The following is a 141,638-nucleotide window of genomic DNA, read 5'->3' on the forward strand; positions in this document are numbered from 1 at the left end:
AATCTCGTATCAGGGACTACAGTGTCCTAGGTGTACAGAGACAGCAACACTGTTTCACGTGATGGGCTAAAAGTTCCTATCTTCAAATATAAACAAGAATGTGATTTTCTTGTCTCAGGGAAAAAAAAAACACAAAACCTAAATAATATATCCCACTTTGCTAACTACACCCTACCAAGGCAAAAACTTACCAATTAAAGCCCTTAGGTTATAAGAAATAGAAAGTCATTCCCTTAAATTAAGCAAAAAAACAAAACAAAAACCCAAACAACAAAAAGTAAAAGACATTTTTATTGAGAAGTGAGGAAGCACACAGATAAGAGAAGCAGGTTCTAAAGGGATAGCATCCACAGTTATTCTTGTAATCAATTTGCCAGAATGAATGGATGGTCTCAACAGAATTCTGGGACAAGAATGAGTTCTGACATTTTCTGGTTCATGTGTGAATGAATTACAGACTCCAAATTCTGAAAAAGAGATTACCATTATCCAACGATGGGTGAAATGCTCACTTGTGGCTAGTGGAAAGGATACCTGAAAGACACCGCAGGAAGCACCCGAGAGGGGAGGTATTTCTCCAAAGAAAACAAGGGTGCTCAACTCAATCAATGGAGAACAGACACAGAACTGCCAGCATGTAATAAATGTTCATTACAGTGAGTTTTCTTAAGCAGCAGCTCTGTAATAAACCGCCAGTTCTGCTTATGAAAAAGAAATAAAGGCCGGGCGCGGTGGCTCAAGCCTGTAATCCCAGCACTTTGGGAGGCCGAGGCGGGTGGATCACGAGGTCAAGAGATCGAGACCATCCTGGTCAACGTGGTGAAACCCCGTCTCTACTAAAAATACAAAAAATTAGCTGGGCATGGTGGCGCGTGCCTGTAATCCCAGCTACTCAGGAGGCTGAGGCAGGAGAATTGCCTGAACCCAGGAGGCGGAGGTTGCGGTGAGCCGAGATTGCGCCATTGCGCTCCAGCCTGGGTAACGAGAGCGAGAACTCCGTCTCAAAAAAAAAAAAAAAAAAAAGAAAAAGAAATAGAAAGACAATTAGTATTTAATATGGAAAATACCGGGGGATGTTATTCCACAAACTGTCAAATATATAGAGAGATATAGAACAAGTTACATTAAAAAATAAAATACTAAAAATTTTAGAAATACTATTCAGTGTTAACTCAGGGAAGTCACATTAAATATCCCTTAACTTTAAGAATCTATTCCCTGTGGTTTTCCTGATCATTACTTTATTTACATATTAAAACAAACAAACAAAAAACCTTTAAACTCCACCATGAAGTCAACTGTTTATAACTGAGATTTTCTTTATTTTACAAAAACATAGCTTCAAATCTGGAATGTGACTTTCCACGGAACACGCTTTCCTTGGGAAAGTGCTTCCCTAATTTATTCATGTGGATAATTTGAAATCTGGATTTCTTAGCAAGAAAAGGATACTCTGGTATCCTTTCCCAGATACCAGATTACCTTCATAACAGGCTACAGCATTTCATACATTTACTGCTCCTCATTCCTTCAATCATTTTCATCTACAAAGATCTGTAACCCATTTCTGAAGGCTTTTACACTCATCCCAAATATGGCTGATCTCTCTCCTACGTGATTTTTGACATGAGTGTAGTTTTAGGGCCTCTATTATCTAAAGTCTCCTGAAATCAGCCTCTGTGACACAGTTGCTCACGTGTGCATCATTCTGACTTCTCATCTGTGAGTCTTCCGATGTATACGAAGCCCTGAGTTCCAACAGAAGGATTTCCCACACTCAGAGCATTTCCATGGTTTCTCTCCTGTGTGAACTCTCTGGTGTTCACTGAGAGATGACTTCTGAGTGAAGGCTTTTCCACATTCACTGCATTTGAAAGGTTTCTCTCCTGAATGAGTTTTCTGATGTATCTGCAGCGATGCCTTCCTAGGATAGGCTTTTTCACATTCATTACATTCGTAGGGCTTCTCGGTTGAATGAGTTCTCTGATGTATAATCAGCTGTGATTTTCCACAAAAGGCTCTCTCACACAAACTACATTCATAGGGCCTCTCTCCAGTGTGTGTTCTCCGATGTATAACAAGGTATGACTTGCTGCTGAACGCCTTCCCACATTCGCTGCACCCATAGGGCTTCTCTCCTGCATGAGCTCTCAGGTGCGCGGTGAGCTGCTCCTTCCTACCGAAGGCTTTCCCACATTCACTGCATTGGTAAGGGTTCTTTCCTGTGTGAACTCCCTGATGTACGACGAGCTGCATCTTCATACTGAAGGCTTTTCCACAATCGCTGCATTGATAGGGTTTCTCTCCTGTGTGCATTCGACTGTGAACAAGGAGATAGGACTTACTCCGAAAGGCTTTCCCACATTCATCGCATTTATGGGGTTTCACTCCTGTATGAGTTCTCTGGTGCACAACAAAGGGAGACTTCAAACTAAAGGCTTTCCCACATTCGCTACATTCATAGGGTTTCACTCCTGTATGGCTTCTCTGGTGTAAAATAAGCTGTGATCTCCAGCTGTAGGCTTTCCCACACTCACTGCAGCCATAGGGCTTCCCTCCCGTGTGAATTTCCTGATGGACGATGAGCTGTGACCTGAAGGAGAAGACCTTCTCACATTCGCTACATGAGTAGGGCTTTTCTCCTGTGTGAACTCTCTGATGAGCATTAAGGTTTGACTTGGCACTGAAGGCTCTTTCACATTTACTGCATTCATAAGGTCTCTCTCCTGTATGAATTCTGAGATGCACAATGAGCTGTGATTTACAACGAAAAGCTTTCCCACATTCACTACACACACAGTTTTTTTCTATGCTATGAGCTCTCTGATGCTTAAGAAAATATGGTTCTTCATAACCATGAAACTTATCAGGATTCTTTCTTAAACAACTTCTGCTTGAAGCTGAGTTTTCTGTCCAGCTTTTTCCATGTGTGTTATAGAATCTTTGTCTTGAAGAATCGTGGGTTTTGCTCAGATTAAGTCTTCCCAACACACTACAAGAATAGCTTCTTTCAAGACTTTCGAGCTCATCTTGGTTTTTCTGGTACCATTCTTCCCAGCCATCTAGAAAAAAACAAACAAAAGATAACTTTTTGAATCATCACATAAACCTGACATGGAATTAAAGAGCTTTAGGACTGCCATGTCATCAGTCTTTTTCTTTTCGCAGCAAGCACACGACACTGGTTCAAAAGAAATATCGGCCAAGCATGGGGGCAAGGGAACGGGATCAACCAAAACAGGCCTCCCCATGACAACTGGTGGCAGATTACCAGAAACCAAAATTGGCACTTGGATTAGCTGGGCGTGGTGGCGGGCACCTATAATCCCAGCTACTAGGAAGGCTGAGGCAGGAGAATCATCTGAACCGGGAGGCAGAGGTGGCAGTGAGCCCAGATCGCCCCACTGTACTCCAGCCTGGGTGATGGAGTGAGACACTGTCTCAAAAGAAATAACAACAATAATAATAAAGTTGGTACTTGGAAGTCAATTGCTGATTCTATCTGAACTTTATTATTGCAAGATTTTACCTAAGTAAAAAATGAATTCATACGATGCAAAGTAACTACAGCATGACATTTAGGTAGGGTGAGAATGAGACATTAAAGATGAAAACGAGGCCGGAGAGGTGGCTCATGCCTGTAATCCTAGCACTTTGGGAGGCCGAGGCAGGTGGATTGCCTGAGCTCAGGAGTTCAAGACCAGCCTGGGCAACATGGTGAAACCCCATCTCTACTAAAAATACAAAAAATTAGCTGGGCTTGGTGGCGTGCACCTGTAGTCCTAGCTACTCAGGAAGCTGAGGCAGGAGAATTGCTTGAATCCGGAAGGCAGGAGTTGCAATGAGCTGAGATCATGCCACTGTACTCATCCAGCCGGGCTGAGACTTTGTCTCAAAAACAAAAGAAAAGAAAAGAAAATTAACTCTCCAAACAGGGAATACCAAGTACAAAGTTCCTGAGGAGGAAGCCTGACTCGAAGGGTTTAAGAAATAGAAAAAGGCCAGGATAGCTAAAACCCACCGAGTGAATGGAATGAAAGCAGAAGCAAATTACGCAAAACCATGGGAAAAAGTTGTTGACATTTTTTGGACTTTTTTTTGTTTTTGAGACGGGGTCTTACTCTGTCACCCAGGCTGGAGTGCAGTGGCTCAATCTTGGCTTGCTGCAGCCTCAACCTCCTGGGTTCAAGTTAATCCTCCCATCTCAGATTCCTGAGAAACTGGGACTATAGGCACACGCCACCACGCCCAGCTAATTTTTGTATTTTTAGTAGAGATGGGGTTTCAGTTGTTGGCCAGGCTGGTCTCAAATTCCTGAGCTCAAGCGAGCTGCCCGCCTTGGCCTCCTACAGTGCTGGGATTACAGGCGTGAGCCCCTGTGCCCAGCCTAAAGGTTTTTAATTTCAGAAAATCTCAGTCTTCTGCATTTAAAAGATCAGTTGGCTATTCTGTAAAAAGTGAGTAGGAAATGGGCAGAGAAATACTTTAGAAAGCTCCTGTGGCAGTCCAGGATGAGACAATCATCTGAACTACACTTCTTGATATACTTTGGATATTTGTCCCCGCCCAAGTCTCAGGCTGAACTGTAATCTCCAACGCTAGAGGCGGGGCCTGGTGGGAGGTGTCTGGATCTGAGTCACAGGGGTAAGATCCCTCATGGCTTGGCGCAGTCTTCATGACAGTGAGTTCCTGTGAGATCTGGTCATTCACTAGTACGTGGCACATGCCCCCCGCCTCCCTCTCGCTCCTGCTTTCACGTGTGACGTGAGTTCCTGTGAGATCTGGTCATTCACTAGTACGCGGCACATGCCCCCCGCCTCCCTCTCACTCCTGCTTTCACGTGTGACATGAGTTCCTGTGAGATCTGGTCATTCACTAGTACGCGGCACATGCCCCCCGCCTCCCTCTCGCTCCTGCTTTCACGTGTGACGTGACTGCTCCCCTCTGCCTTCCACTATGACTGGAAGCTGCCTGAGGCCTCCCCAGAAGCAAATGCTGCTATACTTCCTGCACGCCACACACAACTGTGAGCCAATTAAACCTCTTTTCTCATACATTACCTAGTCTCAGGTATTTCTTTATAGCAATGCAAGAATGGCCTAACACATGTCTGGAGCTGAGGAAATTTGGAGCACATGGGAGCGAGAACTAAGAGGATGTGCTGAGGGACTGGATGTGGAGCAGAGAAGGGGTGGAACCCAGAGCCTGACCAACGAGGTGGCCCTGCTCCTCGGAGATGAACACACTAAGGAAGGAAGTTGGGGAAGAAAACGAAGGACTCCGGCCATTTCTGCTGAGGAAGAATGGTAATTTTAGAAGGAAATTCCCATTTCCGATACTGGAAGTGAAGTCTGGGAAAGGATGGGGGAGCTCTCCCCTCAGCGCGTAAAACCCAGGACTCAAGTGCCGAAGAGAGAGACGGACGCTGGGGGCAAGGCTTAACCCTTCAGAACGGAAGAGCCTTTCGACAGTTACGACACAGCAGAGGACAGCCAAACTGGGAAAAAGGGCCCCTCTGGACAACACGAGAGGGAAGCGTAAGGTGTGCAAAGTCACTCAAGGACACAGGAGACACCAGGGTTACTTAAGACGTGAGTAAAGTCCAGGGGATTTAACTGCGGAAGACTAAAGATGAAATGAAAGAAGGAAATAGAGGGCCGTGAGCCACACCAAGTGAGAGGAAGAAGAAATCCCCTGAAGGTCCCGATTCCCCAACGACACCCATGACCATGGGAAGGAGGGAAACTGACCCGAAGGCAAATCCTGAGCAGAGTTCAGGGAAGAGGGGACACGCCCCCCTCTCAACAATAAAGGGGAAGAAAAGCCACAATCTGTGAAGAGTGACGGTGATTTCCTCATCTGAGGAGCTCATGGCTTCATCCTGAGTCAGCTCCACTAGTTCAAGGACTTCCAGAAGCATTTCTGTAGACAACTCTGCAAGTGCCCACTCCTCAGGGACTCCCACGCCGCCCACCTTCCTCGTTCTCACTCACCCACCTGGACAGCTCTCCCTGGAAATTTTGGCATTTACTATCCACGGATCTTCTCCTTGTTCCAGCTTGAAGATTAAGTCAGGCTTGGCACCATGATACCCTGTTGGTGGGAAATCACAAAGGTTGTGGACCAGGGTCAGGGGCAGGACCGCGGAAGCAAGAGCTGCAGAGCCAAACTGCTCGTCTCACTTGGGGAAAGACCGCAACCGGAAAGTGAGGGCCAAACAGGGACTAAGAAAATTGAACCTCTGAAGTTCAAGTTCACAGTCATTAAGCACTTCGGAGGTCCCAGAGCAGGTCGACAACAAGAAGGGACGGTAATTTATTACTCGCTATCTGAGTTAAGCAGAGAAGCAGTACTCACCCACCGAGATCAGGTTATGATAGTTTTCCAGTGTCACCTCTCTGTACAGGTACTTCTGCGTAGAATCCAGTAGCTGCCACTCATCCCAGGTGAACTCCATAGATATATCCTTGAACGACAACAATCCCTGAAATAATACACACCCTATTCAATTAGACGCAATTACATTAGGTGACATGGGAAAGATGCAGAGGAGCTGGGAAAGGATAAATGTTCCTCCACAGACCGTCTCCCGTGCCTGGTCCGGCATTTACTTTGTGAGAGGATTAAAAACCAGTCAAGGCGCTTCTATCTGCCAGGACTCTTTTGGGTCCTGAAGACTTCAGGATGAATAAAATCTAGTTCTGTGTTCGAGAAGCTTTCTATCATGTAGACGGAAATGAACATTTATACATGCAAATAAAATAAGGTCCTGAGTCCTTCGTAAAAACATACCCAGGGTACACTGTGCACAGAAATGAAGACAAACAGTCAAGTAGTCTTAGAAGATTCGGCATGTGTTCCTCAAGAAGTTGGGGTGCAAACGGCAATTCGGGAGGTATTTGGAACGGGGTTCAATTGAGAACAACAGGGGGATAAACAAGAGTTCCCCCTTCTACTTGCAGGAGTCTGAAGGCAATTGGTCTGGGGCTTCCATCTCCTGCTCCACCTGACATGGCTTCCACTTCCAGGGTAATCCAGTCTGAGATGGCTCTAGTCATCACATCAGCATTCTAAGGAACAGCAAAGAGTGGGGGCTGGGAGGGAACAGCAGGGACATTCAGAAACGTAGCCTGTTTCTGTATATGCCCAACTCAAAAACTGGCAAATCTATTATGAAAGAAAGAAAAAAAAATAGATTGGGACATAATTTGCAGTCCCTGTACCAAGAGGAAGCATCACACAGAACACATGGTAGAACCTGGTCAATTCAAGTAGCTGCAAAGATTTCAGAAACAGAGAAGACTGCTGTCTTTGTCTTCTGTTTTTAAAACAGAATCCAGAAATTGGGTAATTTATAAAGAAAGATGTTCATTTAGCTCAAGGTTCTGGAGTGCTGGATCGGCTGAGGGCCTCCCTGCCGTGTCATAACTTGGTGGAAGGCGTTAGTTACATGATGAGAGGCAGGGAGCACGCCAGCTCAGGTCTGTCTTCCTACCCTTATAAAGCCACTGATCTCATCATACAGGCCCTGCCCTGATGACTTTATCTAATCCGAAATACCTCCCAGAGGTCCCACCTCCAAATACCACCAACAAATAAATTTGGGAATTACATTTCCAACACACGAAATGTGGAAGATACACTCAAACCACAGCGACGACTACAATGGGTGAACAAGTAAGAGCTAGACTACGAAATAAACCTGGAATGATTTTCCTGGTTTATAGAAGAATTGCCAGTGTAGGTTTACATAAATAAGAGAAATAATAGGGCAATGTTTGAAGAAATATGGCCTGAAAATTTTCCTGGAGTGAAGACAAATATGGGAGTTCACATGAGAAAAACGTACCAACTGAAATGCAAGACAAGTTAACAAAAAATAAAAGGCCCAAATTTAAGCAGATAGTAATGAAGCTTCTGAAAATAAAGTATAAAGAGAACACCAGGTCACTAAAAGGAAAAACAAGGCTTCCTGAAAGTGGAGGAGAAATACAGTACTGAGAAAAAATAATGCTGATTCCGAAACCTTACACCAGCCAGACTAAAAGGCAAGAATAGGAAGAATAAGAGACATTTTCAAATATACACGCACCTGGAGAATTTATATTCCTCGAGTGTGATAGCTCATGCCTGTAATCCCAGCACTTTGGGAAGCTGCGGTGGGAGGATCACTTGAGGCCAGGAGTTTGAGACCAGCCTGGTTACATAGTTAGACCACATCTCTACAAATAACAGGATTTGTGGGCATGGTGGTGCATGCCTGTAGTCCCAGCCACTCAGGAGGCTGAGGTGGAAGGATTGTTTGAGCACACAAGTTTGAGGCTGCAGTTAGCCATGATTGTGCCACTGCACTTTACACTGGGCAACAGAACCGGACTCTGTCTCTAAAAAAAACTGAACAATTGTTTTAAATTTTAAAAATTACATCCTACAGGAACGACCTTAAGACACAGATCTAGTGGGAAGCTGGACAAACGGCGAGCACTGAAATCAGCAGAACATGAACCTAAATACTGCCCCACACACAGCTGAGCTGAAGCTGTAGTCAGCTACGGTTTGAGCGTGTATGTGATGCAAACAGATGAGAAGCATAGAAAATGAAGGTATAAAGAAACATCTTCCATTTGGGAAAAGAGAAAATGCAACTGTTTAGACGTTGGTTTAAAGGGGAAAGCTCAGTGTGCCTGTGAACAACCTACCAGCAGTCAAGCACTAAACACGCAGGGAGGGAGTGGGGAAGAAGGTAAGAATGACTTCTGGGACAGTAGAAGAAAGACAGACTGAGAAAGCACATACTCAATTCAACAAATCCAAGGCAAAGCACAGGATAGCATGGAAACTGCACAACACACAACATGACAGCAGCAGTAATTCAACATGCTGTGATCATTCATTACAGCTCGTAAGCAAAAAAAACACAAGCAGAGATGTGTACATTAGATAAACACAGCAGTATGTCGTTAGAAGAAACACACTGAAAACATAACTAAGACAGTGTGAGACTCATGAGATACACCAAAGAAAAAATACAAATTAGGAAATAAAGAAATGAAAAAACATATCAGGTAAATGCTAAATGAATGAAAGTTGATACAGAATTAGCACAAAAGAATTGCATTTTTATAACAGTTTAGCTCAAGGGACTGAAACTAAAGGCATTTCTTATGTATCCCAAGCAGCATGAGGGTCTCACCACAGCCAAAGACTCCTCCTGCCCAGGCCCCTCCGTGCAGCTTGCTGCTCCTCCTGGCTCAGCAGCACTCAGCTGTACGCAGAGTAACCGCCACTATGCTTCTATGCTAGATGGTTTTTCCACAATATCTAATTTCACAAATCAAAACACCTACAACACTGTAGGATTTATGCCCATTAAGGAGGTTGAGATGGAGACTAAATGTGATTTGAAAGTAGGAACAGAGAGAATGGAGAGATTTAAACGTGATTACCAGTATCCTCTTCTGAGACCCATTTAAACTACATTACAGAAATACAGTATGCACAAACAGACCTCTAAAAGAAAAGGGAACTACATAAATAGAAGCCAATATGATATTTTGATAAATTTTTAATAAACAGAAGCCAAAAATCTGGTAACTGACTTCCCTGAGCAGAAACTCTCCCAGAGGTAAGCTGACGCACAGCAAACCATCCCTCCCACAGAAGCCCCAATAGCTTTGGGAGCAGTCATCCTGCAAGACAAGAATGAGGTGTGAACTGAAAACAGCTAAAAGCAGCATACGAATTAGGCTCCCAGGTCCCACCCACCTAGGGTCTCCGGGGAGGGTGATACTCAGCCAACACACCACTACTTAACACGCCAGTGGTGCTAGGTACTCTCAACAAAATCCAGGCTATGCGTGGTGGCTTAGCCTGTAGTCCCAGCACTTTGCGAGGCCAAGGTGGCAGATCACCTGAGGTCAGGAGTTAGAGACCAGCCTGGCCAACATGGTGAAACCCCGTCTCTGCTAAAAATACAAAAATTAGCCTGGCATGCTAGTGCATGCCTATAACCCCAGCTACCTGGGAGGCTGAGGCCAGAGAATCACTTGAACCCAGGAGGCAGAGGTTGCGGTGAGCCAAGATCGCGCCATTGCACTCCAGCCTGGGTAACAAGAGCGAAACTCCGTCTCAAAAAATAAAATAAAATAAAATAAAAATCCAAGCAGGTAAAAGGGATAAGGGACAGAGTGATGAGACAGAGGGAGGCACAGGCACTGTTTCACACACACAGGGTGATCAGGGCAGCTCTCTGACGAGGTGATATCTAGGCAGAAACCACAGTGCTGTGAGAAGCCACTGGAAGGGCTCTGACTCACAGTTCGACAAGATCATCCTGACTGCCGTGGAAGAGGGAGGGGGCTATGGAAGAGATACAGGGAGACCAGCTAGGAGACAACTGCGTTAGTCCAGTGGCTTGGGCCAAAGTGACAGCGATGGGGACGATAAGCAGTGGCTAGATTCTCAGCATCCATGAGGACAGAGCCAGAACGACGTGACGGAGACATGGCATGGCATGCTGAGAGAGAACGGGGCCAGGAGGACACCGAGCGACCTGGCCGAGCACACTGAAGCACTTCTCCTTCACGGAGGTGGAGACGCCCGGGGATGAGAAATGCAGGAAACAAGAGGGTGGGTGACTGTCCAAGGAGTGACTGAAGATGGCGGAGATCCAACTAGAAAAGAGCCCACAGAAGTGAGTCACTGAAGGAGCAAAGTGACCTCGTTAAGAACACGTGGGAAGAAAGGGAAGCGGGTATCCATCCTCTCAAACAGGAGGGGCTCCGGGAAAAGGGGACTGTATAAGCACCCCATACACAAGCTGGATGACTGCAAGAGCCCAGCGGCCAACACTAATTCTGGGAAGTTTTCAGGAGGGACTGACGTGCTTAAGAATTTAAGTAAACAAGGATCCATAACTGCTTTCCTCTGAACAATTCGAAGGCAGAGACTACAGGGGGACTTTAAAGGCAGCTGGGGAGTGAGGGCTCAGCAGCTCACCTCAGGCAGGGCACTGTGTCCCTGGGGCCAGGGAACACCCGCAAGATTCCTGAACTTGAGACTTGAGCCCGTTAGCAGGCTCCTCCTCAGCAGCACTACCTGCAAGGAGGGAGACCCCAGGGCAAGAGGCGGCGAGTGGACTTCTGGGTGAGTCTGCAGGCGGTGAGAGAAAGAATCACATACATCATGGAACTGCGAGCAAAACCCTGTCAGAGGCTCTAACCAAGTCCCACGATCCCCACAGATGCCCGTCATAACACTGGGTACTGACCATCACACCACAGGAGCCTCTGTGTCCTTCCCTCTAATCACTGATCTTCCCATCCCAACCCAGAAGGAGCCCCCACCGGAGGGCAACAAGGAAATGAAGTGGGAATAAAGACAGGCCTCCTCCCTCTCCCCTGGAGCCTGGAGCGCGGACTGAACTTTCCCAAACGAAAGTTAACTGAGAGTTAACAACAAACAAGGCCGGGACCAGAGCATCGTGGGGTCTCCTTGCGGTGAGCACAAGGGAAGAAAGAGCTGACAGTGCAAGCCTGAGGCTGTGGTGGAGAAAAATGAAGCCACAACTTGTACCCTAAGTTCAGGCCATTCATCAAGCTGGTTACTTTAAAATGGAGGGAGAAGAAACATGAAACAAGTCACGCCAATGTGCCGTATGAGAAGCTGGAGATGGACACCAGAGAGGGAAACGCAGCCCAAGGCGGCTGCTCTGGGGACACGGGATGGAAGAGGAGAGGTGCAGGGCACACAGCAGGTGACCACGAGGCTTGCTGTCTATTTTATTTAAAGCCTTTTACTATTTCTCTAAGCTTGATAAGAATAAAAATAGGCCGGGCAAGGTGGTTCATGCCTGTAATCCTGGCACTTTGAGAGGCCGAGGCGGGTGGGTCACCTGCAGTCAGGAGTTCAAGACCAGCCTGGCCAACATGGCAAAACCCCATCCTACTAAAAATACAAAAATTAGCCAGGTATGGAAGCACACACCTGGAGTACCTACTACTCGAGAGGCTGAGGCAGGAGAATCGCTTGGACCCTGGAGGTGGAGGTTGCAGTAACTGAGATCGTGCCACTGCACTCCAGCCTGGGCAACAGAGCAAGAAAGACTCCATCTCAAAATAAATAAATAAATAAATAAATAAATAAATAAATAAAATAAAATAAAATACAAAATGACTGTTAAAATTTTGAATTGACTTGGCATGATCAAAAGAAAATTTTGTGAGCAGGAAGCAGTCCAAAACTCTTAAGAGATTTGAAATTTCACAAGAGATGATGATAAACAGTTGTACTGTAATGGGACATACATGCGGCAAAAAAATCACACCATACAAAGTTGCATAAAGAACCACAGGCCTTATGGAAAAAATGGGGTAAATACAAAATACCAGCAACAAACAAAAAGGAAACCTAGAACCTGATAAAAAACAGTAGCAGTTTCACACATGCTAAATGGTTAACAAACATATAAACACTACAATAAACATGCCACTTTACCTTGAAAATGACCTAAGTTATTACACAGTGGTGGAAAGAGACAGAAATCAGACAGAACGCTCACACTGTTCCTTAAAATAGCAATAGTGTGGAAACAAATTCATGTTGTCAAAGCAAACAAAATAGCAGAACTGACTGTATTTACAACTTTGCTTCAATCAATTGGAAAACTTAGACAAAATGGAAATTTTTCTATGAAAATAAAAGTAACCAAAAATTAGCCCAGCGAGAATTAGGAAAACCAGGCCACGGCATGGTGGCTCTTGCCTGTAATCCCAGTACTTTGGGAAGCAGAAATGGGTGGATCACTTGAGTCCAGGACTTCAAGACGAGCCTGGGCAACATGGTGAAAACCCATCTCTATAAAAAAATATAAAAATTAGCCGGGCATGGTGGCACACACCTGTAGTCCCAGCTACTCGAGAGGCTCATGTGGGAGGACTGCTTGAGCCTGGGATGCAGAAGTTGCAATGAGCAGAGATCACGCTGCTGTACTCCAGCCCGGATGACAGAGTGAGACCCCATCTCAAAAAAAAAAAAAAAAAAAAAATAGGAAAAATAGACGAGCTGATGATCATTTAAAAAACTGAAAAGGCATGCTCTTCCCAAAAAGGCAACAGTCCCACACTATTAAAAGTTCTAACACCATCCAAGGAACAGAAAATTCGCAGTGTATCTCATCTGATGCCAAGCCGGACGATGAATCGTACAAAGTTGCACAACGCTACAGACAAAATAAGCACAGCACGAACTGTAGCCTAACCGCATTTATGATTAACATTGATTAAAATACTTAAAAATGTTAGTAAAGTAAAACTAATTCTGTGCACATATACATAGCGTGTCTATGTACATACATACATAGCAAACCAGACCAAGAGTTCATCCAATGAATTAAAGGACAGTCCACATTTTTCAAAACCAAAAAGCAATAAGATAAGTCACATTAGCACATTAGTGGAGAATACCCAATCATCTCAACAGACACAACAAAAGGAACATGATAAAACTCAACACTCTTGGCCGGGTGCAGTCGCTCATGCCTGTAATCCCAGCACTTTGGGAGACCAAGGCGGGCGGATCATCTGAGGCCAGGAGATCGAGACCAGTCTGACCAACATGGTGAAACCCCATCTCTACTAAATAAAAAGAAATTAGCCGGGCATGGTGGCAGGAGGCTGAGGCAGGAGAATCGCTTGAACCCAGGAGGTGGAGGCTGCAGTGAGCTGAGATCATACCACTGCACTCCAGCCTGGGCAACAAGAGCAAGACTCCCCCTCAAAAAAAAAAAAAATTCAACACTTTCAAAAATCAGAATTTAAAGCAAACTAAAAGTAAAAGGAATTTCCTTGACACTATAAAGTGTTTCTTCCCTAAACCTATAGAAAATATCATACTTTGTGTGAACCATTAAAACCATTCCCTTTAAAAACACAAGACAAGGACGCTGAAATCAATTCCACTAGCCAGCCCTGTCCTAGAGGACCTGCCAAAGTAGGACCAAAGTGCCAGTAATAAGCACTCAATGAGGAGGAAAAACTATTGTCATTATTTGTAAATATCTGGTTGTCTAATTATAAAACTAAGAGAACCAGCGGAGATAAAACGAGGACTGGTGGAGATCCGCCATCTCGTCTTGCAGCTGCCTGAGACCAGACACAGCATCTGTTCCACTGACTCTGGAACTGTGTAAACAGCTCTCACCTGACTGACAAAGAGCTGCCTGATTTATGAATTGCGGCAGTTCCAAGGTGAACAAATGACATCTTGTTTGGAAGCCTGCTGCTCTGATTAAAGAAGAGTCAAGAAAATCTTTCTGAGTTATTTATAGCTTAGAGCAACTGGGTAAAGTATGTTTTTGCGAGCGAAATTTACCTTTCTCTCTACCTGATTTCTCCAAAATTTGGAAACTATCCGTGCGTATTCTGATTTTATGGCAACAGTTATTTGCATAAGTTCAGTAAAAATCTGTTTCCTTTTGTAAAAGGATACAACTGGAGAGACTGGTTATTTTATCAAGGCTTCAAATAGAATGGCATATTTTCAGATATAACCAGACTGTTTTGAGAAATTTAGGTTGGCTTTATAGAACTGATAAAAAGCCCCTTGAAAAGACTGGCCTGGTACCTTGTCCACCTTATAGGCTCCTGACCTGTGGTAAGTAAAGAATGTCACTTTCTAGAAGGCTCAGGAACTTTAAGTATTTCTGGATATCAAATAAGATAGGAACTCACACAAGCATTACAAGCACAGTCAAGTGGCAAATCCTTGGCTTAGCTTTTGGACTTCTAAGCTTTTACAATATCAAATCCAGGCCTGGCCTGCTGGCTCATGCCCGTAATCCCAGCACTTTGGGAGGCCGAGGCGGGAAGATCACCTGAGGTCTGGAGTTTGAGATCAGCCTGGTCAACATGGTCAAACCCCATCCCTACTAAAAATACAAAAAATTATCTGGGTAACACATGCTTGTAATCCCAGCTACTCAGGAGGCTGAGGCAGGAGAATTGCTTGAACCCATGAGGCGGAGGTTGTAGTGAGCCAAGATCACACCATTGCACTCCAGCCTGGACCAAAGAGTGAGACTCAGTCTCTAAATAAATAAATAAATAAATAAAATAAAAGGTCAAATCCAAAATTCCTTTAAAAAGTTCCAGCAAGGCTGCGCATGGTGGCTCACACCTATAATTCCAACACTTTGGGAGGCCAAGGCCGCCAGATCACGAGGTCAGGAATTCCAGACCAGACTGACCAACATGGTGAAACCCCATCTCTACTAAAAATAAAAAAATTAGCCAGGTGTTGTGGTGCACACCTGTAATCCCAGCTACTCAAGACGCTGAGGCAAGAGAATCGCTTGAACTTGGGAGGCAGAGGTTACAGTGAGCTGAGATCAGGCCACTGCACGCCAGGCTGGGCAACAGAGCGAGAGTACATCTCAAAAAAGAAAAAAAAAGGTTCAGCGAAGTCAGCTTAAAAGGAGCTTCCATGGCTGGTCACTATACTTGCTATACTTTATGCAAATAACCAGGCCAAGTATAATGAGATCAAAATTTATTTTGCAAATAAATTGGTCCTACTATGATTTATTCTTGGTAGAAGCAGGGAAACTAGAGAGAGAAAAACTTAGATTCTAACCCTGACAATTGTTCTGAGTTTTTATTATTTGCCTACAACTTGAGCTAATTCTGAATTATTTCCTGGCTACAAGAAGTCCCTAAAGAGGAACCAGGTTTTCCTTTGCTTCAGGATAGATACTTTTAGTCGGCCCCTTAACGAAATGAATTCTTTGTTGTTGTTCAGGCACGATCAAACGTTGTCTCTCGATTGTAATCCTTGAGTGTATTATATTTTTACTATTCAAGTAATTAATATTATGTACCTGTCATTGTGTTACTTCTGAGAAAACCAAAGTCAGAGTACTCGGAAGACTAGACACGATTCAACAGCCCGTGAAGCTCCTTCATGTGGAATCCTACTGGGCCTGATCTGTCTTCCGTCGCCAGTGCACTGCTGCTAAAGCGATGCAAAGTCAAGCATCCTCCCTGAAGTTTCAGAGGAGGGGGCATAAGATATAAAAGCTGGATTGGGAGGTGAAGTGTGAAGGCCAAAGCAAGGTCATCCTGGAAGCTAATCTGCCACGTGGGCTTCTGATTAACCCGTCTGGGAGGGCCTCTAAGATTTCCAGTTTATCTGTTGTTCCCGGTGTAAGAGCAGGTACTTACCACAAATCCTGCTCTTAGGTCAAACGACCTTGACGTTACAGTACTTCAATTGTCCTACACATCCCTTCTGAACCACCCTCCCCACGGTATGTGAGCCCTGGGCCCGGGGGAATGGCGCAGGGATCCACCATCTTGTCCTGCCGCCGCCCAAGACACAGGCATGGCTTCTGCTGGTAAGTCCCTATTAAATGTTTCTTTCTAAGGAAACAAAACAAAACAAAACAAAACAAAAAACCATGAGAACCAGGAAGGAAAGTCAACAGGGTAGCAGTTTTAAACAAATCAATGAGGAATAGCATTTTGTTACATTAGCAATAACCAACTAGAAAATATAATAAGAAAATGCCTGTATGATCATAATAACAAATCTAGAAAGTACTTAGGAATAAAAAGCTTTAAAATGCAGAAAAAACTAACAAAAAATATACATGATAAAATATATAAGTACAGAAGAGATTGAAGCAATACATCATGTTTATGATGAGTAGAATTATATGGTGAAGATATTAATTTTCCACAATTTATAAATTTGATAAATTCTCAATCAAAATACCAAAAAAATTTTTCATTTCATTTTACCTAATAATTATAACTCTCATTAACGTAAAATAAAATCATACGCTTGAACTACCACTGCTACAACTAGAAAATTTTACAAACTCTTATCTTTTTTTTTTTTTTTTTTTTTTTTTTTGAGACGGAGTTTCGCTCGTTACCTAGGTTGGAGTGCAATGGCGCGATCTCGGCTCACCGCAACCTCCGCCTCCTGGGTTCAGGCAATTCTCCTGCCTCAGCCTCCTGAGTAGCTGGGATTACAGGCACGCGCCACCATGCCCAGCTAGTTTTTTTTTTTTTTTTTTTGTATTAGTAGAGACGGGGTTTCACCATGTTGACCAGGATGGTCTCGATCTCTTGACCTCGTGATCCACCCGCCTCGGCCTCCCAAAGTGCTGGGATTACAGGCTTGAGCCACCGCGCCCGGCCACAAACTCTTATCTTTTTAAAAAGCAGAGACCTGTGGAAGCAAGGAGGACTAAATAAACCAAAATTGCAGAGAGAAAAGAGCTCCTCTCCGGTAAGTTGAAATGGCTGGCTATTACTTCCCTGGGCCATTTGCTCAGCTCGAGAACAGTGAAGGAAGGGCTCAGCCCAGACGGAGGACTATTCTAAGGGAAAGAGAAAGCAGTGAAGGTTCTGATGAGCCCCCGTGGACAGTGAGTTTTCCCCATGGGGCATCTGTTGAGCGCTGGTCAGTGCAGGAAGCTGCGGGCTGGGCTGGAATGGCGGAATGAGTCTCCCACAGCCTTAAGGTGCTCCAGACACAAAGTACCAGCAGAGAGGAGCCTGCAATAAATACATCGTCCAGAAACCCAAAGCCCCAGGTGATGGAGTCTAACTAAAGCAGCAACCCAGCCCCCAAACAGCTCAATTCCTGTTTAGATTGAGGTGACCAGCCATTCCCCCTACTGCATGACAGAGAAAGGGAAAATATCCTCTGATATAAAACAACAGTAAGGCTAGGCGCCATGGCTCACGCCTGTAATCCCAGCACTTTGAGAGGCCGAGGTGGATGGATCACCTGAGGTCAGGAGTTCGAGACCAGCCTGACCAATAGGGTGAAATCCCGTCTCTACTAAAAATACAAAAATTAGCCGAGCGTGGTGGCAGGCGCCTGTAATCCCAGCTTCTCAGGAGGCTGAGACAGGACAATCACTTGAACCCAGGAGGCAGAGGTTGCAGTGAGCCGAGATCACGCCGCTGCACTCCAGTCTGGGCGACAGAGCAAGACTCCATCAAAAAAAAAAAACCACACACACACACACAACAGTAAACTTCAGTATCTGTGTTTATTCCTTTTAAAACAATGTCAGCAAAAAATTAAAAACTTTGAGACATGAGGCAAGAAAATATGACTGACAAAAGGAATAAGCAGATAATTGATACAGATGCACTGATGATCCAGATGTTAGCAAACAAGTAATATTACAAATATCATAATACATAACTATATAAATGTTTAAAATACAGAGAAGTTGTATAAAGGGAATAAAAGAAGAACTGAAAGTTAATTAAAAAAAAAAAAAAGGAGACATTTAGAAATAAACAATTGATACCTGAAACGAGCATCGCCAGGAGAATGGCCAATACAATTTGCCAGTATTGGCCGCTCTCCTTGGTAATGCCAAGACAAAGATGTAGAGCCGACCGTCCTTCTCATGGGGCTGCTACTGTCCAGTGAGTACACGGTGAGGGCAATGCTGCAAAAGCCTACACAACACACCTGCCTCAAGTACCGTGGTACGATTTTTTGAACAATGGAAAACCTCTTTTCCATGAAAATAAAAAAGGATGTAGGGTAAATGTAACTCTCCATTCCCGGCACTGGGAATATGAAGGCATTTCACCACTTTTGAAAACTGAGAGTTTCAATTTAAATGTATGTGTACAGTGACGCTGTGACAATGTCACTCCTAAGTATATGCCCAGTGGTTCTCATGGGTGGGAGGGAGATTTTGCCCCCTAGGGGACCTCTGACAGTGTCTGGAGCCGTTTGCGGCTGTCACGGCGGGGCAGTGCTACAGGTACCTACATGGATAAAGCCAGGAGTGCTGCTCATCATCGCACAGTGCCCGGGACGTCCCTCCACAACGAAGAATTAGTCAGTCCAAAATGTCAACAGTGCTGAGGCTGAAAAATCCTGGTATATGCCTAACAGAAATGACAGCTGATGTCTGCCAAAAGAAACGTACAAAAATGTTCATAGTAGGGTTATCCAAAATAGCCAGTAACTGAAAACCACCTAAAAAAACCACATGTCGATTACAACAGATAAATTTTGAAATGCTCATACAACAGAATATCATACAACTTCACAAAAATAAGCCAACACAAACATTTTAAGGATACAAACATCTGCATTAAAAATGTATGCGGAAAGACCTAGAAGAACATATATTGAACTGATTACCTCCAAGGAGAAAGAGGGGATTGGGATGGGTGGGTGGTTCTAAGAGACTGAATTGTGTTCTAAGAGAATGTAGGAAAATAACAAATGTATCATCAAAAATTAATAATAGTTGCAGTTCTACATGTAAAGAGCTTAGAAGTAGCCACTCTGTCCTAACAACAAGTAAAAAGCTTAACAAACTGAAAAATCAACAAGTCCTCTTAGATCTGAAAGAGAAGTGAAGGTACAGGGCAAACCACAGTCCCCAAAATTAGAGACAGGCAGATACACAGTACTCGCCAGAGCACAAACCTCCGTGAGACAGCGTCAGGATAGACATACGTGAACTGCAATTGATAAATTGCTAGGTGCTACGTGTGTACATGTCTGAGGTTAAAAAGTCCAGGGGGACCCAGTCATGGTGGAAGCGGCGGCGATGAGGTCCCAAGCTTTTCTGAGATTTACTTTCAGGAGCTCAACCAGGTTCCCGGAGCCTAATATACGGGGGTTTTGTCAGAGCCTAACTAACCTGAGGGAAGAAAGATATACCAAATCCACCCCCGCCCATCCGTACGGTACCATCTAAGGGATGGGGTGGGGGTGGCCTGGGAAACACTTGTGAGGGTCAGACTCCAGGAGAAAAGCTCACAAAAAAGACAGACCTACTCGTAGGCCTACAGAATGCTCACCCTGTCCTGACATCTTACCACCGCGTCAGCAAAGTCCTAGTAAAAGTAATTCTTTTTACTCCATACATCATGTTCAGTTACCAATGAAAAGGAACAAGGCAAAAAAGCACAGACAGGGCACGCATCAGAACCAGACATGATAGGGGTGTCGGGGTATCAGACAAAACTTAAAACCACCGGGCGCTAGTGAATCGAGTAGACAGCATGCAAGAGTAGATGGGCAGGCCGCGCACAGTGGCTCATGCCTGTAATCCCAACACTCTGGGAGGCTGAGGTGGGCAGATCACAAAAAAAATCCATCACAATAGAATTCTGTACGCTGCAAAATTATCCTTCAAAAGTAAAGAAAGACTTTCTCAAACAAAAACTAAGAGAATTTGCTGCTATTGCAAGTAAACCTGCCTTGGCCAGGCAGAATAGGAAAATACAGGTCAGAATCACAGATACACATTTTTTTTTAGACAGGGTCTCGCTCTGTCGCCCAGGCTGGAGTACAGTGGCACGATCTTGGCTCACTGCGACCTCTGCCTCCCAGGTTCAAGCGATTCTCATACCTCAGCCTCCCAGGTAGCTAGGACTACAGGCGTGCACCACCACCCCTGGCTAATTTTTGTATATGTAGTAGAGACGCGTTTTGCCATGTTGGCCAGGCTGGTCTTTTCCCGACCTCAAGTGATCCATGCGCCTCAACCTCCCAAAGTCCTGGGATTACAGGCATGACCCACCATGTCAGGCCACAGATATACATTTACAAAATTGAGAACATCAAAGAAAGAATAAGTGAAAGTAAGATCAAAACTTTTTTCTTATCTTTTTTTCTTGAGACGGTCTCGTTCTGTTGCCCAAGCTGGAGCACACTGGCACAGCAGCCTCAAACTCCTGGGCTCAAGTGATCCTCCCACCTCAGCCTCCCAAGTAGCTGGGGCTACAGGTGCACACTAGCATACCTAGCTTTTTTTGTTGTTGTTTTTTTTGTAGAGGCAAGGTCTCTATGTTGCCCAGGCTGGTCTCAAACTCATGGCTTCGGGTGAGCCTCCTGCCCTCAGTCTCCCAAAGTGCTGGGATTAAAGGCATCACCCACCATGCCCAGATATTTTTCTTATTCCTAGTTGACCTAGTCTGTTCAAAATAATAATAGTGGCTGGGCGTGGTGGCTCACCCCTGTAATCTCAGCACTTTGGGAGGCCAAGGCAGGCAGATTACCTGAGGTCAGGAGTTTGAGACCAGCTGGCCAACATAGTGAAACTCCGTCTCTACTAAAAATACAAAAATTAGCCAGGCGTGGTGGCACGCACCTATAGTCCCAGCTACTCAGGAGGCTGAGGCAGGAGGATCGCTTGAACCCAAGAGGTGGAGGTTGTAGTCAGCTGAGATCACACCACTGCACTCCAGCCTGGGCAACAGACCAAGACTCCATCTCAAAAAAAAAAAAAAAAAAAAAGGCAATAGTAACAATGTATTCAATTATGTACGGTATGTATTCTTACATATAAGTGAAACGAATATCAGCAATATTATTAGGAATATACTCCTCCTGAAGGGAGGAAGAAATATTATTTAATTATTAAAAATTACTACCTGTGAAGCAGAAGTGTTATTGGAAACTGGGCTTGGATTAACTGTAAATGTATAATGCAACCTCCAGGTCAATCACAAAAAACAACACCAACAACAAAAATAACTCATATGCTAGCAAAGGAGAGAAAAATGGAATCATATGAAATGCTCAATTAAAACCACAGAAGGGCTGGGCACAGTGGCCCATGTCTGCAATCCCAGGACTTTGGAAGGCCCAAGTGGGAGGGTTACTTCAGCCCAGAAGTTCAAGAGCAGCCTGGGCAACAAGGTAAGACCCTGTCTCAACAAAAAATTTAAAAATTAAGCCAGGCACGGTGGCTCACGCCTGTAATCCCAGCACTTTGGGAGGCCGAGGCGGGTGGATCACGAGGTCAAGAGATCGAGACCATCCTGGTCAACATGGTGAAACCCCGTCTCTACTAAAAATACAAAAAATCAGCTGGGCATGGTGGCGCGTGCCTGTAATCCCAGCTACTCAGGAGGCTGAGGCAGGAGAATTGCCTGAACCCAGGAGGCGGAGGTTGCGGTGAGCCGAGATCGCGCCATTGCACTCCAGCCTGGGTAACAAGAGCGAAACTCTGTCTCAAAAAAAAAAAAAAATTAGCTTAGTGTGGTGGCATGCACCTGTAAGTCCCAGTTACTTGGGAGGCTGAAGTGGGAGGATCACTTGAGCCCAGGAGGTCAAGGCTGCAGTGAGCCATGATTGCACCACTGCACTCCAGCCTGGGCAACGAACTGAGACTCTATCTTCAAAAAAAAAAAAAAAAAAAAAGGAAATGAATGGAGAAAGATATACCTTATAAATTAGGAATAAAGATCTTCCTCAACTCGTGGCTCACACCTGTAATCTCCTGAAACTAAGTAACTATACCAGGGTTGCGGGATACAAAGTTAATATACAAAGGTCAATCCCTTTCCTGTACACAGGTGTAAGTTGAATTTGAAATAAAAAACACAATACCATTTACAGTAGCACCCACGAAAATGAAATACTCAGGTATAAGTCTAATAAAATATCTGATGATACTAAATAAAATCTATATGAGAAAAACTACCAAACACTGCTGAATGAAAAATAAGAACTAGATAGCGAGATACGACATGTTCACAGACAGGAAGACTCAATAGTCAAGACTTCAGCTCTTCCCAGCTTGATCTACAGATTCAATGCAATATCAATTAGAATCCCAGCAAATTATTCTGTAGATGTTGATGAAGTGATTATAAAGTTTAGACAGACAAAAGACTCCGATTAGCTAACAGGATACTGAAGCAGAAGGATAAAGTTGGGGGAATTAACCTGACTTCAAGGCTTATAGGCTGGGCATGGTGGCTCATGCTTGTAATCCCAACAATGCTTTGGGAGGCCAAGGAGGGAGAAGTGCTTGAGGCCAAGAGATGGGGACCAGTCAGGGCAACATAGTGAGACCCTGTCTGTAAAAAAAAAAATTTTTAATTAGCCAGATGTAGTGGCACGTGCCTGTAATCCCAGCTACTCAGGAGGTTGAGGAGAACGTTATGTAGAAAGCACGAAATGATGGCGGCTCGTCAGACTTCAGGGCCCGCAGCTGGCAGTGAAGTGCAGCGTACCTGCCCGTCCCAGAACACCACGGGGAGGACCGCAGCTCGGGCGAGGGGGTGAGTTCAGTTCCCGGAGGAACCCTGAAGAAATTAACGTGGCCACCCTTAGCGTCCAGCCGCCTTTAAACACGGAACGTCTCCACTTACCCACCACGAAGCTATCCGGAAACTGGTGGCCATCCCCACGCCCACGTCCGTGCGCTGCCGGAGGCCTCGAGGGGTGCGGGCCCCGGGCCCCCGACGCCTGAGCGTCCCGGGGCTGGGTCGCTCGCAGGGACGCCGGCCCCTCGGCTCTCGCCCAGCACGGACCGCGCGTGGCGCGACAGCCTCCCGGTCTGGGTGCAGGAGTCGCGCCGACGGAGCTGTGCCGCGGCGCGGCCCTGATTCAGAGGAGCTCCGTCCACGGCCCCGATCGACGGTGGTGCTGAGCTGGTCAAGTCCCTGGTCTGCCCAGGATGATCCAGGCCGCTCAGCTCCGCGCCTCGGCGGCCACAGACCCTCACGCAGCGCGCCCGAGGCCAGACTCCGGCCCGCTGAGTCCAAGCCGGAAGCAGCCCGGCACCAGCGCACCGGGCCGAGGCCGGGAGTGCGGCGCACGCGGAAGTGCGTCATGCTCGAGGAGCCGGGACGCGCCGGCGCCGGAAAAACTACGTCTCCCACAATCCTCTGAGAAGGTTCCCCTGTCAACCGGCTGGCTTGCGGTTGCCGCGGATCCGGAGTGGGCACAGGCTGACGAGAACCGAAGGCGGGGAGGGGGCTCCGCCGGCGGCACCGGGCTCGCCCTCCCCCGGCCGCGCCAGGTTCAGCACCACCCGCGGAGCCCGGACTCCCGGTTTCCCAGGCCCTGTAGAACTGGCTCAGAGTCCGACCCCAGCAGAGACGCAGGTGTGCTGAGGTCTTGATGTCAAACACGGTAGGTTCAGAGCAGAAGGCACGGCAAGAAAGGACGCTTTGTAAAGCTGAAAGCTGCAATTCGTGAGGTTTTGTAACAATTTTGACTATCAGTACGCCAAATAATAGAGTAACCAACTTCATAAAGGAGAAACTATGGATGTTAAAGATGGATAAATAGAACCACACCAATAATGAAACTGCCTTTGCGACAAAGCCTATCAGTGAGAAAATTATAGCAGAGGGGGAGGTCTTAATCTAACCAAACCCCCGACCGCGCGCGCCTTTGGCTTTCGAGTTGCTTTGGTTATTCCTGGGCTTAGGCCAAGCTGACTTTGGAAGACATTTAGATTATAGTTTAAATGACAGCCCTTTCCCAAAACTCAACTGTCTTTGTAAAACCCATGAGACACCACCAGGCTTGGGGGAGGACAGGAGCCTGAATTCTGCTAAGGTGTACGTTGGTCACAAGATATACAACCTCCCCAATTAGTCCCACAAATAATACCGCTATTGTAGATTGGCCTTTTGAGATTTAAAAATGTGCAAAATGGCCAGGCATGGTGGCTCACGTCTGTACTAGCGCTTTGGAAGGCTGAGGTGGGTGGATCGCTTGAGCCCAGGAGCTGGAGATCAGCCTGGGCAACATGGCAAAACCTCGTCTCTACAAAACATGTCAAAAGTTAGCCGGATACGTGGCCTGCATCTGTAGTTTCAGCTACTTGGGAGGCTAAGGCAGCAGAATTGCTTGAGCCCGTGTGGTGGAGGTTGCAGTGAACCGAGATTGCACCATTGCACTCCAGCCTGGATGACAGGAGTGAAACCCTGTCTCAAAAAAAAAAAAAAAAAAAAGGGCCAAACATCTGAATAGACATTTCTCCAAAGAAGACATACAAATGGCAAACAGGCATATGAGAAGGCTCTAAACCTCATTGATCATCAGAGAAATGCAAATCAAAACTACAATGCGATTTCTTACCCCAGTAAAATGACTTTTATCCAAAAGACAAGCAATAATAAATGCTGGTGAGGATATGGAGAAAAGGGAACCCCTGTACACTCTTGGTGGGATTGTAAATTAGTGCGACCATTATGGAGAACAGTTTAGAGGTCCTCAAAAAAATAAAAAATAGAGCCAGGCTCAGTGGCTCACACCTGTAATCCCAGCACTTTGGGAGGCCAAGGTGGGTGGATCATGAAGTCAGGAGTTTGAGACCCGCCTGGCCATTATGGTGAAACCCCGTCTCTACTAAAAATACAAATATTAGCTGGGCATGGTGGCACGCACCTGTAGTCCTAGCTATTCAGGAGGCTGAGGCAGGAGAACTGCTTTAACCTGGGAGGCAGAGGTTGTAGTGAGCCGTGATCACACCACTGCACTCCAGCCTGGGCAACAGAGTGAGACTCTGTCTCAAAAAAAATCAAAAATAAATAAATAAAAATAGAGCTATCATACAATCTAGAAATCCCACTCCTAGGTATATACCCAAAAGAAAGAAAATCAGTATATCCAAGAGCTATCTGCACCCCCATGTTTATTGCAGCAGTATTCACAATAGCCAAGATTTGGAAGTAAACCGAAGTGTCAATCAACAGATTAACGAATAAAGAAAACGTTGTACGTATACACAATGGAGTACTGGGAAGGCATAAAAAAGAACGAGATCCTGTCATCTGCAACAACACGGATGGAACTGGACATCATTCTATTAAGTGAGATGAGGGAGGCACAGAAAGACACACTTCATATAGTCTCACTTCTTTGTGGGCACCAAAAATTAAAACAATTGAACTGATGGTGATAGAAAGTAGAAAGATGGCTACCAGAAGCTGGGAAGGGTAACGGGAGACTGGGGGGATGGGAATGGTCAATGGGTAGAAATACAGAAAGAATAAGACCTAGACCTAGTATTTTCTAGCACAACAGGATATAGTCAAAATAATTTAATTATACATTTAAAAATAACTAAAAGTATAATTGGATTGCTTGTAGCACAAAGGATAGCTGCTTGAGGATACCCCATTTTCCCTGATGTCATTTTTATGCATTGCATAATAATCATTTATAGAAAGTAAAAAGTTCCTCTTCAAAGTTTCCCTTCTTTTTAAAGAATAATAATAATGTTAGAAATAATAGTTTCTTTTAAAGTCTTTCTTCAAAGCCTTCTTGCTTTTTGCTAGTAACTCTTTGTTAAGTCCTGTCCTATGTAGCTGTTAAATATAAGGGAATAAGTATATTCTGTATCCTTGAACTTTAACCAAGATATTTGTGCTGGACCTGCTCACAGGCATGTAGTACATTCTGTGTCCTTGTGCTTTAACAAATACATTTGTGCTGGACATGTTTACAGGCACATCCCAGCTCGCAGCCTATGCCCCTTCCTTATTTGAAAATGTTATTACATTTCTAAGTCCTTTCACAGGCAACTTCCTCTTTTCCTTTTGTTCTCCATCACGTTTACCTATTCAGGAAAGTTTTAAGTTATCAACCAATCAGGTTTAGCTTAAGACTGTGAGGTCCAGCTCCAACCACTGGAAATAGGACACAGCAGTGAGGACCCGATGCATAAAGGATAAATATTCCTGCCTTTCCTTTGTTCAATGTGCTTTCATGGCAAGATTGCTGATGGATAGCATCCTTTCTGCAGAAAGTAAAATTGCCTTGCTGAGAGATTCTTTGTTCCAGTGCTGATTTTTCTTTGCAGCACCAAGAATCTATTTCCAACGTTGTGTTATAATATGCATTTCATATCAAAATATCTCATGTAATCCATAAATGTGTACACCTACTATATACTCACAATAATTTAAAATGTTAAAAAATGAGCCAGGTATGGTGGCATACACCTATAATCCCAGCTACTTAGGAGGCTGAGGCAGAAGGAATGCTTGATCCAGAGAGGTTGAGGCTACAGTGAGCCATGATCCCACCACTGAATTCCAGTCTGGGCAACAGAATGAAACCTGTCTCAAAAAAAGAAATTAATTAATTAAAAATTTTCCCACAGAGAAAATCTGGGAGTAGATGGCTCCACTAGTGAGTTCCATCACGTATTTAAAGAGGAAAGGATAATTCTTTAGAAATTCTTTCAGAAAATAGATGAGAGGGAATACCTTCCAAATTATTCTGTGAAACTGGTATTATTCTCATACCAGAGCCAGACAAAGACATCACAAGGGAAAAACAAATAAAACCACACACCAATATTCCTATGCTGTGTAACACCATAGACATAGACACAAAAGTTCTTAACAGGCTTGAGAAAACGTTTTTTCTCCTCAAACTGGTTTTGCAGGTGTTTACCCATATGAAAACTTACCAAATTGTTTAAATACATGCAGCTTACTCTATATCAATTATAACTCATTAAAGCTGCTTAAGAAAAATATTAGCAACCTGAATCTTTACAAACAGGATTTTATAACATGACCAAATTGAATACATACCAAGAATGTTAGATTGGTCCAACACTGAAAATCAGTATAATAAAAGACAAAAACTATATGAATATTTCAATAGATGCAGCAAAAGGCATTTAGCAAAACCAACATCTATTCATGGCAAAACTCTCTACAATCTAGGAATAGATGGGAATTTCCTCAACCTGATAATGGGCATTAAAAAAAACACTAGGCCAGGCATGGTGGCTGACTCCTGTAATCCCAGCACTTTGGGAGGCCGAGGTGGGTGGATCACAAGGTCAAGAGATCAAGACCATCCTGGTCAACATGGTGAAACCCCGTCTCTACTAAAAAGACAAAAAAATTAGCTGGGCATGTGATGCATGCCTGTAATCCCAGCTACTCAGGAGGCTGAGGCAGGAGAATTGCCTGAACCCAGGAGGCAGAGGTTGCGGTGAGCCGGGATTGCGCCATTGCACTCCAGCCTGGGAAACAAGAGTGAAACTCCGTCTCAAAAAAAAAAAAAAAAAAAATACACTGTTGGTGGGAGTGTAAATTAGTTCAACCATTATGGAAGACAATGTGGCGATTCCTCAAGGATCTAGAAACAGAAATTCAATTGGACCCAGCAATCCCATTTCTGGGTATATTCCCAAAGGATTATAAATTGTTCTCTTATAAAGACACATGCACACGTATGTTTGTTGCAGCACTGTTTACAATAGCAAAGACCTGGAACCAACCCAAATGCCCATTGATAATAGACTGGACAAATAAAATGTGGCACACATACACCATGGAATATTATGCAGCCACAAAAAATGACAAGTTTGTGTCCTTTGTAGGGACGTGGATGAATCTGAAAACCATCATTCTCAGCAAACTGACACAAGAACAGAAAACCAAACACCGCATGTTTCCAGTCATAGGCGGATGATGAACAATGAGAACACATGGGCACAGGGAGGGGACCTTCTCACACTGGGGTAGATTAGGAGGTAGGGGGCCGGGGAGGAGAGGGACAGCGGGGGGGCAGGGGGTTGGAGAGGGATAACACCAGGAGAAATGCCTGACGTAGGTGATGGGGGGACGGAGACAGTGAACCACCATGGCATATGTGTACCTATGCAACAATCCTGCAGGATGAGCACATGCACCCCAGAGCTTAAAGTACAATTTTAAAAAAAGAAAGAAATTACAAAGAGGAAATAACTATTGAAACAGAAGATAGATTTTTTAAAAATCATAAAAGACCTTTTTTGCCCAACTCTAGGCAAAAGCATCTTGAAAACCTAGATGAAATGATTAACTTCTTAGGAAAATTGAATTTCCCAAGATTTACCTCAAAAGATTCAACAGCCTACTTTTCATCAAATAAAGCTGTCAAGAACCACCCCACAAAAAAGTAACAGGTTTAGATGGTTTCACAGGAAAATTCTGCCAAACCTCAAAGACCAGATAATCCCAATGCTCATAAATTATACCAGAGAATGGAAAATAAAACTTCCGGCCGGGCACAGTGGCTCACGCTTGTAATCCCAGTACCTCGGGAGGCCAAGGCGGGTGGATCACAAGTTCAGGAGATCGAGACCATCCTGGCCAACATGGTGAAACCCTGTCTCTACTAAAAATACAAAAATTAGCTGGGCATGGTGGCACACATCTGTAATCCCAGCTACTCAGGAGACTGAGGCAGGAGAGTCACTTAAACCCAGGAGGCAGAGGTTGCAGTGAGCCGCAATCGTGCCACTGCACTCCAGCCTGGCCACAGAGCAAGACTCCATCTCAAAAAACTAAACAAAGCAAAAAAAAAACTTCCAAGTTTCTGGAATAATTATAACAATAATATGTAAACCTAAAAAGGTATCATAGAAAATAAAAACAAAAGATTGATTTCACTAGTCAACAGTGATGCAAATATCTTAAATAAGTCATAATCAGAGTCTTCAATTATTATTCTAGAATATTGCTCTCATTAATTGTCAGTTTTTGCGTTATATATTTTGATGATCAGTTATTAGATTTATAAGGTCCTATATTGAATATTAATCTACAATGTTATTCTTTGTCTTGTAATCTGTTTTGGTTTATAGGCTATTTTGTCTGATGCAAGCATCACTGCTTTCTGTGGGATATTTACATGGAATATCATTTTCAATCCTTTCACTTCCACTATCTGTGATTTTGGATGTAAAGTGAGTCTCTTGTAACAGCTTATAGTTGAACTATGTATTTTTATTCAATCTTCAAATGTAAGTCTTTTGATTGAAAAGTGTAATCATTTACATTTAAATTAACTACTAATGAGGAAGATATTTCTGTTATTTTGCTTTGTTTTTGAAGTGGCTTATAATCTTTTTTATCTCTAATTTACTGCATTGCTGTCTTCTTTTGTGTTGAGTTGACTTTTTTTTTTTATTTTTTGAGATGGAGTTTTACTCTTGTTGCCCAAGCTGGAGTGCAAGGACACAATCTTGGCTCACTGCAACCTCTACCTTCCAGGTTCAAGTGATCCTCCCTTCTCAGCCTCCTGAGTAGCTGGGATTATAGGCACTGCCACCATGCCCGGCTAATTTTTGTACTTTAATTAGTAGAGACAGGATTTCACGATGTTGGCCAGGCTGGTCTCGAACTCCTAACCTCAGGTGATCTGCCTGTCTCGTTCTCCCACAGTGCTGGGACTACAGGCATGAGCCACTGTGCCAAGCCAGAATTTACATCTTTTTACATTGTGTATCTACTAACGGATGGTTTTAGCTGCAGTTATTTTTAGTAGTTTTGTCGGCCTGGCATGGTGGTTCACACCTGTAATCCCAGCACTTTGGAAGGCCCAGGTGGGTGGATCACCTGAGATCGGGAGTTTGAGACCAGCCTGGCCAACAGAGGGAAACCTTTTCTTTTCTTTTTTTTTTTTTTTTTTTTTTGAGACGGAATTTTGCTCTTTGCTCTTGTTACCCAGACTGGAGTGCAGTGGCGCGATCTCGGCTCACCGCAACCTCCGCCTCCGGGGTTCTAGCAATTCTCCTGCCTCAGCCTCCTGAGTAGATGGGATTACAGGCACGTGCCACCATGCCCAGCTAATTTTTGTATTTTTAGTAGAGACGGGGTTTCACCTTGTTGACCAGGATGGTCTCGATCTCTTGACCTCGTGATCCATCCGCCTCGGCCTCCCAAAGTGCTGGCATTATAGGCGTGAGCCACCGCGCCTGGCCCTTTCTTTACTAAAAATACAAAAAAAAATTGGCTGGGCGTGGTGGCAGGCACCTGTAATCCCAGCTACTTGGGAGGATGAGGCAGAATTGCTTGAACCCAGGAGACAGAGGTTTCAGTGAGCTGAGATCACACCACTGCACTCCAGCCTGGGCAGTAAGAGCAAAACTCTCTCTCAAATAAACAAAATAGTTTTGTCTTTTAATCTTTATACTAGAAATATAAGTAATTTACACATCATCATTACAGCATTAGAGTATTCTGAATATGACTGTATACTTTTACTACTTTTATACTTTCATGTTTTCATGTTACTAATTAACAACTTTTCACTTCAGCTTAAAGGACACGCTTTAGCATTTCTAGTAAGGCAGGCCTAGTGGTGATGTACTCCCTCAGCTTTTGTTTGGGTAAATCTTTCTCTCTTTCATTTCTGAAGGACAGCTTTAGGGGTAAAGTATTCTTTTTTTTTTTTTTTTTTTTTTTTTTTGAGACGGAGTTTCGCTCATTACCCAGGATGGAGTGCAATGGCGCCATCTCGGCTCACGGCAACCTCCGCCTCCTGGGTTCAGGCAATTCTCCTGCCTCGGCCTCCTGAGTAGCTGGGATTACAGGCACGCGCCACTGTGCCCAGCTAATTTTTTGTATTTTTAGTAGAGACGGGGTTTCACCATGTTGACCAGGATGGTCTCGTTCTCTTGACCTCGTGATCCACCCGCCTCGGCCTCCCAAAGTGCTGGGATTACAGGCGTGAGCCACCGCGCCCGGCCCCTAGCACACTTATTCTTTAACAAGAAAGGAAACTTTAAAAAGGAACTTTTCTACTACCCACAGCACTAAGGCTCTTATTGTTGGCAAAATGTCAGGGATAACAAGAGACTTACTTTGGGTCCCTTCGTGGTCACCAGAATGTCAGCCTAAAGTAATCACAAGGGTCAGAATCAAGTTTGAAGAGAGTTTACTCAAGTATAAAGTTTCAGGATAGCTGCCTGGGAAACACAGATTTTATTTTTTGAGATAGAGTCTCACTCTGTTGCCCAGGCTGGAGTGCAACGGCGCGATCTCGGCTCACTGCAACCTCCGCCTCCCGGGTTCATGTGATTCTCCTGCCTCCATCTGCCGAGTAGCTGGGATTACAAGTGTGAGCCACTGGCCCAACCAACAAATTTTTTTAAGAGAAGGTGTCTCCCTCTGTGGCGCAGGTTGGAGTGCAGTGGTGCCATCAAAGCTCACTGCAGCCTCAACCTCCCAGGCTCAGGCGATCCTCCTGCCTCAGCCTCCAGTAGCTGGGACCAAGCCTCTGCTTTATATATCCATAAATATATTTTATTTCCCTCTAACGTCCTCATCTGGTTTATTTTCCTTCCTGTTGTTCCATACTGCTGGATTAGATGTACTAAAATTTACCTGTATTACTTACAGATACGATCAAAAATGTAAAAGAAGCCGGACGTGCCTGTAATTCCAGCATTTGGGGAGGCTGGGCCAGGAGGATCACTTGAACCCAGGAGCTGGAGACCAGTCTGAGGCTGCAATGAGTGGTGATCGCACCACTGCACTCCCTGCTGGATGACAGAGCGAGACTCTGCCTCAAAAAAAAAAAAAAAAAAGCCAGGAAAAGATGCAGCCGTTTCCTCCTGGAGGCACCTTTACGCTCTCCCATAGATACGTGGCGCCGGCAGTGCGGGCGCCATCCCAGATTTCTTTCAGTCCTCGCCAGTTAGCCGCCCAGGGGCTTTTTCAAACGGAAACCTTCAATCCGCGCCCCCGGCGGGTGCGCCGCGGGCCCCCCGGGAAGTGTAGTTCCAGCGCGAGAAGGACGCTGGGAAATGTAGTTCTGCGCGTTCACTTCCGCAGTCGGGCCGTATCCGCCTCGGCACTGCGAGGTCCGAGGGGTAAGGGACGGTGCGGCGGGGCGGGACGACGAGGCAGCGGGACCGAGGGCGGCCTCTGTGTCCGCGCCGGGGGTCGCGGTGACCCCACTGTGGACCGGCTGGCGGTGACCCCAGCGCGCAGGAGCTGGCTGACGGCCGGGGCGGGAAAGGCCCGCGGGGCGGCCTGGGCGCATGCGCGGGCGGCGGGCCTCGGGCGGGCGCCCTGGGGGCGGCGGCGGGTCCTGAATGTGGGTGGGTGCAGGGGAAGTTTGGGGTCAGCCGGGCGGTTCCGTGGGGGCTCAGGGGGGTCGCTGTAGACTCGGGGTGCGGCACGGGCGGGGCAAGGGGACGCGAAGCTGGCCTCGGCCCGAGGGGAGGGGGCTCCTGCGAGGCCGTGTGGGTTCGTCCGCAGCGATTGTGACGCTGAGCGTCGGCGCCGGCGGGATGGACGCTGCGGCTTCTGCGGGGTCTCCCTGTGGACGCGAGTGGATGGAGACAGGAGCCCCTTCTCCACCTCCCCTGCAGGAGGGACTGCCGTTCCGTGGGGTCCTTTGGGACTCGGTGTTGGGGGGCTTCAGTCCGTGGTGGTGATGATGAAGTCGCGGTTTGGGAGTGCTGGTGGTGATGGTGTCACGCGTGGGAGTCACTGGGGGCCAGTGATCAGTCGGGGCCCGTGGGGTCTGTGGTGTGACGTAGGAATGGCCGGCACCAGGGTAAGCGTTTGGGGGCCTGCGCAGGACGAGGAATAGAGGGTCCGGTGCGCACCGTTGAATGGGGGACGGTTTTATTGGCTCGTGCCCTGTGCATTGGCTTTGTTACCTGAGGGCGTTAGAACCAGGTGAGGAGGAGCTTGTCTGTGTTAGCGGCCGGGTACCGGAGATGCCTGAATGACGGGTGGGGTAGACTGCGAGGTCGGTGAGGAGGAACGCTCGTAGGGTTTGGGATGAATGCCAGGCATGCCTGCAAGCGTCCTTGATTGATGGTGCGGTGGGTGAGGGTAAGAACTTGGCGAGCCTGTGGGTGTCAGCGACAGGGAAGCCTGGGGGGCCTGATGCTTTGTTTGCCATTTGTGGTGAATGATTGTGGGGTTAGAAGTTAGTGGCCTTGGGTGGGTGTGGTGGTGCATGCCTGTAATCCCAGCTACTCAGGACGCTGAGGCAGGAGAATCGCTTGAACCTGTGAGTCTGACGTTGCAATGAGCCAAGATCACGCCACTGCACTCCAGCCTGGTGACAGACCGAAACTCTGTCTCAAAATAAAATAAAATCCTAAAGCGGTGCGCGGTGGCTCATGCCTGTAATACAAGAACTTTGGGAGCCCGAGGCAGGTGGATCTCGAGCAAGAGTTCCAGACCAACCTGACCAACATGGTGAAACCCCGTCTTTAGTAAAAATAACAAAAATTAGCCGGGCGTGGTGATGCACACCTGTAATCTCAGGTACTCAGGAGGCTAAGGCAGGAGAATTGCTTGAACCCAGAAAGTGGAGGTTGCAGTGAGCCGAGATCCTGCCACTGCACTCCAGCCTGGCGACAGACTGAGACTGTCTCAAAAAAAAAGGAAAAAAGAAGTCAATGGCCTTTGGGTATCGCGATTGGTGGTCCGGGAGCCAATAGTGTTCCAGTCTGTGCGATCAGTGGTCAGGTGTTTCTGGAGGCTGGCTATTGTGAGGCCACTAGAGTTACTGACTGGGGGCTTTGTTGGACGGTCACTGGGGAACCCATAGTGTGCGTCATTGCCGGCCCTGGAGGGGTGGCCTCTTGGGGAGAGAACTGGGTGGCCTGTGAAGTCAGTCGTGGTTCTGTGGGAGTGATGGGGCACATGGGGTCAGTGCTGGTGGAGTTTATGGGGTTCAGTGGTTGTGTGGTCTGGAGGTCTGAAGCAGACCTATTGGATTCAGTGATCTGGGGAGGTCTTGGGATTTGGAGCTGGAGAATTCTTGGGTGGTCACCCTGAGTGACCAGGGGCCTTGGGACGCTGGAGGTTAGCCAGGGCTCCAGCTGCGGATTTCACGCATTCGTGTCTGGGGCGGGGCGGTGTGAAACTCGGTAATCGAGGGGCCTGTGAGGGCTGCGTTGGTGGGTCTGGAAGCAGATCTGAATGCATGTGGCTCGTGGGTTGGCTCAGGCAAGCGTCTCGTGCGACAAGTCTTTTTGCCCTTTGGCTGCTCCTTGTAGCATGTGGCCGCTGATGAGTGACTGCTCTTTTTACATGATTATTTCCTTTTTCAAAAATTCTCAGTGACCCTGTTGGCTTTAAAGCCTTCCCCTGCTAGAATTTCCCCCTTGCTGTTGTACCTCATGGCCCTGTTCCATCCTCCCGATGACCTCTGCTCCCCCACCCAAGAGCTTTGCAGGCAGAGTGTCACTCTGTTGCCCAGGCTAGAGTGCAATGGCGGAACTCAGCTCATTGCAACCTCCGCCTCCCAGCTTCCAGCAATTCTCCTGCCTCAGCCTCCTGAGTAGCTGGGACTACAGGCAGTGACCACCATGCCGGCTAATTTTTTTGTATCAGTGGAGATGGAGTTTCACCATGTTGGCCAGGCTGGTGTCAAACTCCTGATCTCAAGTGATCCACCTGCTGCCTCGGCCTCCCAAAGTGCTGGGATTACAGGCGTGAGCCACCGCGCCCTGCCCACAGTTAAAATTTCTTCTGAGTGCTGACAGTCAGAAATCATTTGTTTGTTTGTTTGTTTTGAGACAGATTCTCACTCTGTCTCCCAGACTGAAATGCAGTGGTGCGATCTCGGCTCACTGCAACCTCCGCCTCCTGGGTTCAAGCTGGGATTACGGGTGCGTGCCACCACGCCCGGCTAATATTCTGTATTTTTAGTAGAGATGGGGTTTCACTGTGTTAGCCGGGCTGGTCTCCAGCTCCTGATCTCGTGATCTGCCCGCCTCAGCCTCCCAAAGTGCTGAGATCACAGTCGTGAGCCACCGCGCCTGCCCCAGAAATCATTTATTTACTGGGTTATCTGTTTCCCTAGAGGGAGAGACCCTGTACACCTTGTTGTCTTCCACGTGTGCTCAGAACAGTGCCTGGTGTGTAATAGGAATTCGACAAATGCTGCTTTCCTAGCGTGTAAATGAGACTGTGTATGTGATGCATGTAACGTGTGCATGTGATGTGTGTGTGAACATGTATGTGATGTATGTACGTGTGTGAAAATGTGAGGTGTATGTATGTGTGGGAATGTGTATGTGTGATGTACCTGTGTGTTTGAATTTGTGTGATGTGTGTATTAATGTGTGTGTGTATGAGTATGTATATTTGAGTTGTCTGTATGTGTGCAAGTATGTGTGATGTATATGTGTGGGTGTGTGTATGTGTGTATGAGTGAGTATATGTGTGTGATGTATGCATGAGTGTGATGTATGTGTGCATGTGTATGAGTTGTCTATGTGTGTATGAATGTGTGTATGAGTATGTATATTTGAGTGTTGTCTGTATGTGTGCAAGTATGTGTGATATATGTGTGTGGGTGTATGAGTATATGTGTGTGATGTATGCGTGAGTGTGTGATGTATGTGTGCATGTGTATGAGTGTGTTTATGTGTGTATGAGTGTATGTTTGAGTGTATGCATGTGTGATGTGTGTATCTGCAGGTCTGTGTGCAGGTCTGTGTGTGTGCATCTGTGTGTATATGTGTGTATATGTGATGTAAATGTACTTCAGTGTGTGCATGTCTGTGTGTGTGATTTACGTATGCACCAGTGTGTGTGCATGTCTGTGTGTGTGTGATTTACGTATGCACCACTGTGTGTGCATGTCTGTGTGTGTGTGATTTACGTATGCATCAGTGTGTGTGCATGTCTGTGTGTGTGTGTGATTTACGTATGCACCTGTGTGTGCATGTCTGTGTGTGAGATTTACGTATACATCAGTGTGTGTGCATGTCTGTGTGTGTGTGATTTACGTATGCATCAGTGTGTGTGCATGTCTGTGTGTGTGTGATTTACGTATGCACCAGTGTGTGTGCATGTCTGTGTGTGTGAGATTTACGTATGCATCAGTGTGTGTGCATGTCTGTGTGTGTGTGATTTACGTATGCACCAGTGTGTGTGCATGTCTGTGTGTGTGATTTACGTATGCATCAGTGTGTGTGCATGTCTGTGTGTGTGTGATTTACGTATGCATCAGTGTGTGTGCATGTCTGTGTGTGTGTGATTTACGTATGCATCAGTGTGTGTGCATGTCTGTGTGTGTGTGATTTACGTATGCACCAGTGTGTGTGCATGTCTGTGTGTGTGTGATTTACGTGTGCATCAGTGTGTGTGCATGTCTGTGTGTGTGTGATTTACGTGTGCATCAGTGTGTGTGCTTGTCTGTATGTGTGTGTGATTTACGTATGCACCAGTGTGTGTGCATGTCTGTGTGTGTGAGATTTACGTATGCACCAGTGTGTGTGCATGTCTGTGTGTGTGTGATTTACGTATGCACCAGTGTGTGTGCATGTCTGTGTGTGTGTGATTTACGTATGCATCAGTGTGTGTGCATGTCTGTGTGTGTGATTTACGTATACACCAGTGTGTGTGCATGTCTGTGTGTGTGTGTGATTTACGTATGCACCAGTGTGTGTGCATGTCTCTGTGTGTGTGATTTACGTATGCACCAGTGTGTGTGCATGTCTCTGTGTGTGTGATTTACGTATGCACCAGTGTGTGTGCATGTCTGTGTGTGTGATTTACGTATGCATCAGTGTGTGTGCATGTCTGTGTGTGTGTGATTTACGTATGCACCAGTGTGTGTGCATGTCTGTGTGTGTGTGATTTACGTGTGCACCAGTGTGTGTGCATGTCTGTGTGTGTGTGATTTACGTGTGCATCAGTGTGTGTGCATGTCTGTGTGTGTGTGATTTACGTATGTACCAGTGTGTGTGCATGTCTGTGTGTGTGTGATTTACGTATGCCAGTGTGTGTGCATGTCTGTATGTGTGTGATTTACGTATGCACCAGTGTGTGTGCATGTCTGTGTGTGTGTGATTTACGTATGCACCAGTGTGTGTGCATGTCTGTGTGTGTGTGATTTACGTATACACCAGTGTGTGTGCATGTCTGTGTGTGTGTGTGATTTACGTATGCATCAGTGTGTGTGCATGTCTGTGTGTGTGTGATTTACGTATGCACCAGTGTGTGTGCATGTCTGTGTGTGTGTGATTTACGTATGCATCAGTGTGTGTGCATGTCTGTGTGTGTGTGATTTACGTATGCATCAGTGTGTGTGCATGTCTGTGTGTGTGTGATTTACGTATGCATCAGTGTGTGTGCATGTCTGTGTGTGTGATTTACGTATGCATCAGTGTGTGCATGTCTGTGTGTGTGTGTGATTTACGTATGCATCAGTGTGTGTGCATGTCTATGAGGGTGTATGTGTGTGATGTACTTAACCGTATGAGTGTGTGTACATGTTTAAGTGTGAGTCTGATGCATGTATCAGTGTGTGTGTCTGAGTATGTACGTGTGTGTATGTGTGATGTACATGTCTGTGTGCATGTCTGTACATGTATGTACGTGTGTAACTGCATCTGTGAGTGTATGTATGCATCTGTGTGTGTCTGTGAGTGTGTGTGGAGTGAGAGAGGTTTAGTGTGATTGTGAGAGCGGAGGGGGTGAGTACTCAGGGTGCAGAACAGGGAGGCCAGGGTGGCTGCTTTTGGACCTCAGGACGACAGGCACGTTCCCTTTGCCAGAGAAGCAGCTAGAGCAGGTCCCGTCTGCATTAACTCAGAAAGGTTCCGAGCTAATTAGAAGCTTCCGGGCAGGTGGACCTTGATCTCAGGAACCCCAGGTTTGGATGCCAGTAACTGTAGGGTCTCTTTTTAGTCAGGGCTCCTGTCTGGGCTTCCTAAACTGTGGAGCCCCAGCCTCTGCCACAAGCCTGAAGGAGCTCTGGACGTCGCAGGAGGAGCTGTCTTTGGATGCTCCTCTCTGAGCTATTCCAGGATGTTTTTTCTTGAGAAATCTGCCTCGAGCCGCAGACCCTTCACGCTGTGGACTGGAAGAGTTTGCTCGGAGCCTCGGGCCTCTATGTCTACTTCCTGTGAATGGGCGAAGCCCACACCATGCTTCTCCTTTTCCAATTTCTAGGAATTGCTCCTGCCTCAGTGTCCTTCCTCTGCCATCCACCATGGTTTTGGGTCAGAATCCAGAGTTGAGTCAGTCTTTCCAGAGTGACTGTGGTTAACTGTCTTTGCAGACATTGTGACTTGTCTCCCTGGCCTGAGCCTTACGTTGATTCTCTTAATGACAAAGAGATGTTAAGAACACGGGATCCTGTGCCAGGCACGAACTACACTGGTCTCCACTTCCTGCTCCCTGCAGGTGTGGGTGCTGCTGGCTGTGCACCGTGGGGTTCCTGAGCGCAGGGTCACCTGGGGACAGTGCTTGGCTGTTCTCTGACCCTCAGCCTACATCTGGGGTAAGTGGGAGGCTATGCACAGGGGTGGTGTCTGACCCTGCTCTTTTTCTTCAGTTGTCCTGGGGCAAAAGCCGGCAGTTTGCTGATATCCAGGCCTAACTTTCTTCCCTGACTTGAGGCAGGGGGGTGGAGACTTCAGTCAGAGCTTACTCTGTGTGGGACAGTGAAGACAAAGGCAAGAAACGGGCTCTTGCTGTAGATCTTCTCACTCAGTTTACTCACCTTCTGGAAACCTGGCCTGGTGCTGCACGTTGTCTTCCTGGCTAGCCTGTCGGCCCCTTGCCTGTTGTGGGGCCTTGCGTGTGCTTGGGAGCCGCCTGCTTCAGACCTCGGAGCCTTGGAGCTGCCCAGCAGCCATTCCCGGGCCACGTGCCCTCACTCCGCAGGTGTAGACGGCAAGTGCTGGACAAATTTTGCTTGGCAGGATTGTTACGTAAGGTAGAATTTCTGTCCCTCTTGTCCCCAAGTTTACAGAAACTTTTTTTTTTTTTTGAGAGAGTCTCGCTTTGTCGTCCAGGCTGGAGTGCAGTGACGCAATCTCGGCTCACTGCAACCTCCGCTTCCCGGGTTCAAGTGATTTTCCTGCCTTGGCCTCCTGAGTAGCTGGGATTACAGGTGGACACTGCCACGCCCAGCTAATTTTTATATTATTATTATTATTTTTAGATAGAGTCTTGCTCTCTCTCCCAGGCTAGAGTGTAATGGCGCAATCTCAGCTCACTGCAACCTCTGCCTCCTGGGTTCAAGTGATTATCCTGCCTCAGCCTCCCGAGTACTTGGGATTACAGGCGCCCACCACCAAGCCCGCCTAAGTTTTGTATTTTTTAGTAGAGATGGGGTTTTGCCACGTTGGCCAGGCTGTCTCGAACTCCTGACCTCAGGTGATCCACTCGCCTTGGCCTCCGAAAGTGCTGGGATTACAAGCGTGAGCCACACGCGCAGCCATTTTCGTATTAGTAGAGACGGGGTTTCACCATATTGATCAGACTAGTCTCGGACACCTGACCTCGTGATCCACCCACCTTGGCCTCCCAGAGTGCTGCGAATATAGGTGTGAGCCACCGCGCCTGGCCTGCAGGTAACTTTTTTTTTGTACATTTCCTTTCAGATTCATTCTTAAGAAGGAAAGAACATCCCTGTGCAACTGTGTGTCCTTGAAGTCTTTGGCTCTGATTCCATGTCTGGCAAACTGTACGTGGCCTGGCTCGTGGGCAGTGAAGAAGTTTGAGGTGTAAGCATTCATGTGCACCGGGATGTGGCACGTTTGAGTTTATGATGCTGATTTGAAACCTCCGTCAGTCTTTTCCATCTTCTGCTGAGATGAGATGATACCTTTTGTGCAGTTTGTGGTCTTTGAAAAAGTTTTTAAAATGATGGTTGTACTTTTCAGCTAAAATAATGGTTATACTTAGTTATCTGATTATTTGGACTGTTGGGGAAATAAATCCAAAATCTGGCAACCCAGAAGACCTCTCCACAAAAGCTGAAAATGAAGCAAAACAGTTTTATTATTGAATAAAAATTAAACCAGGCCAGACACCGTGGCTCACACCTATAGTCCCAACTTTGGGAGGCCAAGGCCAGTGGATCACTTGAGCCCAGGAGTTCAAGTCCAGCCTGGGCAACATGGCAAAACCCCATCTCTACAAAAAATACAAAAATTAGCTGGGTAAGGTGGCGCACACCTGTAGTCCCAGCTACTCAGGAGGCTGAGGTGGGAGAATCACCTGAGCCCAGGAAGGTCGAGGCTGCAGTGAGCCAAGATCATGCCACTGTACTCCAGCCTGGGTGACAGAGTAAGACCCTGTCTCAAAAAAAAAAAAAAAATGTAATCCCAGCACTTTGGGAGACCGAGGCGGGTGGATCATGAGGTCAAGAGATCGAGACCATCCTGGTCAACATGGTGAAACCCTGTCTCTACTAAAAATACAAGAAATTAGCTGGGCGTGGTGGTGCATGCCTGTAATCCCAGCTACGCAGGAGGCTGAGGCAGGAGAATTGCCTGAACCCAGGAGGCGGAGGTTGCAGTGAGCCGAGATCGCGCCATTGCACTCCAGCCTGAGTAACAAGAGCGAAACTCCGTCTCAAAAAAAAAAAAAAAAAAAAAGCTGGGGTACGAATCTCTTTCTCATTTTCGCATGAAGGAAAATTAGGGTTTTTTTCCTCCTTTTAAATCTAGATTTGCCCTCACAGGCCTGTGAGCTCTCATTCCCCTCTCAATGTCAGCTGCTCTCCCACAGTCTGGAAATGGGCATTAGGGAAGGGCTAAAGGCCAGGCTTTAGTCTCCGAAGCCTCTGATGAGTTGAAGCAGAGTGGCGTTCAGGGGCCCAGGGCTGAGGGAGACCTAGGAATCGTGCCCCACTTACGGCTGTGAGCTGCCTCCTGGCAGCTCATGAGTTGCCACTCCCGCAACTCCCCGTCCTGGGATGCTGGAGGTAGGAGGTCAGAAAATACCCGGAGACGGCTGCAGCCCTTACTGCCTCCATGATTCCACTTCTGCAGGGATTGGGCTCTGCCTCAGGTACCCCTTGGACACCTATGGCCTGGGCTGTTACTGCTGATTTCTGAAGGAAAGTGCAGGCGGAATCTGTCCCAGTGTGAGCTGAGGAAGAGGCAGCGTGAGACGCTCCCAGCCTTCAGTCTTGCTGCCTCTCTGGCTCCCGTCTGCTGTAGGCCGCAGCCAGGCCCTGCTCGGCCTCAAACCCGCGCGTGAACTCCACCCCAGCTCGCGTCTGCCCGGAGTGCCTCTTTTCCTTTTTCTTGTTTTACTCTTAAATTAGTCCTCTGATCCACGTTGTCCTTTTGTTCCTGGGCTGATTTGGGGGTAGAGAGCCAGAACCCCAGGCTGGTTCACCATCTCCATCTAAAGGCCATTTTCTGTTTACCCTCCTGCCTAGAAATAAGTTGCGTTTTACTCTAGCACGTAACACAAATAATTTGATTTAGGTGCCTCCAGGAAATACTGCTGCGGAATGAATGAGCGCCCATTCATCTCCAGAGCTTCACGATGTGTGTGCTGAGCAGTTTGGTGTAGCGGTGCTCCTCGGGGTGTTTGCTTGAGCCAGCCAGGTGAGTGGTTTCAACCCGGCATTTTTGAGTGGGACCCAGGGCTGTTCAGTTCAGTGTGTGGTGCAGACCTGGCCTAGATGCTGGGCAGACCCAATTGAGACCCACACTGTTTCTTACCTGCTAGCCCTGATGTGAATCTACCCAACATCTAGTTTGAGGCTTTAAACAGTCTGAGCTCCTAGCAAGAGAAAACCAAGATTTAGGTTCCCAAATTAATTAGATCATCTAAAATATCCACTGCATTCATAGGCACTAGCCCTCATGTGAGATAAGAAAGAAGAGGCTACGAGACCAAGGATGGATTCTCAGTTTACAGACCACTGACCCGAGGCCACTCCCGGGTGTGAGGACTAAGAGAAGTCACAGAACAGCAGATTTCCCAAGAGCAGCAGAAAATGATCCAGTCACAGGTGAGCTACTTGTTTATCCTGTTTCGTGGCTGTGATGAGGCTTACAGAAATCTCTGCAACAAACAGGGCGTCTAAATACATTTAAATAAGAGAAAATGTAAACTTGGAAAGACAATGTCAAAAGAAGCACGAAGTAGATTATAGAATCATGCAAAAGTCTCACCTGGGCACAGTGGCTCACGCCCGTAATCCCAGCCCAGAAGGCCGAGGCAAGCGGATCACTCACTTAAGGCCAGGAGTTCAAGACCAGCCTGGCCAACATGGCGAAACCTCATCTCTACTAAAAATACAAAAATTAGCTGGGCGTGGTGGCCCATACTAGTAATCCCAGCTACTTGGGTGGCTGAGGCATGACAATCACTTGAACCCAGGGGGTGGAGGTTGCAGTGAGCTGAGATCACATCAGTGCACTCCAGCCAGGGTGTCAGAGTGAGACTCTGTCTCAAAAAATAAAAAAATTATATGAAAGTCTTAAAGTTGGAACAGATAACTAAGAAATAGGACCCTTCCTTGTTACAGAGTTGAACTGCAGGCTTTTCTCAAGTTATTCCCAGAAGCCATAACAGAGAGGGAAGTGGGAATGGTTAACATGGTTTCCTCTGTCAAAGGGAAAAAGCAGACCAGTTAACTCCGGAGAAGCAAGTATTTCCTGATAATTACACATAAAGAAAATGTTTTGATGATTGTTTATATAGATGGCATACTCATAAGATCCTAAATAGCAGCTTGTAATAAATGTGTTTCCTAAAACTATTTCTTGAAGCTCCTCAATGTCAGCTAAAGGCATGAATCCAAAGAATTCAGGACACAGTTTCTTTGAGAACTGAGACGGGGTCTTGAGTGCACATCCCACCTAGATTCCAGTTTTGGGAAAGAAACTTAAATCATCTGGCAGAATTGATCATTACAAAACCTTCAAATGGCCCCATAAATATTCTCTCCACTGGAATTTTGACGTGTTTTAGGTAGGAATGCTGCTTCTGTTGGCAAAGACATGGCGTGCAAGGATCCGCATTCAGCTGTTTCTAGACTTCGTTGACTCAAGAAACAGACTGCTGTCTCCTCACCTTTCGGAGATTCTTACCACCTAGCTAGCCTCTCCCCTCTCACCGTTTCCCTACCTTCTTTCCTTTCTTCCTGATATTTTCTTTTTTTTTGATGTTCAGTCCTACGCCAGGAGCTGGGCTGGAGTAAGAGAGGGTGCTGAGCCTCTGGATGTTAAGAGCCAGTTAACGTAGCCGAAGTGAAAGTCACAGTGGAACCTTAATCACTTTACTGGGATGGTGGAAGCATGAGCCTAGAGCCAGGGAAAGTGCTGACTCCCTCGCTCCACTTCCCCCATCTTGAATCGGAAGGGTCGTGAATTAGACCCTGACCTGTAGCCCAGTGTTGTTCTCTTTTTTATATCTCAGTTCTGTCATTACTGGGGTGGTGGGCAGTAACACGCCTGCAGGTCTAGCTGGCTCCTTTAACTCAGTGGCCTTAGCTGCAGCATCTGCACACTGGTCAAGGCATTACCAGAAAGGGTCCCGATCCAGACCCCAGGGAGGGCTCTTGGGTCTCACGCAAGACAGAATTCAGGGTGAGTCCATATAGTAAGGTGAAAGCGAGTTTATTAAGACGGTGAAGGAATGAAGAATGGCTGCTCCCTAGGCAGAGCGGGGCATTTCCCAAAGGAGGAGGAGGACCGCGCCCACCCTAGGTGCAACGCCTGTGTGTATGTAGGACAACAGTGATCACAGGGAGATGTGCTCAGCTACAAGGGTTTGTGATAAAGGGTTAATATTCTCAATTACTGTATTCTGTAAGAATCAATATTACTATTTTTAAAGGAAAACTAGGAATGCTTTTGTTCCCTGGACATGCGGCTGTCAGGACATTCCTGGGCATGAGTCTGTTTAGTAAACATGATTCGTCTGTTCCTTTAACCGTAAGTATCTGGAGGCCCGGGATGCCTCACCTGGGAATGCAGCCCAGCAAGTCGCAGCCTCCTTTTTCTCGCCCTCACTCAGGATGGAGTCGCTTTGGTTGGAATGTCTCTGGCAAAGGGCCAGGCGCATCAGCGCAGATGTCAGGATCATCTCTTTGTCCTCAGCTGAGGGAGTCCTGAACAAAAGGCTCCGGCAGTTTTCTTGGACCCTGGGGTGGGGCCGGGGGTGGGGCCGGGAGTAGAGAAGCACCGGGTACTGAGTGAGAGTGGGGAAAGGTGTCCTCAGGGTTCCTCCCCACCCCGACAGGGAGGTCTTGCATAAGCGCCTGAGAGGCCTCAGGAGGCTCGGCGTGCAGGTGCCTCGGTAAGAAGGGCAAGCGTGTGAGATCCCCACCCTCGACCGCAGCTTCCCGTAGAGACCAGAGCGCACTGGCCGTGCGCCAGGTCTGTGGTGAGGGCAGCTTTCCCCAGAGGCCCGCCAGGTGAAGCCTGGGTAACTGCCTCTGCTTGCACCTGAACGTGCACTACAGGCTTTTAACCGGGAGCTGAACTCCTTGACTCTACACCTTGATTTTTTAGGACCTAAGTGTGAAACAGGCTACCTCATCATAGACCCTAATAGGTCAGACTTTGAGGGGCCGTGACAATAACCAGGTAAATCGTCTGAGGCAGCAGCAGACCGTGGCCGTGATGAAGCCACACCAAGAAGGACGGTCGGGCCTGGAGGACCGAACATGGTCTCAGCAGTCACCTCGGCCATCGCCATGCCAGGAAAGACGCCTTACAGCCCACTGGAGAGCCAGAAGGATCTGTGTGACTCTTCTTCACCTGGCCTGCGGCATCAATCAAGCATGGCAGAGCTCTGGCCAGAAAGCAGAACGTGACCCGAGTGTCTCCTAGGCTGAGACAGTGTCGTAAGTGCAGTCCCAGCGAGCGTGCGAGGTCCCCTGGAAACAAAGACTTCACAGAGTTAGGCACCGCAGCAGCGCGCACCTCAGGTGTTAGGTTCACGGCTCCACGGTGGCTTCCCGTCGTAGGGTCTCTGTCCAGTGGATAACTGGGTTCAGACCTTGGCTTCGGAGGCCCTGCCTGGGCAGTGAGTTTTGTCGATCTGTGACATTAGTCTGTTAGTCCACACCTTATCAGAGCGCGGGACGTCTCTGGAGGAGTCTGCGCAGGAGCTCAGGAGCAGAGGCAGTCCAGCGTCTCTGCCCATCAGCAGTGAGGAAGCCGAGGTGTGCGCCCCGCAGCCACAGGTGCATGGAAAGGCAGCGGGGGGAGTTCTTGGTTTTGGTTTTTTAGGAGTGGAAAGCTTTTAGGAGCAGGTCTGAAAAATAAAGATCGTTGTTATTTTTCCCCTTTCCTGAGCCTCCCCAGGTGCCAGTTTTGTTCTGTTTTTCTGTTACCGGTGTGTCCCATATAGTAATCAAAACTTAAGGACAAAATTTCCCGTCTTCATCCATACCCACTGTGTGCAAAGGTTGTATGCAAGAGAGACAAAATTTTTTTTTTTTTTTTTTTTTTGAGACGGAGTTTCGCTCTTGTTACCCAGGCTGGAGTGCAATGGCGCGATCTCGGCTCACCGCAACTTCCGCCTCCTGGGTTCAGGCAATTCTCCTGCCTCAGCCTCCTGAGTAGCTGGGATTACAGGCACGTGCTACTATGCCCAGCTAATTTTTTGTATTTTTAGTAGAGACGGGGTTTCACCATTTTGACCAGGATGGTCTTGATCTCTTGACCTCGTGATCCACCCGCCTCGGCCTCCCAAAGTGCTGGGATTACAGGCGTGAGCCGCCGTGCCTGGCCAAGAGAGACAAAATATTTTTATGTAACTTAACCAAAAAGATGTATCCTGTTTAAGAATTGGTGAGCACAAAATCCTGAACTTTTAAAAGGTTTAAAAATGGGTTTCCATAATCTCGGTCTATTTGAGTCTTCGGAAAGGGGAGGAGAGGGCCTTGCACCGTGGCCCGTGGAGTGTGAGGCGCCAGTAACTGTAGAAGAAGGGTGCGCGGTGCAAGGCAGGCTGGGGGCACCGTGGGAAGTGCCCTTCAGGAACGGCTGCGTGAGGCCCGAGGCCACTTGCCTGAGCTGCGCAGTCCAGGATGCGGTTGTCTCGTCTCCTCCCAGCAGCCACGAAAGCTGTCCGTTAAAACAGTCACCCTGTGGCTTGTGGGCGATACGGTTCCTCAGACACCGCATGATCGGCCCATTGATGTGTAGCTTGGGCTGGGCTGTTCTCAGATGCCGTGTGCTCAGGAAGCCTGAACGGGAAGCGGGTCTGCCCTCGTCGGACCGGATACTGTGCCCAAGTCAGTGGAGTGTGTGGGGCTGCCTGGGCCAAACCACAGGAAACAGCGAAACAGCTCGACCTGCCAAGAATGTCATGGCCTGTGGACCTGGGATCTGCCCTTGACTGCGGTCCGGAAAGCGGGACGGCATTTCCTGCGCCGTTTCACCATCTTCCGAGAGCAGAGGCGGCACGGGCGGAGGCTCGGCCTAGGCCACGCTGCACCTCCGTGGGACGTTTCCTGTGGCTCCAGGAGGTGGTCAGTTCCATCTCTACTTGCTCTGGAGTGGAGGACAGTTTAGTCTACATTTAGCAAGGCAGTCAGTTGGTCGTGTTTCCCAGGTCAGCACTGGAGTCTTTTTGGTGAGCACCCATATGGTAAAATACTTGTTAGGAGCAGAACTGATTTTTATCTAAATGTCTTGTCCTCAGGAATAGAAAACCAAATGTTCTCTGTTCTTATTTATAAGTAGGGGCAAAACATTGTGTACACATGGACACAAAGATGGGAACAGCGGTCACTGGGGACCTCAGACGTGGGGAGGGAGAAGGCAGGAAGGGCTGAGAAAGTGCCTGTTGGGTTCTGTGCTCACCATCTGGGTGACAGGCTCAGTCACACCCCAACCTCAGCATTAGGCAGTACACCCACGGAAAAAGCCTGCACATGTACCTGTGACTCATTAAAATAAAGGAAAAGCTGAAGCTATTTTTTTTTTAATTCTTATCTCCACAGGGAGGCTGGTTTTACCTGCCAGTCTAAGGCTTGTGGACGGCTGATCAAACTGCCAGGAAACTAGCGATAGCCTACGAGTCAGGTGGATTCATCTGTATGGTGCCCTGTAGTGGCCCTAACTGCAGCAGTTCCCATCAGGGATTGAGGCGAAGGCTGGCGGGGTGCACGTCAACAGGACATCAGTATCGACAATATGTTCAGTGATGGGGACCACATCACAGTCCCGTGACACCCACAGTACACTGGCTGCACCCCACGTCTGTTATAGGGAGTGCAGTTCTCCTCCATGAGGCCGAAATGGTAAAGGCTTTGTAGTCGTTTATGTTTGGGCATGAAACTTCACACACAGCTTTTTAGCCAGGAGCCGGCTTCCTCAGAGGAGTTTTAAACGTGTCCAAGTTCATGTGGTCGACATCACAGTCAGGACAGAACACCTCCGTCGCCCCACGGGAACTCCCTGTGCTGCCCCTTTGTAGCTGGGCATCCCATATCCCTGGCCACCACTGCTCTGTTCTCTGTCACTACAGCTTTGCCTTTTCCAGAATGTCTTATAAATGGAATCATGTCGGCCAGGCAGAGTGGCTCACACCTGTAATCCCAGCACTGTGGGAGACTGAGGCCGGCAGATCACCTGAGGTTGGGAGTTCGAGACCAACTTGGCCAACATGGTAAAACCCCGTCTCCACTACAAATACAAAAATTAGCCAAGTGGGGTGGTGCCCGCCTACGGTCCCAGCTACTGAAGAGACTGAGGCAGGAGAATTGCTTGAACCTGGGAGGCAGAGGTACAGTGAGCTGAGATTGTACCGCTGCACTCCAGCCTGAGCAACAGAGTGAGACTGTCTCAAAAAAATCAAAAATAAAAAATAAATGGAATCATGTATGTGATCTTCCGACAGTGGTTTTTCTGACTCCGTATACCTTTGAGATTCATTCGTGTCTTACCAGTAGTTTGTTCCTTTGCCTTGGCATGTGGTTCCCTTGAATGGTACCCCATGGATGGATGGCCAGAGACTCCTTACCCACTCACTCACTGAGGGACATCTTGCTTGCTTCCACTTGTTAGCAGTCGTGAATGAAGCGTTCATCTGCGTGTAGGTTTGAACATAAATTTTCAGGTGAACGTGTTTTCAGTTCACTACTTGAGTAAGCACCTAGGAGTGAGATTGCCGAGTTGTCTGGTAAATCATTGTTCAATTTTGTAAGAAACTGCCAAAATGTTTTCCAAAGCTGCCGTGCGTTTTACATTCCTACCGCAGTGAATGAGAGTTACTGCTCCTCTGAACCTTCACCGATGTTTGTCAGGGCTGTGTGTGTGTTTACTTTAGCTTTCTAATGGTATATAGTAGAGTTTCATTGTAGTTTTACTTTGCATTCACCTTTCGATGGATGATATTTAACATCTTTCTGTACGTTTACTTTCCATCTACATGTTTTCTCTCTTGTCGCCCAGGCTGGAGGGCAATGGCACGATCTCAGCACCGCGACCTCTGTCTCCTGGGTTCAAGCAATTATCTTGCCTCAGCCTCCCCAGTAGGTAGGATTATAGGCATGCGTCACCACGCCTGGCTAATTTTTATATTTTTAATAGAAACGGGATTTCACCGTGTTGGTCAGGCTGGTCTCAAACTGCTGACCTCAGGTGATCTGCCCACCTCTTCCTCCCAAAGTGCTGGGATTACAGGCATGAGCCACCGTGCACAGCCTATTCTGCTAATTTTTAAAATGGGGTTATTTTCTTATTAAGAGTTCTTTATATCCTGAATATGAGTGCTTTAGCAGGTGTGTAATTTGCAGATAATTTTATCTTAGTCTGTGCCATGTCTTTTCTTTCTGTTAACATTGTCTTCCACAGAGCAAAAGTTCTTGATTTTGAGAAAGTCCAGTTTATCAAATGTTTTCCTTAAATTGATCAGGATTTTGGTGTTGAATCTGACTCATTGCCAAACCCTGAGTCCTACAGGTTTTCTTTGGTTTTCTTCTGAAAGTTTTACCGTTTTTTATGTTTAGGTCTGTGATCCATTTAGAGTTGGTTTTGATACAAGGTGAGAGTTATGTGTTGAGATCACTTATGTTGCTTATGAGTATCAAATTATTCTGACATTATTTGTCGAGAAGACTGTGGAATTGCTTTTTGTACTTTTGTAAAACAATTGAGTATATTTGTGGGGGCTTATTTCCAAGTTCTCTGTTCTGTTCCATTACTCTGTGTTTTTACCCTTTCACAAAGGCCAGCCTGTCGTAATTACTGTGGTTGTACAGGAAGTCTTGAAATCAAGTAATGTGAGTCGTTTTTATGTTTAAATGTGCCTCTTTTCTAGGCAGCATATGGTTGCTTCATATGTTCCGTTTCTGTGCTTTTGCTTCATTATGAATTTTTTCTATCTTCCAATTCATTTATTCCCTCTTCCTCTTTTTCTAATCTACTCTTAAGCCCATCCATTGACTTCTTTACTTATTATGCATTTTATCTGTAGGAGTTATATTTCATTATTTTTCAAATCTCCTTATTCATTTGTATAGTCTTTTGATTCTTTTTCATACTTTCATTAATGTATTTTATTTCTTTGAATATATTAAATATATTTATTTTATATTTTGTGTTGACAGTTCAAATATCTCAAGTCTTTTATACCTCTCCTGTCTTTTTTAAAAATTATATTTCTCAGGCTGGGCAAGGTGGCTTACACCTGTAATCCCAGCACTTTGGGAAGCTGAGGTGGGCAGATCACCTGAGGTCAGGAGTTCGAGACAGCCCAGCCAACATGGGAAAACCCCATCTCTACTAAAAGTACAAAAATTAGCTGGGCGTCATGGCAGATGCCTGTAATCCCAGCTATGCGAAAGGCTGAGGCAGGAGAATCGCTTGAACTCGGGAGGTGGAGGTTGCAGTGAGCCAAGATCGCAGCATTGTATTCTAGCCTGGGCAACAGGACGAGACTCGGTCTCCAAAAAAATATATGATTTTTTTTTTTTTGAGACAGAGTTTTGCTATTGTTGCCCAGGCTGGAGTGCAATGGCGCAATCTCAGCTGACTGCAGCCTCCGCCTCCCAGGTTCAGGCGATTCTCCTGCCTCAGCCTCCAAAGTAGCTGGAATTACAGGTGCCGGCCACCAAGCCCGGCTAATTTTTGTACTTTTAATAGAGACGGGGTTTCGCCGTGTTGGCCGGGATGGTCTCGAACTCCTTACCCCAGGTAATCCACCCACCTCGGCCTCCCAAAGTGCTGGGGTTACAGGCGTGAGCCGCCGCGCCTGGCTGATTTTTATGTGTGCATTCTGGTTTCTCTTTTACTCTGTACTCATTTTTCTTGAATCTTTATTTGTGAGGATTATTTGGATCTGTTTCTCTAATTAGAATATGCACTTGATTCTGCCAGATGCCTGAATGCACTTCTACCTCAAAACACTTCTCTGTGCTCACGGATTTGCAACACACGTCTATACTGGAGTTCAGCTCGCACACCCACATCAGTCCAGCTTGTTATAATTCTCAGAGGACAGTTTTGACCTCTTTGTGTAACACCAGCATTTGAGGCAAGAAATTAATTTTCTTTGATTTCTAATTTTCATTGACGCAAACACAGAGTACTCCTTATGGGTTCTAGCTTTGTGAAGGCAAACATGTGAGGCCCTATGCTTGGTCTTACTCTAAGCTTTCCTCCTTTCTTCTGGGTCCTTTGTAGCTGTTGGGACTGGAATGCTCAAAGGTACTTGAGTCCAAGTAAAGGCTGGCCTCTGCTTACCTGTCTAGATTTCCACTTTCGCTTTCAGAGACCAGGGTCATTCCCACCACTCTCGCTCCCTTTTACATTCCCGAACTTCCTCCCGGAGATAATACACTGCGTCCGTGCTTTTCCTCTCTGAGATAATACACCGTGTCTGTGCCTTTGCTCCCTGAGATAATACACCGTGTCCGTGCCTTTGCTCCCTGAGATAATACACTGCGGCTGTGCCTTTCCTCCCTGAGATAATACACCGTGACTGTGCCTTTGCTCCCTGAGATAATACACCGTGTCCGTGCCTTTGCTCCCTGAGATAATACACTGCGTCTGTGCCTTTCCTCCATGAGATAATACACCGTGTCTGTGCCTTTGCTCCCTGAGATAATACACCGTGTCTGTGCCTTTGCTTCCTGAGATAATACACTGCGTCTGTGCCTTTCCTCCCTGAGATAATACACTGCGTCCGTGCCTTTGCTCCCTGAGATAATACACTGCGTCCGTGTCTTTGCTCCCTGAGATAATACACTGCGTCTGTGCCTTTCCTCCCTGAGATAATACACTGTGTCCAAGCCTTTGCTCCCTGAGATGATACACTGCGTCTGTGCCTTTCCTCCCTGAGATAATACACTGCGTCCGTGCCTTTGCTCCCTGAGATAATACACTGTCCGTGCCTTTGCTCCCTGAGATAATACACTGCGTCTGTGCCTTTGCTCCCTGAGATATTACACTGCGTCCGTGCCTTTCCTCCCTGAGATAATACACTGCGTCCGTGCCTTTGCTCCCTGAGATAATACACTGTCCGTGCCTTTGCTCCCTGAGATAATACACTGTGTCTGTGCCTTTGCTCCCTGAGATAATACACTGCGTCTGTGCCTTTGCTCCCTGAGATAATACACTGTCCGTGCCTTTGCTCCCTGAGATAATACACTGCGTCCGTGCCTTTGCTCCCTGAGATAATACACTGTCCGTGCCTTTGCTCCCTGAGATAATACACCGTGTCCGTGCCTTTCCTCCCTGAGATGATACACCGCGTCCGTGCCTTTCCTCCCTGAGATGATACACTGCGTCCGTGCCTTTGCTCCCTGAGATAATACACTGCATCCGTGCCTTTGCTCCCTGAGATAATACACTGCATCCATGTCTTTGCTCCCTGAGATAATACACTGTCCGTGCCTTTGCTCCCAGAGATGATACACCGCGTCCATGCCTTTCCTCCCTGAGATGATACACCGCGTCCGTGCCTTTCCTCCCTGAGATGATACACCGCGTCCGTGCCTTTCCTCCCTGAGATGATACACCGTGTCCGTGCCTTTGCTCCCTGAGATAATACACCGTGTCCGTGCCTTTCCTCCCTGAGATGATACACTGACTCCGTGCCTTTCCTCCCTGAGATGATACACTGCGTCCGTGCCTTTCCTCCCTGAGATGATACACCATGTACGTGCCTTTGCTCCCTGAGATAATACACTGCATCCGTGCCTTTCCTCCCTGAGATGATACACCATGTCCGTGTCTTTGCTCCCTGAGATAATACACTGCATCCGTGCCTTTGCTCCCTGAGATAATACACTGCATCCGTGCCTTTGCTACCTGAGATAATACACTGCATCCGTGCCTTTGCTCCCTGAGATGATACACTGCGTCCGTGTCTTTGCTCCCTGAGATAATACACTGTCCGTGCCTTTCCTCCCTGAGATAATACACTGCGTCCGTGCCTTTGCTCCCTGAGATGATACACTGTCCGTGTCTTTGCTCCCTGAGATGATACACTGTCCGTGCCTTTGCTCCCTGAGATGATACACTGTCTGTGCCTTTGCTCCCTGAGATGATACACTGTCTGTGCCTTTGCTCCCTGAGATAGTACACTGCATCCGTGTCTTTCCTCCCTGAGATGATACACTGCGTCCGTCCCTTTGCTCCCTGAGATGATACACTGCGTCCGTGTCTTTGCTCCGTGAGATGATACACTGCGTCCGTGTCTTTGCTCCCTGAGGTGATACAGTGTCCGTGCCTTTGCTCCCTGAGGTGATACACTGTCCGTGCCTTTGCTCCCTGAGATGATACACTGTCCGTGCCTTTGCTCCCTGAGATGATACACTGTCCGTGCCTTTGCTCCCTGAGATGATACACTGTCTGTGCCTTTGCTCCCTGAGATGATACACTGTCTGTGCCTTTTCTCCCTGAGATGATACACTGCATCCATGTCTTTGCTCCCTGAGATGATACACTTTCCCTGCCTTTGCTCCCTGAGATAATACACTGTCTGTGCCTTTGCTCCCTGAGATAATACACTGCGTCTGTGTCTTTCCTCCCTGAGATGATACACTGCGTCTGTCCCTTTGCTCCCTGAGATGATACACTGCGTCCGTGTCTTTGCTCCCTGAGATGATACACTGCGTCCGTGTCTTTGCTCCCTGAGATGATACACTGCGTCCGTGCCTTTGCTCCCTGAGATGATACACTGACCGTGCCTTTGCTCCCTGAGATAATACACTGCGTCCGTGCCTTTCCTCCCTGAGATGATACACCATGTCCGTGCCTTTCCTCCCTGAGATAATACACTGCATCCGTGCCTTTGCTCCCTGAGATAATACACTGCATCCGTGCCTTTGCTCCCTGAGATGATACACTGCGTCCGTGCCTTTGCTCCCTGAGATGATACACTGCGTCCGTGCCTTTCCTTCCTGAGATGATACACCGCGTCCGTGCCTTTCCTCCCTGAGATGATACACTGCGTCCGTGTCTTTGCTCCCTGAGATAATACACTGTCCGTGCCTTTCCTCCCTGAGATGATACACCGCGTCCGTGCCTTTGCTCCCTGAGATGGTACACCGTGTCCGTGCCTTTCCTCCCTGAGATAATACACTGCGTCCGTTTCTTTGCTCCCTGAGATGATACACTACGTCCGTGCCTTTGCTCCCTGAGATGATACACTGCGTCCGTGCCTTTGCTCCCTGAGATGATACACTGTCCTTGCCTTTGCTCCCTGAGATGATACACTGTCTGTGCCTTTGCTCCCTGAGATAATACACTGCGTCTGTGTCTTTCCTCCCTGAGATAATACACTGCGTCTGTGTCTTTCCTCCCTGAGATGATACACTGCGTCCGTCCCTTTGCTCCCTGAGATGATACACTGCGTCCGTGCCTTTGCTCCCTGAGATGATACACTACCTCCATGCCTTTGCTCCCTGAGATGATACACTGCGTCCGTGCCTTTGCTCCCTGAGATGATACACTGTCCGTTCCTTTGCTCCCTGAGATGATACACTGCGTCTCTGTCTTTCCTCCCTGAGATGATACACTGCGTCCGTCCCTTTGCTCCCTGAGATGATACACTGCGTCCTTGCCTTTGCTCCCTGAGATGATACACTGCGTCCGTGCCTTTGCTCCCTGAGATGATACACTGCGTCCGTGTCTTTGCTCCCTGAGATGATACACTGCGTCCCTGTCTTTGCTCCCTGAGATGATACACTGCGTCCGCCCCTTTGCTCCCTGAGATGATACACTGCGTCCGTGCCTTTGCTCCCTGAGATGATACACTGCGTCCGTCCCTTTGCTCCCTGAGATGATACACTGCGTCCGTGCCTTTGCTCACTGAGATGATACACTGCGTCCATCCCTTTGCTCCCTGAGATGATACACTGCGTCCGTCCCTTTGCTCCCTGAGATGATACACTGTCCGTGCCTTTGCTCCCTGAGATGATACACTGTCTGTGCCTTTGCTCCCTGAGATGATACACTGCGTCCGTGTCTTTGTTCCCTGAGATGATACACTGCATCCATGTCTTTGCTCCCTGAGATGATACACTGTCCCTGCCTTTGCTCCCTGAGATAATACACTGTCTGTGCCTTTGCTCCCTGAGATAATACACTGCGTCTGTTTCTTTCCTCCCTGAGATGATACACTGCGTCCGTCCCTTTGCTCCCTGAGATGATACACTGCGTCCGTGTCTTTGCTCCCTGAGATGATACACTGTCTGTGCCTTTGCTCCCTGAGATAATACACTGCGTCTGTGTCTTTCCTCCCTGAGATGATACACTGCGTCCGTGCCTTTGCTCCCTGAGATGATACACTGTGTCCGTGTCTTTGCTCCCTGAGATGATACACTGCGTCCGTGTCTTTGCTTCCTGAGATGATACACTGCATTCGTGCCTTTGCTCCCTGAGATAATACACTGTCTGTGCCTTTCCTCCCTGAGATAATACACTGCGTCCGTGTCTTTGCTCCCTGAGATGATACACTGCGTCCGTGTCTTTGCTCCCTGAGATGATACACTGCGTCCGTGTCTTTGCTCCCTGAGATGATACACTGCGTCCGTGTCTTTGCTCCCTGAGATGATACACTGTCCGTGCCTTTGCTCCCTGAGATAATACACTGCGTCCGTCCCTTTGCTCCCTGAGATGATACACTGCGTCCGTGTCTTTGCTCCCTGAGATGATACACTGCGTCCGTGCCTTTGCTTCCTGAGATAATACACTGTCTGTGCCTTTGCTCCCTGAGATAATACACTGCGTCCGTGTCTTTGCTCCCTGAGATGATACACTGTCCGTGTCTTTGCTCTCTGAGATGATACACTGCGTCCGTTTCTTTGCTCCCTGAGATGATACACTGTCCGTGCCTTTGCTCCCTGAGATGATACACTGCATCCGTGCCTTTGCTCCCTGAGCTAATACAGTGTCTGTGCCTTTGCTCCCTGAGATAATACACTGCGTCTGTGTCTTTGCTCCCTGAGATGATACACTGTCTGTGCCTTTGCTCTCTGAGATGATACACTGCGTCCGTTTCTTTGCTCCCTGAGATGATACACTGTCCGTGCCTTTGCTCCCTGAGATGATACACTGCATCCGTGCCTTTCCTCCCTGAGATGATACACTGTCTGTGCCTTTACTCCCTGAGATGATACACTGTCCGTGCCTTTGCTCCCTGAGATGATACACTGCATCCGTGTCTTTTCTCCTTGAGATGATACACTGTCCGTGCCTCTGCTCCCTGAGATGATACACTGCGTCCATGTCTTTGCTCCTTGAGATGATACACTGTCCGTGCCTCTGCTCCCTGAGATGATACACTGCGTCCGTCCCTCTGCTCCCTGAGATGATACACTGTCTGTGCCTCTGCTTCCTGAGATGATACACTGCGTCCGTGCCTCTGCTCCCTGAGATGATACACTGCGTCCGTGCCTCTGCTCCCTGAGATGATACACTGCGTCCGTGCCTCTCCTCCCTGAGGTGATACACTGCGTCCGTGCCTCTGCTCCCTGAGGTGATACACTGCGTCCGTGCCTCTACTCCCTGAAATGATACACTGCGTCCGTGCCTCTGCTCCCTGAGATGATACACTGCGTCCCTGTCTTTGCTCCCTGAAATGATACACTGCGTCCGTGCCTCTGCTCCCTGAGATGATACACTGCATCCCTGTCTTTGCTCCCTGAGATGATACACTGCGTCCGTGCCTCTGCTCCCTGAGATGATACACTGCGTCCGTGCCTTTGCTCCCTGAGATGATACACTGTCCGTGCCTCTGCTCCCTGAGATGATACACTGCGTCCATGTCTTTGCTCCTTGAGATGATACACTGCGTCCGTGCCTCTGCTCCCTGAGATGATACACTGCGTCCGTGCCTTTGCTCCGGCTGCTGCCTTGGGAGTGGCCTTTTCCTCATCCCCTCTGTATCCAGGACTCTCTAAAGACGCTTCATGGGCCTTACTGTCTTTACAGCACCTGACCCAGTGTTGTCAAATCCGATGTTTTTATTTCTGTTTTGTCTCTATATTTTGTAAATGCTAGTTCCTTTTTTTTTTTAAGACAAACTCTTGCTCTGTCACCAGGCTGGGCTGGAGTGCAGTGGCGCAATCTCGGCTCACTGCAACCCCCACCTCCTGGATTCAAGCAATTCTGTCTCAGCCTCTCAAGTAGCTGGTAATACAGGCATGTGCCATCACACTCAGCTAATTTTTGTATTTCCATGTTTGCTAGGCTGGTCTCCCGCTCGTGACCTCAGGTGATCTGCCCACCTCAGCCTCCCAAACTGCTGGGATTACAGGCGTGAGCCACCGCGCCCAGCCAGTGACTGAGAGATATTGCTGACATTAGCAGGCAGAGGCCAGGCATGCTGAAGGGCTGAACTGCATGGGACAGTGTTTCTTAGTTAAGAATTGTTGTCAAATACCAGTAGCACCTTCTTTGAAAACCACTGTATTGTTTAAAGACAACCTATTCTGGTTTCTTGTTCAGTGCGTAGGAGGATGGATGGATGAATTCACAATGATAAATATTTTAAAAACATTTCTTCCTCAAAGTCTAATGCAAGATTATTATATTATATTGGTTATTCATTATTGTGTAACAAATTACCCCAAACCTCAGGGGCTGAAAACGGCAAACATTTATCTCACAGTGTCTGGGCTTAGGGATCTGCCAGTTGCTTACCCAGTTGGTTCTGGTGTGGGGTCTCACATGATGCAGTGATGAAGGTGGTGAGAAGGGCTGCAGTCATCTCAGGGTGCAGCGAGGAGCCCTCCAAGCCCACTCTGTTCCATGCACATGAGCGCCTCCACGTGGCTGCCTTACAACACAGCAGGCAGACTCCTCGAGACAGAGTGCCCGGGATAGAAGTTGCGTTCCTTTATAACCTGATCTTGGAAGTGGCATCTCATCGTGTTGCCCTAGTCTTCTTCTTTTTTTTTTAATAAGGGAGGGAGGGCCGGGCGCAGTGGCTCACGCCTGTAATCCCAGCACTTTGGGAGGCCGAGGCGGCTGGAACACGAGGTCAAGAGATCGAGACCATCCTAGTCTCTACTAAAAAATACAAAAAATTAGCTGGGCATGGTGGCGCGTGCCTGTAATCCCAGCTACTCAGGAGGCTGAGGCAGGAGAATTGCCTGAACCCAGGAGGCGGAGGTTGCGGTGAGCCGTGATCGCGCCATTGCACCCCAGCCTGGGTAACAAGAGCGAAACTCCGTCTCAAAAAAATAAATAAATAAGGGAGGAAGGAAAACTAAAAGAGAGAAATTACACAGAACAAGGGGGATAGAGGGTGGGTGGGTGAGAGAGACAGAGAGAAGAGGGAGAAACAGCAACAGAGAGAAACAGTGAGACATTTTATTTTTTTATTTTTAATTTTTTTTTTTTTGAAAGAAAGAAAGAGAAAGAGGGAGAGAAACAGGAGTCTTGCTCTATTGCCCAGGCTGGAATGCAATCTAAAAATAGGTATTAAAAACCTCTTTTATACCGATAATTGTGCTTAACAGCAGAGACAGGAAGGAATAAGGGAAGAAAATAACAAACTAACAGCCAACCAATATTTCATTTAAGTCTGTGTGTCGCCCTATTCTGTTCAAGAGAGGTGAGTCAGTGAGTCCACCCCACAATGAAGAGGGAGAGATTACATAAAAGCGTGAATAGCAGAGCCAGAGGTCACTGGGGCCGTCTTGGAGGCTGCGTACCACAAATACAGAAGAAAGTGTTGTCCGAGACCCAGTGAGAACCACTACAGGCTTAACAAGGGACTGTGTTTTCCAGATATCTTTTGAGGACGTGGCTGTGGATTTCACGTTGGAGGAGTGGCAGCTACTTAGTCCTACTCAAAAGAGCTTGTACAGAGACGTGATGCTGGAGAACTACAGCAACCTGGTTTTCTTGGGTAAGAACGTTCTTCTTATGTCACTTAGTGTGTGGCCAGTAACTGTTTGGCCTGTGAGGTGTTTGTTCATTTTGGAAGTAAGTTTTGCATGTCAGAGATATTTGACTTTTAAACTAAATGCAAAGATTTTCATTCACTTGCTTTATTTCACAGCCTTTGTAATAAAACATTCTTCATATTTAAGTCTCTTAGCCCAAACAGTTAGGTCCAAGTCCTCTGTATTTCCAATTGACAGGTTATCAAATTATCAAACCTGATGCAATTTCCAAATGGGAACAGCAAGATCCATGGATATTAGATCAAGAAATCCTAAGTCAAAACTTTTCAGGTGAGGAGTAATTAGGCGTATGAGATACAGTGAAATTTAAACTCAGGTTTTTGATGACAGGTGGGCACTTTTAAAATGTTGCTTATAAAACTGTGTTTAAAGTTACTGAATCTTTAGAGTTGACTCAAGATGGGTGACATGAGTCCTTCCTGATTTTTAGTGCATGCACTCTGTATCCTGGGCTGCACATCAGGATGTGTGTTTTCTACATGGAGTTTATGATGAAATGTATCCCCTCTGATTCAGTGGCACAGATGGGTGGCCATTTAGAACCCTGCTTTCTTGGTCAAGACTCTCTATATGAATTCATGATTTTTTCTTGTTTTAGGTAACACTGATTACCTTTGAGTTTATTTAAACTTGAAACGTTTACTATTTTTCTTCTCTTCCTCTCATTTGATATATTTCTGTTTTAAACCCACAGAGATTAGAAGATGAACTCATTGATATAGAATGAAAGTCCAGGTCAGGCAGAGTACCTGACGCCTGTAATCCTCATGCTTTTGGGGCTGAGGGGAGGGCAAGGCGCTACAATCGCTTAAGGCCAGGAGTTTGAGACCAACCTGGGCAACAAAGCAAGACCCCGTGTCTGCTACTACTACTGACTTAGCCAGATATGGTGGTGTGTGCCAGCTCCTTGGGAGGCTGAGGTGGGAAGACTGCTTGAACCCAGGAGGTGGAATCTGCAGTGAGCCATGAGTGTGCTAGGCAACAGAGTGAGATCTTGTCTCTAAAAAAAAGAAAAAGACACACTCAAAAACACCCTACTACCTTAAATATCGTAAGGAGATTTTGCTTCTTGCCTTCCTCTGTATGGAGTAAGAATTTTCAAGTCAGTTCCCAATGCATCTTTCTGGTACATTTGATGTTTAACTTCTCTAAAGCTTCTGTCTTATCGCATCAAATAGTCAGGTGGTTTTAAGTTCCCCGTTACCTGCTGGGTGATATTTAATCTCTGTTTATGTTGAAGAACCTTATGGTATGGGAACATTTTATCTATCCAGTGATTTTCCTGTGCCCAAACGACATTAATAACTCCAGTTGAACTAGATTCTTTTTCTCTGCACTGCGCCTTTGATTATGGTGTACTTTCCCTAAGGTAGACTTCACTTTGAGCCTTTGTTTTTCAACTCCAGTGAATGTTCCTTAACTCACAGATTTTTCCGAAATCTCTACCCACTTAGCACCTATAATATAGTAACTCAGGCCTGATAAGACATTATCTGAAATTGCTAAAACAACTAGGTCCTCAGGTTTTTTTCCCCATAAAGAGAGATGGCAAGTAATGTCTTCTGTGTTCTCTGTGGAATTTGTGGTGTGCACTTATTTCATTTTTAAAAATTGGTTATGATGGAGCCAGATAAGGAGAGGCCTTATTTATCAGATGTCACTTCAGTAGAAAGGTTTCCATCTAAGCATCTACCTTGGGAAATATTTGTTTTTATTTATTTATTTATTTATTTATTTATTTATTTATGTATTTATTTTGAGACGGAGTTTCGCTCTTGTTACCCAGGCTGGAGTGCAGTGGCGCGATCTCGGCTCACCACAACCTCCGCCTCCTGGGTTCAGGCAATTCTCCTGCCTCAGCCTCCTGAGTAGCTGGGATTACAGGCACGTGCCACCATACCCAGCTAATTTTTTGTATTTTTTTAGTAGAGACGGGGTTTCACCATGTTGACCAGGATGGACTCGATCTCTTGACCTCGTGATCCAGCCACCTCAGCCTCCCAAAGTGCTGGGATTACAGGCGTGAGCCACCATGCCTGGCCTATTTTTTTATTTTTTGAGGCAAGGTCTTACTTTGTCACCCAGGCTGGAGCACAGTGGCACAATCACAGCTCACTGCAGCCTTGACCTGTCTAAACTAAGGAGTTCCTTCCACTTCAGCCTCCCAAGTAGCTGAGACTACCACCACACCCAGCTAATTTTTAAAAACTGGTTGTTTTTTTTTTTTTTTTGGAGAGACAGGATCTCAGTTTCACAAGCTGATCTCAAACCCTGGGCTCAAGTGATCCTCCTGCCTTGGCCTCCCAAAGTGCTGGGATTACAGGAGAGAGCCTTAATGCACAGCAGGGAAATCTTTCACATTACAGATGTCTAGGCGCCATTCACATTGCTTTCTAGCTCTGAGTATATGTAGTTTGGAAAAGCTGTAAAGATAGATTTTATGTTCCCCTATTAATTTAGAACCACTTCTCACATGGAATGAGAAGAATTGAAAGGAAATAAGAGTCATGAAATAACTTCGTAGGAGCACAGGATTTTAATTTAGAAGATAATATAAAACCATAAAGTATTCAGCAATTCAGTATTTTAACATGCAGCATTTGTGTTAAAGTGCAAAATTAATTATCGAGAGAATGATACAGAAAGGAACTACTTTAGAAGCTCAGTGGTAAGTGAGCAGTATTTATCCTACATATATTGAGAACTTGTTGTGCTGTGCAGTGGGGGTACATTAGTGAGAAATACGGGTCTGTTTCCTACCCTCATACAGTTTGCATTCTACGGAGAGACGGAAGTAAGAGAGGATTACCTATTTGATAAACACTGTGAAGGAAAGAAAGGGTATTTGTTAGAGTGCCATCAAAATGACATTTTGGTGTGTGTGACATGGTGGCTCATGCCTGTAATTCCAGTGCTTTGAAAGGCCAAGGCAGAAGTATTGCTTGAGGCCAGGAGTTAGAGGCCAACCTGGGCAACATAGCAAGACCCCATCTCTACAAAAAAAAAAAAAAAACAACTTAAAAATTAGCCAGGCATGGTGGCACACAGCTGCAGTCTCGGCCACTTGCATGACTAAGGCAGAAGGATCACTCGAGCCTGGGAGTTTGCAGCTGCAGTGAAGTATCACCCCACCTGCGCACTTCTTGGGCAACACAGAGGTATCCTGTCTCTAGTAGTATTTTATTAGTAGTAATAAAATATTACTGTTAAGTCTACACATACACTATTTATTATCATTTAATTCATTAATTTAGATAGACACATTTTTATTTTTATTTTTATTTTTTTTAAAACGGAGTTTCGCTCTTGTCACCCACGCTGGAGTGCAATGGCGCGATCTCGGCTCACCGCAACCTCCGCCACCTGGGTTCAGGCAATTCTCCTGCCTCAGCCTCCCGAGTAGCTGGAATTACAGGCACGCGCCACCGAGCCCAGCTAATTTTTTGTATTTTTAGTAGAGATGGGGTTTCACCATATTGACCAGGATGGTCTCGATCTCTTGACCTCGTGATCCAGCCGCCTCGGCCTCCCAAAGTGCTGGGATTACAGGCATGAGCCACCGCGCCCGGCCATATTTTTACTTTTACTTTTTTTTTTTTTTTTTTGAGATGGTGACTCACTCTGTCGCCCAGGCTGGAGTGCAGTGGCACGATCTCGGCTCACTGCAACCTCCACCTCCTGGATTCAAGCAATTCTCCTGCCTCAGCCTCCCAAGTAGCTGGACTACAGGTGCGCACCACCACACCCAGCTAATTTCTATACTTTTAGTAGAGACAGGGTTTCACCAGGTTGGCCAGGAGGGTCTTGATCTCCTGACCTTGTGATCTGGCTGTGTCGGCCTCCCAAAGTGCTGGGATTACAGGCATTAGCCACTGTGCCCAGCCTGGATAGACATATTTTTAATCTCATCTCGATGTGATTTTTCATTTAAAATTACTGCTTTGTTTTTGTTCCCACATCTTATAAAATAATTTTCTGTAAACTCATCAAGTGGATCTCATCCTTGTCTACATGTGACTCTTGCTTTTGATCTCCAAACTTCTCTGCATGGTCTTTTTCATCTCAGTGAATAGTATTGTCATCTTTGTTTATGCTCAGAACACTGAGTCTTGCCTTAATTTTCCATATCAGCAGTCTGTACTTCCTCTGAAAAATTTTTTTTTTTGAGTTGGAATCTTGGTCTGTTGCCCTGGCTGGAGTGCAGTAGCACGATCTTGATCTTGGCTCATTGCAACTTCTGCCTCCCAGGTTCAAGCAATTCTTCTATCTCAGCCTCCCAAGTAGCTGGGACTACAGGCACCCACCACCACACCCGGCTAATTTTTTGTATTTTAGTAGAGATGGGGTTTCACCATGTTGCCCAGGCTGGTCTTTAATTCCTGAGCTTAGGCAACCCACCCGCCTTGGCCTTCCAAAGTGCTAGGATTACAGGCATGAGCCACTGTACCTGGCCTCTATTTTCTTTTTGATATGGGGTCTCAGTCACCCAGGCTGGAGTGCAGTGATGCACTCTCAGCTCACACAACCACAACCTCTGCCCCCTGGGCTCAAGTGAGCTCCCCAACCTCAGCCTCCCAAGTAGCTGGGATTACAGGTGTGCACCACCACACTAAGCTAATTTTTGTATTTTGGTAGAGATGGTGTTTCACCATGTTGGCCAGGCTGGTCTTGAACTCCTGGGTTCAAGTGATCCACCTCAGCCTCCCAAAGTGCTGGGATTACAGGCATTAGTCACTGCAACCAGCCTGCTTCATCTGAAATTCTGATGTCTGAGAATTGGATGAGGCATTTTCCTCCTTAGAAGAGAGTAGGGTTTATTTTTATTTTTTTGTTTTTTGAGCCAGTGTCTTACTCTGTCTCCTAGGCTGGAGTACAGTGATGCAGTCACATCGCACTGCAGCCTTGACCTCTCAGGCTCCAGTGATCCACTGTCTCTGCCTCTTAAGTAGCTGGGACTTTAGGTGTGCCCCACCACATGTGGCTAATTTTAGAAAAAAAAAAATTGTAGAGACAGGTTCTTATGTTGCCCAGGTTGGTCTTGAACTCCTGGGCTCAAGCAGTCCTCCCACCTCAGCTTCCCAAACTGCTAGGATTGTAGGTGTGAGTTGCCACCAGGCCCAGCCTTGTTTTATATTTGAGACCACGCCAGATCTTTTCATCTTGCAGAGTACTTCCTGAGAATATTACCCTACAATTGCTAATAAAGAATATCACCCAAAAGTAAAGTAAATAAACTTTTAAAATATTCAATAAATACTCTTGTAGAAATCACAAACAGTTGTACTCATTGGATAAAAAAAAAAATCTATCCTTCTATTATACAAAAAATTATTGTGATTAGGAGTAATTTCCAATTACATATAGATACAATATATACTTTATAGATTCAATTATAGATCCAATTAAAGGGGGATGAATGTGAAGAAGTTAAACAAAGGTGTTGATGCTGAGCTCTGGAGAACTCTTGGGTAATTCCAAAAGGAAGTTTTAGTGATAATGGTGAAGTTATTGACATCACTGATGTAAATAATGATCTTGAATAAGAATAATATTTTATAGATGCAACAATAGTACAAAAAATTAATGTTTCTCATCTTTCAGGTATAAAGTTCATATTGTACCTTCTGCATTATATCCCTTTTGCTATTATACCATTCATCAGTATATACTAATGTTGCTTTTTTATGTTCTTGTTATTCACATTCTTAACCACATTGGGAAGCTTTCTGATGGTGATGTACTTACCTCTCTTCTTCTCTGAGCTTCCGCTACTAAGTTCTGGACACGTAGTAGATAATCATAGATTACTGTCGAAAGAGTAAACTAATCACCTCAGTGTTTGATTGGAAATTTCTCCAGGCTCTGTCATCTCATGATCACTGTTCCTTGAGTATATTTAATATTTCTTATTTAAAAGTTCATGTGTTTAAACATTTGTAATTTAAAAATTCATTTTCTTTTCTGTTAAAATTGTCAGTGCCCAGTGAGTACACATTATTTGAGGAATTTTTTTAAAACTGGGATTATGGCGCCATTTCAGAAGCTTTATGCAATAAGCACAATAATTGAAGGAATTACACAGTATGGTTCATTTTTTCTCTTTTTAGAAGTCTGGCTAGATAATCCCAAAATGTGGCTCCAAGATAATCAAGACAACCTTAAAAGTATGGAGAGAGGCCATAAGTATGGTGTTTTTGGAAAAATATTTAAGTCAAGCATAAACTTTGTTCATTTAGGAATGAGATCACATACACGTGGCACGGGAGAAAAAAATCTGAAACATCCTTTTGATTTGCTTATTTCCAAAAATAACTGTGAAAGAAAGAAAATTGATGAGCTCAATAAGAAATTATTTTTCTATATCAAACCTGACAGAACCCATGGTGGAATAAAACACTGTGATTGCAGTACATGTAGAAAAACCAGCAGTGAAGAGTCATGGCTCATTGCAAATCATATAACACATACAGGAGTCTATTTATGCATGGAATGTGGCAGATTTTTTAACAAGAAGTCACAACTTATTATCCACCAGAGAACTCATACAGGAGAGAAACCCTATCAGTGCAGTGAATGTGGAAAAGCCTTCTCACAGAAGTCACTGCTTACTATTCATCAAAGAACTCATTCAGGAGAAAAACCGTATGGATGCAGTGAATGTCAAAAAGCTTTTAGTAGAAAGTCACTGCTCATTTTACATCAGAGAATTCATACTGGAGAGAAACCCTATGGATGTAGTGAATGTGGAAAAGCCTTCAGTAGGAAGTCACAGCTTAAAAGGCATCAGATAACTCACACAATAGAGAAACCGTACAGTTGCAGTGACTGTGGGAAAGCTTTCTCCCAGAAATTAAAACTCATTACACATCAGAGAACGCATACAGGAGAGAAACCCTATAAATGTAGTGACTGTGGAAAAGCTTTCTTTTGGAAGTCGCAGCTTATTACTCATCAGAGGACCCATACAGGAAAGAAACCTTATGCATGTAGTGAGTGTAAAAAAGCCTTCAGCAGGAACTCACTTCTCATTAGGCATCAGAGGATTCATACAGGAGAGAAACCCTATGAATGCAATGTATGTGGTGAAGCTTTTATCAGAAAACCACAGCTTATTAAACATCAGATAACTCACACAGGAGTGAAGAACTATCGATGTAGTGATTGTGAAGAAGCCTTCTTTAAGAAGTCAGAGTTAATAAGACATCAAAAAATTCACTTAGGAGAGAAACCATATGGATGTATTCAATGTGGGAAAACCTTCTTTGGGAAGTCCCAGCTCCTAACACATCACAGAACACACACTGGGGAGAAGCCTTATGAATGCAGTGAATGTGGGAAAGCCTTCACCCAGAAATCAAGCCTGATATCACATCAGAGAACACATACAGGTGAGAAACCCTATGAATGCAGCGAATGCAGGAAAACCTTCAGTGAGAAGTCAAGTCTCATTCATCATCAGAGAACCCATACTGGAGAAAAACCCTTTGAATGTAGTGAATGCAGGAAAGCTTTTGCCTGGAAGCCACAACTTCTTAGGCATCAGAGAATTCATACAGGGGAGAAACCCTATGAATGCAATGAATGTGGGAAAGCATTTGTTCAGAAAGTGCAGCTCATTAAGCATCAAAGAAATCATACAGGAGAGAAAACCTATGGATGCGGTGATTGTGCGAAAGCTTTCTTTGAGAAGGCACAGCTCATTATACATCAGAGAATTCATACGGGAGAGAGACCATATAAATGTGGTGAATGTGGGAAGTCTTTCACTAGAAAGTCACACCTTATGAGGCATCAGAGAATTCATGCAGGAGATACGTACTATGGATGCAATGAATGTGGGACCACCTTCAACAGGAAGTCACAGCTTCTGATACATCAGAGAAATCATATCATATAAAAATCATGAGTTTGGTGAATGTAGAAAGATTGTTATTAGATGTCATACTTTGTAACCCTTTTGAGGATGAATATAGAAGAGAAACCCTATTGAGGCATTGACTGTTGAAAAGCTTTAGTTGACGAGTCAAGAGTCACTAAGCAGAATTTAGAAAGGAGAGAAGTTTTTAAAAAGTAAACAATGTAAAAAAGTCGTCTCTCAGAAGACACTTCTTGTTACATATTGGATGCCTCATTGAGGTGAAAACCTTATTGGTATTGTGATAGTACAGAAGCTTTTAGTCAACAGTCAGCTTATTAAATGTTTAGAAGACCTAACCAGCAAGAAAATCTTGTGGTTGTAACAAGCAAATGAAAGATTTCAAGAAAGAAGAACTCACTGTACACTTGAGAATGCCCACAGAAAGGAAATACTGAATTTTATTTTAGAGGTTCATACTGAAGAGTAGTCTTAATAATTTAAAGAATTTGACAAGCATGATGCTGTTGAAATAGTTCTGTAAGGAAGTGGTGGTCTTTATATATAAATTATTATAAAAAGCAGTCAATTTTAAGTGTTAGGTGTGTTGACTTAGGTGTGAGGACTTCTGCTTTCTGCTGTGATGGAATAACAAGGATCAGATTACCTCTCTTGCCTTAAACAACTAGAAGTTATATAATTAATATATAATGGTTTTTAGACATATGACAAGCACAGATTCCTGATCCCCAGGAGATTGTATACAGAGTGAGGTGAGCACCATGGTTTCTCAGCCAACTCCCTAGTGGCAGTTACTAGGTTGCAGTTCAGGGAAGGGAAACAGTAAGCTTGCTGAACTGAAGAGACGGGATTGGCAGCTGGGGAGGCCACAGCAGCTAGAATTTGCAAGGGAAAATACTGGAGAGATGAGATCTTCCTAGAAACAGGGCTCCAGAATTCTGCTGGGATTTCCCCAAGTCCTTTGGCTTAGTACTGACTTCCAGTGAGGCCAGGAAAAGAAGCACTAGAAAGCGGTAGTCTGAACAATTCCTGAAACTCATGTTCTTAGCAGCCAGTGTGGAAACAAATTCTAACACATGGAGCATCAGGTAGCATTCTCAGAAGGGTTTTGTTTTAGTAGTGAGACTAATTAGCTCTAGATTAAAAGCTACTATGGACCCATAATGTCTGGCATCTAAGAAACATCTGGCATACGAAGAAGCAAGAAAATATGACTTATAACCCGGAGAAAAATCAACAGAAACCCAGAAAAGACAGAGGTGTGGGATTAGTAGACAAGGATGTTAAAATAGCTGTTATAAATATAAAATAGAGGAAAACATAAGGTTGATGAAACCTGAGGTAAAAAGAGATATTTTTAATGCCCCAAATGGAACTTACAGAGATGAAGACAACTTCTGATTTTGTTAAAATCCCATGTGCAGAGATTAAATACAGAAGAAGGAAAAAAGAAATCAGTGAACTTGAAGAGTAGGAATAAGCACTATCAAAATGATATACAAAGAGGAAAAAAAAAGAAGGGAGAGAATACGAAAACGGTTACAGTGGTGTAATGTATGTGTAACTGGAGTCCCAGAAGGAGAGGGGAAAATGAAGAGGAATGAAGAAGTATTTGAATAAACAATGGCTAAAAATTTTTCCAATCTGATGAAAACAATACTCCCACATATTCAAGAAGCTCAAACGACCTGAAGCAGAATAAACATAATTTATATCATAGCAGTGCACCTCAGAAAAAGCACTGATAAGCAGAATAATTTTAAAACACCTTGAGAAAAAAAGATAATACACACACCTGAACAAAGAATGGCAGCATACTTCTGGTGAGAACTATGCAAGCTATAAGACAATGGAGTATTATCTCTAAATTACTTAATGAAATAAACAACAAACCCTGCAACCTGTAATTCTGTTTTCATCCAAAAACGTTTTCAAAAATGAAGGCAAAATAGAGACTATTTCCGACAAACCAAATCAAAGGTAATTTTATCACCTGTGGACCTGTCTTCAGGAAACATTAAAGGAAGTTTGAGGGCAGCAGGAAAATAACGCAAAGCTAAAGTCTGGGCCTGTACAAAAGAATGAAGTTCTGAAAATGGTGAATGTGTCGGTAAATATAAAAGATATTTTTCTCTTTTAAAATCTTTTAAAAAGGGAATTGGCTGCTTAAAGCCAAAGTAATGATAACATATTTGGAGTTTATGATATAGGTAGAAGTAAAGTGTGATGACAATAACACTTACATGTGGTTATTGTTATTATTCTTTTGAGAGGGAGTTTCACTCTTGTTGCCCAGGCTGGAGTGCAGTGGCACAATTTTGGCTCACTGCAACCTCCACCTCCTGGGTTCAAGCAATTCTTTTGCCTCAGCCTCCTGAGTAGCTGGGATTACAGTCATGTTCCACCACACCCGGCTAATTTTTGTATTTTTAGTAGAAACGAGGTTTCTCCATGTTGGTCAGGCTAGTCTTGAACTCCTGACCTCAGGTGATCTGCCTGCCTCGGCCTCCCATAGTGCTGGGATTACAGGCGTGAGCCACCACACCCAGCCTGTGTGAATTTCTAAATATAATTCAGTAGACTGCATCATCTGAGTCAGAAGCCTATTCCTTCAGGGCTCAGGGTAACTTGAATTTGTAGCAGGTACATGACAGAAATTGTATGTACTGTGGATCTGCGTGTGTGCTGAGTATTCCCTATTTCTTCACATCCCTTTTCTCCCATTTTTTGCTCTGCACCCCCAGAGGCTGTCTTCTAGAGACAGCTTCACTGTGGTTTCTTCATAGGTTTTAACAATGGGAGATAACAGAAAGAGATCAGGTGAGAGGAGAAAAAAAATTATTACCTTTCCCTTCCTCCTGCCTGGACCATGGATCAGGCAGTTTCTGTGTTCCCGTAAGGATAAAGCTCCCTTTGGGAAGCCCCCATCTGTGGTGGTAGAGCTCTCTGTGTCAGCTGGCCCCATTCCCTCTCCATGATCCTCAGACTTAACTACTACTGGTGCTTCCCCAGCCCACTGGGTGGACTTCATTCATTGTGAACACGTTTGTAAATAGTGCCTTTATTAACTGTTCTTGAGTTAATCTTTTGAATGTGCCATTTTTTTTCTGTGCCATCTGTTAAATGATGAGCATTTAATAAAATTGTGATAATCTTTTTCGGTACAAGTGCCTCACAGTGCATAGGCTGACATGTCTCAAGATTCCCCACACTAAATGCCAGTATTTTCTATCTGTATCTTGACAATGCAGTAGAAATTATAACAAAGTTCTTTGTGCTTTTCTGCTGCATATGTCAAGGCTCTGGAGATTGTTACCATCTGCTGCATATATACGTGGACTTTCAGTTATGACTAAGCCCCTCTTCAGTAATAGAAACCAAAACACTTCTGAGGCCTTTTACTACCTCTGGATTAGCCAAACAACCTTCAAAATATATTGTATTTAAGTTGAATATGCATGGACAAGAAACAAGATAATCAGTTACTGAGTGAAGAAAGAAGGGAATGATGGACCATATGTCCCAGCACTCTAAAGTGTTATGCTGTACAATTAAAATGTCCGTGTCCCATCATCTGCTGTTATTCATTGTGTATAATTCATGTAATCTGTAATCTGTGGGCAAGTCTTTACACTTCACTAGTCAGGATTACTGTAGAGACTTCGTCAAAGGCTCCATACCACCTTTCCCATCTGCCATAGTTCTCACCACAAATACTACACCAGAAAGAAAATCAGCTATTCTAAGATCAAACCAGAGTTGCTTCACTTACAGTCTTAATGGCGCTAATAAATTAAATTGAAGTAGACCCACCAAAGAGGCCCAGAGCAGAGGCCAGCATCCCTATCATTTTCTGAATTTCTCCCATAGGAATTTTGCCTTCCTTTATCTTCTGTCAAACAGTCATTCCCTCCAGCTGGCACACAAACCTCATTTGAAGGGAAATAATTGCCACTGGGCTTCACTGCAGTGTTTTTTCCTTTCACTTGGATTTGCATTTCAACCTGCATTTTGAAGATCTTTATATATGTCTTCCATTTTGGACAACTCCAGGAGGCGTCATTCACATTGTAGTCTGTGTTAATATACTCGTGTGTCACTCTGCTCTGCTCTTTTAGAAATTAACTAGCAAACGAAATTCATATGGTGGGACCTTTGCATAATTTGAATGTAGCATTGTGAGTTGCCTGTGACTGTTTCTTCATAATTGTGCTGTAATAACCTGTGTATAAGAATAAAATGGTTTCCACCACCAGGATTCTCCCGTGGCCCCCTTTATTTTGCCATATATTGAGGGGATAGGCCATTCTCACTCATTACCTGAGAAAATCTCATTCTCCTCATGATGGCTGTCTGCAGCTTAGAAATAGACAATATAAAATATCATTAACTCACAAGAATAAAATTCATGTCAGTTATATCCAAAGTAAGCTTTCAACTGGGGTGGTGTCTCACACCTGTAATCCCAGTGCTTTAGGAGGCCAGGTTGGGAGGTTCGCTTAAGCCCAGGAGTTTGAGACCACCGGGACAACACAGCAAGACTCATCCCTACAAAAAAATTTTTTTTTAATTAGCCATGATGGGCTGGGTGTGGTGGCACATGCCTGTAAACCCCAGCACTTTGGGAGGCCAAGGCGAGTGAACCACCTGAGGTCAGGAGTTCTCAACCAGCCTAACATGGTGAAACCCCATCTCTACTAAATACAAAAAAATTAGCCAGATGTGGTGGCACATACCTGCAATCCCATCTACTTGGGAGGCTGACACAGGACAATCGCTTATACCCGGGAGGCAGAGGTTGTGGTGAGCCAAGATCGTGCCATTGCACTCCACCCTGGGCAGGAACAGCAGAACTCTATCTCAAAAATAAAAACATCGCCATGATGATGAGTGACTGTCATCCCACTTACATGGGAGGCCGAGGCATAAGGATCACTTGAGCCTAGGAGTTTGAGGCTGCAGTGAGCCATGATGGGGCCACTGCACTCCAACCTGGGTGACAGAGTGAAACCCTGCCTCTTAAAAAAATAAAGTAAGCGTTCTTCAACAAGTTCCTTCTAACACCACACCCTCCATCACCGTATTAATTTAAATTCCTTAGTAAGTAGCTGATTTATTTTGCAGCCAAATCTGTGAATTTTGGTGATGGTATCTAGTAATTATTTATTTTTCTTATGTGATCTTTGCAACTTAGAATACAATTATTATTCATTGTATCCAGGTAATTTAACATCTTATTAGAATGTGAACATTAAATAAACCAGGGGCCCGGCACGGTGGCTCATGCCTGTAATCTCAGCACTTTGGGAGGCCAAGGCAGGAAGATCACAAGGTCAGGAGTTCAAGACCAGCCTGGCCAACATGGTGAAACTCTGTCTCCACTAAAAATACAAAAATTGCCGGGCACGGTGGCTCATGCCTGTAATCTCACCACTTTGGGAGGCTGAGGTGGGCGGATCATGAGGTCAGGAGTTCAAACCAGCCTGGCCAACATGATGAAACCCCATCTCTACTAAAAATACAAAAATATTGGCTGGGCATGGTGGCATGTACCTGTAATCCCAGCTACTCGGGAAGCTGAGGCAGGAGAGTTGTTTGAACTGGGACTTGGGATGGGGAGGTTGCAGTGAGCTGAAATTGCACCACTGCACTCCAGCCTGGGCTACAGAGCAAGACTCCACCTCAAAAAAAGAGAAAAAAATACATAAATCAGCTGGGTGTGGTGGCATGTGCTTGTACTCCCAACTACTCAGGTGGTTGAGGCAGGAGAATCGCTTGAACCCAGGAGGCAGAGGTTGCAGTGAGCCGAGATTGTCCCAATGCATTTCAGCCTGGCAACAGAGTGAGACTCTCTCTCAAAAAAAACAAACAAAAGCAGGGAAAACCGAACTTACTTACTGAAAGCTAAATCTCTAAATGTGCCCAGCAGAAAAAATGTAGCTATTGAAGCATTCACTGCTAAGATAAAAAGAAATACAAGTGAAGGGACATTTATAACTTGAATTTCTCATTTAAGGCATTCCTGTCCAGATGTGGAGGCTCATGCCTGCAATCCTGGGACTTGGGGAAGCCAAGGTGGGAGGAGAGCATGAGTCCAGGAGTTTGAGGCAAACCTGAGCAACATAGTGGGATTTCGTTCTCCACAAAAATAATAAACCAAGTAAGCATTCCTATCACGAAAAATACTTATAAAAACCAAATCAAGCTTAAGCTTACAATAGGGCATGGGGTAAGTGAATTAATTTTCATGAGAGAGTGGTCATATGAATGGAGCACTTAATGGCAGGTTCCCACCGCAGCCGTGAGGGTTAGTGTAGATTCATCCCGTTAAACAACGGAGCGTTCCCACCGCAGCCCTGAGGGGTTAGTATAGATTCGTCCCGTTAAACAACGGAGCGTTCCCACCGCAGCCCTGAGGGGTTAGTGTAGATTCATCCCGTTTAACAACGGAGCGTTCCCACCGCAGCCCTGAGGGGTTAGTGTAGATTCATCCCGTTAAACAACGGAGCGTTCCCACCGCAGCCGTGAGGGTTAGTGTAGATTCATCCCGTTAAACAACGGAGCGTTCCCACCGCAGCCCTGAGGGGTTAGTATAGATTCGTCCCGTTAAACAACGGAGCGTTCCCACCGCAGCCCTGAGGGGTTAGTGTAGATTCATCCCGTTTAACAACGGAGCGTTCCCACCGCAGCCCTGAGGGGTTAGTGTAGATTCATCCCGTTAAACAACGGAGCGTTCCCACCGCAGCCGCGAGGGTTAGTGTAGATTCGTCCCGTTAAACAACGGAGCGTTCCCACCGCAATCGCGAGGGTTAGTGTAGATTCATCCCGTTAAACAACGGAGCGTTCCCACCGCAATCGCGAGGGTTAGTGTAGATTCATCCCGTTAAACAACGGAGCGTTCCCACCGCAATCGCGAGGGTTAGTGTAGATTCATCCCGTTAAACAATGGAGCGTTCCCACCGCAGCCCTGAGGGGTTAGTGTAGATTCATCCCGTTAAACAACGGAGCGTTCCCACCGCAGCCGCGAGGGTTAGTGTAGATTGGTCCCGTTAAACAATGGAGCGTTCCCACCGCAATCGCGAGGTTAGTGTAGATTCATCTCGTTAAACAACGGAGCGTTCCCACCGCAGCCCTGAGGGGTTAGTGTAGATTCATCCCGTTAAACAACGGAGCATTCCCACCGCAGCCGCGAGGGTTAGTGTAGATTCGTCCCGTTAAACAACGGAGCGTTCCCACCCCAATCGCGAGGGTTAGTGTAGATTCATCCCGTTAAACAACGGAGCGTTCCCACCGCAATCGCGAGGGTTAGTGTAGAATCATCCCGTTAAACAATGGAGCGTTCCCACCGCAGTCGTGAAGGTTAGTATAGATTCGTCCCGTTAAACAACGGAGCGTTCCTACCGCAGCCGTGAGGGTTAGTGTAGATTCGTCCCGTTAAACAACGGAGCGTTCCCACCGCAGCCCTAAGGGGTTAGTATAGATTCGTCCCGTTAAACAACGGAGCGTTCCCACCGCAGCCCTGAGGGGTTAGTGTAGATTCATCCCGTTAAACAACGGAGCGTTCCCACCGCAGCCCTGAGGGGTTAGTGTAGATTCATCCCGTTACACAACGGAGCGTTCCCACCGCAGCCGCGATGGTTAGTGTAGATTCGTCCCGTTAAAAAACGGAGCGTTCCCACCGCAATCGCGAAGGTTAGTGTAGATTCATCCCGTTAAACAATGGAGCGTTCCCACCGCAGCCCTGAGGGGTTAGTGTAGATTCATCCCGTTAAACAACGGAGCGTTCCCACCGTAGCCCTGAGGGGTTAGTATAGATTCGTCCCGTTAAACAACGGAGCGTTCCCACCGCAGCCCTGAGTGGTTAGTGTAGATTCATCCCGTTTAACAACGGAGCGTTCCCACCGCAGCCCTGAGGGGTTAGTGTAGATTCATCCCGTTAAACAACGGAGCGTTCCCACCGCAATCGCGAGGGTTAGTGTAGATTCATCCCGTTAAACAATGGAGCATTCCCACCGCAATCGCGAGGGTTAGTGTAGATTCATCCCGTTAAACAACGGAGCGTTCCCACCGCAATCGCGAGGGTTAGTGTAGATTCATCCCGTTAAACAACGGAGCGTTCCCACCGCAATCGCGAGGGTTAGTGTAGATTCATCCCGTTAAACAATGGAGCGTTCCCACCGCAGCCCTGAGGGGTTAGTTTAGATTCATCCCGTTAAACAACGGAGCGTTTCCACCGCAGCCGCGAGGGTTAGTGTAGATTCGTCCCGTTAAACAACGGAGCGTTCCCACCGCAGCCGTGAGGGTTAGTGTAGATTCGTCCCGTTAAACAACGGAGCGTTCCCACTGCAGCCCTGAGGGGTTAGTGTAGATTCATCCCGTTAAACAACGGAGCTTTCCCACCGCAGCCGCGAGGGTTAGTGTAGATTCGTCCCGTTAAACAACGGAGCGTTCCCACCGCAATCGCGAGGGTTAGTGTAGATTCATCCCGTTAAACAACGGAGCGTTCCCACCGCAATCACGAGGGTTAGTGTAGATTCATCCCGTTAAACAACGGAGCGTTCCCACCGCAGCCGCGAGGGTTAGTATAGATTCGTCCCGTTAAACAACGGAGCGTTCCCACCGCAGCCGTGAGGGATTAGTGTAGATTCATCCCATTAAACAATGGAGCGTTCCCACTGCAGCCCTGAGGGGTTAGTGTAGATTCATCCCGTTAAACAACGGAGCGTTCCCACCGCAGCCGCGAGGGTTAGTGTAGATTCGTCCCGTTAAACAACGGAGCGTTCCCACTGCAGCCCTGAGGGGTTAGTGTAGATTCATCCCGTTAAACAACGGAGCGTTCCCTCCGCAGCCCTGAGGGGTTAGTGTAGATTCATCCCGTTAAACAACGGAGCGTTCCCACCGCAGCCGCGATGGTTAGTGTAGATTCATCCCGTTAAACAACGGAGCGTTCCCACCGCAATCGCGAGGGTTAGTGTAGATTCATCCCGTTAAACAATGGAGCGTTCCCACCGCAGCCCTGAGGGGTTAGTGTAGATTCATCCCGTTAAACAACGGAGCGTTCCCACCGCAGCCGCGAGGGTTAGTGTAGATTCGTCCCGTTAAACAACGGAGTGTTCCCACCGCAGCCCTGAGGGGTTAGTGTAGATTCGTCCCGTTAAACAACGGAGCGTTCCCACCGCAGCCGTGAGGGTTAGTATAGATTCGTCCCGTTAAACAATGGAGCGTTCCCACCGCAGCCGCGAGGGTTAGTGTAGATTCGTCCCATTAAACAACGGAGCGTTCCCACCGCAGCCGTGAGGGTTAGTGTAGATTCGTCCCGTTAAACAACGGAGCTTTCCCACCGCAGCCGCGAGGGTTAGTGTAGATTCGTCCCGTTAAACAACGGAGCGTTCCCACCGCAGCCGTGAGGGTTAGTGTAGATTCGTCCCGTTAAACAATGGAGCGTTCCCACCGCAGCCGCGAGGGGTTAGTGTAGATTCGTCCCGTTAAACAACGGAGCGTTCCCACCGCAGCCGTGAGGGGTTAGTGTAGATTCGTCCCGTTAAACAACGGAGCGTTCCCACCGCAGCCCTGAGGGGTTAGTGTAGATTCGTCCTGTTAAACAACGGAGCGTTCCCACCGCAGCCGCGAGGGTTAGTGTAGATTCGTCCCGTTAAACAACGGAGCGTTCCCACCGCAGCCCTGAGGGGTTAGTGTAGATTCGTCCCGTTAAACAATGGAGCGTTCCCACCGCAGCCGTGAGGGTTAGTGTAGATTCATCCCGTTAAACAACGGAGCGTTCCCACCGCAGCCACGAGGATTAGTGTAGATTCGTCCCGTTAAACAACGGAGTGTTCCCACCGCAATCGCGAGGGTTAGTGTAGATTCATCCCGTTAAACAACGGAGCGTTCCCACCGCAGTCATGAGGGGTTAGTGTAGATTCATCCCGTTAAACAACGGAGCATTCCCACCGCAATCGCGAGCGTTAGTGTAGATTCATCCCGTTAAACAATGGAGCGTTCCCACCGCAATCGCGAGGGTTAGTGTAGATTCATCCCGTTAAACAACGGAGCGTTCCCACCGCAGCCCTGAGGGGTTAGTATAGATTCGTCCCGTTAAACAACGGAGCGTTCCCACCGCAGCCCTGAGGGGTTAGTGTAGATTCATCCCGTTAAACAACGGAGCGTTCCCACCGCAGCCGCGATGGTTAGTGTAGATTCATCCCGTTAAACAACGGAGCGTTCCCACCGCAATCGCGAGGGTTAGTGTAGATTCATCCCGTTAAACAATGGAGCGTTCCCACCGCAGCCCTGAGGGGTTAGTGTAGATTCATCCCGTTAAGCAACGGAGCGTTCTCACCGCAGCCGCGAGGGTTAGTGTAGATTCGTCCCGTTAAACAACGGAGCGTTCCCACCGCAGCCGTGAGGGGTTAGTGTAGATTCATCCCATTAAACAATGGAGCGTTCCCACCGCAGCCCTGAGGGGTTAGTATAGATTCGTCCCGTTAAACAACGGAGCGTTCCCACCGCAGCCGTGAGGGGTTAGTGTAGATTCATCCCGTTAAACAACGGAGCGTTCCCACCGCAGCCCTGAGGGGTTAGTGTAGATTCGTCCCATTAAACAACGGAGCGTTCCCACCGCAGCCGTGAGGGTTAGTGTAGATTCATCCCGTTAAACAACGGAGCGTTCCCACCGCAGCCCTGAGGGGTTAGTATAGATTCGTCCCGTTAAACAACGGAGCGTTCCCACCGCAGCCCTGAGGGGTTAGTATAGATTCGTCCCGTTAAACAACGGAGCGTTCCCACCGCAGCCGCGAGGGTTAGTGTAGATTCGTCCCATTAAACAACGGAGCGTTCCCACCGCAATCGCGAGGGTTAGTGTAGATTCATCCCGTTAAACAACGGAGCGTTCCCACCGCAGCCATGAGGGGTTAGTGTAGATTCATCCCGTTAAACAACGGAGCATTCCCACCGCAATCGCGAGCGTTAGTGTAGATTCATCCCGTTAAACAATGGAGCGTTCCCACCGCAATCGCGAGGGTTAGTGTAGATTCATCCCGTTAAACAACGGAGCGTTCCCACCGCAGCCCTGAGGGGTTAGTATAGATTCGTCCCGTTAAACAACGGAGCGTTCCCACCGCAGCCCTGAGGGGTTAGTATAGATTCGTCCCGTTAAACAACGGAGCATTCCCACCGCAGCCCTGAGGGGTTAGTGTAGATTCATCCCGTTAAACAACGGAGCGTTCCCACCGCAGCCGCGATGGTTAGTGTAGATTCATCCCGTTAAACAACAGAGCGTTCCCACCGCAATCGCGAGGGTTAGTGTAGATTCATCCCGTTAAACAATGGAGCGTTCCCACCGCAGCCCTGAGGGGTTAGTATAGATTCGTCCCGTTAAACAACGGAGCGTTCCCACCGCAGCCGCGAGGGTTAGTGTAGATTCGTCCCGTTAAACAACGGAGCGTTCCCACCGCAGCCGCGAGGGTTAGTGTAGATTCGTCCCGTTAAACAACGGAGCGTTCCCACCGCAATCGCGAGGGTTAGTGTAGATTCATCCCGTTAAACAACGGAGCGTTCCCACCGCAGCCCTGAGGGGTTAGTATAGATTCGTCCCGTTAAACAACGGAGCGTTCCCACCGCAGCCGCGAGGGTTAGTGTAGATTCGTCCCGTTAAACAACGGAGCGTTCCCACCGCAATCGCGAGGGTTAGTGTAGATTCATCCCGTTAAACAACGGAGCGTTCCCACCCCAGCCCTGAGGGGTTAGTATAGATTCGTCCCGTTAAACAACGGAGCGTTCCCACCGCAGCCGCGAGGGTTAGTGTAGATTCGTCCCGTTAAACAACGGAGCGTTCCCACCGCAATCGCGAGGGTTAGTGTAGATTCATCCCGTTAAACAACGGAGCGTTCCCACCGCAGCCGCGAGGGTTAGTGTAGATTCGTTCCGTTAAACAACGGAGCGTTCCCACCGCAATCGCGAGGGTTAGTGTAGATTCATCCCGTTAAACAATGGAGCGTTCCCACCGCAGCCCTGAGGGGTTAGTGTAGATTCATCCCATTAAACAATGGAGCGTTCCCACCGCAGCCCTGAGGGGTTAGTATAGATTCGTCCCGTTAAACAACGGAGCGTTCCCACCGCAGCCCTGAGGGGTTAGTATAGATTCGTCCCGTTAAACAACGGAGCGTTCCCACCGCAGCCGTGAGGGGTTAGTGTAGATTCATCCCGTTAAACAACGGAGCGTTCCCACCGCAGCCCTGAGGGGTTAGTGTAGATTCGTCCCATTAAACAACGGAGCGTTCCCACCGCAGCCGTGAGGGTTAGTGTAGATTCATCCCGTTAAACAACGGAGCGTTCCCACCGCAGCCCTGAGGGGTTAGTGTAGATTCATCCCGTTAAACAACGGAGCGTTCCCACCGCCGCCCTGAGGGGTTAGTGTAGATTCATCCCATTGAACAACGGAGCGTTCCCACCGCAGCCGTGAGGGTTAGTGTAGATTCATCCCGTTAAACAACGGAGCGTTCCCACCGCCGCCCTGAGGGGTTAGTGTAGATTCATCCCATTGAACAACGGAGCGTTCCCACCGCAGCCGTGAGGGTTAGTGTAGATTCATCCCGTTAAACAACGGAGCGTTCCCACCGCAGCCGTGAGGGTTAGTGTAGATTCATCCCGTTAAACAACGGAGCGTTCCCACCGCAGCCCTGAGGGGTTAGTGTAGATTCGTCCCGTTAAACAATGGAGTGTTCTCACCACAACCATGAGGTAGAATCTTAAATTATTAAAGAAAGATTTTAGTAATTTAAGTTTCTACCTCAGGAAACTAGAAAAACAAGTGCAAAATAAATCCAAAACAAGTACCAGGAAGGAGACGATAAAGCACTGAAGTCAGTGATTGAAAATAGCACAACTGAAAAGCTCACTCTGAAAACAATCAAGAAAATGATTAACCTATAGCAACACTGACAAAAATAAAAAGAAGACAAAAGTCACCAGTATTAGGGCCGGGCACGGTGGCTCACGCCTGTAATCCCAGCACTTTGGGAGGCCGAGTTGCCTGGATTACTAGGTCAAGAGATTGAGACCATCCTGGTCAACATGGTGAAACCCCGTCTCTACTTAAAATACAAGAAATTAGCTGGGCATGGTGACGTGGGCCTGTAATCCCAGCTACTCAGGAGGCTGAGGCAGGAGAATTGCCTGAACCCAGGAGGCGGAGGTTGCGGTGAGCCGCGATCTTGCCATTGCACTCCAGCCTGGGTAACAAGAGCGAAACTCCGTCTCAAAAAAAAAGAAAATCAGCAGTATTAAAAAATGAAATAAATATTTTATTACAGAACTTGTCGATATAAAAAATAACAAAGGAGCTCTACTAACAACTTTACACTAATAAATTGAACAGCTTGGAAGAAATGGACTAATTTCTTAAAAACCACAAACTACGCCAGGCATGGTGGCTCACGCCTGTAATTGCAAGCACTTTGGGAGGCTGAGGCAGGTGGATCACGAGGTCAGGAGATTCAGACCATCCTGGCTAAGACAGTGAAACCCCACCTCTACTAAAACTACAAAAAATTAGCCAGGCATGGTGGAGCACACTTGTAATCCCAGCTACTCGGGAGGCTGAGGCAGGAGAATCGCTTGAACCCAGGAGGCGGAGGTTGCGGTGAGCCGAGATTGCACCACTGCACTCCAGCCTGGGTGACAGAGTGAGACTCTGTCTCAAAAAAAATGAAAATTTTAAAAATCCCACAAACTAGCAAAACTCACGCATCATGAAGTTGATTATCTGAATAGCCCTATATCCAGTAAAGAAATTGAACTACTACTCTAAGACTAAAAAAAGAAAGAAATAGAACTACTCATGATCTACCCAAAGAGAAATCTCTAGGCCCAGATGGTTTCAGTGGATAATTGTACCAGTCATTTAAAGAATTTATACCAGCTTTGGCCGGGCACGGTGGCTCACGCCTGTAATCCCAGCACTTTGGGAGGCCGAGGCGGGTGGATCACGAGGTCAAGAGATCGAGACCATCCTGGTCAACACGGTGAAACCCCGTCTCTACTAAAAATACAAAAAAAAATTAGCTGGGCACGGTGGCGGGTGCCTGTAATCCCAGCTACTCAGGAGGCTGAGGCAGGAGAATTGCCTGAACCCAGGAGGCAGAAGTTGCGGTGAGCCGAGATCGCGCCATTGCACTCCAGCCTGGGTAACGAGCGAAACTCTGTCTCAAAAAAAAAAAAAAAAGAATTTATACCAGTTTTACATGATATTCCAGAAAAAAATAGAAGAGGTGAACTGTGCCTCTCAATTCATTTTATGAAGCCCATATTACACTACCCTGATACCAAACCAACACAGCATGTGTGTGTACACACGTGCGCACACCCACACACATGCACTACATGTGAAAATCCTCAACAAAATATTTGAAAACAAAATTCAAATATATAAGAAGTATGCACGATGACCAAGTGGGATTTATTCCAGGTATGCAAGAGTAAGTTTCAAAATACATCAATGTAATTCATCTTTAAAACTCTACAGCGGGCCAGGTGCGGTGGCTCACACCTGTAATCCCAGCACTTTGGAAGTCCAAAGCAGGTGGATCACGAAGTCAAGAGATCGAGACCATCCTGGCCAACATGGTGAAACCCCGTCTCTACTAAAAATACAAAAATTAGCTGGGCGTGGTGGCGCGTGCCTGTAATCCCGGCTGCTCGGGAGGCTGAGGCAGGAGAATTGCTTGAACTCAGGAGGCGGAGGTTGCAGTGAGCCAAGGTTGTACCACTGCACTCCAGGCTGGCGAAAGTGCAGGACTCCATCTCAAAAAAAGAAGTTGGGATATCTCTCTATTTATGGAGAGAGCATTGAGTGATAGACTTTGTGAAGTCTTGTATACATTGCAGCATCTTAACATTAACACGAAAAGAACTGATATTGAAAAGGGAATTGAGAAAGCTTAAATCCAAAAGAAGATGGAAAATAAGGAGTAAGGGATAAAAAATGATGGGCAATGGAAAACACAAAGTAAAATGACAGAAATAAACATAATTATCAAGAATCTCGATTCACAAACCTCATCAATTTATAAAAGAATGTCCGATTATGCTTTAAAGTATTCCACATATATGTTTATAGAAGAAATGCATAGGCCGGGCGCTGTGGCTCACACCTGTAATCCCAGCACTTTGGGAGGCCAAGGCAGGTGGATAACGAGGTTAAGAGATCGAGACCATCGTAGCCAATATGGTGAAACCCTGACTCTACTAAAATACAAAAATTAGCCAGGCGTGGTGGTGGGTGCCTGTACTCCCGGCTACTCGGGAGGCTGAGGCAGGAGAATCGCTTGAACCTGGGAGGCGGAGGTTGCGGTGAGCCGAGGTTGCCCCACTGCACTCCAGCCTGGGTGACAAGAGCGGTGCCTTGAGGAAACCACGTGCGGTTCATGATGGGCAGTGCCACATGTGCAGGTCGAGTGTGGGGCGCAGGGTAGCAGGGGGTCGTGCTGACACGTGCGTCCCATCGTCAGAGAAGGGCGACAGGCCCCTCCCTGGCAGAGGTCTTAGTTGATAATGACGCACTGGCAAAGGCCGTCGTTCCCCTGGTCTTGTGCCCATGTAGGAAACAGGGTGGGCTCCCTTGAGCGATTCACACGGGGAGGCTCCTCTTAGGGCCCTAAGGTCCCATAGAGCAAGGTCTGCTAATCTGCTGGTGTGGAAAAATATGCATTATGGGTGGGGGGCTGGGTCCCCTCCTCACCCTTTCTCATTCACTGAGAAAACTTTATCTCCAAAATAATAAACTATCAGAAACATTGCTGTTGAAATTATATCAGTAAAAATAAAACATCCCACTCTTGCCTTAGTCCTTTGACAGAGAAGCAGCCTCATGTCCCACCCACGGGTGGAGGTTCAGAGAAGGGCTTTCTGGACACAGCATTCAGCGTTCCTCTTAACTTTGCGGTTTCCAAGGAAACTGGGGCCTGGACCCTCCGCATTCCAAACCTGAGGGTGATTACTGTACACAGAACCGTGTCTTGCTATTTAAGAAGGAGACTGTTTGGCCAGGCGCGGTGGCTCACATCTGTAATCCCAGCCCTTTGGGAGGCTGAGACCAGCCTGGCCAAGATGGTGAAACCCCATCTCTGCTCAAAAGACAAAAATTAGCCAGGCGTGGTGGCACATGCCTGTAATCTCAGCTACTCGGGAGGCTGAGGCAGGAGAATCACTTGAACCCAGGAGGCGGAAGTGGCAGTGAGGCAAGATCCCACCACTGCACTCCAGCCCAGGTGGCACTGCAAGACTCCGTCTCAAAAAAAAAAAAAAAAAAAAAAAAGAATTAATCTTAATTAGTATAATAAAAACAAATGGGAGTAATGGCCTGGGGGACTCATGCCTGTAATCCCAGCACATTGGAAGGCCAAAGTGGGCAGATGCTTGAGCCCAGTAGTTGCAAACCAGCTTGGCCAATGTGGTGACACCCCCTATCTCTACCAAAAAAAAAAAAAAGGCCAGGTGCAGTGGCACACGCCGGTAATCCCAGCGCTTTGGGAGGCCAAGGTGGACAGATCACAAGGTCAGGAGATCGAGACCATCCTGGCCAACATGGTGAAACCCCGTCTCTACTAAAAAATACAAAAAAATTAGCTGGGCGTGGTGGCGCACATCGGTAGTCCCAGCTACTTGGGAGGCTACGGCAGTAGAATTGCTTGAACCCAGCAGGCAGAGATTGCAGTGAGCCGAGATTGCACCACTGCAGTACAGCCTGGGTGACAGTGCGAGACTCCATTTTAAAAAAAAATTAGCTTGGCATGGTGGCATGTGCCTGTAGTCTCAGCTACTCGGGAGGCTGACGTGGGAGGATCACTTGAGTCTGGGAGGTGGAAATTACAGTGAGCTGAAATTGTGCCACTGCACTCCTGCCTGGGTGACAGAGTGAGACCCTAACTCAAAAAACAAACAAAGTAATTACCATAGTCATTACATTTTATTCTATTTGGGGGGTTATTTTTGTTTCATAGCTTTTCTTTTAATTCATCTAAACATTACATCCAGTGTGAGATATATCTCACACATATACTGGATGAAATATGCAGACATGTGTATGTAGATATATATATGAACAAACTGTAAGTAAACAAAATACAGTCATGAACTACAGAACAACGTATCAATGATTAACTGAATAAATGATGGTTGTCCCATAAAAGTATAACAGAACTGATGCAGAAATGAAAGAGTGATCCTGATTATCTGTGTAAGTCTAGGCCAATAGGCTAGTGTGTGTGTCTTAGTTGTTGTTTTTTTGTGTGTCTTTTTTTTATTTTTTTAATTTTTTTTGTGTGTGTGTGTCTTAGTTTTTAACAAAAACGTTTAAGAAGTAAAATAATATCCCCCCAGCTCAGCCCCCAAGTACCTAGGACTACGCACTCAGCTCATTGTTAATTTTTTGTAGAGACAGGGTCTCTCTGTGTTACACAGTCTGGTCTCCCAAGTCCAGAGCTAAAGCGATCCTCCTGCCTCAGCTTCCCAGAGTTTTGGGATACAGATGTAAGCCACGCACGTGGCCCCCCAATTTTTTTTTTTTTTGAGACGAAGTATCGCTCTTGTCACTCAGGCTGGAGTGCAGTGGAGCGATCTCGGCTCACAGCAACCTCTGCCTCCTAGGTTCACGCGATTCTCCTGCCTCAGCTTCCCGAGTAGCTGAGATTATAGGCGCCTGCCCCCACGACAGGCTAATTTTTGCATTTTTAGTAGAGATGGGATTTCCCCATGTTGGCCAGACTGGTATCGAACTCCTGAGGTCAGGCGATCCACTCACCTCGGCCTCCAAAGGTGCTGGGATTACAGGCGTGAGCCACCGCGCCCGGCCCCCAATTTTCTTTTTAATAGAAAAAAAGCTTATAGAATAGGTACATAAATAGTGAAAACATATTTGCACAGCTGTACCATGTGTTTGAAGCTGTGTACTTTCAAAAGTCACATATATGTGAACTGTACCTACATGTGAAATGTATATTCCAATAAAAAACCAGTACATAAATATTTTGTCTGGATATAAAATCGCTTGGGGTTGTTTTCATCGAGTTGTCTTCACGTCAAAGATGGCTTGTGTGACTCGCAGGGGTAGGTGAGCGTTCTCGGAAGCAGGTGGGACAGGGGATACGCCGCGTCGCCGGCGACACACCCCAAGCTCGAGCCCTGCAGGTGCCCGTGACCCGCAGCGCAGACCCGCAGCGCCGCGCGGGCCCAGCCCCCGCCTGACGGGGCTCCCAGCTCCGACGCCCCCGTCCGCACGTTCCAAGCCCGCAGTCCCACCACGCACACCCGGGCCGCCGCCGCGCCCAACGACCGCCCGTCTGACGCCTCGGGTCGGCGTTTGACGTTTAAGCCAAGAGAACAGTAAAAAGCAGAAAGAAATGCAGAGGCGGTGCTGGCGCCCGAGCTCCCGACGGGCGTGTCCAGGCCCGGCGCCCCCTCCCGGCCTCCGGCGGGCTCGCTCCCGAGCGCGCAGCCTCCCGCCGGGATGAGCGTCCAAGAGCGGGCGGCCCGCGGCAGGGGTGTGGCGAGGCTGGAGAACGCCGAAAGCTCAGGAAGGAAACGCCACTCCTCAGTCTGGCTCGCAGGTCGTGCGCTTCCGCCCCTCGCCGCGGCTCAGTCAGCGCCTGTGGGCTCCACCCTCCTACGCCCGGCTTAGGGACCTTTTCTTAGTGACAGGCCCCCCTCACTATTCCCATTGGCCAGGACGCCCAAGGCCCACACAGCCGTTGGTTAAAATCGTTGTCTGTTTCAGACAGTTGGCGAATTCCCCGCCTCCACGTTGCCGGGAGACAGCACGTTGCCTAGTAACGCGCGGCTTCCATTGCCATTGGCCGCGCTTCTCCGCCCCGCCCCGCCCCGCCCCGCCCCGCCGGGACTCGCCCGCGTCTGCGCCCGAGTGCGGCCAGGCGGGCTGCGGAGCCGAGTGTTCGCGCCGTGGAGCCGAGTGTTGGCGCCGTGGAGCCGAGTGTTGGCGCCGTGGAGAAGGGTCTCCACGTGGGGGGAGCGAGTCCGCGGAGGAGGCTCCCGCGCTGGCGAGACTGTGGGCGTGGCCATGCGCAGTGCACCGTTGGGGCGGGCGCTCCCGGCCGCGCTTCCCTGCTCGTTTCCGTGTTGCCGCCCGAGTCCTCCCCTGCGCCTGTCCCGCGGGCTTCTTTCCGGCCGGCGTCTCGGTTCCGGTTCCAGTCCGCGTCCCCTCCTGGGTCGCGGCTTCACCCAGCGCTTGGGTCATTTGTGTCCTTGGCGTTGTTTTCCTCCGAACTACAAACTTTAAATGTGTTCGTCTACTCGTGGCGGCGAGTTTAGCCTGCTTTCCTCCCTAGAAGGCGTGTCACCGATCTGTGTATTTTTCATATACAGAAATTGACTGACGTCGTGATTTCTAAATTTCTACAGGGGCTGGTTCATCCCGCGGCTCCACCTGCAGAGAAGCGTCTGAGGCCGGGCGCGGTGGCTCACGCCTGTAATCCCAGCACTTTGGGAGGCCGAGACGGGCGGATCACCTGAGGTCAGGAGTTCAAGACCAGCCTGGCCAACACGGTGAAAACCCCATCTCTCTCTCTCTCTAATTTTTTTTTTTTTTTTTGAGAATGGGGTCTCGCTATATTGCCCAGGCAGGTCTCGAACTCCTGGGCTCAAGCTATCCTCTCGCCTCTGCCTTCCTAAGAGCTGGGATTACAGGCGTGAGCCACATTGCCTGCTGGTGAAACCCTATCTCTACTAAAAATACAATGCGTGGTGGTGCATGCCTGTAATCTCAGCTACTCGGGAGACTGAGGCAGGAGAATTGCTTGAACCCAGGAGGCAGAGGGTGCAGTGAGCACTCCAGCCTGGGAGATAGAGCGAGACTCCATCTTAAAAAAAAAAGAGACGTCAGCGTTTCTCAGGGACGGCAGGCAGCAGCCGGGAGGGGCGGTGGAGTGGGGGCAGAAGCTACACGTGCGCCCCCCGCACGGGCTTTTCTGTGAAAGGAGAGACTGATTGGAGATCAAGCTCGTACATGCAAAGCCGTTAGTCTGTGCTTTAAAGATCGTGTCTCACCATAGTGTCCTGAGTCCTGTGTTGCTTTTGATTAATCTGAAGTCCCTGTCCCTGCCCACTCCGTTTTTTGTTTTGTTTAACTGCTAGATATTCATAGAAATTTCTCTACATGGGACACTTTTAACAGAGAGTGTAATCTGCTATAGCAAGTATTTTCTGAGTAGTTTTACTGATTCTATTTTTTTTTTTAGCAGGTCAGTGTTTTCATGGTTACTTTTATGATTTTATCTCATTTTTTGCCAGTTCGTAACTAGAACTGGAGAACTAATGAGAAAGTGTACACTTGTAAGTAAACATGATATTCATTAGAAGAATAAATCACCCTGGCAGTCAACAAATAATCCTTTTTAAATTATTTATTTATTTATTAGAGGGGTGGGGGTCTCTGTCGCCTCATCTGGTGTGCAGTGGCGCCATCATAGTTCACTGCAGCCTCGAACTCCTGGGCTCGAGTGGTCCCCTGCCTTAGCCTCCCAAGTAGCTGAGACTACAGGCACGTGCCACTGCATCAGGCTGGTTTTTGTATTTTTATTAGAGATGAGCTCTGACTAGGTTGCCCAGGCTGGTCTCAAACTCCTGGGCTCAAGCAGTCCTCCTTCCTCAGCCTCCTAGAGTGCTGGGATTACAGGCAGGAGCTACCACACCAAGCAAATATAACAATCTTTTTAATGGACCCACTCCAACAAAATAGAACCTGCTCAACTAAAACTTCCTGGCTATCCTCAATATTATAACCATCCTATCCTAGTAAGAATTACCCTAGAATCTATTATTGCCAAATATAAGTTTTCAGTATATCATTGAATACTGAAGTTTGTTATATTGGGGAAATTGGCTTTTGAAATTTTTTTAATTGATTGTAGATAACATTGTGTTCAATAGCGCTGATGGAAGTGGAAGTGGCATTCTACACCAGATAACTGCTGATACAATACACATCTCTATAGAATCTCATTATTGTAAGGACCACCTCATGTATTATCATTCTGAAAATCACCATCTGTGAAAATAGGAAGCAAATTAAAGCTAGAAATGTATATGATTTGATTTCTCTGTTTTGGCTGGCCTCGATTCTGCAGCTTCCTGACACATTTGAAGTAAGGATCCTTGCCTGTGGTTGTATTATTAATACGTTCTATGTAAGCTTAGTTTAAATGATATTTCTCCAGGCGTGGTGGTACCTGTAGTCCCAGCTACTTGGGAGGCTGCGCTGGGAGGATCCCTTGAGCCCCAGGAGTTTGAGCTGCAGCGAGCTATGATGGTGCCACTGCTCTCTAGCCTGTGTGACAGCAACACCTTGAAAAAAATTAAAAATAAAATGATATTGTTCATGTGAAAGAATGTCCATTATTTTGCAAAGATCGTGCTCTTTTGATTTTGGTAGCTTTTAAAAGTTTTGGATTTGGAAATCGAGTTCTTCAAGTTTATTATTATTCAGGGTTGTGCTTACAATTCTAGGTTTAGAAACAGTTTGTCAAGATCTACGGAACAAATTGCGGGTGTTTTTGTCGGAGCAGCAGCAACTCTGTAACTGGGAAGGAGTGACATCTTAGCAACATTGTGACTGCAACAATGAAAAAGGAGTACGCTCCATTTATTTAGGTTTTCCTTTTTCTCTTTCTCTCTTCCCCTTCGTTGCCTTCCCTCCCCTCCCTCCTTCGCTCCCTCCTTCCCTTTCTTGAGACAGGGTCTCCATCTGTTCCCCCAGCTGGAGTGCGTTGGCCCGATCATGGCACTGCAGCCTCCATCTCCAGCGCTCAATCCATCCTTCCACCTCAGCCTCCCTAGTAGCCGGGATCACAGGTGCACACCATCATGCCAGGCTAATTTTTGTATTTTAGAAACAACAGGGTTTGGCTTGGCCAAGTTGCCCAGGCTCATCTGGACTCCTGAGTGCTGGTACTACATTTTAATTGTGTTTCATAGTTTTCTGGATACAGATAGGTTCACATTATAATTCATATTTCGTTAGATTTGTATACAAAGATTTCTTTTTGTTGCTTTATTGCAAATGACAGGCTTTTAAAGTTTTCCAGTTTCAGTTGACTTAATATAGTGGCCTCGTACTTTTGCTTCGTGTTATCTCCGCACTGCTGTCAAGCCACGGGAGAGGAGGCTCCACCTCACTTTCTTTCTTTCTGAGACGGAGTTTCACTTTTGTTTCCCAGGTGGAGTGCAATGGCATGATCTCAGCTCACCACAACTTCGTGTCCCAGTTTTAAGCGAGTCTCTTGCCTCAGGCTCCTGGGTAGCTGGAATTACAGGCATGCACCACTACACCCAGCTCATTTTTGTATTTTTAGCAGAGATGGGGTTTCACCATGTTGGACAGGCTGGTCGTCTCGAACTCCTGACCTCGTAATCCACCCGCCTTGGCCTCCCAGAGTGCTGGGATTACTGGCACAAGCCACCGCGCCCCGCCCTCCACCTCACTTTCCATTTCCAAATTCATATATATAAGAAAAGAGCGGAGGGGGCGCGCTGCTTCCGGGGCTGGGGAGCGCGGAGCGTCCTGCGTTGCCCCTGGGGGCCAGCAGGGGGCACCCGAGCATTCCTTTGCGGCTTCGTGGCGCGCATGCGCATTCCGTCCGCGGCTTTGCCTCGGGGTGCGGGAGCTTGGCTTCCCCAGGAACCGCCAGGAGTGCGGCTTGGGGATGACCTGGGGCTGCGCCGTCGGTGAGGAAAAAGCTTCTCAGAGGAACTCTGCCGGGAGCGGGGGGTCTCTAGAGTTATTTTCCTTTTTAAAAATTTTTTTGGCCTGTCGCGGTGGCTCACGTCTGTAATCCCAGCACTTTGGGAGGCCAAGGCTGGCAGATCACCTGAGGTTAGGAGTTCGAGACCAGCCTGACCAACATGGTGAAACCCCGTCTCTGCTAAAAATACAAAAATTAGCCGGGCGTGGTGCGGGTGCCTGTAATGCCAGCGACTCGGGAGGCTGAGGCGGGAGAATCGCTTAAACCCAGGAATCAGAGGTTGTCGTGCTGAGATCGCGCCACTGCACTACAGCCTGGGTGACAGAGCGAGACTCCGTCTCAAAAAAAAATGTTTTTTATTTAATTTATTATTATTATTATTTTGAGACAGAGCCTTGCTCTGTTGCCAGGCGCCAGGCTGGAGTGCAGTGGCGCAATCTCGACTCACTGCAACCTCCGCCTCCCGGGTTCAAGCAATTCTCCTGCCTCAGCCTCCCGAGGAGCTGGGACTATAGGCGTGCGCCACCATACCTGGCTAATTTTTGTATTTTTAGTAGTGACAGGGTTTCACCATGTTGGTCAGCCTGGTCTCGATCTCTTGACCTCGTGATCTGTCTGCCTCAGCCTCCCAAAGTGCTGAGATTAGAGACGTGAGCCACTGCACCCGGCACAGAATGTCTTATCCATGATTGCGGTGTTAGAGAAACCTGTTTACCAGGCCTCTGGTTTAATAAAACATGACCAGAGTGAGTCTATCTTAAGGTGAGTAGCTAGCAGAACCAGTAGGATGATGAACACTGCAGGACCGTGAACTCCATGAGCATGGGCCCATGGTGTACTTCATTTACTGTGAAGTGGGTTCCTTGATCATAAGCAATGCCATTGCTTCAGGAAAAAGAAGTCCCAGTCCAGACTCCAAGAAAGGGTTCTTACAAGGCATCTGTAAAGTTAATCGTTACGGTCTGAAAGTAGCCACGTTCTAAGCTGACCACCAATTCTATTGCAGAATATTTATGGTCATACAGGACATCTCCCACCAAGCGCACAGAATGTCCAGGTGTCCTAAGAGTGCAGCCCACTTTACTCAGAGAGAAGCTTAATGAGCAGGCTGAGGTTGAAGGACTAATGGTCACTGACAGCACCAATAGTTAGCACATCTGCACATCCCAGGTTTAATGGTGGCTCCTTATCATTTCTTGCACAGTGTTCCTCCTCCTGCTTTCTGAGGATGCCACTCTGGAACAGAGTAAATTATGATAAACTTGCTTCTTTCACTGTGCTCAGACTCGCCTCAAATTTTTCCTTTGTAAGATCTAAGAACCCTTTCTTGGAGTCTGGATGGGGACTCCTTTTTCCTGTAGCAACGGCATTGCCACTGATCAAGGAACCCACTTCACAGTAAATGAAATACACCATAGGCCCATGCTCATGGAATTCAGGGGTCATGCAGTGTTCTCCATCATCCTACTGGATCTGTTTTTCTTCTGTAACTCAGACTGAGACAAATACATAGTGAAAGGTAAGTCTTCCTACCCCCTTGACTTCAAGTCCATGTTCCAGAGGAAGCCACTGCATTTCCTTGTGTATCCTTCTAGAGAGATTTTCATAAACATATTTGTATGTACATGTTGTCAATTAAAAGAGTCAAACTTAGCTGGGTGTGGTGGCTCATGCCTGAAATCCCAGGACTTTGGGAGGTTGAGACAGGTGAATCACCTGAGATTGAGAGTTCGAGACCAGCCTCATCAACATGGAGAAGCCCTGTCTCTATTAAAAATACAAAGTTAGCCAATCCCAGCTACTCTGGAGGCTGAGGCAGGAGAATCACTTGAACCCAGGAGGCAGGGGTTGCAGTGAGCTGAGATCATGCCATTGCACTCCAGCCTGGTGACAGAGCAAGACTTCATCTAAAAAAAAAAAAAAAAAAGTCAAACTCTATAATATTTGAGGAGGTTTATTCTGAGCCAGAAGTGAGGGATTATGGCCCAAAGCACAGTCCCAAGAGATCCTAAGACCCTGTGCCCGAGATGGTGAGGCTACAGTTTGGTTTTATACATAGGTCATTCACGGATTCAAAGATTTTCTTTTCTTTTTAATCTTTTTTTCTTTTTCTTCCTCCAGAATGTTTGTGAACTTGATGGATTCAAAGATTTTCTGATTGGAACTTGGTTGAAAGAGGTAAAGACCTGGAGTTAATAAAATGTCTGGGTTAAGATAAGGGAGACCAACGTTCTATTTAATTTAATTTAATTTTAATTTGACAGGGTCTCTGTTGCCAAGGCTGGATTGTAGTGGCACAATCTGTGGTTTACTGCAGCCTGGACTTCTTGGCGGCCTCCCAAAGTGCTGGGATTACAGGCATGAGCCACCACCCAGGCCAAGCTTCTTAGACAGATGCGGTTCCAGGTAGCAGGCCTCAGAGAGAATATATTGTAAACGTTTCTTACCAGAGTTAGAAAGGTGCCAGACTCTTATATTTTCTCCTGGATCGGGAAAAGACATGGGAGGAGATTCTCTACAAAACAGATTTTGCCCAGGAGACAGTTTTGTAGGTCTACATGTCAGGGTGAAGTATGTTTTCTTCCAGGGCCTGCCTCATGTGATGTCTCAATGCTACAGTCGCTTTGGTCAGCCTTAAGGTATCTGTTTTAATGTTGATGCTGGTCAGTTACACCTGAATTCCAAAGGGAGGAGAGTATAATGGGACATGTCCAAAGCCTGGTTTCCACCAGGCACTGAACTGGTTCTTCAGGTTAACTTTGGCATTGAATCAGTTCATTCAGTTGGTTGGGGGGGCTTAGGATTTTATTTTTGGTTTACAAGGTATAGGTAACTATGCCTATACCTATATAAAAATGTTTATATATGTATATTTATATGTATGTATGGTTTGTTTTACACAAATGATGCCTACTTTTTTTTTTTTTTTTTTTTTGGTAGCGATGAGGTCTCAGGCTAATTTCGAACTCCTGGGCTCAAGAGATCCTCCTGCCTAAGCCTCGCGGAGCACGTTACAGGCGTAAATCACTGCGCCCAGCCCTGCTTCGCCCTCTTAAAACCGCACTTGGGGGCTCCTCCTCCCCCGCGCGGAACGCGCCTCGCCGTCTTTCCTCCGCTTTCGCCGATCAGGGAAAACGTTCAGGGAATACCCTCTGGCGCCCTTCTCTGGAGCACACACGCCAACGCCGCGGGATTCCAAGAAGTGGGTACTGAGGCAACGGGTACGCGCGTTCTGAATGGGAACACCCCGCAAAACGCCCGCCCAGACGTGGCCCCGGTCCGCCCGGCCCGCAACGCAGCCGCTCCCACTCGCAGAGCGCGCCGTGTCCGTCAGACTTCGGATCCGTGTGATCCGAAGGGAAATGGCACCCGAGAGGGTCTTCACGTGACGACTAAGGTGGACCCTCTCCTACTTCTAGAAGTCATCTGTAGGTCGGCGGGGCTTTCAGAAGCCCCTGGGCTCCCAATACAGAAGTTCGCCCTCCCTCCTGCCCCAACACAGCATGGCGCCGACCGCGGCCACTTCCGCGATCCGCCGGCGACGAGGTCTCCCTGCCAGGATCAAAGATGGCCGCGTGCTCCCCCACGCGCCGACTCTCGCCGGCCACTCCCGGCTCCGCTCTAGCCGCTGCTCTCGGTGGGCGCCGCCGCCAGCCAATCGCGGGGCGCAGACGCCGCTGGCCCCGCCCCGCGGCTCAGCTGAGGGAGCCGCAATGTCTGTTGACAGCGGCGGCGGCGCAGCCGGTTCCGGGTTCGGCGCGGGGCGGGGGTGAGCGCGGCCGGCCAGGGCGCTGCGTTGGGCGGCGCGGGGGACGCGGCTGCGCCCGTGGGAGGGGGCGCCCGTCGGCGTCCGGGCCGGGCCGCGGGGCCGCGGGGCTGCGTGGGCGCGGGCTGCCGGGCCGGGGCCCGCGGGGTGGGGCGGGCGCCGAGTCTCGGCCTCCGGGGTCGGGAGTCTCCACGGGCGTTTCCGGGGTCTCCGCAGATGTGAATCCCGATGGAGCGGCCCGAGGAAGGCGAGCAGCCGCCGCCGTCGCAGCCGTGGGGGCGGCTCCTGCGCCTGGGCGCCGAGGAGGGCGAGCCTCACGTCCTCCTGAGGAAGCCGGAGTGGACCATCGGGCGGAGACGAGGTGCGGGCCCGGGCGGGGGCGGGGCGGGGCGGGGCGGGCGGAGCCGGCGTTGGCCGCAGGCCTCCGGGGCGCCGGCGCGCTGTGCTCGCCACATTTTCAGAACTGCGGTTATTCGGGTGTCTGCGGATCCTTTAGTCCTCATTACACCTTTATAGACTAGTCGTATCGATGTATCCTCCAGAACGCGATACTGTCACGTTCGTTGCTGTGCAAAGTATATTTTCTGACTACAGTGGAACGAAATTAGAAATCAGTAACTGAAGGAAAAGGGGAAAATTCACAGATAGGTGGACGTTAAACACCACGCCCTTAAAGCAACCGATGGGTCAAAGAAGTCCTCACTGAGGACCTTTAAAAATACCTCTACACAAATGAAACAAAAACAGAATACACCAAAAGGTATTTAGGATGCAGCCAAGGCAGTACTCAGAGGGAAATTTATAGCTGTAGTGCCTACATTCAAAACGATCTCAAGTTGCAGCCTCTAGAATATTTATTTACTTAATGAACCCGGAAAAGTAAGAACTTGAACAAAGTCGGAGGAAGTTCCCTCACCCTCCACGTTCACTGCCTCCATGCTCCTAAGTGATCGTCTGGCAGTATGATTTCCCCTGGAGCCTTTGTACGAGGAGAGAAATGCACTGGTCATGTCAACAAAAACGTTTACTTTGAAAATTAATAAATTAGCATTCTGACATTATAGCTTTTTTTTTTTTGAGATGGAGTTTCACTTTTGTTGCCTAGGCTGGAGTGCAGTGGCGCGATCTCGGCTCACTGCAACCTCCCCCTCTGGGTTCAAGTGATGCTCCTGCCTCAGCCTTCCAAGTACCTGGGATTATAGGCATGCAGCACCACGTCCGGCTAATTTTGTATTTTTAGTAGAATCGGGGTTTCTCCATGTTGGTCAGGCTGGTCTCAAACTCAGACCTCAGGTGATCCACCTGCCTTGGCCTATCAAAGTGCTAGAAATAAAAGACACAAGGCACAGAGATAGAGAAAAGAGAGTTTGGGCCCTGGGGGTCCACTGCCAACCAAATCTCAGAGTCACGTGCAGTGGCCCCGAGTGTCAGCACATTCTGACTTTGATTGAGTACACAGCTGGGGGCAGGGAAGGTAGGGTGTCAGTAGGGCGTGGCCTTGTTGGTCAGGGCCTGGGGGCAGGGCATGGCAGTGATAGGGTCAAGTATGTCATGTGTCATACAGGTAGGGGCTCAGGAATTTTCAGCAGCCGAGATGAGGTGGGGAGCCTAGTGCATCAGCACTTTTCTGTACTTGATTTATGTTACTTTTACTGATGATCTCTTCTAAGAAAAAAGAAAACAGGTACAGAAGTGGAACATGAGATCGACACGGAACATGGCCACTGAAGCACAGCATCAGACAGAGATAATTAAGCCCCGGATGTCTGTGGGTCTGCTATCTAACAGCGTCAGGCCTACTGCAAGAGCTTGGAGAAGTGGAGTTTTCTCCTGACTCCTCCAAGGAAGGAGACGTCTCAGTTATTTTGGATGTCTCCTTCGATAGCTGGCCCAAAAAAAAAAAAAAAAAAACAAAACAGTAAGTGCTCAGCCAAGGCGCCCTCCAGCCGTCCTTATTCAGGCATGACCCAGGGCTTAAAGCACTTGCCTTAGGGTCATTCATTTCAGAGTGTCGCCCCAGGTTCACACTTCCGACCTGAGAGGCATTAGTAAAAGAATTAAGATCACCTGTGATAACTAAGATTACCTATGAATAGCTAATAACTGCTACGGTTATATTTCTGGTTACTTTCTTCTTCCTTATTGATATGGAAACAGGCTGAGGCTTTTGGCTCTTGCCTGGGCACTCACGGGATCTCCACCCTACAGATTAGGACTTAAATATATGAATTTTAGGGGGGGTACAGACAGTTCTTAACAGTTGTAGAACTTAATTATTTATTTATTTATTTTAAGACAGAGTCTTGCTCTGTCGCCTAGGCTGGAGTACAGTGGTGTGAGCTCGGCACATTGCAACCTCCATCCCCGGGGTTTAAGCAGTTCTCCCACCTCAGCCTCCCGAGTAGCTGGGATTACAGGCTTGTGCCACCACGCCTGGCTGATTTTTGTATTTTTAGTAGCAACAGGGTTTCACTATATGGGCCAGACTGGTCTTGAACTCCTGACCTTGTGATCCACCCACTTTGGCCTCCCAAAGTGCTGGGATTATAGGCGTGAGCCACCATGCCCGGCCTATTTATGTGTTTTTTTTGTGACGGAATCTTGCTGTGTCACCCAGGCTGTAGCACAGTGGCATGATCTTGGCTCACTGCAACCTCCATCTCCCAAGTTAAAGTGATTCTCCTGCCTCAGCCTCCAGACTAGCTGAGATTACAGGCGTGTGCTACCATACCAGGCTAATTTTTTTTGTTTTTTTGAGACACAGTCTCCCTCTGTCGCCCAGGCTGGAGTGCAGTGACGCACGCGATCTTGGCTCACTGCAACCTCCGCCTCGTGGGTTCGAGCAGTTCTCCTGCCTCTGCCTCCTGAGTAGATGGGATGACATGCAGGTAATTTTTGTATTGTTTTAGTAGAGACAGGGTTTCATCGTGTTGGTCGGGCTGGTCTTGAACTCCTGACCTCGTTATCTACCCACCTTGGCCTCCCAAGGTGCTCGGATTACAGGCATGAGCCACTGTGCCTGACCTTTTTGGTATTTTTAGTAGAGGTGAAGTTTCACCATGTCGGTCAGGCTGGTCTTGAATTCCTGACCTTAAATATTCCACGTGCCTTGGCCTCCCAAAGTGCTGGGATTACAGGCATGAGCCACTGTGGCCAGCCAGAACTTGATTATTTTAAAACAATGATGTGCCTGCCACATACAAGAAATTATTTGGGGGCAAAGGGAAAGCCTAGTTAACGTGTAGGAAGTGATGTAGCAACCTTGTCTTCCCAAAGAGCTATTTATCCTTATTTATCCTTTTTTTTTTTTTTTTCCTGAGATGGAGTCTTACTCATGTCGCCCAGGCCTGAGTGCAGTGGTGTGATCTCCGCTCTCTGCAACCTCTGCTTCCCAGGTTCAAGCAGTTCTCCTGCCTCAGCCACCCGAGTAGCTGGGATTACAGGTGTGCGCCACCATGCCCGGCTAATTTTTGTATTTTTAGTAGAGACGGGGTTTCACCATGTTGGTCAGGCTGCTCTTGAACTCCTGACCTCATGATCCACCCGCCTTGGCTTCCCAAAGTGTTGGGATTACAGGTGTGAGCCACTGCGGCCTGGCCCAGATTTTACTTTTGATGAACCTCAGTTAATCATTGTTTTTTCTGGTTTGTGGTTTTTGTGTCCTATCTGTGAAGTCCGTACCAGACCCAATGGCACTAAGATTTTCGCCTCCTCTTTTCCACTGGAAGTTTCATAGTTTTAGATTTTACATTTGTCTTTGCCCGTCCTTACACGCGGCTGCAATACTGGATTGATTACTATAGCAGGATGGTAAGTCAGTTAAGTAACGTGAGTCTTCCAGCTTCATTCTTTTTCAAAATTGCTTTGGTTATCCTACAGTTTTTTCTGTGAACTTTAGAATCTGCTTGCCAGTTTCTACAAGCCCTCTGGGATTTTGATTGAAATTGCGTTGAATGTATGAAACAACGTGGGGGAGAGCTGGCATGTTAACAGTATTGTCTTCTGATTCACACACCCATAGGTCAGTGATGGAGCAAGGCTCAGGCTGTAGCAGGTTCAGGTCGTCATTCTATGGGGAACATTTAGGAAAAGAACATTTGCATGGTCACTGTCTCCTGGACAGACCCTTTGCTTTTTAATTGCCTTTGGTGTCTATAGTATCTTTATATATCCTTATAGATTATATGAAACAGTAAAGGTTAATGATGAGGTATTAAAAAGCCTTTGCTCTTTTAAAGAGAGAGCAAGTATTGAGGATTTTCCCTTATGCATTTAACGAAGATAGAATTAGTGTACTCAGGTACAGATGCGTCCCTGTATATAAGATGCATTTTCTTTTTCTTTTTCTTTTTTTTGAGACAGAGTTTCGCTCTTGTTACCCAGGCTGGAGTGCAATGGCGCGATCTCAGCTCAGCGCAAACTCCGCCTCCTGGGTTCAGGCAATTCTCCTGCCTCAGCCTCCCGAGTAGCTGGGATTACAGGCACGCGCCACCACGCCCAGCTAATTTTTTGTATTTTCAGTAGAGACGGGGTTTCACCATGTTGACCAGGATGGTCTCGATCTCTTGACCTCGTGATCCAGGCGCCTCGGCCTCCCGAAGTGCTGGGATTACAGGCGTGAGCCACCGCGCCCGGCCCTAAGATGCATTTTCTTACATGTGTACGTATGCCTGTAACCAGTTGGCTGAGTCACTTTTTCTGTGACTGCTGTGCTTCAATTTTATGATGATTTATGAAACCTAAGTTTACATTCAGGACTAAATTAAGATACTGAAGAATTACTTAAGCCCCTGAGTTTCTTTAAAGTTCCAGTAATACTTACCAGGTTAGCCGTGTATGTGTGCATATTGTAAAATTGCCATTTAAGAGTCTGTGTGTAGCTGGAGGTGTTGATGGGTGTCCTTGAGGATGCGGATTTAGAAAGGTTCGGGACATAGTCCTTGCCCCTTTACTTTGGGTTAGCACTTAAATGCTTTTAAAATTTCTTCATACGTTGCTTGGTTAAGTGTGTTTTTACGTATGTGCAATGGGGATCCTGAGTTTGAACCCCGTACTTCAGTAAAGCAAAGGGCGGCAGTGGTCACAGGTCCCTCAGTCATATTCCATGTTGTCCCACCCTCTCTTTTTCAGGTTGCGACCTTTCGTTCCCCAGCAATAAACTGGTCTCTGGAGATCACTGTAAGATTGTAGTGGATGAAAAATCGGGTCAGGTGACACTGGAAGATACCAGGTGAGTACATTCTGAGCTGCTTCTGGTGTTTCTTCCAGTAGCTTAAGAAGCCTGACTTTGTGCTAGCACACTGTGTGCCATGGCTGAGGAGGAGAAATGCCATGTCTTTAGTGTGATGACAGCAACTCATTTTTATCACATAGCACAGGCCCGTGTCGCTTAGCGACAGGAATACCGTCTCTGAGAAATGTGTCGTTAGACAGTTCCATCATCTTGCAAACATCATAGAGTATACTTACACGAGCCTAGATGGCATGGCCTACTCCACACCTAGGCTATGGTCTAGCCGATTGCTCCTAGGCTGTAAACCGGTGCAGCGTGCTACTATACTGAATCCTACAGGCAGTTGTACCACAGTGATGAAAGTGTCTATCTAAACATAGAACAGGTGCAGTAAAAATGTGATATTTTAATCTTACGGTACTGCTATCGTATATGCAGTCTGTTGAACAAAACATTATTATCTGGGGCATGACTGTAGTTAATTAGCCTCCCAAGGTATGAGAAGATATGTCTCCTGGTTTCCAGGATGGGACCGTTGGTGACACTTTGGTGTCTGGGACCCTTCTTGAATGTATTCAAATTAAATGTGTCTCAGAAGTAAGACTTAAAAGATACTGATCATTTTTGGGTCTTGCAGGCCTATTCAATTTTGATTTCTTTCCCCCACATCAAAAAATCTTTTTTAAAAACTAATAAATTCTCGTTCTTGTACATCCTGAGTACAGGTTGAGTGTCCCATATCTGAAATGATTGAGACTAAAATGTTTAGATTTTGGATTTTTTCAGATTTTGGAATATTTGCATTATACTTACGAGTTGAGCATATCTGATTCAAAAATCTGAAATGCTCCAGTGAGTATTTTTTTGAGTGTCTTTTTGGGGCTCAGAAAGTTTCAGATTTGAGGTTTCTGATAAGGGACATTCAGCTTAGGAATATTCAACTAGAAAGTGGAAAGCTTGGCCAGGCGCGGTGGCTCACACCTGTAATCCCAGCACTCTGGGAGGCCGAGGCGAGTGGATCACGAGGTCAAGAGATCGAGACCATCCTGGCCAACATGGTGAAACCCTGTCTCTACTAAAAATACAAAAAATTAGCTGGGCGTTGTGGTTTGCACCTATAGTCCCAGCTACTCAGGAGGCTGAGGCGGAAGAATCGCTTGAACCCGGGAGGTGGAGGTTGCAGTGAGCAGAGATCCCGCCACTGCACTCCAGCCTGGCAACAGAGCATGAGTCTGTCTCAAAAAAAAAAAAAAGAAAAAAGAGAAAGTGGAAAGCTTTCCATAATCCCATTCATACATTAAAAATGAATATGTGGGTCCGGGCGCAATGGCTCACACTTGTAATCTCAGCACTTTGGGAGGCCAAGGCGAGTGGATCACAAGGTCAGGAGTTCAAGACCAGCCTGGCCAAGATGATAAAACTCTGTCTCTACTAAAAATACAAAAAAAATTGGCCAGGAGTGGTGGCGGGCACCTATAATCCCAGCTACTCAGGAGGCTGAGGCAGAGGATTGCTCGAACCCAGGAGGCGGAGGTTACAGTGAGCCGAGATCACGCCACTGCACCCCATCTTGGGCGACAGAGCAAGCCTCCGTCTCCAAAAAAAAAAATGCATGTGTAGGTATGTTAAATTCACATAAATGCGATTACACTACACGTACTGTTGTAGCATCAGCGTGTTTCTTTTTTTTTTGCCCAGGCTGGAGTGCAGTCGCGCGAGCTCAGCTCACTGCAGCCTCTGCCTCCCAGGTTCTAGCGATTCTCCTGCCTCAGCCTCCCATGTAGCTGGGACTACAGGCATGCGCCACTGCTCCTGGTTAGGTTTTTGGTACTTTTAGTAGAGAGGGCTTTCACCATGTTGGCCAGGCTGGTCTCGAACTCCTGACTTCAGGTGATCCACCTGCCTTGGCCTCCCAAAGTGCTGGGATAACAGGCGTGAGCCACCGCGCCCGGCTATCGTTTTGACTTTTCTTATAAATAACACGGCAGTGACTCTTTCCCAAACTCTGCCTTCATGTTTGTTTTCTTGGCCTGGTTTCTTGGAAGGGAAGCCTGTGTTAGAATGTGTCTATTCATTTTCTGTTTTTTATTTTTTTTGAGATGAAATCTTGCTCTTGTCGTCCAGGCTGGAGTGCAGTGTAATAATCTTGGCTCACTGCAACCTCCAAGCGATTCTCCCTGCCTCAGCCTCCCGAGTAGCTGGGATTACAGGCGCCTACCACCGTACTTGGCTAATTTTTATATTTTTAGTAGAGATGGGTTTTGCCATCTTGGCCAGGCTGGTCTTGAACTGCTGACCTCAGGTGATCCACCTGCCTCAGCCTCCCAGAGTTTAGGATTATGGGTGTGAGCCACTGCGCCCGGCTGTTTTTCTTTTTTTTTTTTTGAGACAGAGTTTCGTTCTTGTTGCCCAGGCTGGAGTGCAATGGCACAGTCTCAGCTCACTGCAACCTCCGTCCCCCAGGTTCAAGCGATTCTCCTGCCTCAGCCTCCTGAGTAGCTAGGACTACAGGCATACGTCACCATACCTTGCTAATTTATATTTTTAGTAGAGATGGGGTTTCACCATGTTGGGCAGGATGGTCTTGATCTCTTGACCTCATGAACCACCTGCCTTGGTCTCCTGAAGTGCTGGGATTACATATGTGAGCTACTGCACCCGGCCTTTTTTTTTTTTTTGAGACAAAGTCTCACTCTGTGGCCTGGGCTGGAATGTAGTGGCATGATTTTGGCTCGTTGCAACCTCTACCACCTGGGTTTGAGTGATTCTCCTGCCTCAGCCTCCCGAGTAGCTGGGATTACAGGCACATGGCACCACACTTACCTAATTTTTGTATTTTTTTTTTTTTTTTTTTTTTTTTTAGTAGAGATGGGGTTTTACCAAGTTGGCCAGGCTGGACTTGAACTCCTGGCCTCAGGTGATCTACCCACCTTGGCCTCCCCAAGTGCTGGGATTACAGGTGTGAGCTTCTGTACCCTGTCAGAACGTGCCTATTTTAAATCTGCTATAAGTGGCAGGTGGTCTTCTAGCAGTATGTTGAGAGTGCTTTTCTCACTGCAGGATTTTTTTTAGGTGGTAAAGATTAGGCTCTATGAGATTCTTAGGCAACTAATAGTTTCAGGGACAGAAGATTAGAAAGTAGGTTTTTTTTAGGAAGAACTGATGCTCCTTTTCTTAGTCTAATAGGTATCAGACCAAGTTCTGTATTTCTCGGCACAATGGAGAAGGCAGAGTGCTGGTCCTGGGTTGTCCCACCTGTACCAGGGCCTGGCTTCCCTGTGCTGGGTGCTAGTCCTGGATCATCCCACCTGTACCAGGGCCTGGCTTCCCTGTGCTGGGTGCTGGTCCTAGGTCATCCCACCTGTACCTGGGCCTGGCTTCCCTGTGCTGGGTGCTGGTCCTAGGTCATCCCACCTGTACCTGGGCCTGGCTTCCCTGCGCTGGGTGCTGGTCCTAGGTCGTCCCACCTGTACCTGGGCCTGGCTTCCCTGTGCTGGGTGCTGGTCCTGGGTCGTCCCACCTGTACCTGGGCCTGGCTTCCCTGCTCTGGGTGCTGGTCCTGGGTCGTCCCACCTGTACCTGGGCCTGGCTTCCCTGCTCTGGGTGCTGGTCCTGCGTCATCCCACCTGTACCAGGGCCTGGCTTCCCTGTGCTGGGTGCTGGTCCTGGATCATCCCACCTGTACCTGGGCCTGGCTTCCCTGTGCTGGGTGCTAGTCCTGGATCATCCCACCTGTACCTGGGCCTGGCTTCCCTGTGCTGGGTGCTAGTCCTGGATCATCCCACCTGTACCTGGGCCTGGCTTCCCTGTGCTGGGTGCTAGTCCTGGATCATCCCACCTGTACCTGGGCCTGGCTTCCCTGCTCTGGGTGCTGGTCCTGGGTCGTCCCACCTGTACCTGGGCCTGGCTTCCCTGCTCTGGGTGCTGGTCCTGGGTCGTCCCACCTGTACCTGGGCCTGGCTTCCCTGCTCTGGGTGCTGGTCCTGCGTCATCCCACCTGTACCAGGGCCTGGCTTCCCTGTGCTGGGTGCTAGTCCTGGATCATCCCACCTGTACCTGGGCCTGGCTTCCCTGTGCTGGGTGCTAGTCCTGGATCATCCCACCTGTACCTGGGCCTGGCTTCCCTGCTCTGGGTGCTGGTCCTGGGTCGTCCCACCTGTACCTGGGCCTGGCTTCCCTGCTCTGGGTGCTGGTCCTGCGTCATCCCACCTTTACCAGGGCCTGGCTTCCCTGTGCTGGGTGCTAGTCCTGGATCATCCCACCTGTACCTGGGCCTGGCTTCCCTGCTCTGGGTGCTGGTCCTGGGTCGTCCCACCTGTACCTGGGCCTGGCTTCCCTGCTCTGGGTGCTGGTCCTGCGTCATCCCACCTTTACCAGGGCCTGGCTTCCCTGTGCTGGGTGCTGGTCCTGGATCATCCCACCTGTACCTGGGCCTGGCTTCCCTGTGCTGGGTGCTAGTCCTGGATCATCCCACCTGTACCTGGGCCTGGCTTCCCTGTGCTGGGTGCTGGTCCTGGGTCGTCCCACCTGTACCTGGGCCTGGCTTCCCTGCTCTGGGTGCTGGTCCTGCGTCATCCCACCTGTACCAGGGCCTGGCTTCCCTGCTCTGGGTGCTGGTTCTAGGTCATCCCACATGTACCTGGGCCTGGCTTCCCTGCTCTGGGTGCTGGTCCTGGGTCGTCCCACCTGTACCTGGGCCTGGCTTCCCTGCTCTGGGTGCTGGTCCTGCGTCATCCCACCTGTACCAGGGCCTGGCTTCCCTGCGCTGGGTGCTGGTTCTAGGTCATCCCACCTGTACCTAGGCCTGGCTTCCCTGCGCTGGGTGCTGGTTCTAGGTCATCCCACCTGTACCAGGGCCTGGCTTCCCTGCTCTGGGTGCTGGTTCTAGGTCATCCCTCCTGTACCAGGGCCTGGCTTCCCCGGGCTGGGTGCTGGTCCTGGGCCGTCCCGCCTGCTTCAGGGCCTGGCTTCCCCGGGCTGGGTGCTGGTCCTGGGCCGTCCCGCCTGCTTCAGGGCCTGGCTTCCCCGGGCTGGGTGCTGGTCCTGGGCCATCCCACCTGAACCAGGGCGTGGTTTCCCCGTGCTGGGTGCTGGTCCTGGGCCATCCCACCTGTACCAGGGCGTGGCCTCCCCGTGCTGGGTGCTGGTCCTGGGCCATCCCACCTGTACCAGGGCGTGGTTTCCCCGTGCTGGGTGCTGGTCCTGGGCCATCCCACCTGCTTCAGGGCTTGCACTGAGTGCTGGTCCTGGGTCATCCCACCTGTACTAGGGCCTGGCTTCCCCATGCTGGGTGCTGGCCCTGGGCCATCCTGCCTGCTTCAGGGCCTGGCTTCCCTATGCTGGGTGCGGGCCCTGGGCTGTCCCACCTGTGCCAGGGCTTAGCTTCCATGGGCTGACTGTATGGGGGTGTTAGTTTCCTGTGGCTATTGTAACAACTTGCCACAAACTTAGTGGATTTAAAAAACACAAATTTATTGTCTTACTAGAGTTAGGGAGGTCCAAAGTCCGATGTTGATCTGATGGGGCTAAAATCAAGCTCTGTACAGGGTTGGTTTCTTTTTGAAGTTCCAGGGGAGAATTTGTTCTCTGCCTTTTCCAGCTTCCAGAGGTGCTACGTTCCTTGGCAGAGGTGGGCTTAGGGGTGGATGCTCAGGCAGAAGAAACACATGTATGGGGACCTCCAAGCATGAGCAGGGTCGTGTGGTCAGAGTGCGTGGTGAGCGGCAGAGGGAGCTTGGGCTTTAGCCTGAGAGCAGTGAGGAGTCATCGAGAGAAGTGAAATAAACAGATTTTTGTTTGGAAAGAGCATGAGGATGAGTGATGACTGCAGTCGCCCCTTGGCATCCGGGGGGATTGGCTCCTGTGCTCCCGCGTGTAGCCAGCCCTGCGGAACATGAAGATACAGAAAGTCAGTCCAGCAGATGTGTGGGTTTCGCGTCCCTCCAGCTGAAAAAAGCCCGTGTATGAGTGCACTGCACAGTTCAAACCTGCGTCTTCCAGGGTCAGCTTTGTACTGCAACGGCAGAGCTCGGGCACACACGGCCACTGCTGGTTTTGAAGGTTTTACGGGGCGATGGCCATGGCAGTTCATTTGCTCACTGTCTGCGTTTGCTTTCCTGCTACAGGTGGCCGAGCTGAGTAGCAGCAGTGGTGACTGGTGACCAGGTGACCACAAAACCTGCACTGTTTACCACCTGTTTACAGAACTGTTTGCCACTCTCGTACCTCAGCAAACTGTGGTGGCCACTCAGATGTGAATTCTGTCCACTGCTGGGGCCTCGAGAGTGAGGCTGCAGAGCTGAGGCTGTGTGTTTCGACTGAAATGGGTCGGTTTGCTCGGTTGCGGTTTTGTGTGTCGGGATGCTGTGCTCTTGGGCCGTCATCATCTAGCCAGTGCCTGATTTTCTGTCAGGTCTCTGTGCAGAAGTCCCCAGGAGGCACTTCTTGCCCCATTGACTTAGTCTCCTCCTGTCTGTCCCGGGGTCAGCAGCATCTGCATTGGCCTCTCCCCAGGCAGATCGCCTCGAGGAGCTTGGCAATCAGACCACAGGTTCTGAGCACAGGGCCACGTCTTGCAGCTAATGGCCCAGCACTTACTCTGCTGCCCAGAGCCAGTGTCTTGGGAGGAATCAGTACTTATTTGAGGCACGAGCTCTGGGGTCGTGATGGCCGTGGGGAATGGAACTGTGGATAGCACAGGTCCAACTCGGGGAGGCCGGAGATGGAAGCGCCACACTGCGGGACGAGGCCTCGGAGTCCACCAGGCGGCACGTGGGAGAGAACCCGGCCCTGCAGCGGCACAGGTGCCAAGCACGTGAGGAGGTGTGGCTGCTGGTTAGGCTGTCAGTCAGGGAGAAGTGGGCGAGCCATTTCTCAAGAGATTGGCGAGGGTGCATGCATGCATGCATCGTTAAATATCGACGCTGTTCCTATGAGGATTTCCAGAACGGTCATATTGAGCCTCTTTGCTAATGGTGCTGGAAAAAAAAATCTTAAAAAATCTTGTAACTCCAAGTTATTTTAAGTAGGATAAATTGTGTTTTTGTTTTTTTCAGCACCAATGGAACAGTGATTAACAAGCTGAAAGTTGTTAAGAAGCAGACTTGCCCTCTACAGACTGGGGATGTCATCTACTTGGTGTACAGGAAGAATGAGCCGGAACACAGTAAGAGAGAGGAGGGCTTGCTGGGGTCAGACCCGTTCGGGGGTGCGCTCTGCTGAGGCTGGGAGGCATCTTCAGAGAGAGTCTGTGCAGCAGATCCTTCCCATAGGAACGTTCCTCCTGGCAACATCCCCTTTATTGGTCATGTAGGTTCCTGATGTGAATAGTGTCTGCTGAGGAAGAGGAGTGCTGACTTTGCAGCCTGAGTCCCAGCCATTCCTCAGAAATACCACTATGGCCATGAGCAGCAAATCCCAGAATGGCAGCCAAGGAGAAACTAGTGGAGATGGGTTAGGTTATACAGGAGAGGAACTTGAGTTATGGGGAGTAAAACCTAGGACCAGGGATCTGGAGGCCATTGGTGGTCCTGTTTTTGGAGACCTTATGAGAAATACCGGAGGTTAGACTGGATTCCAGTAAGACTTTCTCAGCTCCAGGTGGCTGTGTCTTTGTTTTGTGAAGATGGTATAGGATAAGGAAAGTTATGGGAGTCCTTCGAAGGTCACCCTGAAATATTTATTTATTTAACTTTTTTTTTTTTGAGATGGAGTCTTGCTCTCTTGTCCAGGCTGGAGTGCAGTGGCGCAGTGGTTGCAGCTCACTGCAACCTCCACCTCCTGGGTTCAAGTGATTCTCCTGCCTCAGCCTCCCAAGTAGCTAGGACCACAGGCGCGTGCCACAACGCCCAGCTAGTTTTTGTATTTTTAGTAAAGACGGGGTTTCACCATGTTGGCCAGGCTGGTCTCCATCTCTTAACCTCGTGATCTGCCTACCTTGGCCTCCCAAAGTGCTGGGATTACAGGTGTGAGCCACCGCGCCCAGCCTATTTAACTTTTTTTGAGACAGAGTCTCACTCTGTTGTCCAGGCTGGAGTGCAGTGGTACAATCTCGGCTCACTGCAACCCCTGCCTCTTGGGTTCAAGCGATTCTCCTGCCTCAGCCTCCTGAGTAGCTGGGATTACAGGTGCCCGCCACCATGCCCAGCTAATTTTTGTGTTTTTAGTAGAGATGATGTTTCACTGTGTTGGCCAGGCTGGTCTCAAACTCCTGACCTCAGGTGATCCGCCCGCCTCGGCCTCCCAAAGTGTTGAGATTACAGACGTGAGCCACTGCACCCGGCCACTCCTGAAATACTTAAAGACCACAATGGCAAGGAAGAATGGAGCAAATATGTCGTAGCCATCTTCAACATAACCTTAACCACCCCTTGCTTCACAGAAGGATCTTGTATCTGCTCCTTTTTGTGGCGTGAAATTATAAGTGAGGCATAGATTCTTCACCTTAGTCTGCCTCCTGATGCCATTTTTCCCTGAGGCTTATTTCTTTTGTGTTAGTAAAGATGTTTTAGATACCTTGTTTGGATGAATTTGTTATTAGCTGATGAATCAAAATAATCAACAAAAACAAGTGACTGGAGGGAACAGAGAGAAACATTTGAGTTCTCACTTTGCACAGGGGCCGCCACTTCCCTGACTTGATTAATTTTCTTTTAGACGTGGCGTTTCTCTATGAATCTTTAAATGAAAAGCAAGGCATGACACAAGAGTCCTTTGGTAAGTAAGATTAGAGTGAAGAAGCAGATGCATATTAGGGGCTGTCGCATTCTTTTTTTTTTTTTGAGACGGAGTTTCCCTCTTGTTGCTCAGGCTGGAGTGCAGTGGCGTGATCTCAGCTCCACCTCCTGGGTTCAAGCGATGCTCCTCCTTCAGCCTCCCAAGTAGCTGGGATTACAGGCGTGCGCCACCACACCCGGTTCATTTTTTGTATACTTTCCTTTTTTGAGATGGAGTCTCGCTCTGTCTCCCAGGCTGGAGTGTAGTGGCGCGATCTCGGCTCACTGCAACCTCCACTTCCTAGGTTCAAGTGATTCTCCTGCCTCAGCCTCCCGAATAGCTGGGATTACAGGCATGTGCCACCACACCTGGTTAATATTTTGTATTTTTAGTAGAGAATAGACGGGGTTTCACTGTGTTAGCCAGGATGGTCTTGATCTTCTGCCCTTGGGGTCCGCCTGCCTTGGCCTCCCAAAGTGCTGGGATTACAGGCGTGAGCCACCGCGCTCCTCTGGGGCTGTCGAATTCTTAAGAGCGTTTCAGTCCCTAGAGTGTCTGCCTGAGCCCTGGATGTGTGCTTCTTCTGCTCCTTTTGGATTACAGAAGCTAATAAGGAAAATGTGTTCCATGGGACCAAAGATACCTCAGGTGCAGGGCGCGGCGCCGATCCCCAGGTCCCACCGGCGTCACCCGCCGCCGCTCAGGTGTGCTTTGAGGAGCCACAGCCATCAACGTCGACGTCAGACCTCTTCCCCACAGCCTCTGCCTCTTCCACGGAGCCGCCTCCTGCAGGGCAAAAGCGTTCCTCCAGTTGCGGTGAGGTTCCATCTCATGAGGTCTTGGTGCTGGTTGCATAGCTTTTGTTCACTACTCTTTACTGTGTTGTTAGAGAGACAGATAAGTGACCGAGGACTGGCATGAGGTTCTCAGTAGTAAGATTTCGTGGTAGTCAGTATTGACTGTGTTGTTCCATCCCCAAGAGAAGTGAAGATCAGGGACTCCAGTACCATGGTGTGTTTCACAGTCTCATTGAGATTATAATTTACGTACTATCAAAGGCATCCAGATAAAGCATACATTTCAGTGGATTTTAGTACATCACAAGGTTGTGGGACCATCACCATTTTCCTAGCACCAGAAGGAACCAGTGCCCATCAGCAGTCACTCCCGTCCCCTTCCCCCAACCCCTGGCAGCTGCGTGTGCTTTTGGTCTCAAGATTTGTCTGTTCAGACATTTCACGGACATGGAATCCAGCATGGTCCTTTGTGACTGGGCTCTTTCACTTAGCATGATGTATTCAGACTTCATCCAGAGGAGGGTGTATTTATTTATTTTTATTTTTATTTTTTTAGAGATGGGGTTTCTCCACGTTGGTCAGGCTGGTCTCGAGCTTCCAAGCTCAGGTGATCCGCCCACCTCAGCCTCCCAAAGTGCTGGGATTACAGGCCTGAGCCACGGCGCCTGGCTGAAGAGGGTGTATTTAAAACCAGTTTTACAGATGCTCTTTCTTATAGCATGAACTCTTTTACCTCCTCCCTGGTAATTGAGAAGAATTCCATCTGGGTGCAGTGTGACGGGAATGTTTTCATGTGGATGTTGTTATGTGGAATAGGTGGACATATGTTTTCCTTCAATTGGATTGCCCTATACATACTAATTTTTTTAACTTTATTTTATTTTTGTATTTTTATTTTTTTGAGATGGAGTCTCGCTCTGTCACCCAGGCTAGAGTGCGGTGGTGCGATCTTGGCTCACTGCAACCTCCTCCTCCCGGGTTCAAGCGATTCTCCTGCCTCAGCCTCCCGAATAGCTGGGACTACAGGCACTTGACACCATGCTCAGCTAATCTTTGTATTTTTAGTAGAGACGGGGGTTTCACCATATTGGCCAGGCTGGTCTCGAACTCCTGACCTCATGATCCACACGCCTTGGCCTCCTAAAGTGTTGGGATTACAGCTGTGAGCCACTGTGTCTGGCCTTTTGTTTTTTGAGGTGGAGTCACGCTCTGTCGCCCAGGCTGGAGTGCAGTGGCACAGTCTCAGCTCACTGCAGCTCCGCCTCCTGGGTTCAAGTGATTCTCGTGTGTCAGCCTCCTGAGTAGCTGGGATCATAGGCGCCTGCCACCACACCTAGCTAATTTTTGTATTTTTAGTAGTGATGGGGTTTCACCATGTTGGCCAGGCTGGTCACCAACAGCAGAGTGTTCTAAAAGCATACCTCACTCTGACACGACATCCCCCCAACCATCTGAAGAGTAACGTTCACATGTTTTGTAACATTCCAATGTGAATTCAGGACATACCTGGGAGGGCTTCTCAGGTGCTAATCAGGGAAGCTAAGTTGCACACAAGCCTGTGGAGCGTGAGTGCTGTGTAGTTTTCACCTGTTACTTCTGGAGATAAGAGGAACTGCTTAGACCAAACCCGTGACAAACATTTCCTACTGACCTGTCACCTGTAGACTCTAAACACAACCCCAACTTCTCAAAGCCTCTTTAATTTTGTTTTGTTTTAACATCATAACCTTAAGTGTGTGAGTGGAAGAAAATAACACTTCAAAATGAAAACGTTCCAGTGCTGGGCAGAGTGGTGCACACCTGTAATCCCAGCACTTTGGGAGGCTGAGATGGGCAGATCCCTTGAGCCCAGGAGTTTGAGACCAGCCTTGGCAACATGGTGAAACTCTGTCTCTACAAAAAATAAAAAAATTAGCTGGCCATGGTGCCATGTGCCTGTAATCCCAGCTACTTGGGAGGCTGAGGAGGGAGGATTGCTTGAGCCTGGGAGGTGGAGGTTGCAGTGAGCTGAGATTGCACCACTGCACTCCAGCCTTGGAGACAAAGCCAGAACTTATCTCAAAAAAAGAAAAAAGACCTATAATCTCAGCACTTTGGGAGGCCAAGGCAGGCAAATCACTTGGAGGTCAGGAGTTTGAGACCAGCCTGGCCAACGTGGTGAGACCCTGTTGTCTCTACTAAAAATACAAAAATTACCCAGATGTGGTGGCGGGTGCCTGTAGTCTCAGCTACTTGGGAGGCTGCAGCAGGAGGATCACCTGACACTGGGGGGCGGGGGTTGCAGTGAGCTGAGGGCTCGCCACTGCACTTCAGCCTGGGTGACAGAGTGAGACCCTGTCTCAAAACAAAAAAAGGTGATTAGAAAGTTTGCCTGTTTTTCCGCCAAGGTCATTCTAGTCGTTACACCTCTGGCTTCTTGCTCCTGGAGATAGAGCTTTCCCTACAAGTCACTGCTCTGTCTCCTTCCTCTTGTCACACCTCTTGTAAAATAGTTCACACGCAGTACCACGCATCTCTCCACTGAATTGTCTGTGCTTTACACAGACACATATATATGTGTGTGTGTTTTTTTTTTTAAGAAATGAGGTCTTGCCCTGTTGCCCAGGTTGGGAGTGGTGTGACCCTAACTCACTGTAACCTTGACCTCCTGGGCTCAAGTGATCCTCCCACCTCGGCCTCCTGAGTAGCTGGGACCATAGGCTCTCACTGTCACACCCTGTTAAGTTTTTTGTTTTGCATTCTTTGTAGAGATGGGGTCTTGCTGTGTTGCCCAGGCTGGTCTCCAACTCCTGGGATCAAGTGATCCTCCCACCTCGGCCTCCCGAAGTACTGGGATTACAGGCGTGAGCCCCATGCCCGGCCTCAGACCTCTATTTTTTATTTTTATTTTTATTTTTTGAGAGGGAGTTTTGCCCTTGTTGTCCAGGCTGGAGTGCAGTGGTGCGATCTTGGCTCATTGCAAACCTCTGCCTCCCAGGTTCAAGCAATTCTCCTGCCTCACCCTCCCAAGTAGCTGGGATTACAGGCACCTGCCACCATGTCCGGCTAATTTTTTATATTTTTAGTAGAGACGGGGTTTCACCATATTGGCCAGACTGGTCTCAAACTCGTGACCTCAGGTCATCCACTCGCCTTGGCTTCCAAAGTGCTGGGATTACAGACTTTTTTTTTTTCTTTTGAAGACAGAGCTTCCCTCTTGTTGCCCAGGCTGGAGTGCAGTGGCGCCATCTCGGCTCACCGCAACCTCCACCTGGTAGGTTCAAGCAATTCTCCTGCCTCAGCCTCTCGAGTAGCTGTTGTTACAGGCATGTGCCACCACGACTGGCTAATTTTTTTTTTTTTTTAGTAGAGGCAGGGTTTCTCCATGTGTGTCAGGAGGTCTCAAACTCCCGACCTCAGGTGATCCGGCCCGCCTCAGCCTCCCTGAGTGCCGGGATTATAGGCGTGAGCCACCACGCCCGGCCCCCAGATCTCTATTCTAACACTGTTTACGATGCGGTGTGCATCATCTGGCCACCGGTGTGCGGATTTGCCCTACGTTAGCACTCGGCGCTCAAGGGCTAAGCCTGGTCACAGACGTCTGCATCTGTTTCTCTGCCAGTGTGCTGCTTGCCCCCAGCTCCACCACACACAGGGATGGGCACAGGTACACTTAAGATGTTAGTTGAGTGAGCACACACTCCTGGTAAGCCATTTGTCATTCGCAAACTGTGACATCTCAGGTTGCCAGCTGCGCTGGGTTTCAGTCAGTGACACCTTACAGGTGTGATTCTCTACTGAGGCGGACGGGTCAGCACCTGTCTTGTTTGATTCCTTGCACAGGGTCTGAGGGTGCTGGCAACTTCCCTAAAGGAGATGGTCCCTCCATGGCAAGTGACGAAGTCTCCAGCTTTGCCTCAGCTCGCCCAGACAGAAAGGCCGTGTCGTCTTCTTCATTGGAACCCCAGGATCAGGAGGATTTGGAGCCCATGAGAAAGAAAATGAGAGGAGGTCAGAGTCTCAGAAAGAATTGGTTCTGTGGGTCCTTTGCCCTCTCGTGAGCCCCTGGGGCGTTCAAGGGCCGCTGCCATGCTCTGTGCTGTGAAACCTTGCTTCCTGCAGGGGTATTTGGACCCTGCCTCAGGCTGATTCCTGCAACATCTCCGACATTTTCTGAATGAAAATCTGATCCTGTTTTTTGCTGTTTGCATAATCCCCATAGAACTGTGGTTTACTACAGACTGTTCTCTTGGTCTGGAAATAGTCCATTCTGAATTGAAGAATTAATCTGAAAGTCCTCCATCCTGGCCAGGTGCAGTAGCTCATACCTGTAATCCTAACACTGGGAGGCCAAGGCAGGAGAATCACTTGAGGTCAGGTGTTCGAGACCAGCCTGGACAACAGAGCAAGACGTGGTCTCTAAAAGTAAAAATCAAGCTGGGTGCCGTGGCTTACATCTGTTAATTCCAGCACTTTGGGAGGCCAAGGTAGGTGAATCATCTTAGGTCAGGAGTTTGAGACTAGCCTGGCCAACATGGTGAAACCCTGTCTCTATTAAAAATGCAAAAATTAACTGGGCATGTTGGCAGGTACTTGTAATCCCAGCTAGTCAGGAGGCTGAGGCAGGAGAATTGCTTATACCCAGGAGGCGAGGTTGCAGTGAGCTGAGATCCTGCCACTGCACTCCAGCCTGGGCAACCAGAGTGAAACTCCGTCTCAAAAAAAAAAAAAAAAAATCAAAAGAGAAAGCCCTCTGTCCTGGTAGGACAATAATTTCTAAAAATGTAACTTAAATCTTCGCATTGAAGATGATTTAGAGAGAAGTCTGCACTTTGAAAGCCAGAGTTAAGAAGATTATTAGAAAAGGTTTGGGAATATTGTGGTAGAAGGCTGGCTGTGCACAGTCCGAGAGCAGCCCACAGGCCAGGGCACTGGCAGAAAGGCTCCCGGAGGAGCCCCAGGGAAAGAAATCCAGTTCTCTGACAGGTTGAGTTGATTGGCGTGGGGAAGGTGTGGAAAGAATCAGCAACAGTTATGTAGGAAGAATAAGCACAGGAGTGAGGAAATTTTCATTCTAGCAAACAAGAAAAACCGTAAGTCACGCAACTTAATCTAGCACATTCCTTGGCTCAGCAGTGAATACTTACGTAAGCGTAGTAATATAAATACAGCGTGATGAACCGACAGTCGTGTTACTGTAGTGTCGGCAGCAGCGAATACTTACGTAAGCGTAGTGATATAAATACAGCGTGATGAACCGACAGTCGTGTTACAGTAGTGTCGGCAGCAGCGAGTGCTTACGTAAGCGTAGTAATATAAATACAGCGTGATGAACCGACAGTCGTGTTACTGTAGTGTCGGCAGCAGCGAATGCTTACGTAAGCGTAGTGATATAAATACAGCGTGATGAACCGACAGTCGTGTTACAGTAGTGTCGGCAGCAGCGAGTGCTTACGTAAGCGTAGTAATATAAATACAGCGTGATGAACCGACAGTCGTGTTACTGTAGTGTCGGCAGCAGCGAATACTTACGTAAGCGTAGTGATATAAATACAGCGTGATGAACCGACAGTCGTGTTACAGTAGTGTCGGCAGCAGCGAATGCTTACGTAAGCGTAGTGATATAAATACAGCGTGATGAACCGACAGTCGTGTTACAGTAGTGTCGGCAGCAGCGAGTGCTTACGTAAGCGTAGTGATATAAATACAGCGTGATGAACCGACAGTCGTGTTACAGTAGTGTCGGCAGCAGCGAGTGCTTACGTAAGCGTAGTGATATAAATACAGCGTGATGAACCGACAGTCGTGTTACAGTAGTGTCGGCAGCAGCGAGTGCTTACGTAAGCGTAGTGATATAAATACAGCGTGATGAACCGACAGTCGTGTTACAGTAGTGTCGGCAGCAGCGAATGCTTACGTAAGCGTAGTGATATAAATACAGCGTGATGAACCGACAGTCGTGTTACAGTAGTGTCGGCAGCAGCGAGTGCTTACGTAAGCGTAGTGATATAAATACAGCGTGATGAACCGACAGTCGTGTTACAGTAGTGTCGGCAGCAGCGAGTGCTTACGTAAGCGTAGTGATATAAATACAGCGTGATGAACCGACAGTCGTGTTACAGTAGTGTCGGCAGCAGCGAATGCTTACGTAAGCGTAGTGATATAAATACAGCGTGATGAACCGACAGTCGTGTTACAGTAGTGTCGGCAGCAGCGAGTGCTTACGTAAGCGTAGTGATATAAATACAGCGTGATGAACCGACAGTCGTGTTACAGTAGTGTCGGCAGCAGCGAGTGCTTACGTAAGCGTAGTGATATAAATACAGCGTGATGAACCGACAGTCGTGTTACAGTAGTGTCGGCAGCAGCGAGTGCTTACGTAAGCGTAGTGATATAAATACAGCGTGATGAACCGACAGTCGTGTTACAGTAGTGTCGGCAGCAGCGAGTGCTTACGTAAGCGTAGTGATATAAATACAGCGTGATGAACCGACGGTCGTGTTACAGTAGTGTCGGCAGCAGCGAGTGCTTACGTAAGCGTAGTGATATAAATACAGCGTGATGAACCGACAGTCGTGTTACAGTAGTGTCGGCAGCAGCGAGTGCTTACGTAAGCGTAGTGATATAAATACAGCGTGATGAACCGACAGTCGTGTTACAGTAGTGTCGGCAGCAGCGAATGCTTACGTAAGCGTAGTGATATAAATACAGCGTGACGAACCGACAGTCGTGTTACAGTAGTGTCGGCAGCAGCGAATGCTTACGTAAGCGTAGTGATATAAATACAGCGTGATGAACCGACAGTCGTGTTACAGTAGTGTCGGCAGCAGCGAGTGCTTACGTAAGCGTAGTGATATAAATACAGCGTGATGAACCGACAGTCGTGTTACAGTAGTGTCGGCAGCAGCGAGTGCTTACGTAAGCGTAGTGATATAAATACAGCGTGATGAACCGACAGTCGTGTTACAGTAGTGTCGGCAGCAGCGAATGCTTACGTAAGCGTAGTGATATAAATACAGCGTGATGAACCGACAGTCGTGTTACAGTAGTGTCGGCAGCAGCGAATGCTTACGTAAGCGTAGTGATATAAATACAGCGTGATGAACCGACAGTCGTGTTACAGTAGTGTCGCAGCAGCGAATGCTTACGTAAGCGTAGTGATATAAATACAGCGTGATGAACCGACAGTCGTGTTACAGTAGTGTCGGCAGCAGCGAGTGCTTACGTAAGCGTAGTGATATAAATACAGCGTGATGAACCGACAGTCGTGTTACAGTAGTGTCGGCAGCAGCGAATGCTTACGTAAGCGTAGTGATATAAATACAGCGTGATGAACCGACAGTCGTGTTACAGTAGTGTCGGCAGCAGCGAATGCTTACGTAAGCGTAGTGATATAAATACAGCGTGATGAACCGACAGTCGTGTTACAGTAGTGTCGGCAGCAGCGAGTGCTTACGTAAGCGTAGTGATATAAATACAGCGTGATGAACCGACAGTCGTGTTACAGTAGTGTCGGCAGCAGCGAGTGCTTACGTAAGCGTAGTGATATAAATACAGCGTGATGAACCGACAGTCGTGTTACAGTAGTGTCGGCAGCAGCGAATGCTTACGTAAGCGTAGTGATATAAATACAGCGTGATGAACCGACAGTCGTGTTACAGTAGTGTCGGCAGCAGCGAATGCTTACGTAAGCGTAGTGATATAAATACAGCGTGATGAACCGACAGTCGTGTTACAGTAGTGTCAGCAGCAGCGAATGCTTACGTAAGCGTAGTGATATAAATACAGCGTGATGAACCGACAGTCGTGTTACAGTAGTGTCGCAGCAGCGAATGCTTACGTAAGCGTAGTGATATAAATACAGCGTGATGAACCGACAGTCGTGTTACAGTAGTGTCGGCAGCAGCGAGTGCTTACGTAAGCGTAGTGATATAAATACAGCGTGATGAACCGACAGTCGTGTTACAGTAGTGTCGGCAGGGGAGTCTTGGGTCAGAGTTTTGCCCTACTTTAACAGATGTCAGGGATGATGTCTAAAATTGATAAATTAATATGCATCGTTATAACTTAGAAACACAGAGGTAAATGCCACAAGAAACAGCTCAGAGACCTGAAAGTAGTTTTCCTCAGATGAAGGAAGTTGGGTGAGGACAGGCTGAGGCAGACGGTGAATCCCTTTGTTTTCTTCTGATTATGTGTACATTTTTTTTTAAAGAGACAGGATCTTGCTTTGTCACTCAGGCTAGAGTGCAGTGGCGCAGTCTCGGCCCACTGCAACCTCCGCCTCCTGGGCTCAGGCAGTCTTCCTACCGCCGACTCCCTAGTACGTGGGACCACAGGTGAGCACTGCCACACCCGGCCAATTTTTTTTTTTTTTTTTTTTTTTGTAGTTTTTGTAGAGATGTGGTTTCACTATATTGCGCAGGCTGGTCTTGAACTCCTGGGCTCAAGCGATCTGCCCGCTTCAGCGTCCGAAAGTGCTGGAATTATAGGCGTAAGCCTCTGCGCCTGGCTTCTTCTAAATATTTGACTTTTTAAATTCTGTGCAGTTTCTTTAAAAATAAAAATTAATTAATGGTTACCAACATCTGAGCATTGTAGGAAAATAAAAACACATTAGAAGAAAAAAATTTTGAGCTGGTGACATCTTCAGTCTCTTCTCTTAGCACTTTCCTCTGTGAACATGAGTTACAGTTTGTGTTTAAAGAAAATGACATCATACACACTGACAGCTGGCCTTCGACTCTTAACTCACATTCTGAATTTCTTTTTTAATGTTATTAACCATTCCTCTAACACAAAACTTAAACCTACTGGAATAGGAGATTTATTTTGGGCCTTCTTAAAAATACTCTATTTATTTATTTATTTTTATTATTATTATTTTGGAGACAGAGTCTTACTCTGTTGCCCAGGCTGGAGTGCAGTGACACAATCTCAACTAACTGTAACCTCCACCTCCCAGGTTCAAGTTATTTCTAGCTAACTTTTGTATTTTCGGTAGAGACAGGATTTCGCCATGTTGGCCAGGGTGGTGTCAAACTTCTGACCTCAAGTTGATCTGCCTGCCTCAGCCTCCCAAAGTGCTGGGATTACAGGTGTATGCCATAATGCCTGATGAAAAATACCTGTTAGAAATACAAATCTAAGGCAAGGCCTGTGTGTTTTCTGCTTCTGGTTCTGGACAACTGAGGCCTGGAGACTTTCTGTGTCTGCAGGTGAAGATGCTTGTGAACCGAAAATACTGCACGTGTTCCCTCCTCGGTTACGACAGTCAGAACATATCCCGTTCTCTTGCAGATGGGGATGTCGACCTGAACCCAAAGGTGTTGGTCGCACAACCATGTAGAAACCCCCAAACTGTCCACGACGACGTCAGAGCTGCGAAGCCAGACAAGATGGAGGAGACGCTGACCTGCATCATCTGCCAGGACCTGCTGCATGACTGTGTGAGGTGGGGCCACGTTCACCCTTGGCTCGTGGAACGCAGGGCGCTGCCGTTTCCTCATCCGGTGTGGGGACGGGGGTGGGCATGAAACAAGCCTCCGGGTCCTGTTTGCCATAGAATCTGCTGAGATTACTGTTTTCTTTTTCTTTTTAGACAAGGCCTGGCTCTGTCACCCAGATAAGAGTGCAGTGGTGCCATCTCAGCTCACTGCAACCTCTCCTTCCCTGGCTCGGGCGGTTCTCTCACCTCAGCCTCCTGAGTAGCTGGGACTACAGGTGCACACCACTATGCCTGGCTGATTTTTTTTTTTTAATGTTCTGATTTTATCATTTTTATTTATTACTATTACTTTTTTTTTTTTGAGACACGGAGTCTTATCTGTCACCAGGCTGTAGTGCAGTGGTGCAATCTTGTCTCACTGCAACCTGTGCCTCCCGGGTTCAGACGATTCTCCTGCCTCAGCCTCCTTAGCAGCTGGACTACAGGCATGCGCCACCACGCCCAGCTAATTTTTTTGTATTTTTTAGTAGAGACACGGTTTTGCTGTTGGCCAGGCTGGTCTTGAACTCCTGACCTCAGGTGATCCGCCCACCTGACCCTCTCAGAGTGCTGGGATTACAGGCATGAGCCATCGCACCCAGCCACATGGCTAATTTTGTATTTTTTGTAGAGACAGGGTTTCACCATGTTGCCCAGGCTCGTCTTGAACTCCTGACCTCAACTTATTCTCCTGCCTCAGCCTCTCAAAGTGCTGGGATTGCAGGCATGAGCCACCGTGCATGGCCACCATTTTCATTTTACTTGTGGCACCAACAAGGAGGAAACCTGGAACTCAGAGCCGGAGGCTGTAGACCCCACAAGGTTTTGGGAGTGTGAGTCATGTGTGACCCAGTGAACGCTGCAGACAGATGAAAGGAACTATGCACATTCTAAATGTTCCCTAGCTAGGAAAGTGTATTTAAACTTGGAATGAATGCAGGAGCAGCTGAGGAAGGGCCTCCTTGCTTTTCCATGGGAACTTAAGAGCGAGAAGCTTCTGACTTCCAGGGTAGAAACACTCGGTGTCTCTGTTGTTTGTGTTCCTGAAGTCATAAGCTACTCACCTCCGTTCCTCCTGACAACACAGGCCTTGTGGTCTCTGATTTCTCCTCATTAACAAAGACTAAGTTAAAGGGTTTTAGGCTGGACCCTGCAGGCCCTTGTGCGGTAGGGCCGCCGTAGACCTCGACCCGAGGGTGACGGTCGCGTGTGTGCGGCTCCGTGTGGACGCGGCTCCGTCGCGCGGTTTCAGTTTGCAGCCCTGCATGCACACGTTCTGCGCGGCCTGCTACTCAGGATGGATGGAGCGCTCGTCCCTGTGCCCCACGTGCCGCTGTCCCGTGGAGCGGATCTGTAAAAACCACATCCTCAACAACCTCGTGGAAGCATACCTTATCCAGCACCCAGGCAAGTGAGGGTGGTCAACCCAGACCTCTCCTTCCGCGGCACTGGGCACGCGGGCCCCCGGCGGTATGGGCTGTGTCTGCCTGGTGTGTCTCACTGCCGGTGAACAGTACTGTGTTCTTTCAATTGTAGACAAGAGTCGCAGTGAAGAAGATGTGCGAAGTATGGATGCCAGGAATAAAATCACTCAAGACATGCTGCAACCCAGAGTCAGGCGATCCTTCTCCGACGAGGAAGGGAGTTCAGAGGACCTGCTGGAGCTGTCGGACGTTGACAGTGAGTCCTCAGACATTAGGTAAATCATGCCTCCGGCTCAGAGCAGAGCGTGGCGGCTGGAGGAGCGTCAGCACCGTGGCTGAGAGCTCGCTGCCGGGTGGACAGCATGGGTTCTGAGTTCTAGTTCTGCCCCTTAGCAGCAAAGCCCTCAGAGGTGTGGCAAGGACTGGGTGAATACTTAGGCTGGCAGCTAACAGAGTGTCAACCACAGGTGATTGCAGTGGGCGTTTGCACCATTGGCCGATGCCCTTCCCTTTGCTTCGACTCCTTGTCATGGGTCTTGCATCTCTGGCTGTGACAGAAGGACATCATTCTGTATGTTAGTTTTTCCTGCATAAGCACACGTATTCTTTTTTTTTTTTTTGAGACGGAGTCTCACTGTTGCACAGGCTGGAGTACAGTGGTGCGATCTCAGCTGACCACACCCTCCACCTCCCAGGTTGTAGCAGTTCTCCTGCCTCAGCCCTCCCAAGTAGCTGGGACTATAGGCACACACCAACATGCCTGGCTAATTTTTTTTTTTTTTTTTAGACGGTTTCATTCTTGTTGCCCAGGCTGGAGTTCAATGGCACGATCTCGGCTCACCGTAACCTTCGCCTCCTGGGTTTCAAGCGATTCTCCTGACCCAGCTAATTTTTTTCTGCATTTTTAGTAGAGATGGGGTTTCATTATGTTGGCCAGGCTGTTCTCAAACTCCTGACCTCGTGATCCGCCTGCCTCGGCCTCCCAGAGTACTGGGATTACAGGCATGAGCCACCGTGCCTGGCTGAGCACATGTATCGTGTGTAGTTGATCTAGTGACTATGAAGTCCCTATAAATTGCAACGTTGATCACTTGTCAGTATGTTATTACAGAAAAGGCACCATCACCTGGCCGAGAGAGTACAGGCCTCAGAGACTATCTGCTGACATGTTGAGCTTTCCTAACTCAGAAGTGCAAGGTCTGAATTTTGGGTTGAGGCCATGATATTTTAAAAGACGATGAACAGAAACCCAGAACTTTTATCTTTGTTTCCTTTTGCTAAGTTTAGCAAATGACCGTTAAGCAAAAAGAAGGAAACCAGAACCACTTCAGTATTAATGTTTTGCTACATCTGCCTAGCTGTTCGGTGTTTCATAATCGTTAACAAAATAAAATGCAATATACTAACAAATTTGTTTTGTTTTGTTTTTGAGACAGTTTCACTCTGTCACCCAGGCTGGAGTGCAGTGGCGTGATCTCGGCTCACTGCAACCTCTGCCTTCTGGGTTCAAGTGATTTTCCTGTCTCAGCCTCCTGAGTAGCTGGGATTACAGGCGCCTGCCACCATGCCCAGCTAATTTTTTGTATTTTTAGTAGAGATGGGGTTTCACCATGTTGGCCAGGCTGGTCTCAAACTCCTGGCCTCAAGTGATCTGCCTGCCTCAGCCCCTCCAAAGTGATGGGATTACAGGCATGAGCCACTGTACCTGGCCCTGTTTCTGTGTGTGTGTGTGTGTGTGTGTGTGTGTGATGGATTTTCACTCTTGTCACCCAGACTGGAGTGAAATGGCACACTCTTGGCTCACTGCAACCTCTGCCTCCTGGGTTCAAGTGATTCTCCTGCCTCAGCCTCCTGAGTAGCTGGGATTACAGACATGCACCACCACACCCAGCTAATTTTTGTATTTTTAGTAGAAACGGGGTTTCACCATGTTGGCCAGGATGGTCTCAATCTCTTGACCTCATGATCTGCCCACATTGGCCTCCCAAAGTGCTGGGATTACAGGGAAGTCCTTTTTTTGTAGTTTACATTTTTCTCTACTAGTTTTTGGAAGTACAAGGGAAGCATAGAAAGATAAGTGATTTGGGGCTGTGCAGGCACCTGGTGTGGGGCCCCCTGGACCTTGTGCACTGCGCTCTTGTCACGGGAGAGTAGGCGGTGTCTGGAGGAGCATGGGGTGTGCTTGCACGTGCTGGCCTGAGCCCTGTGCTGGCATTTTCTCCTGGGAGCACACGTCAGTGGGGACTGAGTGGCCCCGGAGATGGCACTCCAAAGCGTGGGAGCTAAGCCGGGGACGCAGAGCAGCGCATCCTTGCCCTTCACCTCCTGGTCCCATCCTCCAACGGGGGTGCTGGGCAGGAAGGGGGCCCAGCCCTTCCCCTCACACCAGGCAGCTGAGCGAGCGTGGAGCTGAGGTGTGACGGCTGCAGACCCGTGCTGCACCGGCCCCACCTGAGAGGCTGGGGACCTGCACGCAGCTCAGCCTGTGCTTCCTTGCAGCCAACCGTACGTCGTGTGCCGGCAGTGTCCTGAGTACAGAAGGCAGGCGGCGCAGCCTCCCCACTGCCCAGCACCCGAGGGCGAGCCAGGGGCTCCGCAGGCCCCGGGGGACGCACCCTCCACATCCACCAGCCTCACGACAGGTGAGCTTCGCTCTGTCTGCCTCCTCTCTGCACCCCTCGCCCGCTTTGGGCCCTGGCCCCAGAGGTCTCCCTGCACTAATTTGTTGCTTTTCGTGACTGATGTTGGGCTGGGAAATCAGATGAGTAACTGTTCGTTCATGGTCCCTCCTGAGCACTGCTGGGAATTAACAACCCCGACCTTCATACTTGGTCTCTCCCCAGCCGCCGCCTAGAGCAGCTGGTGTCCCCCAGACCCACAGTGATGATTGCATATCTGTCCCTCAAGTAAGAGGCGGGCTTCTCCCCAACAGCTGTGGTGATGCCACCAGAAGTTGCCCTGCGTCTCCAGAGTTGCCTTGATGCTAAACGCTTTCCCATCAGGTGCCTGTTTCTAATGGGGCCACAGGTGCTGTCAAGGAAGGCAGTGGAGACCCGGGCGTGGGGTGTGGCGGCTGCACTTCTCCGCCCTGCTCACTCTAGTACACATAGAAGGTGAAGATGGCCCTCGAGGATCCTGGCTTCCTGGCCACAGATGGGGCTGAGCACATCAGGAGCCCACTGGCCTGGGATGGATGCAGAGCCACGTCCTTGTGCCGCCGTTCTCAGTGGCTTCTTGTAGAACCTGTGGATGGAAGGAACGAAGCAGTGCTTGGCCTTGGTGTGGATGCCCATCCGCCAGCCTGGGTTTGCCTCTGCCACTCGGTAGCTCTGTCTGGGTCACTGGACAAGCTCCTTTGTTTGCGTGGCAGGACCAGCGCCTCTTTCTGAGGTCCTGGGCTCCTCGGTGAACCTGGGCCGTGAAATTGCCGTCCTGATGGCCGCTGTGGTGACCTCCCTGTGGTCTTTCCTGTGTGGATGGCGAGGGTGCAGGGAGCCTGGCGGGGCGGGCTCTGGCTTCCTGCTGCCACATCGATTGGTCTTGTGCACCTCGCCTGTCCTTGTTTATTTGAAGGAGTTAGCTGTTCTCTCACCTGAGCAGAAATTGAGTATACAGCTTGTTGTTTTGTTCTAGGTCATATGCTCCATGGGCCTGTCCTCTCTTTATAGGACATAATAGAAAACCTTCAACAGATCTTTGAATTCCTCTCTAGTCCTGAAACCAAAGATCATTTTTGGTTATTGTTAATCCGTTTGAACGCCGTTAGTTTGGGTGGCAGAAAGTCCCCTAGCGGTTTCGGAGAGCAGGTCTGCGTGTTCCCTGGCTGTCTCAGACCCACCTCTCCTCGCGTGTGCTTCCTGGTGGCCTCTTTAGATGTACGTCTAACCTGCTGTTTTTCTGCCCTGTGTCCCATGTGCTCCGGCTGAACGTGTGGCTGCTTCAGCAGTTCAGGATTACGTGTGCCCTCTGCAAGGAAGCCACGCCTTGTGCACCTGCTGCTTCCAACCCATGCCCGACCGGAGAGCGGAGCGAGAGCAGGACCCGAGTGTCGCCCCTCAGCAGTGTGAGTGCCCGCGCCACCGCACGCAAACACTCCCATCTGGCCCTCGGGGCTCAGGTTTTAAAGTGGTGTTGGCTGTAAGGTAACCTGTGAAGTAAGGATGCAGTTTCTCCTTTTCCATCTGTATGATCAGTCATCCCCACGTCACCATGTTGAATAATCCATCTTTTCCCACCCGCTGATAACACTGCCCTCCTCAGGCTGCAGCTGCATCTGCATCCAGCGGGGGCTCGGCCTGGGCTGTGTCCGTGCCCTGGCCAGCACCGTGGTTGCTTTATGATGTGTCACTTTAAAACCTAGATGAGGCCGGGCGCGGTGGCTCAAGCCTGTAATCCCAGCACTTTGGGAGGCCGAGGCGGGTGGATCACGAGGTCGAGAGATCGAGACCATCCTGGTCAACATTGTGAAACCCCGTCTCTATTAATACAAAAAAATTAGCTGGGCACGGTGGCGCGTGCCTGTAATCCCAGCTACTCAGGAGGCTGAGGCAGGAGAATTGCCTGAACCCAGGAGGCAGAGGTTGCGGTGAGCCGAGATCGCGCCATTGCACTCCAGCCTGGGTAACAAGAGCGAGACTCCGTCTCAAAAAAAAAAAAAAAAAAAAAAAAAAACCTAGATGAATTTTGATGCTTTAATATATAATTCTGGCCAGGCCACAGTGGCTTACGCCTGTAATCTCGCCTGCTTTGGGAGGCCAAGGTAGGTAGATCTTCTGTGTCCAGGAGTTTCAGACCAGCCTGGGCAACCTGGTGAAACCCCATCTCTACAAAAAATACAAAAATTGGCCAGATGTGGTGTGCACCTGTAATCCCAGCTACTCGGGAGACTGTCGCCAGAGGATGGCTTCAGTCTGGGAGAAGGAGGTTGCAGTGAGCCAAGATCCTGCCATTGCACTCCAGCCTGGGTGACAGTTGGAGACCCTGTTTCCAAAAAATTTAAAAAAGAGTGTGTGTGTGTGTGTGTGTGTGTGTGTGTGTGTGCGCTCTTATGTTAAAAACAGCTTTCCTTTATTTAATGGCTGTTTTAATTTATTCCTGCAGAAATGTCTGTTTATGTCCTTTGCCTTTTTTTTTATGACTTCCTAATTTGTCAGAGCTCCCTCTATGTGACAGTGTTAAGTGAAGACAGCCCTCGCCCTGTTGAGCAGCACACAGGGCCACAGCACTGGTTCTCTCTGGAATGGCTTAAAAATGTTCTGGGCACTCAGGAAACCAAACGGGTTACTTCTGGGGGCTGTGCCCTGACTGGACATGCAGGGGTGGGGCCTGGCCCGCAGCCTCGGGCTGTAGACGCTGCATCGCATTGGGACGTGCCGCATGGGACACAGCCGCCGACCCAGGCAGTCACTGCCTCGGGGGTGGTCCACGGCAGACACTGCCCACTGCTGATGCGGCACACGGGAGGGGAGGGGAGACACCTCAGAGAACACCTCGCCCCGTGCCTAACACATAGGTGGTCAGCAGATGGCATCAGGCAGGCTTTTCCTTGGTAATCTTCACTCTTGACTCTAACTTCACAGAGAGCACTTTATATACAGAGACATTTGTAAAGTGAGTGTAGGCGTTAAAAGACTTAAGTACTCAACCCCCTGAGAATTTTAGCTGGGTTTACTTAATATTGTATTTTAGGAATTTCCATTCTATAGAATATCAAACAATTAAAAATAATGTCCTTCGGGAGGCCAAGGCGGGTTGATCATGAGGTCAGGAGATCAAGACCATCCTGGCTAACACAGTGAAACTCCTCCTCTACTAAAGATACAAAGCATTAGCCGGGCGTGATGGCACGCGCCTGTAGTCCCAGCTACTTGGAAGGCTGAGGCAGGAGAATTGCTTGAATCTGGGAGGCAGAGGTTGCAGTGAGCCGAGATCGCGCCACTGTACTCTAGCCTGGGCCTCAGAGCGAGACTCCATCTCAAAAGAAAAAAAATGTTGGCCGGGCCTCGTGACTCAGGCCTGTAATCCAAGCACTTTGGAGGCCAAGGCAGGTGGATCACCTGAGTTCGGGAGTTCAAGACCAGCCTGACCAACATGGTGAAACCCTGTCTTAAAAAAAAAAAAAAAAAAAAAAGATCTACAAACCAAGCTGGCAACATAGAAAAATACTCCGGTAGAAAACAGCCATTTAGGCTGGGCACCGTGGCTCATGCCTGTCATTCCAGTGCTTTGAGAGGCCAGGGCGGGCAGGTCTCCTGAGGTCAAGAGTTTGAGACTAGCCCAGCCAACATGGTGAGACCTCGTCTCTACTAACAATGCAAAATTTAGCTGGTCATGGTGGTGGATGCCTATAATCCAAGCTTCTTGGGAGGCTGAGGCAGGAGAATCGCTTGAACCTGGGAGGTAGAGGTTGCAACGAGCCAAGATTGCGCCACTGCACTTGGACAGAGCGAGACTCCGTCTTAAAAAAAAAAAAAAGTCACATAAAGTGGTGCATCATGTTGCATGTTCAGAACTAGAAGGAAACCCATCAAAGCCGTGTGAGGGTGGCGGAGCAGGTGAGAGTTTTTCTTTTGTGCTTCTCACTACTTTCCTGGGATGAGCATGTGTTTTCATTGTAAGAAACAATATGGGTCTGGGGCCGGGTGCGGTGTCTCATGCCTGTAATCGCAGCACTTTGAGAGGCTGAGGTGGGAGGATCACTTGAGGCCAGGAGTTTGAGATCATCCTGAGCAACATAGTGAGACCCTGTCTCTACAAAGATAAAAAAAATTAGCTGGACGTGGTGGTGTGCACCTGTAGTCCTAGCTACTCGAGAGGCTGAGGGGGGTGGATCACTTGAGCCCAGGAGGTCAAGGCTGCAGTGAGCTGTGATTGTGCTGCTGTGTTCCAGCCTGAGCAACAGAGTGAGACGCCATCTCTAAAAAATAAAAAAGAAAATACGAGCCTGGCCTTTTTTCAGGGTCATAACTCTTCGTCCTCATCGTTCAGTCACAACCTGGGTGATGTTAGCTGGGATGTGGCCCCTGTCCCTGAGTTCCATGGAGACTCCTCCTGAATAATGATTCCAAAGGGAATTGAGCTCCTGATCCTGGTGCTGGCGAATTGTGTTGGAGACGGGCGGCAGAGCTGGGCGCACCTGACCGGTGTCCTCTCTCCACAGGTGCGGTCTGCCTGCAGCCTTTCTGTCACCTGTACTGGGGCTGCACCCGGACCGGCTGCTTCGGCTGCCTGGCCCCGTTCTGCGGTAATACTGGCTCTTCAGGCCCGAGTTGCTTTGACCTTTGCATGTTCTCTTGGTGAACCACTTGAGGGCAGGTGATGGTGGCGTCCCTAGCCTGATGTGTAGAGAGGGGAGGCCACTGTCGGTCACCAAATGTTGACCCTTTCCTGCTGAACTGCAGAGATGTGTCAAATTCATGTTAGCTCAAAATCAAGCATTAACAGAAGGATTAGGGGAAATACTCCTGGATGGAATCCTTGCTGCAGGGTTCTGATGTCAGGGTACCAGACCAGGTGCTGGGGAGACTTGGAGAGCTGGTCTTTTTAAGGAGGGAGTGGAATGGAAAGCATTTGTACTTGTCCTCTGTTTAAAATTGAGTTTTATCGTTGAACTTCTTATTCCTTCTAGAATCTGTAATGAAAAGAAATGTGTTTATCCTCAGTGTCGGGCAGACAGTGCTTTCCTGCGACGTCTTTATAAAGAGATAACCTTGCCCCTTCATCTCGGCAGAGCTCAACCTGGGTGACAAGTGTCTGGACGGGGTTCTGAACAACAACAGCTATGAGTCAGACATCTTGAAGGTACCGACTTGCCGCGGGCTGGGGAGCCGGGAGCAGCCTTTTCTCACTAGTGCAGCCGGCTGGTTCTCTGCATTCCGTGGTGTTTCCCATATTCCAAAACCGGGTTTTTGTGGCTCCTGCCATGAATCCGTAGGAGCTGCTTCCCACAGCTCTCGGAGCGTCTTTCTTGAAAGTGCCATCTGGCAGAACCAGGGCCTTTTCTCTGGTCCCTTCCTTGCCCGACCATTTGCCTCCCCGTGTCTAGGAAGTGATCTTGGCTTCTAGGATTTATATGTTGGATGTGCACATCTGCCCTCTTGCCAGGCACCTTGCTGACAGCACACACAATGGCGGGGCCTGACGCTGGCCACAGATAGCTGGCAGGCCTGCCCACCCAGCCTTAAACTCTGCTTTGATGCCCACAAAAGCAGCTACACAGCTCCGTGTTTTTGAAGGGCACGGAGATCAGATGCCAAGTACTCAGCTTTTCTTGTCAAACAGACTGGGCCTGTCGTGGGGCTGTGGGCCCTGTGGCCAGGCTTTAATGTCTCAGTCACACCCTGGGCTGTGAAGGTCTCAGCAGAACTTTTGAGAGAATCTGGAACTCCTATACTCGAGGTTCAAAGCTAGCCTTCCTTCTGGGACTTGGAGGAGGCTCTTGGACAAGACTCCTCATGCCGCGGGGTGTGAATGTGTGGTCGTCCGAAAATGCCACTCGTGAGGGGCTGGGCTATGGCTTTCCACACCTTCAGGGGCCCTTTCGGAAATGTTTTATCTCTCATCGTGTCAGTGTTTCTTCCCCTATTCGTTTCTTACTCCTTTTTTCCTTCGTGTCACAGAATTACCTGGCAACCAGGGGGTTGACATGGAAAAACGTGTTGACCGAGAGCCTTGTGGCTCTCCAGCGCGGAGTGTTCCTGCTGTCTGGTGAGTTCTCTCGCTTCCTGCTCTAAGGCGCATGTGAGTTTCCAGGGCTGCCCCTGCCCTGGAAGGCAGTAGACCCTGGCAGGCCTGGGCAGTGCTCCCCATCCACTCTCCCAGTCACAACTCGACCTTCACCCACCCTGGAAGAAACAGGAGAAAGATCCTGATTTTGTTTTTTGTTTTTTTTTTGAGATGAAGTTTCATTCTTGTTGCCCAGGCTAGAGTGCAATGGCATGATCTCAGCTCACTGCATCCTCCACCTCCTGGGTTCGAGATTCTCCTGCCTCAGCCTCCTGAGTAGCTGGGATTACAGGCATCGCCACCACGCCTGGCTAATTTTGTATTCTTAGTAGAGACAGGATTTCTCCATGTTGGTCAAGCTGGTCTCAAACTGACCTCAGGTGATCCATCTGCCTCAGCCTGCAAAGTGCTGGAATTACAGGCGTGCACCACCACGCCGAGCCTAATTTTTTGTATTTTTTATAGAGATGAGATTTCACCATGTTGGCCAGGCTGGTCTTGGAACTGCCAACCTCAAGTGATCCACCCACCTCAGCCTCCCAAAGTGCTGGGATTAGAGGCGTGAGCCACTGTGCCTGGCCCAATTTTTCTTGTATTTTTAGTAGAGATGGGGGTTTCACCATGTTGCCCAGGCTGGTCTCGAACTGCCAACCTCAAGTGATCGGCCCTCTTCTGCTTTCCAAAGTGCTGGGATTACCGACGTGAGCCACCGTGCCTGGCTTTTGGGTTGTTTTTTTGAAAGTCCAGCAGCTTTTCTCCTTGCAGGGGAGAGTGGGGCTGGCTGGGAGGGTCTCTGCCACTTGTCTCCCCAGAGGTCCTGGGGTCGGTTGTCCTGGGACCTTCAGGGACTTGGTTTAACCGTCTCTTGCTTGGTGTGTCAGTCACATGGTGAGGGTCACTCCTCTCTGGGGGGCACAGGGTGCCTTGTGGAGTACGATAATTTGTCACTAGGGGAGGCTGTAGAAATATGTATACGAGACAAGTTCTTGCTCTGTCACCCAGGTGGAGTGCAGGGGCATGATCACGACTCGCTGCAGCCTCGACCTCCTGGGCTCAAGCAGTCATCTCACCTTAGCCTTCCGAGAAGCTGGGACTACAAGCGTGTGCCACCGTGCCTGGCTAATCTTAGCATTTTTTGTAGAGACGGGGTCCCCCTGTGTTGCCCAAGCGGGTCTTGAACTCCTGGGCTCAAGCATTCCGCCCGCCTCAGCCTCCCAGAGTGCTGAGATTACAGGCATGAGCCTCCAAGACTGGCCAAGAAATATTAACAAGAGATTTTCTTTCCTAAGCAATAAATTATGAAAGAAAGACCTGAGGGTTTTGCTTAAACTCCTTTTAAGCTGTTTCCTGGACATGTTCTTGTCTGAACGTCTTGGGGTTTAAATGGCTGCTCCTTTTTGTAAGAATGACGTGGCTCACAGAGAAAATGTGACCGGGTGCGGTGGCTCATGCCTGTAATCTCAGCGCTTTGGGAGGCCGAAGTGGGTGGATTACTAGAGCCCTGGAGTTTGAGACCAGACTGGGCAACGTGGTAAAACCCCATCTCTACTAAAAACAAGCAATTCTCCTTCCTCAGCCTCCCAGGTAGCTGGGATTACAGGTGTCCGCCACAACACCTGGCTAATTTTTTGTATTTTTAGTAGAGACAGGGTTTCACCATGTTGGCCAGGCTGGTCTCAAACACCTGACCTCATGATTTGCCCACCTCGGCCTTCCAAAGTGCTGGGATTATAGGTGTGAGCCATTGCACCCGACTGGTATCTTGTTAAGTAAGGATATAGCACAGTTTCATTTCTGTTGTAAATATGTTTCTACTATAGTAGTAGTTCACTTTTGTTGTGTTTATTTTCACTTTGATGTTTAAATTGTAGGTAGTCAAGTGTACAGATCCTTTCCTATGTGCAATTTGATTTTCAAGACATACTTAGAAATAGCTAATTTTCTCATTTTCTTCCTTGTAATTTTTGGGGAGTTTTAATATTTAAATTTATATCCGTGTGGGGCTGGGCGTGGTGGCTCATGCCCGTAATCCCAGCATTTTGGGAGGCTGAGGCAGGCCTCACCGTCTCTACTAAAACATATAAAAATCAGCTGGGCGTGGTGGCTAGCGCCAGTAGTCCCAGCTACTCAGGAGGCTTCCTTGAACCCAGTAGGTGGAGGCTGCAGTGAGCCAAGATTGCGCCACTGCACTCCAGCCTGGGTGACAGAGCGAGACTCAGTCTCAAAATAAATAAATAAATAAATGTTATATCCATGTGGGATTGTTTTGCTCTAAGAAGATAAATTGGTGTTGAGATTGGCTTCGTTCTTGTTTCCGGACGTCTAGCCTGTTTTCTCTGCCCCATTTACAATCACTGCATTCATTTCCCGCTGGTGTGAAGTCCGTGTGTGCTCTGCTGTTGGAAAGAGGCGGTTGCTGGGTAGCTGGCTCTGTCGCCTGAGGCTGTTCCCTTCCAGATTACAGAGTCACTGGAAACACCGTGCTGTGTTACTGCTGTGGCCTGCGCAGCTTCCGCGAGCTGACCTATCAGTATCGGCAGAACATTCCTGCTTCCGAATTGCCGGGTGAGGACCCCCTACGGCTCTGGTTCTGTCTGGATTGGCTTCTTTACTCGCTTTTCAAATGTTTTTTTTGAAACAGAGTTTTCACTCTTGTTGCCAAGGCTGGAGTTCGATGGCGCAATCTCGACACACTGCAACCTCCGCCTCCTGGGTTCCAACAATTTTCCTGCCTCGGCCCCCCAAGTAGCTGGGATTACAGGCACCCGCTACCATTCCCGGCTAATTTTTTGTATCTTTAGTAGAGATGGGGTTTCACCATGTTGGCCACGCTGGTCTCTAACTTCTGACCTTAGGAGATCCACCTGCCTTGGCCTCCCAAAGTGCTGAGATTACAGGTGTGAGCCCCCGTGCCCCGCCTGCAGTCTCTTCTTAACAGACACCCACTTTGCCCTTTGCTCTGTGTTCTCAGCAGAAGTCGGCCTCGGTCCAGAGCCCGCAGGACAGGCAGACCACGCAGGGCCTTGGTTGTCTGTCTGTGATTACTCACGAGTGTAACGTGGGTTTCTAAAACAGAGATACATAAAGACATCCAGTAGACAGCTGGGGCAGTTTCATTTCCTCAACTGGGCTTTCATTTTTTAATTCTTATTTATTTATTTATTTTCGAGACAGTTTCTTGCTCTTATTCCTTAGGCCGGAATGCAGTGGCACGATCTTGGCTCACTGTAACCTCTCTCTCAGGTTCAAGCGATTCTCCTGCTTCAGTTTCCTGAGTAGCTGGGATTACAGGCGCCCGCCACCACACCTGGCGAATTTTTTGTATTTTTATTAGAGATGGGGTTTCACCATGTTGGCCAGGCTTGTCTTGAACTCCTGTCCTCAAGTCATCTGCCCACCTCGGCCTCCCAAAGTGCCAGCATTACAGGGGTGAGCCACCTTGCCTGACCCTCAGTTGGGTTTTTAGTTAAACATGTGTGTTTCCTTTCCTGAAGTCTTAGAATGTCCGAGGAGACTAGTCATAGAGACCAGTTAAAGGCTGCGCATTACAGCCGCAGCGTCTCTTTTTGGATCTCTGCTGAAATTCAGTTAGCTGAGTGGGCGTGTGCGATACATCTAATAGATGCGTAACCTTTCTTTTTCCAGTGGCTGTAACATCCCGTCCTGACTGCTACTGGGGCCGTAACTGCCGCACTCAGGTGAAGGCTCACCACGCCATGTGAGTGCAGCTGGGGACCTGGGCATCAGCTGCAAGGCGGTGAATGAGTTAACATTTAGTCTGCTTATAAACATGCTGATGTAGTCATTATGCTTCTGTCAAGTTGTGTCTTTTTGTTTTTTTTTGAGATAGAGCCTTGCTCTGTCACCCAGGATGGAGTGCAGTGGCATGATCTCTGCTCACTGCAACCTCTGCCTCCTGGGTTCAAGTGATTCTCCTGCCTCAGCCTCCTGAGTAGCTAGGACTACAGGTGTGCACCACCATACCCAGCTAATTTATATATTTTTTAGTAGAGATGGGGTTTCACCATGTTGGCCAGGATGGTCTCGATCTCTTGACCTTGTGATCTGCCAGCCTCTGCCTCCCAAAGTGCTGGGATTACAGGCGTGAGCCACCGCACCAGGCCAAGTTTCGTCTTTTATGAACCGGCATCTTCATTTAGAAATCTTGCTCATCCTTCATCCCTTCATTTCATGCAGTTTTGCCCCGTCTTTCACCGCTGTGTCTTCCTGGCTGGAGTTGCTTGATGTGTCGCCCGAGGCATCGGGGGCACACCCATTGTTTCAGGCTTCGCAGTGTCTAAGTCAGAGGTTGCGGTCACTGAGAACTTCATCCCAAGCCTCAGGCCCCCCTCGAGTAGCACTGCACAGCTGGGTCTCCGTCCCTGCCTTGAGCAGGCATTTGTGATCGCTGTCACCGTGTCACTCTCACGTGGTGTCTTTCCGTGGTCTCTAAAGGAGGTTCACAGCGCCATCTGCGTTGCCCTGGGAGGCGTAGGTCAGGAGGCGTCTCTTAGGTTAGCTGATCCTGTAAATCACTCCCGTGGCCAAGGAGTTCAGATTAAAGTGATGGAGATGGGACCCTCAGGACGAGGATGTTGTGAGGACTCAGATAAAGGCGCCTTCCTCTCAGGGATTTTGTGGAATAAAACTGTTGCTTCCTGTTTGAGCACAAACAGCACACGGAAGTGACCATGTTGTTACAAAAAATGATTTCACTGTTGACGGGCAGACACTCTCCAGAAGAAGCGTGCGTCAGGAGAGCAGAGCCGCGCTGGTCCTTGCCCACGGGCGTGGGGAGGGAAGGTGGCCACAGGCCATTCAGCTTGGTGTGTCTGCCTCAGCCCTGTTAGCGGATGCCACGGGGATGCCCGACAAGTACAGCTTTTATTCTCTTCGCTAAGAAAGTTACCTAAGATCCTAAGATGTTCGCACTTTTTTTTTTTTTTTTTAAGAGATGGGGTCTCACTGTGTTGTCCATGCTAGAGTGCCATGGCTATTCACAGGTGGGATCCCACTACCGATCAGCTCCGGAGTTTTGACCAGCTCTGTTTCCGACCTGGGCCGGTTCACCCTTCCACAGGCAACCTGGTGGTCCCCCGCTCCTGGGAGGTCACCATATTGATGCCGAACTTAGTGCGGACACCCGATCGGCATAGCGCACTACAGCCCAGCGCTCCTGGCCCAAGCGTCCTCCAGCCACAGCCTCCCGAGTAGCTGGCACTGCAGGCATGTGCCACTGTGCCTGGCATACTTCTTTTTTTTTATTTTTTTTATTTTGAGATGGAGTCTCTTTCTGTCTCCTTGACTGGAGTGCAGTAGCGTGATCTCGGCTCACTGCAACTCCTGCCTCCTGGGTTCAAGCGATTCTCCTACCTCAGCCTCCCGAGTAGCTGGGATTATAGGCGGTTGCCACCAAGCCTGGCTAATTTTTGTACTTTTAGTAGACAGGGTTTCACCATGTTGGCCAGGCTGATCTCGATCTGCTGATCTCAAGTGATCTGCCTGCCTCGGCCTCCCAAAGTGCTGGATTACAGGCGTGAGCCACTGCACCTGGCCAGATGTGTTCACTTCTGTTTCAAATTTTTAAAAAGAAAAATAAGTTTGCCTTTGGAGGTTAGTTTCTTTGATATAAAAAACACACACGCTCTTTCTCAGGATCTTTCCAGCGTGTGGTTTCAGCATGGGTTTATTTGAACGCCTCTCTCATGTTCTCCTGTGTAATTTATTTGAACGCGTCTCTGGTGCTCTCTTGTGTAATTTGGCCATTTTCTCCCTGCAGGAAATTCAATCATATCTGTGAACAGACAAGGTTCAAAAACTAAGCATCCAGAGGCCCCAAGCAGCTTTCAGCACTGGAGGTGAAGAGAGCGTGTTTTTAAAATACAGAGACAAACATGTCAGGGTGTTTTCACGGCCCCCTGAGGGGCGCAGGGTCTCCAGCAGGTGCTCTGGGGTGACTCTTTCTTCTGTGGAGCTTTACCTTCTGAGTGAGACCCTCCCTTACAGCCCTGGGGGCCACAGCCCGCCCTCCTGGTGAGCACAGGGCAGGGCTCGTCCTTGCGTGAACAGCAGAGACTGAGCCCTTCCCGCTGCACGCAGCCGTCCTGCCGAGGGGCAGCGTAGGTTCGCTCTTCTTTACCTTTTCTGTCACTACAGTTAAAGCAGAAATCTGTTTTCAGGAAAAGTTTCAAGGGAGAAAGGGGAACGTTTATCAAAACCGTTGGTTCAGGAGAAGGGAGCGTCAGTTTACAGCTGCAGGATGCACAGGATGTTCTGCCGCTGCGAAAACCACAGCGTTTTCTGTATTTTTTATCTGAATAGGTTTGGTGCTCATCTTCTAATAAGATTTAAATATCACAAACTGTAGCACAAATAATATAATTTATAATTCACAAATTGACTAAAATTGGGTATAGTATGGTATTTGAAAGAATTAAGCATATGCTTCTGTTTATTAAAAAAAAAAAAAAAACTTCAAATGTCCGAAACTGTTAACTCTCGATGTGGCTGTCAGGTTAGCGGCTCCTTGCTAATGTGTGAGCAACCGTGGTCCCAAGCCGGGGCTGCACACAGGTCCCCGGACACGCCGCTCCCTCGTGTGAGCGACCACGGTCCCGAGCCTGGGGCTGGCCGCAGGACACGCCGCTCCCTCGTGCTGCCCGGGCCCTTCCTCTGAGACCCCGCAGAGCCTGAGGGCACCTTGGCTTCCTTCTGCGCTAGGTTTCCTGTGTCATCTGGAATAATACTTGAAATTTTGGTTTCTGGGAAAAAAAAGATTTTTATCTTTTGTTGAAATCACCTGTTACCCTTGTTTGCAAACTGATAACTTTTTTGCTTCTTCTCAGGAATACAATTTTCAACTGTCTTGCTCTTGATAGACACTGAGAAGCAGCCCTCTGTGTGTGTGGAGGAAAGTCCTCTTCCGCATTGTAATAAACGAGCCGCGTTTGCTCCTCCCCTCGTGTCGGGCTCGTCTGTGGAGCTGCCTCACTTCCCATGTCAGGGAGCCGGGCCCCATGCAGGGGGAGCTCCGAAAGCCTCCTGCTATTGGCTACTCTGTCGCCTGCTGTGCCTCAGTGACTCCATGGAGTCATGCCTGACCTGGGGCTGGGGCCTGAAGTCTCAGCATCTGGTGAAACCTGCTCAGCGTCTCTTCATTCCGCCAATCCTGGGAAGCCACAGCCTGTCATTCAACGTGGAGGCCTTGTCTTTGGCAGAGCACCAGATGAAGCTGCCACACAGAGACCCTGAGTTTGTGCAGGGCCGAGGCCGAGAGGAGAGCTCCCAAGTTTGTGGCGATGTGAGGCCAAGAGGGGAGGTCCCATGTTGGTACAGGGGTGAGGCCGAGAGGGTAGGTCCTGAGTTTTTGCAGGGGTGAGGCTGAGAGGGGAGGCCAGCATTTGCCCATAAAGTATGTGTCTTAGAGAGATCAGTTGATCATTCACTCTCCCTGCTCCCATCTACAAGACCTAGAAAGAACATAGAGGATGCAGAGCTTTTCTCAGGACCAGCTGCACCTGTCCAGGGAGGCCAGGGCAGCTAACAGAGCCCTGGGGCTCCAGGTGTCCTGGGGACTCACCCCTACTTCCTCAGTCCTTCAGAGAAATCCAACGCCTGCCTCACCGAGAAGGGCACTTCTGCGTGGAGCAATTGGAACAGACCTTGGGTTTGGCTCTGATGTGAGGGAGGAGGCCTTGGGATCAGGGCAGTGATTTCCTGGGTGTGATAAGGAGCCATGTGTTAATGTATTATGGAACCATGGATCAGGGCAGTTACTCCCCAGGCGTGGTAAGGAGCCGTGTGTTACGGAACCAGGGATCAGGGCAGTTACTCCCCAGGCGTGGTAAGGAGCTGTGTGTTACAGAACCAGGGATCAGGGCAGTTATTACCCAGGTGTAGTAAGGAGCCGTGTGTTATGGAAGCAGGGACCTGGGCAGTGACTCCCCAGGGGTGGTAAAGAGCCGTGTGTTATGGAACCAGGGATCAGGGAAGTTACTCCCCAGGCGTGGTAAGGAGCCGTGTGTTACGGAACCAGGGATCAGGGCAGTTATTCCCCAGGCGTGGTAAGGAGCCGTGTGTTATGGAACCAGGGATCAGGGCAGTTATTCCCCAGGCGTGGTAAGGAGCCGTGTGTTACGGAACCAGGGATCAGGGCAGTTATTCCCCAGGCGTGGTAAGGAGCCGTGTGTTACGGAACCAGGGATCAGGGCAGTTATTCCCCAGGCGTGATAAGGAGCCGTGTGTTATGGAACCAGGTATCAGGGAAGTTACTCCCCAGGCGTGGTAAGGAGCCGTGTGTTACGGAACCAGGGATCAGGGCAGTTATTCCCCAGGCGTGGTAAGGAGCCGTGTGTTATGGAAGCAGGGACCTGGGTACTTACTCCCCAGGCGTGGTAAGGAGCCATTTTTATGGAACCAGGGATCAGGGCAGTTACTCCCCAGGCGTGGTAAAGAGCCGTGTGTTATGGAAGCAGGGACCTGGGCAGTTACTCCCCAGGGGTGGTAAAGAGCCGTGTGTTATGGAACCAGGGATCAGGGCAGTTATTCCCCAGGCGTGGTAAGGAGCCGTGTGTTACGGAACCAGGGATCAGGGCAGTTATTCCCCAGGCGTGGTAAGGAGCTGTGTGTTACAGAACCATGGATCAGGGCAGTTACTCCCCAGGCGTGGTTAGGAGCCGTGTGTTATGGAACCAGGGATCAGGGCAGTTATTCCCCAGGCGTGGTAAGGAGCCGTGTGTTACGGAACCAGGGATCAGGGCAGTTATTCCCCAGGCGTGGTAAAGAGCCGTGTGTTATGGAACCAGGGATCAGGGCAGTTACTCCCCAGGCGTGGTTAGGAGCCGTGTGTTATGGAACCATGGATCAGGGCAGTTATTCCCCAGGCGTGGTAAGGAGCCGTGTGTTACGGAACCAGGGATCAGGGCAGTTATTCCCCAGGCGTGGTAAGGAGCTGTGTGTTACAGAACCATGGATCAGGGCAGTTACTCCCCAGGCGTGGTTAGGAGCCGTGTGTTATGGAACCAGGGATCAGGGCAGTTATTCCCCAGGCGTGGTAAGGAGCCGTGTGTTACGGAACCAGGGATCAGGGCAGTTATTCCCCAGGCGTGGTAAGGAGCCGTGTGTTATGGAAGCAGGGACCTGGGCAGTTACTCCCCAGGGGTGGTAAAGAGCCGTGTGTTACGGAACCAGGGATCAGGGCAGTTATTCCCCAGGCGTGGTAAGGAGCCGTGTGTTACAGAACCAGGGATCAGGGCAGTTATTCCCCAGGCGTAGTAAGGAGCCGTGTGTTATGGAAGCAGGGACCTGGGCAGTTACTCCCCAGGCGTGGTAAGGAGCCATTTTTATGGAACCAGGGATCAGGGCAGTTACTCCCCAGGCGTGGTTAGGAGCCGTGTGTTACGGAACCAGGGATCAGGGCAGTTATTCCCCAGGCGTGGTAAGGAGCCGTGTGTTATGGAAGCAGGGACCTGGGCAGTTACTCCACAGGGGTGGTAAAGAGCCGTGTGTTATGGAACCAGGGATCAGGGCAGTTATTCCCCAGGCGTGGTAAGGAGCCGTGTGTTATGGAACCAGGGATCAGGGCAGTTACTCCCCAGGCGTGGTTAGGAGCCGTGTGTTATGGAACCATGGATCAGGGCAGTTATTCCCCAGGCGTGGTAAGGAGCCGTGTGTTACGGAACCAGGGATCAGGGCAGTTATTCCCCAGGCGTGGTAAGGAGCTGTGTGTTACAGAACCATGGATCAGGGCAGTTACTCCCCAGGCGTGGTTAGGAGCCGTGTGTTATGGAACCAGGGATCAGGGCAGTTATTCCCCAGGCGTGGTAAGGAACCGTGTGTTACGGAACCAGGGATCAGGGCAGTTATTCCCCAGGCGTGGTAAGGAGCCGTGTGTTATGGAAGCAGGGACCTGGGCAGTTACTCCCCAGGGGTGGTAAAGAGCCGTGTGTTACGGAACCAGGGATCAGGGCAGTTATTCCCCAGGCGTGGTAAGGAGCCGTGTGTTACAGAACCAGGGATCAGGGCAGTTATTCCCCAGGCGTAGTAAGGAGCCGTGTGTTATGGAAGCAGGGACCTGGGCAGTTACTCCCCAGGCGTGGTAAGGAGCCATTTTTATGGAACCAGGGATCAGGGCAGTTACTCCCCAGGCGTGGTTAGGAGCCGTGTGTTACGGAACCAGGGATCAGGGCAGTTATTCCCCAGGCGTGGTAAGGATCCGTGTGTTACGGAACCAGGGATCAGGGCAGTTATTCCCCAGGCGTGGTAAGGAGCCGTGTGTTACGGAACCATGGATCAGGGCAGTTACTCCCCAGGCGTGGTAAGGAGCCGTGTGTTATGGAACCAGGGATCAGGGCAGTTACTCCCCAGGTGTGGTAAGGAGCCGTGTGTTATGGAACCAGGGATCAGGGCAGTCACTCCCCAGGCGTGGTAAGGAGCCGTGTGTTACGGAACCATGAATCAGGGCAGTCACTCCCCAGGCGTGGTAAGGAGCCGTGTGTTATGGAACCAGGGATCAGGGCAGTTATTCCCCAGGCGTGGTAAGGAGCTGTGTGTTACGGAACCATGCATCAGGGCAGTTATTCCCCAGGCGTGGTAAAGAGCCGTGTGTTATGGAACCAGGGACCTGGGCAGTTACTCCCCAGGCGTGGTAAGGAGCCGTGTGTTAGGGAACCAGGGATCAGGGCAGTTATTCCCCAGGTGTGGTAAGGAGCCGTGTGTTATGGAACCATGGATCAGGGCCGTTACTCCCCAGGCGTGGTAAGGAGCCGTGTGTTATGGAACCAGGGATCAGGGCAGTTACTCCCCAGGCGTAGTAAGGAGCCGTGTGTTATGGAAGCAGGTGGCTGTGAACTCATGCCATGTTTCCATGAGCTGCTGTACTTCCTGTTCCGCAACACCCAGCCATCCCACCCAGAAGGACCCACACCCTGTGGCTGTTTTGGAGTCCTGCTCTCCCCGTGGAGTGGCTGCCTGGGTCATCTACAGGCTTCCTGGAGGACAGCCTGGCAGCAGCCACAGATCCCACTGCTTCTGCCTGGCGCCTTGGCCCCACTGACACCCAGGGCTGGGCTGCTGCTGCCCGCTGGCCCCACTGACCATCTCCCCACGCGCTACCCACCTGCGGCTCCCTCTGTGCTCCCTGGTGCAGTAAAGGGCACCTTATCCTTCTGGTGCCCCTCAGAAGTGGGGGTCAGCCCTACCCACCCATCAGCTCCGAGGCTCCAAGCTCGGGAAGGGGGCCTTGGGTTCTAGGTGAGCCCCTCCATCCCAGTGATGCCTCACTGGGACGGCCTCTGTCAGGCTTCCTGACTGCAGCCAGGAAAGCAGGGAAGATTGGCCTCAAACAGACACTGGGGATTCAGGCCAACCCTCCTCCTAAGGTCGGCTACAAAGACTGTGTTAAATCTGCTTTAAGTCATCGTAATGTCCTCAGGGCCTGTGGGAGGGGAGTGGTTGGGCCCAGGTCTGAAAGAGGCAGGGATCCAGGGCTGCTCCCAGCACAGCGTGGCTTTCACCCCAGGGATGTGCCCAAAGCAGAGAGGCAGCTGGGTCTGGAAGGGGCCTGTGCTGGCGAGGGCTCCCTGGTGACAGCCCCCCAGCTGCGGGCTGGCAGCCTGGAGAGAGTGGAGCAGTGCTGGCCCCGAGGCAGCTGCAGCCGGCTCCCCGAAGAGGCCCCGACGACGTCACTGCCAGGGCCACTAGGTCAGCAGGAGCCCCTCACCGCACCGGGAAGTGCGAGAACAGAGGGGCTTTAGGAGGCCTGAGTAGATCCTCCCTCCAGCTGGGCTTGATGCGGAGACAAAACGCTGGCCCCGGGCCATCCCCGCCCTCTGCGTCCCTCCTCGTGGGCTCTGCGTGGGCTCCGCGTGGGCTGCAGCTGTGTAGAGAAGCCGGTGGTGCCGCCCTGAGGACGGAGGGCCGTATGTAGATTGCAGCCTAGCCCTGCAGAGCCGTGTGCTGACCGGCAGCACCACGGAGCCAGGTGATCTTCCGGGGAGCCACCTCCAGGAGTGCCTCGAGCTGGCAACAGGTAGACACGGCCATTATTCAAGCATCCTATCAACTTAGAATTGAGTTACATTTAAAACAAAGGTGGCGAGTGCTCGGGACACACAGCTTTCTGGTTAGTTCAGCACACCTGCCTCTTACCCGCACGCCCGTGGGTGTGCGCTGCCGTGGCTGGTGTGGGACGCGCCCCTTCCAGCCTCACCCACTCAGCTCAGTTGGTCATGTGGTCGGAACAGGCCCCGGGAGGAGTGTCTGCACTGTGGAAATTGGTAAATGCGTCAAATCAGGGTGGTTTTTTATTTTGCTTTTGTTTTTTTCTGTAGAGAAGGTAGTTTAACACCAGCACAGTGCTGCACCAGCAGCCAGTGTAATCCTGAGAAACAATAAGTAGCCGTTTCAGCCACTGCTTTTGAGGGGGTTGTCACATAGCAATGAGTAACCATTTCAAGGCCCTCGAGGGCCCAGCACGTGTGACCCCCGCCTCCACCCCTCAGAAAACCTCTTCTCCCTCCCTGCCCCTCTGGGAGCCCCTGGGGTGTGCCTCTGCTTCTGCACCCAGCCAGCTAATTCCCCCGCCAGCCCCTCCCTCTGCCGCCTGTCTCTTTTGGGTCCCAGCTCAGCCCGGCTCCTGCAGGGCCGCCCCCCCAGCACCTGTCACTATCAGAAAGAAAGTAGCTGTTTATTGTTTGTGTCCTCACTTCAAAAGATAGAGCGGGATCTTGCCTGTGGTTTGTTTGGCTGAAATGTTTGGCCCCAGGGCAGCTCTACTGATGGCTGTGACTGGCTGGTGAAGGTGAAGGCCCTGATGAGCTGTTTCCCGTGACACAGACAGCTGCTCCTCCCTCTGTCGCTCGGGGTTCACGGTTGACTCCTTTCGAGGCAGTGCGTCTGGACGGGGTCTTTTATCTCCGTGACTTTGTTCCTCACACAGAGCAGACACTTGGTCATGCGTGTCTGTGGAAGGAATGTTGAAGGCCAGTCAGACCAGGAGTGAGAGCCATAGGCTGTGCTGTGAGCACGGCATTCATGAGCCACACCTCACCCAGTAGAACGGGCGACTTAAACATCAGAAAGCGCCTCCTCAGAGTGACGCGGCCTGGAGCTCTGAGATGAGGGTGTCGGCGGGGCTGGTTCTCCTCGGTCTCTCACCTTGGCTCCTGGACTGCGGCTTCCCCTTGAGTCCTCACATCATCCTCTCTTCACACATGTCTGTGTCTTAATCTCTTCCTGCGAGGATTAGGGCTCAACCCAGTGGCCTCATTTTATCTTAATCGCCTCTTTAAAGACCACACGTACTAGAACTGGACGAATGCAGAGAAGATGAGCGTGCCCATGTGCAGGCATGACACGCAGACGTCTGCAGATGCAGCGCCTTCTGGGATTTAGGACTTGAGCAGGTCATGACTCTCTGCCATCAAACATCGCACACCACAGGGTTTTATAAGAATTGGGTGGCTTTGTTGTTGCTGTTCGGCAAACCCCACATCCTGGATACCGTTTACACCCTGTGGTGGGCTGAGTCACGCCTCCCTGTCCTGCCAGCACAGATGTCCGTGTCCTGATCACTTGAGCCTGTGATTGTGTCACCTTGCACAGTAAAAGGGGCTGTGCAGAAGTGGTGGAACTAAGGACCTTTAGATGAGGGGAGGGTCCTGGATTATCGTGTGGGCCCTCTGTGCAATTGCAAGAGGCCTTATAAGAGGCAAGCAAGAAGGTCAAAGGCAGGAGAAGTCACCAGTGGCAGAGCAGAGGCTGGAGGGATGTGCTTTGCAGAGGGAGCAAAGGCTTCTAGCCAGGAGCGGTGAGCAGGTGTCGAAACTGAGAGAGCAGATCTCCCTGCGGGGCCTCCAGAAGGAACCATCCCTGCCCGTCCCTTCATTCTGGACTTCTGAGCTGCAGAACCACAAGAGAATAAATGTGGTTTAAGCAGCAGAGTCGGTGGTGACTTGTTAAAGCAGCCGCGGGAAGCTCACCACCCCACACACACTTCCCCTTTGTTTTTTGTTTCAGGAAGGGTCCAGTCTGTTCTCAGAGGTGCTGTGGTAGGAGGTGGAGTGAGTCATGGCTGAGCACCCGCTCTGGCCAGGTGCTGCACCAGGGAATGACACCCTCTTCTTCTTGCTCCACCCTGTAGCCCTAGGTCTCCTTGTGGCAGACACGCAGCTCTAACTGCTGGCCTGATATTTCCATTTGGTGTTCAAACAGATTCATGTTGGCAAAG

General features: G+C 48.5%; 3 protein-coding genes across 27 annotated transcripts; 2 read left to right on the top strand and 1 right to left on the bottom strand.

Annotated features, from left to right (window-relative positions):
• Window positions 1-273: 273 nt before the first annotated feature.
• On the bottom strand, window positions 274-23,245 carry ZNF26 (zinc finger protein 26). Of its 11 annotated transcripts, none has more exons than XM_064379507.1 (6): window positions 23,160-23,245; window positions 18,808-18,949; window positions 10,999-16,415; window positions 6,358-6,484; window positions 5,998-6,093; window positions 274-3,062 (listed from the first exon to the last, which is right to left on the bottom strand). In XM_064379507.1, the coding sequence occupies exons 3-6, from the start codon at window positions 11,251-11,253 to the stop codon at window positions 1,717-1,719; spliced, it is 1,824 nt and encodes a 607-aa protein (XP_064235577.1). In that variant the 5' UTR covers window positions 11,254-16,415; window positions 18,808-18,949; window positions 23,160-23,245; the 3' UTR covers window positions 274-1,716. The 11 variants fall into 11 exon arrangements, with proteins under 11 accessions (XP_064235577.1, XP_064235578.1, XP_064235579.1 ...); XM_064379508.1 differs by lacking the exon at window positions 23,160-23,245 and having other exon boundaries at window positions 10,999-16,037; window positions 16,218-16,415; window positions 18,808-19,483; XM_064379509.1 differs by lacking the exon at window positions 23,160-23,245 and having other exon boundaries at window positions 6,793-11,151; window positions 16,218-16,415; window positions 18,808-19,480.
• A 9,092-nt stretch (window positions 23,246-32,337) lies between these two features.
• ZNF605 (zinc finger protein 605) lies at window positions 32,338-70,796 on the top strand. Of its 12 annotated transcripts, none has more exons than XR_010343779.1 (8): window positions 37,461-38,805; window positions 39,914-40,063; window positions 41,753-41,875; window positions 42,125-42,285; window positions 58,484-58,604; window positions 58,840-58,932; window positions 59,357-59,713; window positions 64,770-64,819. XR_010343779.1 is itself a non-coding variant. In XM_064379516.1 (8 exons), exons 6-8 carry the CDS (start codon window positions 58,571-58,573, stop codon window positions 66,557-66,559), a joined length of 1,917 nt encoding a protein of 638 aa, XP_064235586.1. In that variant the 5' UTR covers window positions 37,461-38,805; window positions 39,914-40,063; window positions 41,753-41,875; window positions 42,125-44,215; window positions 44,795-45,129; window positions 58,484-58,570; the 3' UTR covers window positions 66,560-70,796. The 12 variants fall into 12 exon arrangements, 8 of the variants coding, with proteins under 8 accessions (XP_064235583.1, XP_064235584.1, XP_064235586.1 ...); XM_064379516.1 differs by lacking the exon at window positions 59,357-59,713 and adding an exon at window positions 44,795-45,129 and having other exon boundaries at window positions 42,125-44,215; window positions 64,770-70,796; XM_064379517.1 differs by lacking the exon at window positions 59,357-59,713 and adding an exon at window positions 44,118-45,129 and having other exon boundaries at window positions 64,770-70,796.
• Window positions 70,797-93,268: 22,472 nt separating this feature from the next.
• Window positions 93,269-134,367, top strand: CHFR (checkpoint with forkhead and ring finger domains). Of its 4 annotated transcripts, none has more exons than XM_021675886.2 (17): window positions 93,269-93,413; window positions 98,183-98,282; window positions 105,341-105,450; window positions 106,941-107,000; window positions 107,604-107,816; window positions 111,620-111,787; window positions 117,077-117,230; window positions 118,516-118,670; window positions 118,800-118,962; window positions 121,187-121,329; window positions 122,631-122,750; window positions 125,847-125,930; window positions 126,417-126,487; window positions 127,306-127,393; window positions 129,869-129,976; window positions 131,057-131,129; window positions 133,191-134,367. In XM_021675886.2, the coding sequence occupies exons 1-17, from the start codon at window positions 93,281-93,283 to the stop codon at window positions 133,231-133,233; spliced, it is 1,986 nt and encodes a 661-aa protein (XP_021531561.2). In that variant the 5' UTR covers window positions 93,269-93,280; the 3' UTR covers window positions 133,234-134,367. The 4 variants fall into 4 exon arrangements, with proteins under 4 accessions (XP_021531561.2, XP_021531563.2, XP_021531564.2 ...); XM_021675888.2 differs by having other exon boundaries at window positions 122,634-122,750; XM_021675889.2 differs by having other exon boundaries at window positions 107,640-107,816.
• Window positions 134,368-141,638: the final 7,271 nt, after the last annotated feature.

The sequence above is a fragment of the Aotus nancymaae genome, unplaced genomic scaffold, assembly GCF_030222135.1.
Source record: "Aotus nancymaae isolate 86718 unplaced genomic scaffold, 86718_ANA_hifiasm-v0.15.2.pri h1tg000021l, whole genome shotgun sequence".
Lineage (NCBI taxonomy): Eukaryota > Metazoa > Chordata > Mammalia > Primates > Aotidae > Aotus > Aotus nancymaae.

Bases quoted from the DNA above. Each gene is read 5' to 3' on its own strand.
- ZNF26 (XM_064379507.1), bottom strand. From the start codon at position 11,253: ATGACGGGCATCTGTGGGGATCGTGGGACTTGGTTAGAGCCTCTGACA. The intron at 6,485-10,998 runs GTGAGCTGCTGA...GTATTATTTCAG, and splicing joins GACACAGTGCCCTGCCTGAG to GGATTGTTGTCGTTCAAGGA. The intron at 6,094-6,357 runs GTGAGTACTGCT...TCCCACCAACAG, and splicing joins TCATAACCTGATCTCGGTGG to GGTATCATGGTGCCAAGCCT.
- ZNF605 (XM_064379513.1), top strand. The intron at 58,605-58,839 runs GTAAGAACGTTC...TCCAATTGACAG, and splicing joins CAGCAACCTGGTTTTCTTGG to GTTATCAAATTATCAAACCT. The intron at 58,933-64,769 runs GTGAGGAGTAAT...TTCTCTTTTTAG, and splicing joins CCTAAGTCAAAACTTTTCAG to AAGTCTGGCTAGATAATCCC.
- CHFR (XM_021675886.2), top strand. From the start codon at position 93,281: ATGGAGCGGCCCGAGGAAGGCGAGCAGCCGCCGCCGTCGCAGCCGTGG. The intron at 107,817-111,619 runs GTGAGGTTCCAT...TTCCTTGCACAG, and splicing joins AAAGCGTTCCTCCAGTTGCG to GGTCTGAGGGTGCTGGCAAC. The intron at 127,394-129,868 runs GTGAGTTCTCTC...GTTCCCTTCCAG, and splicing joins CGGAGTGTTCCTGCTGTCTG to ATTACAGAGTCACTGGAAAC.